Source organism: Cryptomeria japonica, chromosome 5 (genome assembly GCF_030272615.1).
Source record: "Cryptomeria japonica chromosome 5, Sugi_1.0, whole genome shotgun sequence".
Taxonomy (NCBI): domain Eukaryota; kingdom Viridiplantae; phylum Streptophyta; class Pinopsida; order Cupressales; family Cupressaceae; genus Cryptomeria; species Cryptomeria japonica.
The window spans coordinates 418,523,437-418,667,615 of record NC_081409.1 but is presented as its reverse complement, the minus strand read 5'-3'; the positions used below and the strand labels follow the sequence as shown (position 1 = coordinate 418,667,615).

The window sequence follows — 144,179 nt, the reverse complement described above, 5'->3', positions numbered from 1 at the left end:
CATAACCCATTGGTGGCAAAGATTGAGTCCTTGGTTCAACAACATTCATATAACAGTAATCGGTGTCTACCTCAAAACATATATCATCCTTATATTTCTCTACCAGGTGTGGTGGAATCCAGTACTTGTTGTGCATCTTCTCTTGAAATTTGTTGAAATAGTCATCCATGATATCATTAAAATTATCTCCCAATTTCTTGATAAAGTCATTGATTTGATGGGTGATAGGTCGGTGTAGCTCCCAAACTACTTTACCGATTGAGGGAAAGAACTTCTCAAAGTAGAAAAACATGCATACAAGAAGTGAACCAAACTTCAGTGTGTTTTCCGAGTTGTTCTTCTTCGGCTTCCTTATTGTGTTCAGGTTCTCAAACAAGTTCTTGAGTAGCACTTCACATAAATCTACTTTCATTCCCTTTTTCACTATTTTGTAGGCTAAGTCAACTGTTGCACATGGTACACTGTTTTCCCTTGCTGATTGGAAGAAACAGTAACCAATTACTCTAATTGCAAACTTAAGTTCTGCATCAGTGACATTGTTCAAATTCAGTCCTTGGTAATCAGATTCTACTCTAGTTAGACTGATTAACTCCTTCCATGATATCATTTTCTGTGCTCATGCATGATCATAGATAGGATACCCGGTGATCACATGAATGATTTCCTTGGTGATTTTGAATGGTTGCTCCTCTAGCCACATAAAATCATCATGAACTCTGCTTAAAACAAACTTAACCCACTAGGGTTTGAACACACGGGGATAGGCTAGGGCTTTAGTTAATCCCTTGATTTTGATATGCTTGTACTTGCTATCCATTTTGCCATCAGTACAAAGTTCATCATATGTGTCACTAATCTCAACATGACCGATTTCTTCAACACGGCATTTGGTGAAGAATCTAACATCTTCGACTAACAAGACTCGATCAAGGATGAGTGAAAATGCAGTTTTGTCATCCGGTTCAGAGGCGACTTTAGGAGTCAAAGAGTACTTCAGCGAGGGCTTCTCCACATTCTTGACAACTATGTGATCTTGGATCTTGGGCGCCATTGTAGATTTCAGGTAAAAACTTAGCAAACTATCCTTAGGGTTTGACAGTTTACAAACAACTGACGCTTCACACTCAGTAGATAATAGCAATTTGACAAGATCAGAAACCAGCTTAACAGTGTGATGAGATTTGATGTAAATACCTTGAAATTCGCTCTAAATGAAGTTTGATCGCCTTGATTCACTCTGTTATGCTCTCTTGAAAACTTAGTGAATGAGAATGACCGCGAAAATACCTTTAAGTACACAAAATACCTTATCGGGCTCCGTGCGAGTTAGGTCAAAACATTAAATGCACTCGGTTCACCTTTAACTTATTTACTCCTTTTTTTTTGTTTTAACCGAGTAACCAAATTTCCTTCATTTACCGACTTGAGAGGCTTCTTGTATACACCGACTTGACAAGTTTCCTGTAAAGTACTTTTGATAGAATTTTAAACTTACTATTGCATCTTAACTATTTAGATTTTGAATTTTGTACATAATAAAATGGGAACTGTTATGATTTAACCTTTAGAGAATGCAGTCCCTTCATACCTTTGTTGATTAATTTGGAATAGGTGCACCTAACTCGGTAGGTAAGGTGCTTTCTTCATCTGACATGATTTCCTTCTTTTTCCAAATCATCTTAAATTTTTCTTTTATCTCTTCAGTGTCTCTTCTAGGTTGATCTCTGCAATCTCCAACTAAATGTCCAGCTTTGTGACAATGAAAACATGCCATACCAGGATTTCTCCATGATCTTCGGTTGTTCATTCCAAACCTTATAAAATAGTTGGCACTTATATGTCCATATCTTCCACAACATTCACACCATATCCTTGTATTGTAATCCCATGGTATTGCTGCATCTTGTCGGTAAGGATTTGTGTGAGTTCAGTAACCACTAGTGTTTGCTCGGTGTGCAGACCACATGTGATTCTTTTGCTTAAACCATAATTTCTTGGTACTATGTCCATATCTATTGCAATTTCTACAAAACCCTTTGAATTTTGCCTTCTGATAGTTGTTAACAGACTTTGTCCTACATTGATTAGATGTGTGACCATATTTATTGCAATTGTAACAATACTCATTTGACTTAGTGATAGTCGGTTGCTTACCTTTTCTAATCTGGCATATGTTGGCAGTATGACCTTGATTTCCACAGTAGTAGCAAATAGGCTTCTTCCTTTTGATTTTATTCCTGTTTCCAGCTTGCTTTGATGATTCTCCTCTCTCGGTAGAGTCTTTTCCTTTGTAACCAAGTCCTACATCTTTGTTGGGTCTTCTTGTATTCAGTTGCTCATCCAACATCTTTGATGCATCATAACTCTTCTTCAATGTTTCTTTGGATTTCTTCTCTGTTTCAAGTTCATTGATCAATCTTGATACTTCAAGTTTCAATGCTTGATTCTCATCATTCTTCAGAATTGCTTCATGATGTGCATAACCTAGTTGATCTGTCATATTTTGTTGAATCCCAGTTAACCTTATGATTTCATCATTCTTATCAGATACTAAGACTTCAAGCTGTTGTTTCTCTCTTTGTAGATCTCTTGCTTTATCCTCTGTTGTCCTCAATGCATCTAGATTTTCAGTCATCTGTGTACTGAAATGTTCATGTTCTTTTCTCATTGCTTTGAGTTGATCAACAAATGCTTTGTTCTTTTCTTTCAATACTCCAATCATTTCTTCAGTCTGTTGAGATATACTATTCTCAGATGATGTCTCAATTTGTTCCACTAACTCTTGAGAATCCTGCAAGTCGTCAGATAATCTTCTTCTTACTTTCAGAGATTTTTGCATTTGCCTTTGCATGTCTGCAATCACTTGATTTGCATGATCCAACTCTTCTTGCAGATACACAATCCTCCGAGATTGTTTATAGTCTTCCATTGATAAGATCTTTCTCTTTAGGTAGTTAAACCCTTTTCCAAGATTCAAGCTCTGATACCAATTGTTAGGCCCAATATGGAAAGCTAATGTACTGAGAGGGGAGGGGTGAATCAGTACTCCAAAACTTTTCTTTAATAATAAATTTACTGTTATGCATAAACCGAATAGTGCAGTAACATGAAATAAAGTTAAAACAAACAGATAACAATCATACATGATTCACTCTATAACACATATATTTTGGTTATGCAGAAACTCTTGGTTAGAGAGAAAAACTGTGGTGGGGATGACACCCACAACTTCACTACTGCAATAATAAAGATGCTCGGTTAGAGCTACATTTAGCTATTTCTGATAGCTTACCCTGTTAGGAGTAACAAGATCTGTTAGATCTACCTTGCTAAAGGATTTCAAAACATTTATTCTGAATGTTGCACATGGTTAGAGGCTTTACAATTTATAGACTTGGTTAGAGTCTTTTACCCTGTTAAAGGTTTCTCTTTCAACTTCACAATATTACAATAAAATCATTACAAACATCTGCAACTTTACATCTGAAATGTTATAGCAGATTCTATGTGCTCAGGATAAGATTACCTTGCTTATAGCATACCTCGGTAACTCATATAGTAACTCGGTAAACCCTTCTGTTTACTCTGTTCTTTGACTGTTCTTTGAAAATCTTCTCGGTGACCTCTGTGTCTCTGTAACAGTCTTCCTTCATACATATATGCACACACCTTGCTCTTAATTCATGCTATATAAATAGATCTCTTAAAACGGTGATCCAATTCATTGCTTCGATCTTACAAACAAGATTCCTCGAATGAATAACTAAACAAAATATTTCATTGGTTGGATTAACCTCACAATCATACACAATCTTATAGTGCAATTTCCAATGTAATAACGGTTAAGTGCCTCGATATTGTAACACGTTTTCATATGCATGTCCAGGTTCAATGTATCTGGTAACACGTTTCACTCAGTGAATATCAACTCGGTTGTGTCATCTTTACTGCTTGGTAGTCTCAAAAAGATACTCGGTAGACAACTTTGGTGTATACTGTGTTCTGTGACTGCTTTCTTCTGTAACCGACTAGACTGTGCATACCGACTTCTCTGTTTATACCGACTGCATGATTCGGTAGTGCTAACCGACTAGAATATATAGTATGACTTTGAATATAAAAACTAATGGCAACTTGATAAGTAGTAACACTCAGTTCAGTGACTATTTCTGGTAGGGCAATTCTCTTAGCTTGTTTCCCCATATCCTTGGAGCTTGTTTTGGCAGGTTAAGTATTTGATGAAAAATGGTGTTTTAAAATAAATTATAACTTAAGGCAAAGGTTGGACGATTTATTTAAAAGGGGTTTCTTAAGTTATATTGATATATAAGTCATTTCCTTAATTATATATTGGGTGATTTATTGTTGCGGAAAAATACTCTATAAAGTGAAATATTAATATGGCAAGACGGATGCCTTATGGAGAAATAAGCTAATTTTATAATATATTTCACTTATCTACCTTGGATGCCACATTATGATTTTATGGTCATTTTTATAAAGAATATTTGCTCCTATGAGAAGGTCGATTTGGAGAAAGGAGAAATGAAATGTAATTTCAAAATAATGTGAAGTGAATGTGCATTTGGATTTGGCGTTCATTTGGAGGGAATGTGAATTTGAATTTGAGCCCTCAAAATCTATAAATGAGAGTGTTGGGCTTCTCATTTGGTATCTCAGACAATTTACACTATTATGCTGTCGGATTGACTCCAGACAATCTTCGAGGGTGAACACCTCCTAGGGCTCTTGACAAACTTCGACTGTGAGACATCACTCCTAGCTGTGATTGGATCTTCTGAATGTGTGGTTTGATTTTAGTGTGCATTTGTAGATTTTCAATGTGGTGTGGATTTCAGTGTTGCTGGTTTTTGGTGTGGTTGTAGCACGTTTTAGTTCATAACTCTCAGTTCGTGTGTCAGATCATTCTGGGTAGTGGCTCGTTCTCTTCCTATGCCACATGCAATCAAGTTTGTAAGTTTGTAGAGCTTAATATTGAGTATTTAATTTTTAAATGCAAATCGTACTTCTTTCCTAACAGTACTATGTTGGGTTGCCTGGGAATGTGTGCATAAATTCATTTGGGGTTTTGGGTGCAGTTTGTGGTTCTAATCTCATCGTCTATCTTGTATCTCTCATTTGCATCCATTTGGGGGTAATTTTGTTGAGTGTGAATATAGTTACAAGCATTTTTGTGAGTTTCTAAGCTGTTGGTCTGTGTGTTTCTAGCACATGGGTTGCATATCAAAATTTGAAAAATTGTTAGTTTGGAGTGTTTCCTTGTGTGGAGTTGGTTTTAGAGTGTGTGGGTTCTATGGAGTGTGTTTAGAGATAATTTGATTGTGTGGGGACTGATTTAGAAGTGTTTGTGAGGATTTTTTAATGTTGTTGGTCTATATTTCCAGCCTATTGTTCATTCATATCAGATTTAGTTTTTTGGGGTTGAAGCTGGTTTTTAGGTGTGTGAGTCTATGGGTGTGGTGTAAAGAGTCTTGGTAATAAGTTGCAGCTGTTAGTTTGGGTTTTGACATTTGAATATCCATGATGAATCATATTGTAATGCTTGTTAGTAGTACTAACAACAATTTATTTGAACTCTCTTAGTCCCACTGCATAAGTGGAAGAGGTTGGCCTTGCCGCCTAGTTTGGACAATGATTCTAGTAATTTTGTAATCCATGTTTGCATTGTAAAGCTAATTAGTAGTACTAACATCTATATACTTAAATTGTTGTTCTTTGGCCCATTGCATAAGTGGAAGAGGCTGGCTTGTCACCTTCTTATCTATTGTAATTATGTCCTCCCATTGAATAAGCAGTGGAGTTGATTGCTATTTCATTTCTAGTCATCTCGTTGCATAAGCGGTAGAGTGATTGTTCTTCAGTTTCTTGTATTATCCTTGGCTGGTTCACCGCCAAGTGACCTTCAATATTCTCCATATCCCGTTGAAAAGTGGAAGGGGCTGGCTTGCCGCCTGAGCATTGCATTATTTCTAGTTATTTGAAGCTAACGATCCCATCAACACCGTATGCTCTCACCTTCCCATATTGGGCACTTAGTGATCAAAAAGTGGAAGGGTTACAATTTCAGCATTATTGTATCTTGATTTCCTAACCTTAACGGTTCTTGTTGTGATTGTAACTAGAAACAAATTGAAAAAAAATGTTGGGGATATTACAAAGGCACTCTTAGAAACCCGAGTGACCTTCCTCTTTCCTTTGGAACTAGAACCCTTCATATTTGAATCCTTCAAGCTTTCTGAAATTCAATTTTTTGCAGTTTAGTTTCACTTCAATTTCTCTGTTCGCTTCAATCTGTTATGCAAATTCCTTATACAAACTTCCATATATAGATTTATACATCAGTAACATTTACTCAATTGAAATGGTGCTATGATTTGCCTCGTGCAAGCACAAACCTATTTGTTGCCTATATTTAATAATGGCAGGTGGATTCGTTAAAATTAGATTTTGCAATTGCTAGTCGGCATAACTCCTCCCGATGATGCAATCATTTGGCGCCACCCATCTTTTTGATTGGCATAGGTCTCCCCAATCACTCCATCGGGCATCGACATATCTCATTTGCCCTCATTTCGATGGTTACAACTTCCCTGATGGCTCCGCCTTCTAGCTAGGTTTTACTTTTACCTTTATGTCACATCGGCGTAGGTCATTCCGATGTACCCTCCTTCTATTCTTCCGTGGCATTCTACTCGTCAAGTATCAACATAGCTCCAAATATGTTCCTCCGATGGTTAGAAGTTATTCCGATGAGTCCTCCTTAATAGTCTTCATCTCATTTGTTAGATCGGGTCACCTTATCAGGTATCAGAACAACTCATTTTATGTTTCTCTGATAACTCAATGACATTGACTTCATACTTGTGTATCTTTTTACTTCTCCTGTCTATCAGCATACGTTTCCCTGATGAGATCTTCTTGCTCGCATCCATCTACTTTCTCATCGGGTATCGGTGTAACGAAAAATGTCTCCTCCCGATGAGACAATGATATCCTGATGACTTCGACTTCGATCGGTGTAACTTATCCTGATCAAATCTCCTTCTTTGTGCCCGACTTGTCTACCTCATCGAGTATCGGCATAACCTGAAATACCTCTCCCCGATGGCTTAAGTTACCCTAATGACTTAAGTTACCCCGATGACTTAGTATTCTCCTCCTTTTGGTATCGCCTCATCGGAGTAGGTCAGGCTGATAAAAATGCCTTAGCCACCTAGTCCATCAAGTATCAGGGTAGCGTAAGATGAGACTTTCCGATGACCCAATGACATTACCAACAAGTATTTCCACTCCATCTGACATTGGAATAAGTTTTGCCGATAACCTCATCGAGTATCGGGGTAACTTTTTCCCCGTGCTTCTGATAGTGAATGCTATGTCGATGAATTCACCTTCTTGTTATGCTATTGTTATAGCTCTTCTTGATGGATTACTAACTTGCCAAACTTCTTTCTGTCGATCGCACCTTGAGAAAACGCCATCGGATTCATCAGTGTGAGTTTTGCCGATTGACACACACCTTTTTCTCCTTAGGCAATCTTATCGGGGTGACTTACATCGTTAAACATAATTTTATATTTTATGAAGAGAGGCTTTCTTTCACAAATGTAACTTTCCACAACCACGCTAATGGACTTCTAAGGCACTGAAAACATCTTTGAATGCACTCATGATCCTGCTTCTATGATGAACCCTAAAATGTGCTCTTGCTATGCAATGACTGTCATGATGAAGATTATCAAAATGTCACTAGACTTAATGCCATCCCTTAATATTCCCAGGTGCTACTTGTTCATACAAATTCAGGTTACAATTGGATTTTTCTGACACAACAACATATCTTCTATACATGCAATCCGACAGTAAATGCTCTTATGATGAAAATACACATAGAATGCATCATGTAAATAACATAAACTTATTTTGCAAAAATGCGTGCTAACAGTGGCTCTTTCTGGGGATGTATGTTCCTTTCAAGGACATAGCAAGATCTTAGCCATCTCTAGAAAGTAGACCAATAAAAACAAATGAAAAAATAGAAAATGAAGGCTACACTACTAAAGTACAAAGATACTCCCTTCTTCTTAAGAGAAGAAAGGCTTAAGATACTGTGCATGGACTGGAAATTCCTGAATTTCACCATCAGTATTTTGCAAAATTACGAATTTTCTCCTCCTTTATCCATGATGATGTATGGTCCTAGCCACAGTGCTTCAAACTTTTTGTGCTTGCCCTTGTCTTGGTCTTTTGCATTCCACTTGAGCACCCACTCTCCTTCTTTAAATTTTTTGTCACGGGCTTTCTTGTCATGCAATGCCTTTACCATTTTCTACCTCTGTATATTTTGTTCCTGAACCTCTCTTTTATACTCATCCAATTCAACCAACTGGACCAGCCTATCTTCCATGAAATCAACTTCTTCTAAATATTCCTCTGAAACAAATTTATACACTAGGAGAAGGTTGTTCAAAGGCAACCTTGCTTCTTTGCCATAAACAAGTTGATAAGGAGCAAACCCTATTGACTTCTTGATTGTTACCCGATCTGCCCACACTACCATATTCAACTTTGAGTCCCATGCCCTTTTGTTGTCACCAAACATCCTTTTAATGATCTTCAACAAGTTTTTGTTACTAGATTCTGCTTATCCATTCTCTTGGGGATGATAAGGTGATGAATATGACAAAGTGATTCCATAACTTTCACAAAAATCAACAAATTCTTTGGATCTAAAACACATCCCATTATCTACAACAATCTTGTGGGGTACCCCAAATCTTGTCAAGATATTTTCCAAAAGAAACCTTGTTAGCACCTTACTTGTAGCTTGCTTTGTAGGAATTGTCTCTACCCATTTGGTAAAGTAATCAGTGGCTACCAAAATCCATTTGTGTCCTCCACTGGATTTATTTGCAATTTCTCCTATGAAATCAATACCCCACATCTGAAAAGGTTCTTCAGTTTGCATGGGTCTAAGTGGAAGAGCTCCATCATATTTAAGCTTTCCTAAAAAAATTTGGCAAGCCTCACATTTTTTAATATAAGTATGACAATCCTTAAAGACTTGTGACCAATAGTAACCGACATTGAGTATTTTATGGGCATTGGTTTTTGCTGAAAAGTGTCCCCCACATACAGCTTCATGTAATTCCTTTAAAACATATTGTGCTTGATGAACATCCAAACAAAATAAAAGGATACCATCCCTGTCTTTCCAATATAAATCACCCTTAAGCAATACATACCTAGATGCTTGAAGCTTAAGTGTTCTTTTCTGATTATCATTTAAATCCTCTGGACACTTCATGTGTTTTAAATAATAGACAATATTCTTGTACCAAGGACACATTTCAATGCTTATTTGAGCCTCCTCCAACTCTACCTGATTTATTTGTGTTGCCTCCAAATTTGATTTTGTCATCAGTTTAGCCAAACCTTGACCTCTTACCAGTTTAGTAATCTGGATGTCAATGTTGAACTCTTGGATTTGATTGATCCATCTGCATCTTCTCCTTGTAGTTTAAGTCTGCTTGAAAATATTCTTGACTATTGCATTAGGAACATAGGCAATGACATTAGCTCCCACTAAATATGGTCTACAAGATTTTACAACTTTTACTAGGGCATATGCTTGTTTCTCATTTATATCATAATTTAACTCAGAAGCTTGTAGTGTTTTGCTAAAGAACATCACTGGTTGTTCATGACCTTCATCATTATTTTGTAACATAACCGCAACAATAGTATGAAATGAAGCAAAAGAAAATACTTGAAAAGGCTTAGAGAAATCAAGAGATTTAAGTACAGGCGCTTCCTTGATGGCCCTTTTAATGTTCACAAAGGACTCAATTGCTTCATTAGTCCATTTTATCTCTGCACCCTTTTTCAACATCTTTGCAATAGGTTTTACAATCTCAGAAAAAATTGACACAAATATTCTCACAAAATTAATTTGTCCAAAGAATGATTGAATGGCTTTGACTGTTTTAGGAATCTGAATTTTATCAATGGCTGCAATTCTCTTAGGCTCAATCCTTACTCCATCTTTAGATACAATATGACCCAACAATTTACCTTCAGTGACTCCAAAGTGACACTTTTTTGGATTTAGAGAAATACCATATTCTAGTGCTCTGATGAAAATCTTTTCTAGATCATTACAGTGGTTTTCTACTTTCTTGGAGTATGCTGTCAAATCATCCTGGTATACAACTAGAATGTAATCAATGAGGCCTTCAAAGGCTACATCCATGGCCCTTTGAAAAGTAGCTCCAACATGGTAAGTCCGAATGGCATCCTGGCATACACATATGTGCCCCATGGTGTAGTGAAAGTTGTTTTGTATTTTTCTAATTCCTTGACCTTCACTTGGTTGTAACTAGAGAATCCATCCATCATAGAAAGTAGCTCATTCCCTGTTACTTTCTGCAGCAAAGCTTCCATGTTAGGTAGAGCATAATTATCTTTTAAAGATGATATATTTAAGTTTCTAAAGTCTACGCATAATTTGATATCACCGTTCTTCTTTCTAACATGCACCAAGTTTGACACCCATGTGGAGTGCCTTATAGGCTCTATAACCCCTGCATTCCTCATCTTCATCAACTCTTCCTTCATTTTGGGAGCCAATGTGCCATTTATAGGCCTTTTCTTTTGCCTAAATGGTTTTGCATCTAGCTTTAGTGGGATTTCATGTGCTCAAACAAATCCTCTCTGTATGCCTTAAGGTCATCATATGACCAAGCGAAAACATGTCTGTATTTTCTTAACAGATTGACCAATGTAGCTCTAATTTTTGGTGTAAGCTTCTTCCCAATGTAAACTTCTTTGGGATTGTTTTCACTTCCCAAGTTTATTTTCTCCACTTCTTCACAACTTCCAATGTTGGGCTTAAAATTTGTCATGTCTTTATTGTTAAACAACCTCTCTAGTTCCACCAACCCTTTTAGAATATTGTTTGTTTTAAGCTGGAGAATGTCTTTCCTGTATAGAGACTCCTTACCATTCTCCTCTTCCACATATGCATTCCAATCCATGTGTTGGTCCTCATACTGATCTTCACAAAATAAGAACTTTAGAAGATCCCTGTCATCATCAAATATCTGCCAGTTCTTTATGTTATCTGGTACTGCAGGTCTAGTTTTTATTTCAACTTGGGTAATGTCATCAAAATGAATATCATTATGTTTAACTGCTAGGTTAGCCATAAAATTAGCTAAAATATTGTTAGATCTTTCAATCCATGTTATAAAAAATGTATCAAAAAATTCAATAGAGTCCCACACCTCATTTCTGTAATTTCGAAGGCTTACATTTTTAGTAGCAAACTTTTCCCTTACTTGAGATACAACTAGCTTTGAATCACCATAAACTATTAGTAGTTTGATACCATGTTTATTTGATATTCTAAGACCTAACAAGAGTGCTTCATACTCAGCAACATTGTTTATACATTCAAAGGCTAACAAGAAAGAATATTTGAATGATCTCCCATTAGGAGAAATAAAAACCACACCAGCTCCATTTCCTTCTTTACTGCAAGCACCATCAAAGTACATTTTCCAAATTTTATCCTCATGTGCTTCAATAGTACCTTCACTCTTATTAGTTTTGCATTGAATGGGTTTATAAATAATTACCTAAAAGTTATCTATATTTGATTGGAGGAAACATGTTGTCTCGTTTGGATCAACTTCTTCTATCAGGTAGAATGATCTTGGCTCTCTATCAATCCTTACATTTGCCCCTTTTACTAGGATGGTTGCATATGATAGATCTAACTAAACATATCCCCCTACCAAATTTGACCATTGCCTTGATAGTAACATCCTATAATTTGGAGGCACTTGAACAACTGTGATGTCTGTTTTATATGATGCATCTGGGCATGCTGGAAATCGAAACTCCACATTCTTCATGATTCCAACAACTGGGACTGATCTATTATCCATAGTATAACATTTCCCATAAGGAGTGTCTACATGCATCCCAAGTTCCTTCATGACATCTTCTGGCATTATGTTCACGACCGCACTTGAATCTATCATACAATTCTTAACCATTTTATTGTTAATCAACAAAGTTAGATAAAAAGGATCAACCTGAGTAAGATTCTTAGTGATAGAAGTTCCCAAATAGACAACAGGTGGATCTTCAGCTCTTAGCCTATGATCCTCTTTATTAACTTCACCAACGTTAGACAAAATCTTGTTTGTTTCATTTTTGTAATCGGGAAATTTCATTATTTCAAGCAAGGGCAAAGATACTTTCTACTGCGATAAAGCCTGAGACATAAATGATCCACAATTCGAAAGTGGCTTACTAATTTATGTCCTTTCAATCGGTTTTATCAATTTAGGGGGTTCTGTTTGTTTGACCTTTTCTACTGCACCTTCCTTTTCCTCATTGGCGATGGTGTCTTTGTTTTCATTAGCTTTAGGAACCTTTGCAAATATCTTAGATGGCTTACCTTGCTTTGGGTTCACTGTTCTGTTCCTTAGCTGATAATTGTTTTTTGCTTGTTCTACTGTTGCCATAGTATAAGCTTTCTTTTCTTCATCTATTAAATTTCTCAAGGAATGCACTGGCTCTTAATCATGGAACAATCTACTCAAGGCTGGGGTGTCCACATCATCATCAGTGAAAACTTGTTGTACACTGTACTGCTGGCTCTCTCTCCTCCATTGTACATCTGATGACTGCTCATCCTCGGATGAATCCTCATCCCTACCCCAAAATGGATCTGATGAAAGTACATTCACTATGGGCTCATACTCAACCTCATGGTCCTTTTCTTCTACAAAACCTTGAGCAATCATACATTGTTTAGCAACATGGGGTAAATTGCAAACTTCACACCATGGAATTCCTCCACAAAATTATTTACTTTCTTCAATGGATCAGGAGTTTCTTTGCTTAGATTGGCATGCATTGGCTTACCATCTTTCAAGTTTGTGTTATATGGCATGTCGTGCAATCTTGGCCTATTGTAATTCATTGGCTTGTTGCTTCTATATGGGGGTGGGTTCTCATTGTGATTTTGCTTACCCTTCATATCTTTCAGCATGTCCATTATTTGGCTAAACTCATCCCTTTTTGTTGCTCTGGGATTATATAATTTTGGATCATCTCTCTTGCCAATTCTCCCAACAACTTTTATGTTATTTTCAATGGCAGTGGCTGTCTTAAATGCTTGCTGCAAGGTGGTAGGCTTATGAGATAGAATCTCATAGTGAGTCTTGCTGTCAAAAGCACTCAAATAAAAATCAATCAAAAATGAATCAACAGGTCTAATATCCCTTGGTATTCTATTAAGCAATTTATTAAACCTCTTATTAAATTCAAAGACTGATCCATTTTGATTCTTCTTTATGCTTGTCAACTCATGAGATGCAAATGAAGTATCATTATGGTCTCCAAACTCTTCCAAGAATTATGTCACAAACTCTTGCCAGCTACCAATGCACCTGTCAGGAAGATTTTTGTACCATTCTCCTGCATCCTCGGTTAGAGACTGAACAAACAATTTCATAAAAACATCTTCATAAGGGACTTCAAATTCTTCAATGGTATTTTTTACATTTATTACATGTTGTTCTGCAGAATCAGTTCCATTTCCTGTGAACTTAAGGATGGCTGACCTTAAATTATTTGAAATCTGATTCGGATATCCAACTATCCCACTGAAATCCAATTGTTTATACCTTTCAATGGTCATAGGTGGTCTGCAACCCTAGTTGTTAGTTTGATAGTTTCCATTTCCCCCATTATTACTGTTGTTTCCATTGTTGCCTCCACCACCATTTTGATTATTGTTATTTCCATTTCCATTGTGTTCCATTACCATTGTTGCCATAATTTCCATTATTACCATTGTTACCTCTATTATTACTTACATTGTTGGTCATATCTCTATTATTCCAGTTACCAGTAATTCCCCCACTTCTAGTTCTTCTTTCATCATTATGATTATTGCATTGTCTATTATTATAGTGGCTTTTATTCTCATTGTAGGGTATATTTTTCCATTTATCCCTTTTTTCATAATTATTATCCAAAAAATTAGACAATGGATTATTATAGATCGTAAATGGTTGTTCCATGTTTCTCATGTGAGGGGGGCTATACTTAGGGGTTGTTAGTCTACTTCCCTCACCTCTTCTCTTTTCTTCTTCAGCCCTATTTGACTTAGGGCTTTGAACAACATCTCTTTCTAGTCTGAGCTTCTGCAATACCCAATCTAGTTGTCTCTTAAGAGCCTTTGCCATTTTGGATTTATCTCCATTTAAGTCAGTCATTTTAAGTATAATTGCATCCCACTGCCTCTCCTCCTATTCCTTAGTAGTCAGGCTTTCATCCCAGCCACCATTATCATCTTTTGCATTTAAGGTATAGAAAGGATTTTCCTCCAAAGTTTCAAATTTATCACCACATGAAGAACCATCCTCTCTACTAAGAAACTTCTTATAACCCCCAAATGCCATACTTGGTGTTGATTTCTTTTCTTTGTATCTTTTATTTGGACTCAACTGAACAAGATTATCTTGTCCCTTGTGCAGAGACCTTCTCCCCTGCATTAATCTTATTGATAAATTCCTAGGGGTTTCTCTTACTTTCTCAAAATACCAATTATTATTCATGTATTAGATGTAGAGTCGCCACCTCCTAAGAGGAATAATATTTTTTTATTATTAATCTTCTGGGCTCCTTCCTCCAGTAGAGTTTGAAACAAACCACCATAGATTTTGAACACTTCCTATGACAGCTCCCCAGCAAAGTCGCCAATCTGTTGGTTCCCAAAACCACAGATTGGAAATCCTAGAGCTTTGCCAAGTCTCCTACTGATTTCTCAACCAGCCTTGGCCAATGAACAGGAATGGTCAAAGACCAAATTCCTCTGCACTTTAGGCTCCACTAGACCTAGGCGGGTACACCTTAATCTTCAAAGCATAAAGAGACTTATTTATAATGAATTTAAACTTATCAATTTAGTTGTTTGCAAGAATGGCAAAATGTTTCCTTCAACATGCTTTATTATGTGCTTTTAACTTGCTTTAATATGAAAACCTAAATGTAATTAATAGTGAACGAATGCTTATAAAAGAATGTTGTTGGAACCTTAAGTAATTATGAAAAAACAATACTGATAGAAATAAGAAGTATGTTTCCCTAATGAGGACCTTATGCACACCAAATTTACTCACAGAAAACTAACAATGGACCAATGCCTTATCTAACAATTTATATGTTACTTAGTGGACAAATATTTGCAATCAACTTTGGTGACAGTTTGAAAAACTTACAAATATGCAAGACTATCAATGCAATGGTTTCATTATGTGTTGCAAAAATAACAAAAACAATTATGTTTCCTACACAACAACATGTGGTGGCATGCTGTAGCAAATCTTAATTAGATTTATCCAAACAACTTGATTCATCAACACTGTGTAACATAAAATGATCTGAAGATAAAGACAACAAATCTTATATATTAATTTTGGAATAAAAAGGTATACAAAAGCTACAGACTCACAGGTACTTCATGATATTCTTGCTTGCACAAAATGACTTTTCATTTCTACAGACTTGCTTTACATAACACCACTAGTCCCAACAAACAATCTGAAAGATAGGAGTTTTTTCAATTGTGTACCCCTGTATACAAAAATGACTCCCTATACATATGTGACTCAAAAGACACAAATGAAAGGACACGCCCTTTCATTAGTACAAACTAAAAACTGACAACAACCTAACTAATAACTCCCTAATTGCTATAACAACTAACAATATTACAAAACATATTACAATTGACAAAAATTAACTCTGGCCATCTAGGATCAAGCCACATTTTTGAATGTGTCGAAGGTAGGCCTCATCCTTGTAAGTGTTGGAGTTGAAGATGATATCTTGCACTGCCATCTCTATAGTCACAATGTTTTCCAATTGGTCCACTGTTTCTGCCATGTCCAAGGTGTCAACCCGTGCAATACCTAGGGAAGCATTAAGTAATGATTGACATTCTGTAATCCACACATTCTTGTCCTTAATCTGCCCTATCTCATCTATCACTTTTGGAATACCGTGCTGCACAATTTCCTGACAATCATTATATTCAACCTTGAGGCCTGCATCAAACTTCTTGTGCTTGTTTATCAATCTCTGGATTTTCTCAATAATTGCATTGTTTGTTTGACTAGCACTCTTATCCTGCAAGAGCATATGTAATATGTCAGAAATTCTCTTATGTGACAATCCATATTCTTCTGGTAAATTGTCTAGAAGTCTTCAAGAACTCCATTTAACTTTTCAAATCTCTTTGACAGTAAGACACATGTTGTGTCTTCCCTTATGTTCTACATTTTCTTTTTCAACTTCTTATTCTCTTTATGCAATTCCTCACACCTCTTCTTCAATTTTGATTCATCTGTTATTTGGGGTACAAGCTGACCTTTACTCCTCAAGAGCTCTTCGTACAGTGACTTGTATTTCCCTGTTTCTTTTGCCAACATCTTCATCTGTGCCTTATTTAATTTGGAAATATCAATCCCCATATCCGATGTGACCATGGGATCCACTTCACCAACCTTTAACTTCATCATATGACCGAAGGCCTTGTCCACATCTATAATCTTTGGCCTCTTATTCAGAGGATAAAGGGCCCACAAAAGCATAGCCTCGTCATCTGGATCATATCTTTATCCAATAAAAATATCACTTACGCCCTGAATGTCTAACTTGAAATCTTACTTATCTGAATGCAATAGGCTATCAAAAATAAAAGAGGCACTAAGGTCCCAGCTTGGAAAAAGAATGATTCCTGCCTTCAAGAAGCTGCCTTCCCCTTTCAGGGGTCATGCCTTCTAACTCTGAATTAATCTCCGCCTTTAGCTTTCTGAGCATTTCTGCCTCATTCTCTGGTGTCACATCTGGCATTACTTCTCTTAACCTCTTTCCTTTAAAATGATATAAGGACTTAAACTACTTCGACCTAATAAATTCATCATTTGACACAAAAGATGTATGCTCTTCTAGCCTAACATCCAAATCAGAATTCATCCTTGCAACAATTTGGTCCTGTGCTTCAGGTTCCTCTTCCTTTTCAGGCATTTTAAATCTTGAGATAACCTCATTTTCACCTGATTTACTTTCAACTTCTTTTTCTTCCTCCATCTCCTGCAGTCTCTGTCTTTTTTCTTCCAATTTCGAATTCAAATCCTGAAAAATTTACATGGCTTCTTGAGACTCCTTCTTTCTGAAGATATCCAAGGCTTCGATATGCTCATGAAAGTAATCACCAAGATTCTGCTTTTTTCTGCTCTGGTGTATATAGCCCTTCGGGTCATAATTTTTCCTGCTTGTGTGCTCATACAGATTATAATCTTCTATTAACCTTCTGTCAATAATTTCATAAGCCTTCGTTGATACAATGGTGAAATCACCAAAATGCAGAGTTCCAGGTAAGAAGACTTGCTTGTGGGCACCCCCAAAATGATGTGCATTAGAGACACTCGTATATCTCACAATCTCCAAGTAGGCAATTCGGTCTGGCGCAGGCTTTGGTAGCACATAGGGAGCACCTTTGAATCCAAAAACCCTAACATATGAGAAGTCTTGGCATACGTACCAATCACCTCAAGTATGATTCACCCTTGTATCTCCATGCTCATGGGGTCTAAGAAATCTTTTAATTTCTTCTGAAAATGATCCATCACAAGAAACTCCAAAAGCTTTGTACAATGGGTGAACAAAAAACTCTTCAAATTTGACATAATGGGAACTCATTAACTGAGAATCCCACATTGATACCCACAATTTTATTGGCTGCTTCTGCCCATCTTTGCCATGAACATTTAATTTCAATTCTTCAGGCCACAACCCCCTAGGTCGTCCATAAAACAAGATAATATGCATCAATAATGAATAAAACTTAAAAGACTTATCAAGGTTATTCTGAAGATTTAAGAAACCCTCATGCATTTTTTCCACAATGTAGGCAACATAATCAAATTGTCTTGGCTCATGCATTTGTGTCTCTGCAACAAGTACTAAAGGTCCTATTTGAGCCACATTTGGAACCTCAACTCCTCCCACTTGACTGCATGCCATGTACATATATTGCAAATACTGTCTGAAAATGTTGATGTCGAATGGGGGCCTGTCTTCATCTATCAACTTTCCTATCTCAGCCTTATGTATGGCCAAATTCCACTTGTTGTATACAATATCCATCTTTGTATATTCTTCTTCTAGCTTCTCAAAAGATAGAGGCACGTCGGATTTGAAACCAAGACCAAAAACCTCATGAATGGTAGCTACTGAAAGATAGATGAAAGCATCACCATTTGGTAATTGGATACATCTTTTCGTGGAATTATAAGCCCTAGCCAATGTTTTCAACAATTGAATATTTACAAAGACATTAGGGACCACTAGCTTACCCAATCTAGTCGTCCATGGGTTTGAGATTGGGGTCGGCTTGCTCCTTCGTGAGTAATGATATAAGAACAATTCGTGGCCTCTAACCCTAGTCCAAACATCAACAATTTCCTTAAAATCATCTTCTAGTTGGTCACGGATAGGCAAATTAGCCTTAGATCTTCGAGACTTGGCTCCTGGTGAGCTCATTTGGTCAATCATGTCTTGATTTAACTTCTGCTTCTGCGCACTTTCTCCACCTTTAGACTTCTTTGAGGCACTCTCAGAAACCTCAGTGACCTTCCTCTTGCATTTGGAACTAGAACCCTCCATATTTGAATCCTTCAAGCTAACTGAATTTCAATTTTTTGTAGTTTAGTTTCGCTTCAATCTCTCTGTTCGCTTCGATCTATTATGCAAATTCCTTATACAAACTTCCATATATAGATTTAATACATCAGGAGCATTTACTCAATTGAAATAGTGCTATGATTTTCCTCGTGCAAGCACAAAACTATCCGTTGCCTGTATTTAATATTGGCGGGTGGATTCGTGAAAATCAAATTTTGCAATGGCTAGTCGGCATAACTCCTCCCGATGATTCAATCACTTGGCACCACCCGTCTTTTTGATCGGCGTAGGTCTCCCCGATCACTCCATCAAGCATCGACGTAGCTCATTTTTCCTCATTCCGATGGTTACAACTTCCCCGATGGCTCCGCCTTCTAGCTAGGTTTTACTTTTACCTTTATGTCACATCGGTGTAGGTCATTCTGATGTACCCTCCTTCTATTCCTCTGTGGCATTCTGCCCGTTGGGTATCGACATAGCTCCAAATATGTTCCTTCGATAGTCAGAAGTTATTCCGATGAGTCCTCCTTCGCAGTCCACATCTCATTTGTTACATCGGGTCACCTTATCGGGTATCGGAAAAACTGATTTTATGTTTCTCCAATAACCCGATGACATCGACTTCATACTTGTGTATCTTTTTACTTCTCCGGTCTATCGACATACTTTTCCCCGATGAGATCTCCTTGCTCGCACCCATCTCTGCTTTCTCATCGGGTATCGGTGTAATAAAAATGTCTCATTCCGATGTGACGATGATATCCCGATGACTTCGACTTCGATCAGTGTAACTTATCCCGATCAAGTCTCCCTCTCCATGCCCGACTTGTCTTCCTCATCGAGTATCGACATAACCTGAAACACCTCTCCCCAATGGTTTAAGTTACCTCGATGACTTAGTATTCTCCTCCTTTTGGTATCGCCTCATCAGAGTAGGTGAGGCCGATAACAACGCCTTCGCCACCTAGTCCATTGGGTATCGGGGTAGCATAAGATGACATTTTCTGATGACCCAATCACATTGCCAACAAGTATTTCCGCTCCATCTGATATTGGCATAAGTTTTGCCGATAACCTCATCGGGTGTCGGAGTAACTTTTTCCCTATGCTTCCGATAGTGAAAGCTATGCCGATGACTTCGCCTTCTTGTTATGCTATCGGTGTAGCTCTTCCCGATAGATTAGTAACTCGCCAAACTTCTTTTTGCCGATCACACCCTTAGAAAACACAATCAGACTCATCGGTGTGAGTTTTGTTGATCAACACACACCTTTTTCTCCTTAGGCAATCCTATCGAGGTGACTTACGCCGATAAACATAATTTTATATTTTATGAAGAGAAGGCTTTCTTTCACAAATGTAACTTTCCACAACCATGCTAATGGACTTCTAAGGCACTGGAAACATCTCTAAATGCATTCATGACCCTGCTTCTGTGATGAACCCTAAAATGTGCTCTTGCTATGCAATGACTGTCATGATGAAGGTTATTAAAATGTCACTATACTTAATGCCATCCCTTAATATGCCTAGGTGATATTTGTTCATAAAGATTCAGGTTACAATTGGATTTTTCTGACACGACAACATATCTCCTGTACATGCAATCCAACAATAAATGCTCTTATGATGAAAATACACATAGAATGCATCATGTAAATAGCATAAAAATATTTTGCAAAAATGTGTGCTAACATATCTATTCACCAATAGCTTGGCCTTCAAAGGCATGAACTCTAATTGCATGTGTTGAGTATCTTTCTCTTCCATGGAACTTATCGGCTTCATCAAATGCTTTGCCTTCCTTACGCTTGCAAGATGTCAAATCTTTAGAAATTGATGCTAAAAGACTTATATTCCATTGATAATAATTAACACTCCACCTCTTTTATCACCCTATATATTTTTTTAAATATATCAATACCTACTTTCAATAGATCATTTCATAACAACTACAACATAGTTCTCACTTCTTGTAATGAAAACTTCGCATTTGATACCTACCTTCACTAAGCTCTAACCTTTCATCATTAACTATTTCAGACATCTATAATTCTTCATCCTTTAATTTATTCAAACTCTCTTGATGATAGCAAAATAAAATAAGAATATGATGCTCAATCTCATTTTTTTTTATGTCAACAGTCTTACCACATAAGAGGCCACCTTGACAGAGTTTCTTCTTCTTGCCCTGTAGATATATGTTTACCATGTTCCAAACAAATGTATGGGTGACTTCTCAAATGTTCGCAATACAAGCTTAGGTTAAGGTCTAGGCTATCATTTTCCAACAGTTGTGTCCATAATAACTGAATCAACATCAAAATCTGTAATGTTTAAGTTAGGTAGCCCCATATTACAAATCATGTTAGGAATTGATATGACTAGCAACTTCTTTGACTCTTTTGGATGCCTCACACTTCTCTAGTCCTCTTTTCCCGAAATCTTTGACACCTTCCTCTTTTTCAATCTTAGGTCCCTTCTCATAACCTTTTCATCTTCTATAGACATGTCCAGAATACAGTGGGATGGACATGATTACAATTGTTATGACTTCGATAGTTAGAACTGGCCAGTAGTTAACATGTTTAAAAGGACCTGCGAATTCCCTGCCATGGTAAAATGTATGAAGGCAATCTCTAATCATAAATTTCTCGGCATTTGAACTCCTCTTCATTGTAGAGATGCATCTGAAATACATCTGGAGAATCAGAGATGAATATGTTCAACTCATTTCCACACTGTCCGAATGTAAGTAAATTTTCATCAGAACTTTTGGAACTGAAATCTCCATCACTAATAAGGACATGTCAACCTTCGAGAAGGATGAATTGGGCTCCTGATTTTCAGATGCTCCTAGTACATGTATAGCACGAAAGAACAAAAAGGGGCAGCTGTACACTCATCATCACCCTACAATCGCTGCCCTTTGATTACAAGCTGGGTTTTGTGTCATCAAATCCTCAGCCTGAACAAAATATTTTTCTGCTTTAGTTATTAAGTATATTCAACATAGGAAGATCTCTATCATCTTTGGTCTTAGCAACCTTTAAACTTGCACATTTTCTTAGCAAAGTTCTTATTGGTGCACATGTCTCTGCATCTAGTGGTTTATCCAAAACTGAACAAAGAGCAAACAACCACACTACCCTATCGATCGCTCTCCATGTTAAATTTATAGCTAGTCCTTTAGACTGCCATGCAAAGGAGCACAATGGCCTACTTCCATGATCACAAAAACTTTCACAACATTTCAAGAATGTCACACCATGCAAACTCCTTAACACTATACCTTTAATTATAACAGTCTATTGGCTTCCTATGGTACTGTACTGATAAAATGTGTTTGCACCATAAATATATAGCAGTTTTAGCCCTTTAATCTGGTATGAGAATTGAATTCCTTTGGCAATACCCATTATCATTCTAAAACTCTATTTCCAACTGTAGGTAAACCCTCTACAATTTCCTCTCTAGTAGTCATCTAGAGTACATCCATCTATATACATGTAGTCCAAGCAGGATATGTTGTTTCTATATACCAACCATGCATACAACTTGTTTATGTGCTCTTTTCCTTGCAGAAGTTCAATCTCATTCCCTACGCATGTTTTAGTGTCAGGAGACCTATGTTGTATTTCCTTTATAGCCAAATCTTGACCTTGAATATTTTCTCCATAAACTGTAGCAAAGATTCCTTTCCCAATTTAATGAGATAAATAATTCTTTGTATTCTATTTTTCAATTAATTAATAAACACGATGAAAGGTGCATCTAGGGTGCTGTATAGACATTTGCATTTGAGACTTGATCATAAGACATCTGATCAAGTGCGAGATTTGTTTAAATTTGTTCAGGCACCGATTCTTGTTTGGAGTAGAGATCTGCATGCGAGATTTGTTTAAATTTGTTCAGGCACTGATTCTTGTTTGGAGTAGAGATCTGCATGAACTCTACAGTTCTCCCTCTCCCTATAGTCCCATTTGTTGGACTTGTGTTATAAATGGTTGCTATAACAGGCACTGTTTGCAGGTTTAAAGAGTAAAGTGTTCCTATCTGGTTTGGCTCAGGTTTTTACACGATCTTGCATAAGATGAGGAATCTAACTGCGGGAATCTAGGATCAATCTTGAAGAGACCGAAACTAAGATCTTTTCAACCCTGCGTGCAGTATGAAGGAGATCTTGACAAAACCGCAACAAACCAATCCCAACTATAATGAAGAACAAGCCTGTGTCCTTATCAAATCATTGCTTCCAAGACTATGATAAAATGTGGCTGCTTTGACATAAAGACATGAGGAAGCATCTAAAATTTAAATCAATAGGCTATGCTCCTTTCTGAATCCCTGAACGATTGCACACTGACATTTCCAAAAGGAACCCTCTAATATATGGGGACATGCCCAATGCTCAATATAGGCCGATTATTGTTTGGGTAAACATGTTCCATTGTTACTCCGTAGGAAATCTACATACATTGTATATAATTTATGAGTATTGAAGAGCATCGGTTTATGCTACGTCAATCTAGTAACAATACCGGTTTATGCCAAAAAAAAATCTTTCATTGCTACCCCTGCAGGCATAAGTCTACTACTTCAGCATTACAATGCGCTAACATGGAACAAGTGTCTCTTTTGCTATCGTGATTTAAAGAAAACAGTAGTTTTACTTGCATTCCTAGTCATCATATTCAACTCTACTTGGCATGTTAGATCCTATATATATTTGCAGATTGCCATGACTATAATCACTGCCAGATAAAATAGGCTCGAATAATATTTCATCAGAATAGCCCCTTTGAACGGAATGAGCTTCCACAAACAAGTTCTTTTACTGGTTTGAGTCTCTTAGGTTTCATCAACTTCTAAATGACAATGGCTACTTCAATTCACACAAAATCAACATGGGACCAACTTCAACTAAGAGACAATGCCAAGTTGGTCCAAGTTGGTCCCATGTTGATTTTGTGTGAATTGAAGTAGCCATTGTCATTTAGAAGTTGATGAAACCTAAGTGACCCAAACCAGTAAAAGATCTTGTTTGTAGAAGCTAAACTCACCCTCATTGATTTTGTGATCCAAAATATCATTTCAGGTCAATATAATATCATACGAAGCTGTCTGCCCTATGGAAAAGAGAGAACTCTGACATTGAGATTTGAGTATCAGACGACAATGAAGCATGGCCTTAACATGAGGACAGTATAAGTGAAGATGAGATTATACTTTCCCCATATTACTATAAATAGATAAATTAGCTCAGTAATAGTCGGTTCCAAAGCTCCCATTTACCTTAGTTCAAGACGATACTCAAAGCTTGTGGAGTTTAACCTTACACCTGCTAAATACATATGCTTGAAAGTTTGGAAAATTTTCTTAAACAGTTGTAACTGTCTTCCTTTGTTGGCTCTAGAAGTGCTTTCCATACAAATTCACAACCATTGAAGTTAAGATTTATGGTTTCTAAAAACAGTTACCCATTTCCAAACTCCTTCACTGGCATTTTGAGTGCCATTCACAACTATTAACTATTTCAAACTTGCACTTTTGGCAAACCATAACCTGCACTTAAAATTCCTTACTGGCATTCCAAGCTGAATGCACAAACTTTTAAAATTCCTTACTTATGATTAGGATAAACAGTTATATGCTTCTACCATTCCCCTGTCGGCACTTTAATCACTATTCACAATCTTTGAAAAATACGAAACTTATGATTTATAAAAGTAGCAATTCATGAGCATTTGGAATGCACTTCAAACTCCTGGATTGTTAATAGTTATGATTTATGTTTTTAAAACAAATACCACACATTCAATTTCTTTCGTAAGTGTTTGGAATTTTAAAAAAAATTTATAACTTTAAAACGTGTGCCTTTTATGAGTGTTATCGGTTAGCAAAAATTCTTTCATTACCATTTAGATAGCCCTTCACAATTTATAACTTATCAAAAACCGTAACCTCGATTTGTAACTTGGGAGTTGTGCCTTCTAATTTTTCCTTGTCATCAACAATTTGAAAGTACTTCACAATTTAACTTCATGAAAACTTCACAAAAGGATTAGTATTCTTCCTCAAAAACTTGTAATCATTTCTTTTAAACTGTTTTACATCAACGTTAATTAAATTTCTTATTTGATTATTTTTGCCGAATGACTATCAGAAACTTTGAAATATTATTATCTTTCAAATAGTGTGGAGTTTTGGTTGAAAATTTGCAGTGTGTCTAATAATCTCAAGAACATTCTTATAAACCATTTTTCTTTCTACTATCACATATTTAATTATTTTCGTAAAACCTGTCAGTTTACATGACTACTCTTGTGGTTCAAACTGGAATGGTGAGTGCTTCTTCTTCAAATTGGTTTACATATTACAAACTTGATGCAATTAACTTAAATAAATCGACTGAAGATTGATAGGAATAGTTACGATGATTTGCACAAAGAGCATACAATATAGATAATTCATGACAGAGGACGTTACTTGATAACCACAATTGGATGAAGGCCCTGATACTTGAAATGCTTGGAGCATTTATGATTAGGAGTAACTCAACATAGGGATTATGATGTGAAAAGTTCAAAAATTGGCAAGTTTAATATGTGGCCAACATGTCTATAGATAGGTTGTACAACACTTTGTCGTAGTGCAAATCAATCCTCTTCTACTCTCCTCTATGGTATTTTTGTGTTTGCAAGTGTAGGCATATCTAAGATGGGTGGTGTTTAAAAGAACCTTAGGGCAACTATCATATTTAGATGAAAGACTTAGAACTTTATTGTGAATGGGTCAACCCCCTTTCTCATTGAATTGATAAGAAAAGCCACACTAAACCAATATGCAAGTGTCTAGATGTTATTTTCATGTAGTATTTTGTTGATTTGATGTTGGTACAAGTTCTATGATACTACACAAAGTGTTGTAGATGAAATGCTTTGATGATTAAATGAGAGCTCCAACTATTCACTAATCAATCACCTAAGACAATTCTCAAAGATCTAAGATACTAAATCTGAAATGTTTTAGTACACAAGTTAATGAGTAACAATTTAAAAATAAAGAAAAGTTCAATCCAAACCATTTAAAATTGAGAATGACTAATTAATTAAAATATTTGAAACTAAATTCCCCCAAATCAATTGTTGACTCATTGCAATAATTTATATATAAAAGTATAAATCAATGGGTCCTTGATCTGCTAGTGGAGTTGAATGGTTATGAATGAGCCCACCAAAAATCAAGTTTTGATGAGTGCAATATCTTGGCATCATAAGGAATGAGTATCAAATCATGTCCTACACATAAGGGATGCCCTCAATTCTTGATTCTCAATTGAAAAGATTTTAATCAAAAAATTTGTGCTCCCATATCTCATAGCTAGAAAATTCTTTGTGAATGGTATAACATCGTTAAAAAAAAATAAAGAATGGAAAATGAAAGTGAAAAAGTAGGCAGTTTTATCCCTTTGCAAATACCTTAAGCCATCCAAAGCCTCCTCCACAAGAAAAAATAGTTGAAACCGAGCTGTCTTCACACGAGCGCAAAATTTGATACATTTTCGAAAAGAAGAAGAAACTGAAAAAGAGGAATTAAAATAATAAAATAAAAAAGGGCAGAGATGCTCATGGACAGCCAGCCGCGGTAATAGCGTTAGAGGAACGCCAATAGTCCAAAATACCCATTACCACTTTTGAATTGGAAACACACGTCTTTTTGAATGTCCAGAATTATAGTAGTTGTGTATCTGTGAATCATTTTAAACATAGGCAGAAGCAGAATCAAGAGGGAATTATCATCAACATCATCATAGGTCTCTCTGTGCAGCTGCAATGGCCAATGCAAATCTGCCTCGAAGAATTATCAAGGTTAGCAATTTCAATCATTTTCTCTTCAAAAGAAAAGAATTTGCTTCTAGGAATTTCAGGTTTTGTTGATCTTACATTCATTTTGTTAGGATTTCCGCCATTTAGTCTGCCCTTTGACAGTAAAGTTTACTTTGACTCATTTTTTTCTTCCGGATGGTTTTAATAAATGTGGACTTGCATTATACATTTGCAGGAAACTCAGCGATTAATCAGTGAACCGGGTATGCTTTTCCTTAAATTTTATAATAAATCTTTACCTTTACAATATATGTTTTGTGGGTCCTCAATAATTCACGTTTGCTTTGGATTGAATTATTGTAGTCGCTTGTTTTAATATACTTAGTACCGGTAAGAATGGCTAATACTTGCATGGGGAGGTCTCTCATTCGAATTTTATTCTGGTTCAAGTGTGCTTAATTCTAGAGTTTCACTCACAATAAAGGCCACTTCACTTAACCTGCTATTTCATTTATAAAAATCTCACCTCCTTTAAAGTTCAAAGTCTATGTATATTAAGCTAAATTTTCTTGATTGTATGCTAGGCAAATAACCTGGCAACAGTATAACAAAAAACCTATATGGCACTAAATTTTACTGAATGTAAATTGGTTATTGTTTTGGGAAATGAATCAAATTTTGTTATGATAAATTTCACCAAGAGAAGGCTTATTACAAGTGACTAGAATTAAGTCTGAGAACAATGTTTAATCTGAAAACAATACTTATTACAAGTGATTATTATCTTTAAAAGGAAAAAAAGACAATGCACTGTTATGTTGTTTTCCTTTTAACACCCTTATTTTTTATTCTTAAATGATAATAACAATTTCACGATTTCAGCTCCTGGTATCAGTGCATCTCCTTCCGAAGACAATTTGCGGTACTTCAATGTGATGATTCTTGGACCCTCTCAATCTCCTTATGAAGGTAAGTCAATTTTATCTCTTTATTCTACGATTGAGAGAAATTTCCTATTCAAAATATTTAAAATATTATAGATAATGTAATTTGAGGACTTCTAACTGATGCTTAGTTTTAAGTGATTATAACGCCACAGGTTTGATCAGATATACATGCATGCTATTTCTTTTAGATAATTGAGATGGATTTTCTAGTAGATTTTGTCCTACCCTCAAGTGTTTATTGAGGCAACATGTTATAGAATGTTTTGAGCTACAGGGACACCACTTTAGTTGATTAGAATAGCTGAAAATATAACCACATTTTAACTATTTGCTACTTTAACTAAGTTTCCAATTAGAATCTTAAAATTTCTCTTCCACTAAAGCTTCTTGTCTGAAATAGAGTTATTTCCCCGCTGATCAATTTTTTTTCTGAAATTATCTATTTCTATGCTAGGATAGAATCCCAATAAATTTATTAATTAATTTTACTTTTTTATTCCCTTAATGCACATGGGCTTATTACAAGGCCATCCTTCCTCAGTTGTTTGGTCCCCGATCAAGAAAACAGGGAAGGATGTTGAAGTATATCAGGTCCCTTCCATGGAGCCTCTATTATAGGTAGATCCATCCATTGCACAAGATATTCTATTAGAATACTGTTCCTCAATTTATGTTCTTCAGTGGCCAGGATGCATTCTGGAAACAACATCAATTTTCGTTCTGCATCAAGGGGAAGCAATATGGTTGAAGTTCTCAAATTTTGATCAATTGCTACTTTTAAACTAGATTAATGGAAGGTATTCTGTATCTTGGCACTCGTGAGTGATTCCAAGGTATAAGTACCTTGCCCAACATGTTGAAGAATCTTCAATGGTCCATAGCACCTTAAGAGCAATTTGTTTATAAGTTTGTAATCTGAGGAACACATAATCTCCAACTGCAAATGCCCTTTCTGAGCACTCCTGGTTGGCTGGTGTCTTCAATCAGTTTTTGGGTATTTTTGAGAGCTTGCAGAATTTGTCGACTCTGCTGGACCCAAGCTATACAGTTCGAACAGTCCGGAACCATCAGCGTGAGCAGCTTGATAGCCAGCATCACTTCGAGTTAAATATCCATCTTTGGTTCCTATATAGCTAGTTGGAGTTCCGGTTCCAAAGCCATCAGTAGGAGTGGAAAAGAGAAAGGCAAGGGCATTACCTGCATCCCAGCCATTTCCATAATTAGTTCCAGCCTTAGTTTAACCAGCGGCTGATTCAGCAAAAAAGCCAGGAACATCAAAGCAAGTAGCGGGGTCTCTCAATGAAATTCCGTATTACAGGTACCTTAGTATCTTGGATACCTTAATTCATCAATGAGGGTGTACAATACCTGTACAAATCTTGGAACAGGGTCATACCAAATGATGCATGTTGAGTTGTGTTATATCAATCTTGAGCCAACTGTAGTCACTGAAGCCATGCAACCTGTAAATCAGTCACATAATTTCACAGATATCCCTCCAAAGTCTTGCTAATTATTTGCCCATTTGTTTGAGGATGGTAGATGCTACTAAAGGGTAGATTTATACAGTCAACTCGAACTGTCCTCTCCAGAAATTGCTTGTGAAATTTGGATGCCTGTCACTCACAACTTGTCTTAGGTAGCCCATGCAACTTGCAAATATTTTCCATGAAAACCATAGCAAGTTGATGTGCTTTATAATTGCTATCAATGGGTATATGTGAGCATATTCCAGCAACCGGTCAACAACCACAAGTTGCAATTCTTACCATTGACCTTGGGAAGACTTGTAATGACATCCATGCTAAGGGATTCCCAGTTTTAACAAGTTCCAAACTTATTTCATTGGCACTGTGGACAATCTGACACAAAATTTTGTGCAGCATTCTTAAGACCTTTCCATTTGTAGGATTTTCTAATTTTTGCATATGTTTTAAAAACTCCAACATGACCAGCTGATAGAGAAGAGTTCAACCTAAATTTCATCTTATATTTTGACTTTGGAATCAAAACCACTGTTCCTTGGTTATAAATCAATCCATTGCAGAAGGAATCCGATATGACCAGCTGATGGAGAAGAGTGATTTTCAACCTTAATTTCATTTTGAATTTTGACTTTGGACTCAAAACCACTGTTCCTTGGTGATAAAGGAGTGCATTTTGGAAGGAATACTTATTTTCCTTAGTTGTAGCTGCATCTGGGTCCCCCAATAGAGCAGCCAAATCATCATCCTTAGCATATCCTTTCTCAATCTGTGATTGCCACTTTGGGATGGTTGCTGAAATGGACTTGAGTCCAGGAAGTCTAGATAAGGCAACAGCTACCACATTTGGTCTCCCTTGCAATACCGAATTGCAAAGTCGTATGCCTGTAATTTTCTCGACCATTTAGATTGTCATTCATTAAGCTTATGATGTGTTAAGAAGTACTTTAAACTGATATGATCTATCTGAAGGAATAAATTTGCCAGAAACTAGGTTAAACTGTTAAAATTTCTCTCCTTGAATTTACTAGTTAATCATATCAGTTGAGAAACTTCAGAAACAAGGTTAAACTGTTAAAATTTCTCTCCTTGAATTTACTAGTTTAATCATATCAGTTGAGAAACTTTTCTAAACTGTTATGATCTATGCCAGAGTAAATTGTTATGTTCTTTTCCATCTTCTATGAATTTCATGTACATCTCTTTGAAACTTATGCAAATTTCACCTAGTCATTGCAGCAATTGTATGCCTGATATCACATCAGTACTGTAGTCAAAGTTGAAAAAATTGAACTCGGCAAGGCCTGAAATGCGACTCGGCAAAAATTCAATGAAAACTTGGCAAAAACTTAACAAAAAACTCGACAACTTAAAAAATTGCTTAAATTCATTAGAAACACATTTTTTTTTGCAAAATTCAATAAGGAGATGTATCCAATGAGTCAATAAATGAGTACACAAAAGAAACAAGATAAATCTACTTATATTTGATTGATTTAAATGCAAATTGGGTACAAAATGGCATCCTCATGTGGAATGTTGATGGCTGATAGTCTGAAACAAAAGGAAAATAGCAAATTGTTTTTGTAAAACTAAAAGTAAATACTACATCAAAACATTTTACATCTTCCTCTTCCCGTCTCTAGTGAAAACTAGGGGAGAGGTAGAACTAGAGGGTCTAGTCCTAGGAGTCCATTGTGGCTCCACCTCGCCAAAACGAGGTTGAGGGTAGCACCCCTCATGAGGTCTGAGGGTGAGAGAGAGAGGTAGAGAGGTAGGTCTAGAACTTGGGGGAGAAAGGAGAGAGTGAGATAGAGAGCGGTAGACAAAGGGGATAGAGGAAGAGTGATAGGGAGATAGATAGGTCTAGAATTTAGAGCAGAAGTGAGTGAGATAGAGAGAGTGAGAGAATGTTGATAGGATCCTACTAATTATTGAAATTCGACTAAGTCTGAAAATTTATAAGATCTTCTAAAACGTAGAATTTGCCTTATAACTCCTAGAGATCTGAAACCACTCTCAAACATCCTGCCAATATTTTCATGAAATATAACTCAAAATATAAGTTTCTTATACTTAAATATAAGTTTTTCCCCAAAACTCTGCGAGTTTTTGGCATGTACTTGCGATTCTTGCATCTATGGTTAGAGTCACTCAAGGACCTAGGCCTGCAGCCAAAACTTTATTCTACAAGAGAAAAAAGAAAGAGCATGAATTTGCAATAACGGCTGCAAATAAAATTAGGTCAAATGCAATCAATATGCAACACAATGTACATATGAGACCTTGCTTATATAGGCAAGGTTGAGAGATAGGATTAGACAAGATCATGTTAAGTGTCTTAATCCTATGGTTTGAGACAACAAACATTAGATGATCTAAGACACAAGAAGTCAATGAGATGAGATGAGATAAGATAAGATAAGATCTTATGACAACTAAGACTTCTAGAAAGATTCCTAGGACCTAGGTAAATTTAACATGTGAAAAGGACCTACTAGGTGAACCAGTTAGGTAAAACACCTTATTCACACCAACACCCCCCTTAAGTGCAACTCAAGGAGAAGTACAAAAATGCAAATGATGCAAAGATGGGTCTCGACTATGAGGCCATTTATAGATCCCTATGTACAAATGCAATCCCTCACAAATAGAGGAAAGAAGAAAACCTAATGGGACAAACTCCTCCCCAAAAGAGAGATGACCCTTTCCCATGAGATAATTCCATACTAATTTTCTCTTTGAAGCATAATTATATGGATTTAGGAGTTCAATTTGAGATATCCCCATTTGCAAGAACACACAACAAGAAAGGAAGCATAACAACCACCACAAGATTACCCCCTGTTGATGCTTGTTTTGTGACACTTGTCAACATAGAATAAAATACCAAGTATTCTATCCTCTCTTGAACAAGGAAACCTCAAACGCTAAACAATGTGATCAATTAAGGCAACCCCAAGGTTTACAATATGACTTTGCAATGGATAGACTTAGTGAATGATGTGATATTTCTGTTTACACAAAGGGACTTATGCTTTTCATTGGAACTGCAATACTAAACTTGAACTTCAAATAAAAGAAAAAAAGGGATAAGGTTAGAGAATCTAATCTAAAGCTGTGAACAATGAAGATAATAGATAGTGCTTTGATAGATGAATTCCTTATGGAACTACTTTCTACTTAACCAGAGATAGCTCACAACACCATAGAAAGAGTGCAATCTTCTAGTGAAAGATTTTCATATTGCAAATACCCCTCCAAATACCCAATGTTGGCGCAATCCAAATGAACATTTACAATCGAACTATTGCCAAAACAAGGTTCAGACTAACCATACACTGCAATTTGCAATCAACAAACTACAAATGCTATGAACCAAAGGAATTCATCACATATCTCCACATTTCTCCATCAAAAGCAATGAACTTCAACTTAAACTTGAGAAGTAGAAACTATGCAAAATGTTGAAACAACACAAAGATCCACCTTATCTTCAATGAAAATTATGTATTTATTCCAACATGGTCCTGGCAACAATTTTTGATCTCTTCCTACTACTACTTCTACTTGCTTCCTCATGCTATCAACTATTAACCTTTACAAATAAAAAGGCCAAGCCTTTTATAGACTTCTCAATTACAAATGAAGGGCCCAAATTGATTCTAAATCAATGGCTAGGATAATTCAATGAAACCCTAAAGTAAGGTAGTTACAACAAACACTTCCTTACATTTAATATCCTCCAATGAGAAAATTACAAGCTTTGAATGTATTGTCCTTTTAGGGAAAGGACCAATGAGAAAATTGAGTTGATGTTGCCTTCCACATGCCAACTTGTTGATGAGTCAGGTTCAATGAATCTAGACATGCTGACTTGTTGTTATTTGGTTGTTGGAGGATGATTAGGCGCTCGCTCAGCTTCTACACAACTTGCCATCTTTCATCCTTTATCACAAAAAAATCTTTGCATCTCTAGCAATATTTCTTGATACTCAACATCATCAAGCTTTTGACTGATTGTGATGGTTCATATTCCCAAATTGCATCATTTTTATCATTCTTCTCCTTTTGGAGGCTTTAGATCTTGACCTCTTGTTGTAGTTGCATTCCTCATTCGCCATCGGATGAGTTTCTAACTTTGATTAACTCTTCTGAAACTATCTTCCTTGCAATTTCCTTGCCCTTGGGCTTCATTGTGCACTCTTCCGCCTTCTTCTTTTGCTATCTCTTCAGCTTGTCCATCATGTCTTGGTATCTTGCTTTCTAGGTATGAGGAGGATTTCCTGTGGCTGTAATGCTGTAATGTGTATCATCTTGAAGTGTTGCTCTTGTCTCACATTCTTGAGTCCCTCTCCGTCCACTTCCTTGTATGACTTGAAACTTGACTCCACACATTCATTCCTTGCATCACCTGAAAAAGAAAGGGAAACCTTGCATCACCTCTACCTTTGGCATCCTAAGTCAATTTTCTGTTCTTGGATGATTGTTCCTTCCTTGTTGGAGCATTTTCAGTGTTCTTCTCATCACACAATGTTCACAAAAGTCATAATAATTTAGCTTGAAATCTTCGTCATTGGCCTATTACGGAAACGTAATTGGTAAAAAATTAATATTGTATTAACAAATGAGCAAATACTCTCAATATAAAGAATTATACAAAGTACATAAAAGCGAGTTTCTAAAAAGAAACTGCGAATAAGATCTTATTAGAAATATTTACATAATATTACATAATTGAGCATTCAATAAATAATAAAGTATTATTCTAATACCCTCCCTTAATGCTCAATCTATCAACTACACCAATAGACCCCCTGAATTTTACAAACTTATCTGGATTGAGGGGCTTGGTGAGAATATCTGCTGGCCTGCTCTGCTGTAGGAACACACAGCAACTGAATGGATCTGTCTTCAACCAACTGTTGAATGTAATGACAATGAAGCTCTACATGTTTGGTTCGTTCATGGAAGACTGGATTCTTGGCAAGTTTGAGAATTCCCTGATTGTCAGAGAACAAGGGAGTCGAACCTGCTTGAGATATTTGCATATCCGCAAGCATCCGATGAAGCCAAACTGCCTCACAAGCTGCCTTAACTGCTCCCTGATATTCTGCTTTTGTTGAGGAGAGAGCCACTGCCTGCTGCTTCTTACTAGTCCAAGTGACTGCACCAGATCCCAAACTGAACACATATCCAGAGGTTGACTTCCTGTCATCAACCGAACTTGCCCAATCTGAATCTATGAACCCACTGAGTCTAGGATCATAACTCCTAGTGTAGAGAAGTCCATAATTAGAGGTGCCTTTCACATAACGCAACACACGCTTTGTTGCTACCCAATGATCAGCCTTGGGGGTTGTCATGAAGCGTGAAATGTAGCTCACGGCAAAACTGAGATCAGGTCTAGTAGTAGTAAGATAGATGAGACTACCCACTAGTTGCTTGAATTGTGGTTCATCTATAGGAGGAGAATCAGACTTGGCTGACAACTTCAAGCTAGTCTCCATAGATGTGGAAGCAGGTTTGCAATCCTGCATTCGAAACCTGTCAAGCAAGTTCCTGGCATACTTAGACTGAGAAATAAAAATGCTACCATCACTCTGCCAAACCTCAACACCCAAACAATAATGGAGAAGCCCCAAATCTGTCATATCAAAATCCTGGCACAGATCTTGTTTGATTTCTGCAATCAAATGTGCTGAACTACTAGTAATGATTAAGTCATCCACATAGACAACAAGAAAGAGAATATCATCACCAGAGTGTTTGATATATAGATTACTATCAGAAGGGCAACGGTGAAAACCATGAGCAACCAAGTACTGATCAATCTTAATATACCACGCTTGACGTGCCTATTGAAGTCCATAGAGTGCTTTAACGAGTCTACATACTTGATGTTCTTTGCCAACAATCTTGAAACCAGGAGGCTGCGTCATGTAGACTTCTTCCCACAACTCACCGTTGAGGAAGGCGCTCTTAACATCCATCTGATGGACTTTCCATCCAAACTGAGCTGCAATAGCAAGAAGAAGATGAATGGTACTCATCTTGGCAGTAGGAGCAAATGTCTCCTCATAATCAATGCCCTCCCGCTGTGTGAATCCTCGAGCAACTAATTTGGCCTTGTATTTATCTAATGTACCATCTGCATGATACTTGACCTTATAGATCCATTTGCAGCTAATGGGTTTCTTCCCTGGAGGAAGATCAAAGAGAACCCAGGTGTTGTTCTTCAGAAGGCTTTGGTATTCTGCATCTATTGCCTGCTCCCACTTTGGAATCCCTTTTGCTTCGGTGTAAGTTTGAGGCTCATAAATGCTGTGAATGTTGGCCATGAGAGCAAAGTTAACTGTATTTTGCTGCTTGCCCTTATTTCTGGAAGATCTACCCTCAATGAGCTCATCAGGACAAAGATCACTAATGGTCTTAGCCCACCACTTAGGCCGAAGAGTAGATGTGCCAACATCAGATGGAGGAGGAATAACTGGAACTGGAGGAGGAAGATGATCGGCAATAGGTGGAAGATTAGCATCATCTGGAGGAAAGTCAGGTAGTGCATCACCAAATTCAGATTTTGCATCATCCCTCCTATCAGGTGAACCAAATGGAAGACGAATACCGAAATCAAAAGCCTTCAAAGGCGGATCCTCAGAATTCTGCTCAGATGAGAAAAGCTGAAATGGTCCTCGATCTTCATCAAAGACAACATCGCGATTGAAGATGAGACGATCAGTGTCTACATCAATCAGCGGGTAGGCCTTATGGTTGTCACTGTATCCTGTAAACATGAGCTTTTGACTCTTGGAATCCAACTTAGATCGCTTGGCATCTAGAATCCAAACATATGCAAGAGAGCCAAAAACTTTTAAATGACTGATCTTGGGTTTGCGACTAGTCCAGGCTTCCTCAGGAGTCTTCCCTTTAACAACATGAGTGGGAGACCTATTAAGGAGATAGACTGCAGTAAACACTACTTCTGCCCAATACTTCTTAGGAACATTTCTGTGTTCCAGCATAGACCTAGCTATTTCTGTAATGGTGCAGTTACGACGTTCTACAACTCTGTTCTGCTGAGGGGTGTATGGTGTGGTTAACTAATGTTTTATGCCATGTGTATCACAGAAAGTGGAGAAAGCAGTAGAACAAAACTCCCCCCCATTATCAAACCTAAGAGTAATAATAGAACAACCAGACTCTTTTTCTACCAAGGCCCTAAATTTCTGAAATATAGGAAACACATCTGATTTCTGTCTAAGAAAGTACACCCACATCTTACGACTGTAATCATCAACAAAAAGTAAGAAATACCTGCACCCAGTAACAGAAGTAGTATTCATTGGATCACATACATCAACATGGACCAACTGTAGTACCTTAGAGGCTCGCCATGAGTCACCATCCTTGTACGGTGTCCTGTGCTGCTTCCTAGCCTGACAAGCTTCACAAACTCATTGATTCTGAGTTTGAATTTCAGGTAGGCCATGTGCTAAATCTTCCCGAACAAGCTAAGCAAGATAATGAATGTTCAGGTGGCCATATCGCTGATGCCATAGACGGGAGATAGAGGAGGATTTTGCTGCGAAGGCATGCTCAAGAGAATCATTTGTATCCACAAGTCTATAAAGACCATGATCCTCAATACCAACAACAATTGTAGTGCGTGTCGCATGATCAACAATAGAACACTTATGTGCACTGAAGATGACATCAAGCTGAGGAGAATGCCACATAATCTGACTCACAGAGAGAAGGTTCAGTTCCATGCCAGGAACGTAGTACACATTGAGGAATATGAGATTCCTCCCACCAGATTGTATCTGAACGTCGCCCCTTGCCGACAACTGTGTACTCCTCACCTCCTCCAAAAATAACTGAATCAGTATAGGGAGTGAATTCTGTAAACCAATCACGCCTGTGAGTGAAATGCTGAGAAGCACTAGAATCAATATACCAAGCAAAAGATTTCACATGGTCTGCAGGTCTTTTAGCCATGAAGGCATAAAAGGTAGATTCTTTCTGCTCTGTGTGCTCAGCGACATTGGCTTTAGGCTGAGACCCCCCTTGCTTCCGTTGTTCGGAAGCTATCCGATTTCGACAATCCTTTATTAGATGGCCATATTTGTGACAATAATTGCATCGAACCTTCTTCTTTTTCGAGCCTTCCTGTGATTCACTAGAGCCCTTCTGCTGAGAGAACTAAGAGAATTGAGATTTGCCTTTATCCTTGTGAAAGGATTTGGCTGCAAAGGCTTGCTCAGAGGAGGATGAAGTGGCATCACTACCAAACTGTTGTTTCTAGCAATCCTACTGCAAAAGTTTGGAGCATAACTTTGGAAATTTCAGATCAACATTCGTAGACGTAATGTTGAGAGTCTCTATGAAGTGCTCGTAGGATTTTGGTAGACTTTTGAGGGTTATGACTACCATATCCTCTTCCTCCATTTTCCAACCAATAGCGTCGATCTGATCTCAAGTGTCCTTAATCTTCGTGAGATGCTCCTGTAAGGACATGCATTCATCCATCATGATGGAGAACAATTGGTTCTTCAAGAAGAATGCTCGGCTTGTGTCGGATATCTCATGCAACTCCTTCACATGCTTCTAAATTTTTGAGGCTGACTGGCCAGAAGGAATCTGAGGTAGCTGGTCATCTATGACAGAGAGCTTGAGAAGCATGACAATTTCCCTATTGCGGTCATCAAATTTATCTTAATCGGCTCCGGCTGCAGAAGGACGAGATTCTTTTCCTAAGACAAGATCATCTAGGCGGCGATATTCGAAGATTGTCAGCATGCGCTGCTTCCAGGTGTTATAATTTTTGCCGTTAAATCGCTGACTGCTTTCCAACATCAAGCTAGTCAATGATGCCATCTTGCACGTTTCCCAATGCACGAAAAACGAAAATCAAAGAAGAGGCGATAGCACAGAATACAAAGCACAAATCCTAATGCAAAAAACAGAGGCAGATATAGGTACAAACTTCAAAAAACAGATGAAGTACAATTGACACGGATTTCAAGAAAATTTTCTGGCTGACCCAAAAAATCTGAAGACAACCCAGAAATCCTTGCAAAAAACCCAGAAAGAATCTGAAATCAGAATTGAAATCCGTTGGCACGAAATTTGAGGCACGAAAAAACGATGCACCTACAAAATTATGAAAACAACCCAGTTGAGCTCTCAAAAAACCCAGAAAGAATCTGCAATCAGAAAAAAATTTCAACTTGATCTGAAGGGTAAAAAACCTTAGCCAAAAAATGCAGAAACCTTAGGCGCCAGAGGACAAATGATTTCGTCGTGGGAGAGGGCAGAAAATAGCCAAAAAATTGTGCAGAAGCCAAAAACCCTAGTAGCTGCCGCCAAAACGATCTGCCAAAAAACAAAATCGCGGATATAGACTGCAGAAGACAAAACGCGATTTTAAATCGCGTCGCGTGCAGAGACAAAGCAAGCCGTCGAAAATGCTAGAAAATAACACAAAAATTTCCGCGTCGAAGGGCAAAATCACGTCACTGTTCATGAACAGAAAGAATGACGCGAACACACAGGCACAAACACGTCGCGATGCGGATAATGATGCAAAATGCAGTTCGTGCGAAGACAGAAACTGATGTCGGAGAATGATCGGGATTTACAACACGAATGCGTCAAAGAAGGATGCGAAAAAACCCTCGACCAATCCACACGAACCAGTAGCAATTTCGAATAAACAAAGAAATTTTTCAAAAAACTGTTAAAAAATTCGTGACGATTTTTTAATTGAAAAATTATTTCGAAAATAACTAGTGCTCTGATACCATATTATGGAAACATAATTGGTAAAAAATTAATGTTGTATTAACAAATGAGCAAATACGCTCAATATAAAGAATTACACAAAGTACATAAAAGCAAGTTTCTAAAAAGAAACTGCGAATAAGATCAGAAAGATCTTATTAGAAATATTTACATAATACTACATAATTGAGCATTAAATAAATAATAAAGTATTATTCTAATATGGCCATGTAGGCTCTCCATCATTTTATAATTAGATCTTCATTAAAACCTCTTGGTTCCCATCTTGTATTCCATTGCCTAGGAGGAGAGGATGATTCTTGAACACCAGAAAAACCTTCACTTCTTGTTATGTAAGATGACCATGTAAGATCTCAACCCTATGTGAAGACTGATGAGAGGAAGGAGAGGATCTATGGCTCCTGTACTGTAGGAGCAACTGCATGGTTTGATCATTTTTCTCAGATCTTGACTTATATTATATATATTTATATTTATATATACAGTTTGAATTATTTAATTATTGTCAGAACATATGTACATTCAATTGCATACTTTCAAATTCTTGCAGTTGGAGTAAAACTGCTATCTAAACTATTCATTACATGTTAATGAGTTTCAAATTATTAAGATAGCTTGAGAGACCAAGGTGTTACTGACATCATCAGTGATGATCTTAAACCCCTTTATGATAATATTACTCATGTGACTTGATATTGACATCACCATTGCACAAAACTTGAATATTGTGAGATTCAAGTATAAATAGTAAGATCATTTTCTCTCTCCTCGCTAACCTAGCATTTACTTGATTGTATTGCAAGACTGAATTGATTTGTGCCACATTAACCCATACACCTCATTAGATATCATTTAATAATCTCTTTAATGCATCATCACAAGTATATTTTCTCTTTAATCAGGTAGAAACCTAAGCAGAAAAAGGGGATTATAATGCCGATCTGTACCAGTAAACTCAGCAAAATTAAAGGTGATGTCAGTGAGCTGAAATACAGTTGACGAAGTTTGCTGCTTAAGTTGATTGAAAGCTCCTTGAGAATGCATCTATATTGGATATGCCTAAAAAACCAAAAGTGTGATGGATTTTTACCCCACCCAGCCAGAATTTTTAAAGCACAGCTTTGATAGAGCTGCAAAAGGTAACCCAGGCCAAACCGGTTGTGGTGGAGCTTGTTAGAGTTTGCACATTGAGGTGCTTGGACAACAGCAGATCCATACCTGTGTGTGGCAAATAGATCAGCATGGAGAAGACACAGTTAAATAGGAGAATAATGCTCAACTATGTATGGAGTTTCTTTGAGATTTTAGCACCCAGTTAACCATTTGAGACTTGAGTGATTTGTGGATGCAGCTTAGTCTCAACTATTTCGATTAGGAGTTGTTAGTTATTAGACTAGGCTGATTAATTAGTTAGACTAGTTGCTTCTTTAAACTGAGTGTTACTCTAGGGAATGTTGGGCTTAACTTGGAGCTTTACTTGACACCTCATCTAGTTCCTCATAGTTTTTTTTAATTAAAATATTATATATGTCCTCCACATCCTAGCAACAAACACAAGCAAACACATAATATAACAGACCATACAATCCCATCCAAACAAAACAACTTGTAAGCACTACATTTTTCCTTTCTTACTTTGTGATCTAAGCACCATATGTCCAGCCAGCTGAATCTGAACATATTTCTTTTTACATTTCACCTCTTTGCATCCAAAGGATACCTCATCTGCTTCATTATCTATGAGGATTCTGACAATGGTTGATTAAACGCAGCTAATAATGATTCTTGAAAATGAGTATCCACCTGCAATTCTTCTTCATTGCATGACATAGGAGTCTAGCTAGATGCTGCAAATCTACCCGTATACTGTTTAGTGGGTAAGGGTCGAAGCACAGATTGCTGCTTGATAAAAGTAAAGATTTCTCAGACATACCTTTAAAATCTGCTAGATTAACAAATGCTTTCTGCTTATCTTTCTGAAATGATAATTCATTAGATTTTTCTTGTTGATCAATCTCAGAATATGTAGGGGCTGGTGGCAGCTGCAGTTTTACCTTCTGTTGTTGACTTTCCTACATGACAACACCCTGCTGCTCCTCATGTACTTTATTGCTATAGACAGCTTCCTTTGACTCAGACGAAGACACAAGAGCTGCCCTTTTGATTGATAAATGAGAGAATTGTGCCTCTTGCCGCCAAGTATCCTGCTTAGCATTTTGGGGGTTCTCCTTTGTATATTCTATCGCTATATGCTCAAACTGGAAGCACCTTTGACATCTAAATGAAATATAATACAAAACTTGTTTCCAAATTCTGCCACCTTCTTTCAACCAAATTTCCTTTGGCAATCCTTTTGAAACATCTGGTTCCACTTGAATCCTTGCTGAAGTAATGTGGATTAAACCGTATGTTTTCAGATCAATCACCAAAAATCTCCATTACAAATTACCTATCCCTTGGAAGCAAGCATACACCCAAAACTAAAGTGGCAAATAGGGAAGCTGAATCCGTAATGGCATTATCGAGAATTTCTGTCATAGGGTTAAACTCTGAAAACTTTGATTTAATCAGGAGCACAAACTTATCCCAAAACCAAGGCCCATTTTCTAATATATATGATCTATCCTCTATACATTGACACAATAAAACCAAAATACTTTGGGTATATGGATAAATTTCTTTTGTTCCTTTTAGCTTTTCTGACCCATTTTTGGTAATCTACACTAGAAGATCAGCTAATCTAAGCCACAAAGCATTAGATCTACATACTAACCCCCGATTTGCATATTTCTCTTTCTTATATAATACTTCCTGGTCCAAGGAAAGAATCTGATGCTCAATAGAGGACTGATGTCATCTGCTGGAATAAGACACTGGAGTATCTTTTTCGTTCTTTCCTTACACTATTCACCTCCTTGGACACTGATTTTCGTTTGGATCAAAATGAAAGATACCTTGCTTTGCTTGATTTTGTAAACACCTCTCTTGTGCCCCCATTATTACACAGTAGGTGTGACTAGGGCCATAGGCACTCCCATCCCCAATAGTTGAGGTCCTGTACTGACACCTTCACCTTGTATTGCTTCCTTGTAACCTCATTCTTTGCCACACCTATTGTCCCAACACCATTGAGACCAAGCACATTAGGGTTTTCTGTTGTTTGGGTGGGAGAAATGGTTTGAAATTCCATTTTACCAACCACCTACCTATATATTTAGTTTCTCTTATATTAATAGTACACTTTTTTGTTTAAAGGGAAGATGCATACATACTCTCTTTTCTAAATTTTCATTCTAGTGCAATTTATTTCTTTTTCAGTTCTAATACAAAATAGATGATGTATGGAGAGTTCAGATATGTGAGTATTTGCTGTTCATATTTTCATTAGTGTGTGTTTGTTGATTAGCATACTCAAATCTATTGTTTTAATTGGAGTTTTTTTATTTTAAGCTCTTTGTTTTAGGGTCTAAATCTACATTACCAGGAGTTTTCAGGACAGAGATGGCAGGGGACGGGGGGACATGTTTCTGGGACGATGATTCTTTTGCCAATTTTGGGGATGGCTAGGGGATGGCACAGGGGACGGCTATATAACATATATGGATAATTCAAAATATATAGGGAAATTTTAAATGTTCATATGAATACATGGATGAAGTATGCATATACATTATATTCATATGATAACATTGATAAAGCATACATAACATACATTATAGAACCTTAACATACCACATTTGTGTTCAGAATTCATTGTCATTATGCATGCGATATTAAAAAAATAACATACAAAATACCCAAAGGCTAAATTGCAGCCATATAGTTTCATTTTCAATTACGATATGAAAATACAAAAAAACAAAGTACACTGCTGCCCCTAATCTGCATCTCCCAACACTGCATCAAAATTAGAGTCCTCTGAGTCACTGCCATTGTCATGGTACACGCCCACCTCATCCAATGGAATCCCAACCAATCCCCTTGGTGTCTTCTCCTCATCAACTTGGGCTACATCTTCCGGATCAACATCCCACTGTAAAGCTGGGGTTTGTCGATACCCTGGAGTCCAACGATCTTGAAGGCGAAAAGCACCATGCATAGCCACTAGCTTCTCCACTCATCCAGAGGTAAGTCTATTCCTCTTGATGGAGTGGATTAATGTTGGAATCGTTTGCCGTTGCACCAAAAAATTGAACTATAAACGCCCGATGCAAATGCCAGATTTAACCTGATCCACGGGAGGCGGTTAAGCCATGTCACGAGTCCCCAAGGAGGTGATGACCACCAAGTCAACAATCTCCCCCTCAACACTGGCTGAGCCTTCAGCACCTACTGAAGGGAGACTCAGACCCATGACTCGAGACTCTGATACCAATTGTCGGAATCGTTTGCCGTTGCACCAAAAGCTTGAACTATCAACGCCCAATACAAACACCAGATTTAACCCAACCCATGGGAGGCGATTAAGCCATGTCACAAGTCCCCAAGGAGGTGCTAACCACCAAGTCAACAATAAAGCCATATGTGGACCAATTCCGCTCTGCAGTAGAGGAACTAGCAACCTATGCAAGGAGGCGAGTGGCAAGCAACTTCAAATGTGGTGTATTCTTCCTATGCCATGGACCACAAAGATTTGTAAAGTCAAGGAATTGTGTGCAAAGTATTGAAGCCTGGTCCAACATCTTATCAATGGCTCATGTGAACCCATTTAAAACCTCTTGGTCATCACATGGAGGCAACCTTCCATCACTTGGTGCCCATTTGGATTTTAGAGCATAGGCTGCCACATGAAGGAGGGTGTTCATTGTGTACCACCTACACGTCACAATGTTGCCCATGTAACCCCAAAGTAGGATCTATAGCCAAAATTGTTTGCTTTATCTTCCCAAGCATACTATCAAATGTCTCATATTTCTCTCCAAGGCTAGGAGAGTCTGTATCAGTGTATCTAATGACATCTACAATAAGTGTGATGAAAGAGGAAACATATCTGCAAAATGCAAACAAAAAGTTCAAAATAATTAATTGACAAGTTAATTGACATTTTAGAAACATCAAAAGTTGGAACATTGGACAATAAAATTAAAATATTAAAATCAGAAATTTAATATGAAAATCAGCAATCTAAAATTTAATTTTTAATAAAATGAGCAATTTAATAATAAAATCAGCAATGTCTTACTTTACAGTGGACCACCAATTGTATACAAGGATCTTTTGTTTGACGGATTTTACATCAGTAGAGTTTGAATTAGGCCATCTAGTCCACTCAAAATTTACCATCATCAACTATAGAGGTTCATGCACCTCAAGCATCCTCTCCAACAAGATGAAATAAGTGGCATACCTATATTCATTGAAAGCAATATAAGGCTCAATGTAATTGGAAGACAATCGTTTGAAGTTTCAAAATTTTAATTTTCCAATGTTTTACATATATTGAAACAAAAATGAAGTGGCATACCTTGTCTCAATAGGTTTGAGGAACTCCTTTGAAAATGACCTGAAGAGAGCAAGTGAGGTGTGGTGGTTGCAAATGAACATTTGAATGTTTCTAGCTTCTACCACCACTTGCTTCACCTATTCTATCTTCCCTATGTCTTTCAATGTATGAACACAACATGGGGTCCAAAAGATGTGATTGTAAGCACCCTCCACCATCAAACCAGCTGATTTGCACACACTTGTTGAATTGGTGATCACCTGTACAACATTAGCAGCCCCAACCTCCTCTATGGCATCTCCCAAAATGGTAAATTGGAAATCTGCATCTTTATGCTTCCCTGAACAATCCACAACTTGAGAAAATAAGAACCAACAGGGGATGTGACAATGATATTGATGAGCGACCAATGTCTGATATCAGTCCACCCATCCATCACAATAGAGCAACCTGACCTCATCCAAGTTTGCCTCATATCCTCCATTAGCAAGTCAAGCTTGGAATACTCTTTGTCTAGGAGTGTAGTTCGTAGCTTATGATCTCCAAGGGGTATGAATGAGGGACCAATAGTGGCTACATCTCTAAACATTTGTTTGAAGTAAGGGGAACAAGCCACATGAAATGGGATGGCATTAGCAAAAAATAATTTGACAATGGAAGACTTAGGAGCTTCTTGTGCTTGCACATTAAACATAGCTTCAATTGACCCTCCCTTGTCACCACCACTCACCTTCCTCTTTCCTCTTGTGCCAATATGACTACTACCATTAGTGGATGACATAGGCAAAGATGATTGTGCACTTGCAAAAGAAGGTGCCGACTTTGCCACACCTTGTTTCCCCATTTCTGCCTCTTTGTGCAATCTATGACACTCTATCCTCTCTTCTTCTCTTAGTTATGGACAAGCTTTAACTCCATGGCATGTAACACCCAAGAAATGAGACCTTACCCTTGTGTAGCTACCTCTAAAATTTGTCAAGCAAACATGACAATTCCACACCATACTCCCCCGTGAAATTTTTTTATTTTGATCCTTAGCTATAACATATTGAAGAAGAGGTTTTTTTCTTGTTGAAAGGCCCTTTGCATGTTTTTCCATGATTGTTGAAGGGCACTTAAATAAGTTTGGTTGTTGTCCACTACTACCCTCAACACTTGCATTTCCACCTCCCACTTCCACGTCACTCTCATTACTACTATCACCCTCATTGCTGCTCATTCTTTTTGAGATTGAATGCAACATTAAATTGAAAAAATGCAAAAAATGCAAAAATAAAGACATTCATGCTTCAAGCTTTGAGAAAAATTGGGAAAAAAAAAGAAAGGATGAAACTTACCTCTTTCAAGATTCAAACGCTCTTGTTGCTCCACTTTTTTCCTCTCACAAAAATGATTGAATGAGTCAAAATGTTTTGCCTATTGCCATTTAGGGCGAGTTGGGAGGTAGGGACCCACACAAGGTTAATTTAAAAAAAAAAAAAAATTGGCCCCCTTACGTCGGGGATGTCCGATTGTCCCCAGGACGTCCAAAAGACGTCCCGTCGTCCTCAGGACAGCCAAACATCCTTGGCATCAAGGGGTGTCGTCCCCAAGATTCTAGGACATTTCTTGGAAAATTTGCAAAAAGGGGGACGTGGCGGGAACATCCCTAATATGGAGATAGGGTTTTTTGGCTTGATGTGATGTCCCTCAAATTTCTAATATAAAACAAGATTTCGTTAGATATTGTGTAGCTAGCTTAGGAGACTCCTTGTATTATCTTTATAGAACTAAGAATATCAATAGCCAATACAACATAAGACAGCAGAAACTATGCCACACTTGATTAGTCACGGCAGTGGCTCACCATGGATGAGGGAGATCAGTATATAAGTATTTAGATACTGTATTCATGGGATATCAAGGAAACTGAAGAAAGTGTTCATATTCAAGGGAGCTGTTGAAACAAACATTATATGTCAAAATAACATACAAGATAGCTACTATATTGACACTGGAGTTATTGTTAAATAGCAAATAAAGATTGGAGGATTTCAGCTTTACATTCCTGTAGCGATACAATTTGTACTACAGCTAATCACGGTAATTCATGTTGAGGAAGACCAAGTATCTAGTCAACCAAACCAATATCAATAACCGCTGCCAATGGGATGAAAGTAAGCAGCAAACTAAATAATCAATTGATTAGTTATTCAATGTATGGTTAGAACAACGATTGTAATTAGACTAATTAGTAATACACAAACAGCATATCGAATTAAGAAATACTTATATCAATATCTTCTTAAAAGCATTCGATTAGGTCAAATATGATATCGTAACAAATAGCTGAGGATGATCCGCATAAACAAAGGGGGTTTAGTTATACTTATATGTGACAATGAACACTACTTATTCTTATTGAAAATGATCATTAGCTTATTACGATCCATTTCCGTACAAGAAGTAGCTAATAAGTTAATCATACAATTAACATCGTAAGCCATAAACTTATAAAGGGTGCGATTACCATGATACACCCCAAAGGGATGCATTACTATACTTTCTCAAGGCTACCAATGGTTCATAACTTTTAATTAGTTTCCAAGAGGAGCGAATACTAGGGAGGAGAAGATATGACTTATTTGAAAGGTTGTGACCATTTGGAAGGAGATATTCACCAAGGCATATACCTATAGAAAGATTATAACAGATTAGAAAAAAGGAGGGGAGGATCGGGCAATGATTAGATAGATGGGAAATAATTATATAGTCTGTGCTCATAAGAGGAGGACAGGCAATAACATTTTGTTCTGGGGGTATGCATAGGGGATGTGCTTGATACGTATGCCTAATATATAAAACCCGATACAATGTCTATATGTAGAATTTAATAGTAATATTATTATAGACTGCAATACGTATGGGTTACATTTCAATTTATATACATATTGGCAGACCAGATCTGACGCACGTCAGATCTGTCTGTCTTTACCAACCATTAAATATATTATTAATAATTAATATTTTAAAGCAGTAGTAGTATTAATAATCTATAGAATAAGCAATTAGCAAATACATAAATAATTGGTATAATTAATTCATTTATTTATATATATATATATATACTCAAACCTGAATAAGAATTAAGGGTTGGTTATAAATATGGATATTGATACAATAATAGATATTAATATAATAATTATAATTAATACAGTATCTTTAGAAACTACTCTACAGTAAAACCATAGAGTGTAATACTATCTGAACTTGAATATATATATTTATATATAGAAACAGTAATTTGAATGAACAAATAAATGTGAGATTATAAATTTGATTGAATTATCAATTCAATATCAGGAAGAAGATTATGTTATCACTGATTGAATTCTGGTTAAGATGGTTTTGTCTCCTAGTCAATGTAGCTTAAGTCATAAGTATGTTGAGATGGATTAATTCTGGTTAAAATAGGCTTAAATCTAGTAGGGGACATTACACTTGAGCATGCATTCCCAGGTTTTATAGGTCTAAATTTTTTAGAGTGCAAAATGTGCTTAACATGGTTTGAAAACTAACGAAGATTTTAGGGATTCTAATCGGCAGTTGTTCTTGACCCCTTGGCTATTATTATAAGTATTTAAAGTTTAAACAATCAAGTTGAAGTTGTAGCCTTGCCTCAGGGACTTAAAACACTAGATTGTGGAGGGTAACTCTCAAATTTGATTTCATTTCCTTTCACAACATTATGATAATTATTAATTAGTAACCGTTTGGTAGATTTAGTAGTGTACAGAGGTGTGGGTCTCTCATTGAAGGAAGGATCCCTTGGTAAATTTTTGGTTGGTATCCTGTCCAAGCGACTTCCAAGGTATCTTTATTAAGGGTTCCTTGTCTTTCTTATGCTAAGATGATTAGAGTCTTAGGGTTAGCTCTTCTCCTCATAAAAGGGGCTATCACTATCTTTTGACTTAAAAGAAAAATTGAAGAAAGGATTCAGTTCATGCTTAGTAATTACTTGATCATTATTTAGTTTTCATTTATCGTGCAATCTGACTATCATTAGAAATAGGGTGTTGTCCAGCTTGCACAAGAAAAGAATTAATTTTATTATGTAAATTAAATTTACATTTGTAGTGCATCTTTAGGAGGTGTGTTTAGCCACATTAAAATTTTATTTGGGTCCATTTGTGAAGTCGTATGTAACATTGGTTGGATATTTTCTGTAGGTTGCACATGGAAAAATATTTAATATTGGGAAAACTTAGCACCAAAAAGTAAATGTTGGGGTCAATGGTTTTGTGTGCTCATGATTTTGAAGCACATGGTTTTACCTTGGTTGTTTGGTGTGAGCTTGATTCTATAAAAGAAAACACATGTTTAGTGGTTGAGGTTGGCTGGTTGGTTAGTTGACTTGTTTGGCTTGGCTATCTTTGTATTGAGCTCTCTTTTGAAGAGTGCACAAGTGAAGCCTAGCATGGGATGTGTGGATACATACTTGAACACATAGAGGATGTAGTGGAAGAGCTTGATGTTTGAGAAGTATTCATGGAACTCTGTAAGTGTATTGTAATGAAAACATTGTTGAATAAGAGATTGAGTGTGGATGCTTTTGGAGGTTGGGTTTTCCCCTCTTTGGCTTTTGGATATGGTTATTGTGTAAGCTTCTATGGATGCTTTTCTCTCATGTGGCTATGTAGGAAATGGTTTGATCAACTTGTATTATTTTCCTAACAAGTGGTATCAAAGTTGTAGTTATGGGGTGTGAGAGATCCTTGTTTTAGTATAACCCTTGTATGAGCAGATTTGATACAAAGTTGAAGCCATGATAATGCTAAAGAGATTTTAGACATTTCAAGGTATGAGATATGTTGTGCAAGTTGACATTTGCAGATTTGGGGTGTGCAGATTTGTGATTAAATTTTGTAGACTTGGGATTTGAAAATGAGTTGCAAAAAGGGCTTTTCCTGGGTGTTCACCATGAGGGTTTTGTGGGGAAAGTTTCATAGATGACCCCCTGGGACAAAATGGACCTCGCCATTGGATTTAGGAGGTCCAAGAAATGAAGATTGACATAAAGTCCAACCTATTTTAGCCACTATGACAAAAAGCAAATTTTTTTATGCCCTCTCTTCAATCCTATGAGCATATGATTGCAAGTCAATTATAAAAAAATAATTTTATTTTTCTATTGGAAATAAAAAAAGGGGTGGTATGGGGTTTGCAGGCTTCGTGTTCCCTTCCGTTGATATTACACAACCATCAATATTGGTAGGGTTGGTGCAGGGCTATTAGCCATGGTTTGCTGTGTTAGGCCAATTAGCCGTTAAGCCCCCAATCCTTGGCCACAAAATTGAAACTAGTTTCAATTACACCATCGCATTTGTGCCCTTGCATCACTAATAAGCTGCTAACCTACTACCATCGCTCGTAGGCCCACTAGAGTGTCGTTCATTGACATCAGTTGTATGGTCAACCATATGACTAACCTTTGACCCCCATATAGCCTAATAGAGAATTTTTTTCTCGAGGGGCATAACTTTCACCTATGTGCCGATTTTTCACCTTCCAGTAGTCATCAAAAAACTCTGTTTGAGCACTACATAGTGGTATAGGTTTAGTTGCTAGATTTTCTTGTTTTTGTTAGATTTTGGTGTCATGAAGCTAGACATTGCTTTGGAACACAAAATTGGTCATAATTTTTGCATACAAGTACAACGATGGTGATGATTATGGTGTCATGGATGTGTATTTGAGCTTTGATGCGACATGATCATGAATGCAGTAGATAGGTGGTGGTGTGGTTCAGTTTTAGGAGGTTGCTCTTATCTCTGAGATGTTGGTTTGGTTCCTTGATTGTGGTACTCGATTGTGGATTTGTTTGGCAAATCAGATTTGGAGGTGATTTGGTGTTTGAATCTTGAGATCTATAGGTTATCTTATTGATTATCTCAATTTGCAAGTTATTGATGTGATGGTGAGTTTGCATGTTAATTGAGGGTCTACAAGCTATGTAGGTTTGTGTGTTGGCCATCCATTTGATTGCAGTGGGGTGATTCAAATGTGGATTGTCTATATCCACAAGTCTTTTTAGTGTTGTTGCAAATTTAGTTAGTTGGCCTTGTTTGTGGTCATTTGTGCATTGGTATGTTGTATTGAGATGAGAGGATGGATGAATAAAGTGCTTGGATAGTTAATTATGGGGACTTGCAACATGTTTCTTATCACAATGTCATGGATAGCTTGGTTAAATGTTTCAGCGAGAGCTTTTGATAGTGATGTGTAGATGGTGGTTGTATCTTTTTGGCTTAGAGATCTTTGTTCTACTTTATTCTCTAGAGTTGGTGGTTTTGCAGTTAAGTGTGTGTGGACTATGGGTGATCTGTCTAGTGGGATCTTGTGTGGACTATGGGTGATTTGTCTAGTGGGAGCTTTGGTAGTAACGTGGATTCATCACTTGGTGATTGGATGATCTTTTGTAATGGTTGTTGGTGTCATGGAGGAGCTCTTGAATCCTATTGTTGTAGTGAGAGTTCTTTGACATTTTTAATTTTATGATATGAGATGGTTATCTTCATGGGATTGGAGATCTTCACACTTAGCCATAGAGGATTCTTGGAGTCTGGTTGAGGTGTCGATTTATGACTTGTCAATTTTGATAGATCCTTGGTTTAGAGGATGATATGGTGTTGTGCCATGGTGGACTCTTGATTGTGCATTAGAGTATTAGCATGATACCGTTAGATTGTGATGTGTTTCTTGATTTTGCAAATGTGTAGTTGGGGCTTTTACAGTGGTCAGCTAAGTTCTCTTGGTATTCAGTACATTGGTCATGTGCTTGGGAGCTTCACGAGAGTGTGATGTTGCATTTGAAACTTAGCATGGGTTGATTAGTTGTAGGTGCTCATAGATACTTGGAGACTTGGGTGAGGCATTTGTTGAGATGCTTACTCTTGGGAGGTTTAAGTAGGAAGTTCAAGGAGCCTTCACTTGGATATAGATGTGTGTTCATGATGGACCTATAGAAGAGGTTGTTCTTGGAGAGAGTCATTGTGGCCTAATGTATCTTGAAGGAGCAATCTCATTCCCCACTTTTGGTCTATTTGGTGGATGATCATCTGAGAGGTATTGCCCATCCTGTTTTTAGATGCATTATGTTTTATGCTTTGTCTTTTCATGGATATGGATCTAGAGCTATGATTATTTAACTTTGGAGGGTTCATTTAAGGAGTGTTTTGGCATGTTTATTCCCTTGTGCATATGAGTTTATTTATGATGTCGTTCATTGATGAGGAGTTTAGGAGATTTTATTGGGCTTATTCCTGGTTAGTGAATGGATTTGAGTTTGATTTTCCTTGGTTAGAAAGGCTTACATCCATGTTGGGTTTTATGAAAGACGTATGTTTTGTTTGATCTTGGAGATTGAACAATTGGGTGTTGTTGAGACTTTTTAGGTGGTTGTGAATCTCTTACTTGACATAGCTTATTACTTTGAGGTGTTTGTAGAAGGAAATGTTATGTGATATGATTTATAGGTTTTCTCTCTTTATTTTGTGGCTACTTCCTGGAGGTTCATGTTCACATGGTTTGTTGTGGTGGACTCAGGAGAGTTATAGTGACATGTTATGAGAGAGTGTGCAATGGTTTTTGTTGCATCTATGGATCATCGTGATTGTTCTTTAATACCGCATGGGTTGGTTATTAGCCACACCTTAGTATGAGTATTGATTGGTAGATTCAGTAAGCCATGATCTATTTTCATATTTGACATCACCCATGTAGTTGGAGTTTTTGGATGTGTATGTTCTTTATGGATAGATTTTATACATGGAGCTTGTTATTGCGGTTTATGGATTGGATATGTTGTTGGCATGAGTTCTACTAAGGTTTTTGGATACCTTTGTTGTATAAATGATTGGATGGATTAGCATTTGCTGTGGTGGCTACTTTTAGTCATGTGGGTTTTTTTGTCATTTGACTTGGAGCCTTTTTTATCACTTGGATTTGATGCTTGTGTTCTTTCAACTCGTAATAGGTGGCATTTCAGAGGATGAGAGGAGTTCTTGTGTGATATGGCGGACATCTTGGATTTTGTTGTAGGTAACTTGATGGAGCATGAGAGCATCTTGGAGATTCACATGGCTTCGTGGATGGCTATGATGATGTATTTCATCAATTGACCCTTATGCAATGTATACAAGAAGTGGGAGAATGTTAGGAATAAGGTGTTGTACGCCTTGCATTAGAAAAGAATTAATTTAACCATGTGAAATAAATATTTATTTGTGGTGCATCCTTAGGAGGTGTATTTGGCCACAAATATTTATTTGGGTTCATTATAAAGTTTTATGTAACATTAGTTAGATATTTTATGTGTAAGTTGCATATGGATAAATATTTAAAATTGGGAAACTTAGTACCAAAAAGTAATTTTTGGGGTCAATGGTTTTGTGTATTCATGGTTTTGAGGCACATGGCTTTACCTTACCACTTGGTTGTTTTGTGTGAGCTTGATTCTATAAAAGCAAGCATATTCTTAGTGGTTGAGGTTGGTTGGTTGGCTAGTTGGCTTGTTTGGCTTGGTCGTCATAGCATGGCATGGGATGTGTGAATACATGCTTGGACACATGGAGGACGCATTTGAGGAGTTTGATGTTTCAAAAGTATCCATGTAACTCTACAAGTGTATTGTAATATTTTCGTTGCTGAATAATACATTGTGTGGATGCTTTTGGATGTTGGGTTTTTGCCTCTTGAGGGCTTTCCCAGGCTATATCTTATGTTATCTTGCAATATGTCTTTGATCTTTGCACATGATTATTTTGTAAGTTTGTATGCATGCTTTTCTCTCATGGGGTTATGTAGGAAATGGTTTGATCAACCTGTATTATTTTTCTAATAATTATGTCAATTATCTATGTCACTCTCCCTCCTTGACAATGACAACTATTTTTACCTTTACTTCATCTTGCTCGTCACCTTGTTGAGGCAAAGAGGCCCTCATTATCTTCCCATTCTGTATAATTTTCTGGTCATGATGCACAACTAGCAATGACTCAAATGAACAACCAATTAATGTATGCACAATACACACCGAAGCAAGACAAATAGTTTGAAACATAGAGAAATGGAATTTTTAGTTCACTTGTAGAAAAATTGTAGATTGCAAACATATATTACCCATTCATAGGGAGATCATATAATGCAAAAACCCTTGGCACAATGAATTGAAATCCTTTTCAATGCTTTGAAATGAAAAAAGGTATGCCAACTCTAGCACTAGGCTCCCCATGACCTTCATTGGTCTTTCTAATCTTTGTCCTCTGGTCTCTCTCTCTCTATGCATTTCCCCCTTGGCTTTATAAGGAAACAATCATATACTCGGTAGTCCTCCAAGAGAAAGAACCTACTACTATAACCAAGACAAGAATGAGCTACAATGCATAGGGAATTTTGCTCAATCATCAGTCATCTTCATAATATATTTCATTGTTGTTGGCAGCTTACCATTTTTTGCCACATCAATAAAATCAAGTATGTGCATGTGAGCGCCCTCTCTGCAAAGCTCAATTACTACATGTGTGCTCTCAAGTAAACTTTGCCAACAAATAAGTGTACACATGGATAGAAAAGCATAGCGCATAAGTAAACCTTTATGCAAGAAGCTCTATATGTTGAAATATTAGCTAGTTCGGATCAAATATAAGTATTACTTGTATTGGGCTGGACCCAAACGCATTATGTAACTTGTAACCCTTAAGGATGTTGATATGTGTATGTAACTTGCAAATATGAAAATTGGGCGTGACCCATAATGTAACTTGTGGGTGACTAATTGGCCTATCGGCCTTAGTCACATTAAATGTGCAAAATTAAATATAACTTGTAATTTGGTCTGGCCCTATAATGGGTGATGTAACTTGTGGATAGGGCTAACCCTATATTTACATTGTAACTTGTAAATGCAATGGGGCTGACCCTATATTGGGCGCCAAGTTTAGGTCATCATATTATTATTAATTGATTATCCTTGTGAGCCGACCTAGGATGAATTAGGTGGCTAAGATCACATATATATACAAGGTTCATTCATTCATCATTACACACAATGGAAGACATCGAATTACATCCTTGATCAGCAGCAAAATTATCCAGTCAGCGAATATAACTATAAGGACAGAAAATTGCATCATAAAGATCAGCGAGCATATCCCTATGGCAGCGAATTCATCTCCAAGAACAGCGAACTAATTCTGGAGCAGCGATTATCATTCATGGTCAGCAAGTTGACTCCTTGATGAGCGAATGGTCCTATGATCAGCAGCAGCAAATCATCTTCAGTCAAGTATATTGCAGATAAGTTCATCATACTGCTGTGTATATGCTGATGTTCATATTGCTTCAAGTGTTGAAGTAAACTTGTAAAGTCACATATTGGTTATTGCCTAATATAAACTGAGATTAATTGCTGGGTTTTTCACCTCCAAGAGGGAGGTTTTCCCAGGGTACTCTTGTGATCTGTGTGTTCATTGTGTTATTTCTGATTATTGCTATCAATCTGATTTAAAATTAACACTATAGTCATTGTGCAGTCAAAATTTTCTTGTGGATATTAATCTTCAAAATATATCTTTTGCATTGTGTAGACATGCACACAAAATACAAGACAAATACACAAACAAACAAGTTGCATGAAACAAATATTTTTGGGTGTTGCTAGATTACGTGATCCCTGAGATGCATTTGCATCATAAATAGGTTCCTCTCTATATCATTGTCATATGTTAGGTTATCACAATCAATGGGTACAAAACAGCCATAGTGGCATCTCTTGGGAATGAAAGTTTCTTTCAAGGCTCCATGCATCTCATAAATTCTAGTCCAATGATTGTGAGGGCTCTCAATATATGAGATGTCACACGTAGTGTTACTATCAACATTGCATCCAATCAACCTAGGACACAATCATTCCTGATAGACCATACTTGCTTTTTACAATGAGAACTTGGTTAAGAAACAAGTCCAAAGAGATGGGCAAAAGATGAAGCTACCTAAGATGTGATAATAGAAGAATGAAGTGAAAAATTCATTAGTGACTGTAATGTACCCTCTTAGAAATTAAACCAAGATGAACTCAAACACCTATCATACAAATATGGTCATAATGTCACAAAATGGAGTGCTTAAGTTATGACATTAAATTAGTTAAGTAAAAATATTAAATACAAGCCTCCTATACATAAAGTTTATTTTAAATAATATTTCCTCTCAAATAATCAAGTGTCATTTGAAGAGTTACATCTTTTGGAGGGAAATTCTATTTAAGAGAGGTCAAGCAAGGAGAAGGAAGTTGTTGATGTGTGTTTTATGCACATAACATTCAAAATAAAAGACCAAAGTACTTTATCCTCTCTTGAACAAAATCACCTCAGATGCTAAGGGTAAGATCAACTAAAATGATTCCAAGGTTTCTACAGTCAGGTCTTGACGAGTGGGTAACTCAATGGTGATGTGAATTGCTGTTTTTACTTGGGGACTTACACAATTGTTCGAATTAACTTCATTTATCATGAATATGGAATGGGTGTGCTGATAACTTAGGATTTGGCAATGTAATTCTGGACTTAATTCTAACAAGACTAAAAAATGACAAAAGGGAATAGGGTTCAGGAAATCTATTCTAAGCCTAGGAATGTAGGAAATGATGAACAAATTTAATGGAATCAAACTAGGCAAGGTCTCACCATCAAATCAAACAGATCTTGACACAAGCTTAGTGCAATCATCTAAGGTATACCTCATAGATTTTCAAACTATTACCATCAAGCATTGAGATCATCCAAGTTGATGCATAACAATGGATAGGTAATAATCGAAGTTAAGTTTGCATAAATTTCCAGTTGACCATGCAAGGTGCAATTATAATCAGCAAGAGGCTAGTGGTATGGATTAATAGATTCCACACAAATATACTCAACAATTCTTTCATTCAATCTAACAAACATTGAAAGAAAATTCTAATCTAACTTGGAGGAATTGAGAACCTTGAATGCAAGACAACACTTGAAAAACAAAATCACCATCAAGTCGAACAATGATTTATATTCAAAAAACTGTAGCATATACCAACAATTCTACAAAATCTCTCTTACAAATGAGAGGCAATGAGGTATATATAGTCTCATACAAAATGGATGGCCAAGATTAAAACTAAATCAAGGGCCACGATCATGCCAACAAAACCCTAGAGTTGCCCTAATTAGGGTTTACATAAAAATGGTGCCACCAACATATGGCCCAATAGAAAGATACCTAGTCATCAAATAGGGATTCTTCTAGAAGATTCCTCCCTGCATCTCTCTCTCTCTCTCTCTCTCCTAGCATACTCCAAGAATCTAACTAATACAGAATCTAACTCCTCCATGGAAATGCTGGGTAAGGTATCCTGCTGTAAATCAATCACGTCCAACGCATCCGAGCATGCATCCAAATTGTTCTCCCAATCTGGCATGAGCTTCTGTGAATTATGAACATGAATCAACAAAGAGACCAAATCATCTATCTGACTCTTCTTCAAAGAAGTCCAACTGATTGAAATACATGAATTTCATTTTGTCTCTCAATTCAACTAGGTGTAAACCACTGGCTTCACTAATATCAACTCCCAATAGTTCCTCAATTGAGGCAAGGATCTTCGACTGAATATCATGAATAGATCCTTCCATCTCTGCACAACTCATTTGTGCGCTCTCATAAGTTGATTTCTTCATGGCTAATGAACAATACTAGCCATGGAAATCATATCTATTTCCAATGTGCACAACATTTTCCTTGATCAATGTGGACTTAGGAATCTTCTTCAAAGCTCTAAGGCGTGGAATAGTCTTCTCCTGAATAGGTTAGAATTCTTGCCAAACTCCCTCCAAATATTGTATCCTAAATATGAGCCCTATTGTCCTGTCAAAATCTTGGACAAACTGAGCAAAGAAATCATCTGCCTGTCTCTTTGTGTTTTCAATCCATTTTTCCACCTCCGAGAGTGTATCTCTCGCTGCCTCATAATGTGAATGTAGTCCACAATCAATTGCAATAGGGGAAATAAGGGTGGGATTCTCACGCCTTATCCCCGCAATGTACTCTCTAAGTTTGATATTCTCTGCTTTGTACTTCTCTCTTTTCTCTATTTCTCCATCCAATCTCGCACTGATTGCCCTAAGGGTATCACCAACCTCCTGGAATTCCTACTCTTTTGTAGTACGACCAAGGGCAACTGAAGTAATTTGGAAATCCATGGGAGTAGCAATGTCCGCCGTCACACCTCCAATAGGAACAACCACCTGCGTAATCCGCATTCCTGTCTCATCTTTAGCTATGTGTGACAAAATCTGAACTCTCTTAGGTTCTTTCTCCTTATTGCTTCTAGCTAAGTAGTCATCAATGTCAACAATAGGCTGTGCCTCTATCATTTTCTTACTATTCTCCATAGGCTGTGACTCTATCATTTTCTTACTATTCTCCATACTCTTCATCAGCCAATCAGGAATAGCGGCCATCTCCATACCATCATCGAGACACATCTCTCGATCAAGCCCTCTCAATGCCGAGATAACATCATCATCATCATCAGGATTATCCCTTGTCAAATCATATACATTCTTTCCCAAACTAACCTCCAAAAGGACAGTAGGGAATCCCGACTGATCATTTGTAAGAACCCTCTAAGGCTCTTGCAACAGTTCACTGATGTTTTACTGAACCTGGTGCGTTTTGATTGTTTTTTGTTTGAAAAACTATTTCTGATTTTTTTGTATTTTTTGAATAAGCTGCATAAAAAGCAAAAGCATAAACTGAAACATTATTTTCAGATTTACAAACTAATGAAATTCTGATCATAAGAGGTATTTTTATTCATTCAGACTCAATGCGTAATACAATAATTGTTCTCAGCAAACACATACCAATTTATTGAAAGATAAAGTATGAAACCCTTGCTGGTTCGAAAAACAACTCACAAATCAGCTTGTCAAATCCCAGATAATCTTCAGATTTCTCAAATGATAGCATAGATCAACACTCCTTAGCTGGGCGCCCCTTTCTAGTATTTTATTTGATTTTTCAGTGACATGCAAGTATGAAATCGCCCCTCTGGAAGAGAAATAGGTACGACTGCTGTGAAGGCTGCAAAAAGCAACTATTCTGCCCTCTGCAATAACCGAACCAATCTGCCTCTTCTCTCAGTACAAACCCCTGCAAACTCCTCTGTTGAAGCACAAATTAGAACCTTTGAATGAGATCCTCTCTGATTATCAAATTCACCAGATATTTCACTAGCTCAAATGATGAACACACAGAAGAACTACGTTCTCCAATGGCTGAAGCTGAAACCCTTCTTAGAGCTCAAGAAACTGAACAAGTCTGAAATCAATAATCAATGGCACGAAGAATAAAACTCACTCCTCCTTTCAACGCCAAACTTAGGGTTTGGCTTCTTTTCCTCTCAATCGCCAAGCTTAGGGTTTTATTTTGGCGCAGCTCTCAAGAAGGTACGATTTTCACCATTTAAATGATTATCATTTAAATAAAATGGTGACTATAGTTTTTATTAAATATTCTCCAGATCACTATAATAAAAAGTGGCCCCTTTCCCATGATGGCTCGACCCTCAAGGAAATTCATTTAAGTTATAATATGAAAATATATTATAACATTATAATATAAAGTTTGAACCATTAATTAAATGTTTGGCCACTTAAACATTAATAACTCTCAAAATATTTAACCTTTTCGCATGCCATCTGAATTGGAGCCAACCAGAGTTTCCTGTGCATCCATAGATGACCCTCTACCCATCTCTACTAGCCTACGAGGGTCCACTGATAGGCTAATCAACTGCTAGAGTGATGTCTCTAGCTAGAAGGGGACATCACAGTCCGCCCTCCCTGAAATTGCTTGGCCTCAAGCAATCTCAACGCTGGATGCTGTAAGGTCTCCTCACTCTCCCAAGTAGCATCCTCAATCGGCATGTCCTTCCATTTTACCAAGTACTCCGTAATGGTACGTCTCCTGAAGTTCCTTTCCCTGAACTCAATGATTAGCCTCTGGCACCAAAACCAACTTCCCTTCATCATCCAAGGGTGGAAGCACTGTAGAAGGAACAATTTGGTGTCCTAACGCCTTTTTGAGACGTGACACATGAAACACATAATGTACTCTGCTCTCTACCGGCAAATCCAACTCGTAAGCCACCTCTCCAACTTTCTGGATCACTCGGAAGGGTCCATAGTATCGGGGCTTAAGTTTCTCGGCACCACTCTTTTTAAGAGTAGGCTGGCGGTAAGGCTGCAACATTAAGTATACCATATCCCCTACCTCAAAAGTCCGCTCAGTCTTCTTCTGATCAGCATACTGCTTCTGCTGATTTTGTGCCTTGGTGATATTCTCCTTAAGAGCCTTTACAATATCCTGGCTCTCCTGTAACAAGTCCCCAGCACTAGGCACTCTACTATCGGATAGCAACAGATCCATGAAACTTGGTGCCTCATATCCATACAATGCTATAAATGGGGACATTTGGATAGACATGTGATAAGTGGAACTATAACAATACTCACATAGATATATCCACTTAACCCAAGCCTTCTGCTGCCCTGCTATGTAGTTCTTGAGGTATCCCTCCACCCATTTGTTGACTATTTCAGTTTGTCCATCCGTCTGGGGGTGGTAGCTAGTACTCGAAGTGAGCTCTGTACTGCACAACCTGAATAACTCTTGCCAGAAGTGACTCATAAACCTACTGTCCCTGTCTCTGACAATGCTCTGAGGTAAGCCATGCAACCTGAATACTTCTCTAAAGAATAAATCTGCCACCTGCGTAGTAGTGATCGGAAAGAAGTGGGCAAACTTTGTAAGCCGATCAACAACAACATATATACAGAACACACAAAAGAACTACGTTCTCCAATGGCTGAAGCTGAAACCCTTCTCAGAGCTCCAGAAACTGAACAAGTCTGAAATCAATAATCAATGGCACGAAGAATAAAACTCACCCCTCCTTTTAACGCCAAACTTAGGGTTTGGCTTCTTTTCCTCTCAATCGCCAAGCTTAGGGTTTTATTTTGGCGCAGTTCTCAAGAAGGTACGAGTTTCACCATTTAAATGATTATCATTTAAATAAAATGGTGACTATAGTTTTTATTAAATATTCTCCAGTTCACTATAATAAAAAGTGGCCCCCTCCCATGATGGCTTGATCCTCAAGGAAATTCACTTAAGTTATGATATGAAAATATATCATAACATTATAATATAAAGTTTGAACCATTAATTAAATGTTTGGCCACTTAAACATTAATAACTCTCAAAATATTTAACCTTTTCGCGTGCCGTCTGAACTGGAGCCAACCAGAGTTTCCTATGCATACACAGATGACCCTCTACCCATCTCTACTAGCCTACGAAGGTCCACTGATAGGCTAATCAACTGTTAGAGTGATGTCTCTAGCTAGAAGGGGACATCACAGTCCGCCCTCCCTGAAATTGCTTGGCCTCAAACAATCTCAACGTTGGATGCTGTAAGATCTCCTCACTCTCCCAAGTAGCATTCTCAACCGACATGTCCTTCCATTTTACCAAGTACTCCGTAATGGTATGTCTCCTGAAGTTCCTTTCCCTGAACTCAATGATAGCCTCTAGCACCAAAACCAACTTCCCTTCATCATCCAAGGGTGGAAGCACTGTAGAAGGAACAATCTGGTGTCCTAACGCCTTTTTGAGACGTGACACATGAAACACATTATGGACTCTGCTCTCTGCTGGCAAATCCAACTCGTAAGCCACTTCTCCAACTTTCTGGATCACCCGAAGGGATCCATAGTATCGGGGCTTAAGTTTCTCGGTACCACTCTTTTTAAGAGTAGATTGGCGGTAAGGCTGCAACATTAAGTATACCATATCCCCTACCTCAAAAGTCCGCTCAGTCCTCTTTTGATTAGCATACTGCTTCTGCTGATTTTGTGCCTTGGTGATATTCTCCTTAAGAGCCTTTACAATATCCTGGCTCTCCTATAACAAGTCCCCAGCATTAGGCACTCTACTATCTGATAGCATTAGATCCATGAAACTGGGTGCCTCATATCCATACAATGCCATAAATGGGGACATCTGGATAGACATGTGATAAGTGGAATTATAACAATACTCACATAGATATATCCACTTAACCCAAGCCTTCTGCTGCCCTGCTATGTAGTTCCTGAGGTATCCCTCCACCCATTTGTTGACTATTTCAGTTTGTCCATCTGCCTGGGGGTGGTAGCTAGTACTCGAAGTGAACTCTGTCCCGCACAACTTGAATAACTCCTGCCAGAAGTGACTCATAAACCTACTGTCCCTGTCGCTGACAATGCTCCGAGGTAAGCCATGCAACCTGAATACCTCTCTAAAGAATAAATTTGCCACTTGCGTAGAAGTGTATGTATCAGTGATAGGAAAGAAGTGGGCAAACTTCGTAAGCCGATCAACAACAACATATATACAGTCTCTGCCTTGGGCTCTCGGCAGTCCTGTAATGAAATCCATGGACAAACACTCCCACTTCCTATCAGGAATCGGAAGTGGCTGAAGTAAACCGGTTGGATAAGAGTGTTCCTGTTTATTCTACTGACAAGTAGGACACTCTCTAACATACTGCAACACCTCAGCTTTGAGCCCTTTCGAAGAAAAGCATTCATGAATCTGCTGGTAGGTTTTATAAAAACCTGGATGTCCTGCCATCGGTGAGTCATGGTAAACTCTCAACACCAATCTCCTCACCTCTGATCCTGGCACGAAATAAATACGCCCTTTGTAAATGATGAGCTCTTTCACAAGGGTGAAATCACTATCCTGAATCGATCCATCTATGAATCGTGATGCCCATGTATCCTTTGCATACTCTGCAAGGATCAAATGTCTCCAATCCTCTGATATGTCTGTCATCAAATTCAAATGAGGTCTACGTGACAAGGCGTCTGCTACAACATTTTGTGTCCCCTTGAAATAGGTAATATCAAAGTCATATGACTGCAATTTACTTACCCATTTCTGCTGCCTGTCATTAAGATCTCGCTGCCCTAGGAAATGTTTCAGGCTGTTATGGTTTGTTTTAATGCAGAATTTGCTGCCCACTAAATACTGCCTGAATTTGGCCAAAGCATGCATTATGGCCAACATTTCCTTATAAATACTGAAGCTCCTCTGAGGTCCCTTGAGCTTCCTACTCTCATACACAATCGGGTGCTTGTCCTGCATAAGCACCGCTCTAATGCCCTCACCAGATGCATCACAATGAAGCTCAAATGGTTTGCTGAAATCTGGTAAAGCTAGCACTGGACAAGAAGTCATCAACTCCTTGAATTTGTCGAAACACTCCTGGGCCTCTGGAGTCCATATGAAAGCCCCTTTTTTCATCAAATCCGTCAAAGGTGCTGCATGCCTAGAATATCCACTGACAAACCTCTTGTAGAACCCACACAACCCCCAAAATCCTCTCAACTGTGTAAGGCTCACTGGAGTAGGCCACTCAACAATAGCACAGATCTTTTCAGGATCCATGCGTACACCCTGTGCACTAATAATGTGACCTAGATATAATAACTCTAATAATCCCAAATCACATTTGGACTCCTTTGCATAGAAGGACTCCCTACTCAAAATGCTCAACACTGCATCCAAGTGCCGCAAGTGCTCATCCCATGTTTTATTGTAAACAAGGATGTCATCAAAGAAGACCAATACAAATTTCCTCAACTGAGGATGGAAGACTTTGTTCATTGTGGACTGAAAAGTCGCTGGAGCATTAGTTAGCCCAAATGGCATAAGTACAAACTCAAAATGGCCACAATGACATCAGAATGCCGTCTTCTCTATATCCTGCTCCCTCACTCTGATTTGATGATATCCAGATCTCAAATCAATCTTCGAAAAGAAACATGCACCATGGAGCTCATCTAATAACTCATCAATCCGTGGGACGGGGTATCTATTCTTGATAGTCTTTCTATTCAGGGCCCTGTAATTAATGCACATTCTGAGCGTACCATCCTTCTTCTTCACCAAAACCACAGAAGAAGCAAAAGGAGATTTACTTGGTCTAATATGGCCCATGGCAAGTAATTCCTTGATGGTCTTTTCTATTTCATCTTTTAATCTTTTGGGATGCCTGTATGGTGTAATCATAATGGGTTTGGCACCCTCATCCAGCTCAATAATGTGCTCAATACCTCTATGTGGAGGTCTACCTGGTGGAATGTCACTTAATACCTTATAGTGCTTGATCCTAAGCTCCTGTATGTTAGGGTGATTTTCTGATTTTTGCTGTCCCTACAATGGCATCATAGTGCAATGAGCTGACCACTCAACTTGGTTATGTCTCAACAAGCTCTCCATGCGTCTGCAAGACATCATTTTAAACTCGCTGTCCCGGATGGCCTTAAGTATGTGTGTCTTCCCATCCGACTGAAATCTCATCTCCATTTCTCTCAAGTTGAGAATGAACTCCCCAACATCATGCAACCAAGTCATGCCCAAAACCAAATCTGTGTCACCCATATTAACAACATAGAAATCTGTCTTGAAGTCATAGTTATTAATTTTCAGAGGTAGTTCTGTGATCTTCCTATCACATTTGACGACAAAGCCATCAGCTACCCTCACTCTTAAACCCTCAAACTGCTCAATTTGAATCCCACGTCTCTCAACCAACCTGGAATCAATGAAATTATGCGTGGCACCTGTATCTAGCAATGTGATAACTCGCTGTCCAGCCAACACTCCTCTCATCCTAAATGATCCCTCCTGCTGTACACTAGTGAGACGGGCTTCTTTAAGCCTACCCTCAACCTTCCCTTCATTGGTAGACATTTGCTTAAATTTTTCATCATCCAAATTCTCTTTTTCTTCACTCGATTCCTCATTTTCAGTTTGCTGTTCCGAATTTTCAAAATCAGAATCCTCATAAAAAGCCCACATAACCTTGTTTGCTTTACCCTTAGGTCTCAAGGGACAATCATGGTTCATGTCATAGGGTCCTTTTCAATAGAAACATAATTTTTTCTTCCTCAAATCATTCAATGTCTCTCTATCCAGTGGTGCAAATGATTTATCTTTATTTTCAGTCTTTGTTTCATTCTTCTCTATTTTGGTGAAGAACGGTTTATTGTCTTTGCTAGATGATGCACCTTTTGACTGAAATTTATTTGTTGGGGCTGCATGCTCCATACTCCTAGCCTTTTGAATTGCTTCTTGCAGATTGAATGGATCAAAGACTTTTACCCAACCTTTCAATGGTTCGGATAATCCCTCAATGAACAAAACCACCAATCTCCTGTCTGAGATATCTGGCACCATCATGGATAGTCTCTGAAAATCACTAATGTAGTACTCCAATCCTCTCGTTTGTTTCAACCATAGTTGAACTACTCGCGACTCGGCTCGACTCGCCAAGCCCCTGGGAAAAAAACTCGGCGAAAAACTCGGCAACTTAAAAACATGCTTAAACTTAGTAAAAAATGCATTTTTTTTGCAATTTTTAATGAGAAGATGCATCCAATGAGTCAATAAATGATAACATAAAAGAAACAAGCTGATTCTAGATATATTTAAATCAAAGAAACAGGACTCGGACTCGGCTCGGACTCGGCAAGGCCAACTCGGACTCGGACTCGGGACTCGGCGTCAGACTCGGCTCCAGACTCGGCTGGACTCGGGATAGTGAAAAACTCAAGAAATTTAGAGATTTTTAAATATTTAAAACTTGTTTCAGACACCCTTTATTGAATACACCTTAAAGACACAATAACATCATCAAACTCGGCTCATTTGATTACATACACAAGTATACATCAATCACATTAGCATAAACGCAAATTGTAGCTGAAGAAAATAACAAACATAGATATATAAATATTGTCAAATGTATACAATATTACAAAACTCATGGAATAAAAAATCCATGTCATCATATGATCATCATCAAATGTTTCATACAAATACCAAAGGTAAATACAACTACAAGTCTATGGCTCAGAGGAGCCTGCACTCTCCGGCCCCAGCCCCCTGCGAAGGCGTTTGAGGTAGGTCCTGGATGATTCGACTGCCATAGCCGCTCCCCGTGACACCATGCCATGCTCACCAACATCAGGAACATCCGTGTCACTATCTGCCTCTGAATCTCCTGTCTGTGCTCGTGCTCTCCGCTCCTCCTCTGCCATGGCTACAGTCTCAACCTCTATATCTACCTAGTCGATCCAATCAATGTCAGACTTGGAGGTTAAATTTTCTCTACTTCTATCGACGCAGTTTCCCCCATATTTTTCGATGGGGGTTTGGGGGCAGCGCCCCTTGCGCGCTCCCTGTCGCGATACAGGGCGAGGTCGAGGGGCAGCACCCCGCGAGGCCAAAAAAACTTATTACAAGTCTGAATTAGGGTTTCTTTGAGAGTCTTCCTTAGGGCCTGGTTTTGCTCTTGTTGCTAATTGGGTCTTGCTTGGTGAGTGAGTATCATTCTTGAAGGTCCAAGCTAGGTCAAGTTGGTGAGTGATAAAGTCTGGAATGTCATCCTGATCTTCAAATGCCCTGAAATTTGGCTAAGTCTGGAATGTCCTGATCCTGAAATTTGACTAAGTCTGGAAAACTGAAGAATCCTCCAAAAACTAGATTTTGCAATATAACTCCTGGAGGCCCGAAACCACTCTCAAACATCCTGACAGTATATATGGAATATAACTTAAAGTATAAGAACTTATACTTAAATGTTATATTCCATAAAATAATCCTGACGGAGAGACCAAAATGTCAAATTTCGCCCTTCCAAAAAAACTTATTACTTTTTAAAATGTTTTTTTTTTGTCATTTTATTAACCCAGCCAGTAGCCGAGTCTGGGGCTCAGGACTCGCCGAGTCTGGCGATTTTGAGCCAAAATCGCCAACTCGGCGAGTCTGGCGAGTTTACTCTCCAGACTCGACTGAGTCCGAGTCCGAGCCCCTGGGACTCGTTTGGCCTGACTCGGACTCGGACTCGCCGAGTTTGGGCGATTTCGGGCGAGTCTCGTTTCTCTGATTTAAATGCAAAGTGTCTACAAAATCGCATCCTCATGAGGAATGCTGATGGCTGGAAGCCTGAAGCAAAATAGTAAATTACTAAATAGTTTTTGTAAAAACAAAAGTAAATACATCATTACAAATTACAATTACAACTTCCTCTTCCCAGCTCTAGCAAAAACATGGGGAGAGGTAGAACTAGAGGGTCTAGACTATCTAGTCGTATAAGTCTGCTATGGGACTGGGCGTGACTGTGCCTCCTCGCTTGGTATGGTTGATTGAGACTCATCCTCCATCCTGGATGAAGCTATGTCTCCACTTGCCTCTGGCACTGGCAATGAATCCTCATCCTCATCGTCATCCTCATCCTCCTCAATGTCATCTAGCCTGAAACCAAATCCACCCCCCTCCTCCATAGCCTGCCTCTCCAAATTAGTGATGTCAGTGTCGGAAAACAATGGAGGCTGCTCCTGTGATGTCCAATCACTGTAAGGATCTATATCATCCAAGTCAATTGGACCACCTTCTAGTTCCTCTACCTTCTTTATGCGCAATCGAAGATTATATTGCACGTAGACAAGGTCATTGAGCCGTTTTTGCGCTAACTTGCTCCTCTTCTTTGTGTGGATTGCTTCAAACAAGCTCCAATTGTGCTCACAATTGGATGAACTACAAGGCTGACATAAGACTCTGAGGGCAAATTTTTTGAGATGTGGGGTGTTTCCACCCCAATTTTGCCACCAAGCATCTGCAAAATAAATAAAATGGAAAAGTTAGAAAGCAAAGAGAAAAGAGAAAACATAATTTATCAATCATTTTAGTCTTTAGATCCCAAAATCCAAATGGCAAATGTTATACCTGGGGTTTGAGTGGTTCTTCCTCTCCTAGCCAGCTCTGAAGAGAATAGCTTACCCCTTCCTCCCTCATAATTTTGGAGCTCACTCACAATGAGGTCTCTCTCCTCAACATCAGGTACCATCCTCTCAATGCATGTACTGAGGCCCTCCATGACTTCTCCATTCGAATCTGAGTAAGAACCCCCGAACCTAAAACGAGGGTTGAGGAAGTACCCTGCTGCATGAATGGGTTGGAGGAGCTGATTGTTCCACCTCCTATCAACAATTTCCCAAATGGGATCAAATTTGAGCCTATCCTCCTTGTAGTAATTTTTGATAGACTCCTTGGCCCTATCCATGGCCTCATAAAGATATCCCATTGGGGTTTTATCCCCATCCACCAAGCGAAGAACTCGAACCAAGGGCTCTGACACCTACAATTGAAAAATACAAATTACAAAAAGATCAAAATTTAAATAATGAAGTTACAAATTAGTAATGAGAGACTTGAATCAAGAATAACTAAAATTCAAAAAATTAAAGTTTTGAAGTAACAACCTTCACAATCTCTGCAGCCCTTTGTGCAAATTGGTTGTCAAAGACTATGCATGCGACAACCTCTCCTTCAAGCTTCTTTGAATAAGGTGAGTTAAGCCATTCTCCACTTACAAACATTTGTTTCAAAGAAGTCAATGCAGCAAGAATGCTTTGCAACGTCAAGAAAATCGTTGCAAACCTTGTGACACCAGCTCTCACCAAATCTTTCCCTTGCGTGTGTTGTCTTATCAAATTTAGGACCTGTTGTGACCATTTCACACATCGCCCCATTAAAATGGGGACCCCCTCTTTTTACTCGGTTTTGCCTGTTTCTCTCTCTGCTTTTAGGGTTTTGGGTTGGTGAGTTAGTCGTCTGGACCTGGGGTTAAGCCTTAGGGTTTCCGTTTTGATGTTTTTAAGCCAGAGTCCAGCCCATTTTTGAAGATTGTTGAGCTTCCTCTCGTAAGATGCAATTTTGAAATAGGGTGAATCTGTCAGGAGGTCAAAAGAGTCTGTCTAGGTTCAGTCGGAATTTTGAATGTAAGTTCGAATTTTTGCCTAAGTGTTGATGATGGAATTTTGAAATTTTGTTTGAGTGATTTTGGCCAAATTTTGGAAATTTTGATAATTGATCCCAGGCATTGGAAATAACCCAATTTTGCCTTGTGAAGTGACTAAGGTCCTAGAATCTTGATATTTTAGCCTGTGGAAGCAAAATCGCTCCTGTCCCTCAGCCAGGGACCAGGGCGAAAATGATATTTTATGCATCCTGGTTATTAATTTGTTTCATTTGTCTTGTGCAGGGTCGCCAGTAGATGCGGTCGAACGTAAATGGAAAGCTTTGAGGATTTTGAGATTTGAAAATGGCAAATTTTTGAAGTTTAAAGCCAAATCGCTCCTGTCCCTCACTGAAGGACCGGAGCTTGGAATCCAAAATTGCCTTGTTCTTGAAAGATTTGAATGATTTCGCAATTTGAGAAGAACAAAGGAAGTACATCTTATCAGTTGAATATAACTTGAAAGCACCATAATGAGGAAAATTGGCCCTAGAAGCAAAATCGCTCCTGTCCCTCTGCCAGGGACCAAGGCGAATTTTAGTGATAGCTCCCGTCCCTCTCCCAGGGACTAGAGCGATTTTCCTTATAAAACAAGTTTTGGGCAAAGATCAAGTAAGTGTTAAGTTTGAGGCAAGTGAAAGGAGGCATAACGAATCTATTGAAGATCATTTAGAGTTTGCAAGACATCAAATGAAGCCCATATTTGCCAAGTTCGCTCCTGTCCCTCTCCAAGGGACCAGAGCGATTTCTTCTCAAAACAAATTTCCCACCAAGTTGGAGCAAGGCCCACGTTAAAGATAAGTGAAGGGGAGCGTAATGAGCCCGTTGAAGACAAATTTGAAAGTTGGCAAAGCACGAATGAGCCTATAAATGAAAGTTCGCTCCTGTCCCTCAGTCAGGGACCAGAGCGAAATCAAGGTTATCTAATATTCCCCTCCAAGTTTAAGTCGCTCCAGGCCAAGATATAAGGTGGCAATGATGTTTGGAACGCCTCGAAGAGAAACCAAGTTGCAAGGACCGCGAAAAGTGATAGAAATGGTCAAGTTCGCTCCTGTCCCTCACCAAGGGACCAGAGCGAAATGTCTAAGTATGCCTAATTTTGAGATGCCACTTCCATTTCAAACGTTCAAAAGGGAGTAAGGAACACCATTTTATACTTCGAAGGCAATTGCAAGTCGATATGATCAAGGATTAGCACAATGAACAGAATATCGCTCCTGTCCTTCAGTCAAGGACCAGGGCGATATTCATGAAATCAATCCTTTTCTTTCTAGACCACGCCAAGGCAAAATTTCACAAGGTCGAATATGTCTTTGGAAGGATGATGGACAAGGAACCAAACGTCAAAAGGTGATCAACTTGAGCAAAGATGCAAAATCGCTCCTGTCCTTCAGTCAAGGACCAGGGCGATATTCATTAAACTAGTCATTTCCTTCAAAAAACGATAGCAAGGCGAAGTCATGCAAAGTCCGAAATGTCATTAGAAAGGTGATGAACAAGGAGTTAATGTTAAAAGTTGACAATTTGGAGCTAAAATACAAAGTTCGCTCCTGTCCCTCACCAAGGGACCAGGGCGAAAATCACTCAAGTATCAAATTTGCCTTGCAAAGAACAAATTAAATATGCGTAGAATGAATGGATGAAGTTATTTCTCGCCTTGTGACGTAAGTTGGCAACCAAAATGATCAAAGATCAAGGAGAAAAGTAAAGTTCGCTCCTGTCCCTCACCAAGGGACCAGGGCGAAAATGGTTTGAGAGACATTCATTCAAAAGATTGAATCGATCAAGCTCAAGGTTCCCAATTAAGATGCTAATTTGGACGTAAGGGAAGTGACTTTGAATGTAAAAGGCGTAAAAATCAAGATCAAAATGCTAAAGCGCTCCTATCCCTCTCCCAGGGACCAGAGCGATAAGGTTAATATCCATTATTCTCCCATGTTTTGGCGCCAACATCATTTTCAAATCGCATTAAATGCAAAATTTCGATAAAATTTGAAATATTTAATTAAAATTTGCATTTAATAAGTGCGCACAAGACATTTAATTAATTAATTTTGCCTTTAAAAAATCGAAACTTTTAAATATGAAGGCATTAAATTAATTAATTATTATTTTAAATAAATAAATTGGGGCGCTTGGGTTTTATTTATTTTTATATTTTGTAAAAGTCGGCCTCCTCTTTTTATTTAAAATTTATTTATTTGCAAAAGTCGGCCTATGGGGATTGAAGAGGTAAGCGCCTATAAAGGGAGGTGTGATATCTCATTTTAAATCATCATTTTATCATCCTTTCATATGCGATTTGGAAGGCAAGGAGAAGTGCGAAATTCCATCCAAGGAGGAGTGCGAATTTTATTGCAAGTGAAGCGAATTTGTCCTCAAGGTGGTGAAATTAACTAAGGAGGCACCTTTGCTAGAGGAGGATCGCATTGATACTTCAAATTTCGATTTTTGCCTAGGCGATTTCCTTATTTTGCTTTTTTAGAGTTAGCTCTCAAGTGAGGTATGACGAGGTCTTCCCTTGTCTTGAATTTTGAATATTGATCTAAATTTTGAATTTTGAAATTTTGAATTTCCTGTAGCTCAATCGAATTTAGGAAATGATAACTCAAAGACTTATCATGCAGTTTCCTAAATTCAATCTCTAATCTAATCTATGTTTATACATTGCAAAATCTATTTCTTATTATGAAATGTTGTGTAGGTGTTACGATGGCGACCCCAAAGGCGGGAGCATCCACCAGTCGTCCAGCTCTCATGAAGGAAGATCAGAAGAACGAAGAATTGGAGACCAAGATCGTGTCGAAGTGGAGCAACATTGGAGATACCAACTTGGGGAACTTCAGTACAAAGAAGTTTCGAGAGGTCCCTTACATTGGCAAGCCGTCACCTGTCGCAAGGAGAATAATTGAAAGTGGTATCATTAAGGCAGCCGGCTTCCCTCCAGCAATCCAGTGCCATGAGTTGATGATCGAGTGTGCTCGCCATTATGATCCACAGTCCAGATCGATAGTGTCCAAGGAGGGAGACACTTTTGCTTATCTTTCAGAGGAAGCTATCAGTGAAGCTCTTCACTTGCCAGAACATAAAGATATGATTTATAAAAGCTTAGAAGGAGCCAGGTCCATGTACGAAGATGATCCAGACACTTGCCTAAGCATCATCAATAAGAACTGGTTACTCAAGAGTCGTCCTCGCCTGAGCAAGATTCCGAACACACCACATAGGATTGACTTCCAGGAGGAGTACAGAGATTTGATAACACTGCTCAACCGAGTTACAAGGGCTCCTCAAGCCTTCTATTTTGAGAAGTGGATGTTCTACTTCATCCAAGTGATAGTTCAGGGAAAAGGAACAATCCATTGGGCTAGAATGATTAGCCATTGCTTGGACGTACAGTTAAGGAGATTGAAGGCTACCGAGTCTTTCCACATGAGTTCATACATCATATATGCCTTGATCAGAAGCTTTGAGTATGCAGGACTACCTCACAGGGGAGTGATTGGAAGAGGGCCCGGGGAAGTCAGAGTTTGTGATTCCTATGTTCACTTGCATCATCTGCCAGGAAGTAACTACAAGTTAGTCAATGATACATTCACGATGAACATCACCAGGACATTGCAAGGCGGGATTCACAACCGGCTATCTCAGGATGCACAAGAGCTTGTAAAGAGGTACGGTGCTTGGTTCATCCAATTTCAGAAGTTTACATATATTAGAGTTCATGGATGTCCTTCACCTCCCTACATGTTGCCGAGATATCCGACAGACAGAATAGTGTTACTTGAGGTAACAAGACAGTTGGCCGCTTATGTGAAAGCATTCAGACACAGACATGGAAATGGAGTTCCTGTGCCTATCATATTGGGGAATTCTGTTGAGGTATGTCCTAATGCTCTAGCCATGGATGATGCAGAGAAAGAGTTAGCTTAATATTCATTTTCATTCTTTGCCTTGAGAGAGAGCTTTGATCCATATGGGTATATAGAGGAGACAGTCGGAAGAAAATATAAGCGTGAGTTTCAGATAGAGGACTTTGTGATGAATCTCTTGGATGACTTGGAAGTGAAAAGAAAGATGCATTCTAGATTGCCTTTAGACCTTATCAGAAAATGCAAAATTTACAGAGTGGCCGACCAAGCTCAGGACAGTGGCAGACATCTCCAATCATCTTATGATCGAGAAAGCAAATCAGTAAGGCTAGATTGGAATGAACCCGAGGTTGTGGATCTAGATGCTTTGATGGCTCCAATCTTGTCTTGTACTCGCAGATGGGTTGATATGCAGCATCAGAAGTTGAGAGAGCAAGGCATATCTATGACTTTCACTTTGGAAGAGAGACCAGTTGAAGGAGGAGCAAGTGTAAGTGAGGCTAATCCTAATCCTAGAAATGCAAGCGAAAGCAACCTTCGAAGTGTAAGTGAGGGCAATCCCCCTCCAAGAGACTCGAAGAGGAAAGAGAGACCTGAGAAAAGAGAATCCTCCAAGAAGAAGCAAGAGGCCAACCAAGATCGTTCATCCAGCACATCTTCTCGACCTGAGAAGAGGACACTTGAGATAGAGGAGTCTATGGAATCAATGGTACAAAACGATAAAGAAGGACAGGCACCTCGAAGGTCACCAAGTGGGTCTCTCCAAGCTAATGAGCTACATGAAGATAAGGAAGATAATGAAGAAACATCTCCTCTCAGAGAAGAAGAAACATTGCCTAATGAGATACAGGTTAGAGAAACAAGGTCTGCCATTCCAGATTGGTTAAAGGAGAGACTAACAAGGGTGATTGTGATCGAGGACGAAGATAATGTGATTGATTTAGAGAGCCTTGTTGGAAATTCTCAAGGAGTGACAGAAAAGAGGAAAGCCACTAAGATGTCCAAGATGATCAGAGATGAGACAGGATCCAGGAAATTACAGATAGCTACACCAGCAGTGGACAAGTATGAAGGTGAGATCCTCGCAGAAGAATTTGATGTAGAGACATTTGAGCTTAGTCCACTCACAGCCGAGCAGACGTTGGATGATGCCACTGATTCATTTGAGGCACTTAAGGACAAGCTTAGAGAAGAAATGGAAAAGCATAGGAAGCTTGAGCGAGAGGTCAGTGCTTGGAGAGGCTACTTTAGCCATCTCAATCAGCCTTTGAGGCGTCAGGATCCAGCAGTATCTCCTGCGCAGGCACTTCCCCTCGAATCAGTTGGCGAGGCAGAGAGGGTCAGGAGTTTGGTTCAGCTTATGAGCTCATGGATTGACAAATCCCATACAGTTGCTATTGAATTTGCAACAAGGATGATGCAGACCATTCACCGAGCTATTCAGGTTCTTGAGGTCATCCATAACCTAATGATAACTGTAGCTGCCTTTGCTCATACTAAAGATGTTGTCATTCCTGTCTTGCAAGTAATCAGGCAAACATCAAGGAAGGTCCTAGTGCAAGAAAAGATAATGGATGGAGGACCTCATAGTTTACTTCAGTGGTCGACTTTACTCCAGATGAAGGAAGTTCTCTTCAAGGACATCAGTACTAGATGCAATCATGTTGAGGAGGTTATCCACCCGATCCAGGACAGAGTGTTTGAGGTACTACGTACTATTCTTGGCAAGAGGATCGAAGTTGAGACAGATGTGGATTTGCAGGAATTAGAAGATAGAGTCAAGGTCATCTTTTGCAAAGATGAGAATATTATTACAGATGAGCAACGGGACCAGATGTTTGCTACCATGCTCCTGATTGAGAAGACCAAGGAACTTGAACCTGAATGGGACGCTGCTCTTCTCAGAGCTTTCGATCAGGTCATCCACTTAGAAGAATGAATGAAGAATCTTCCCGAGATTCCAATTGTTGAGATCGAAGGAATCGTGTCTAGATTCATTGCATATGCTAAAAAAGAGCATTGGAAAGGAAATAAGATTCTAGATGAGAGGTTGTTATAGATGATGTGGCACCTTAATTGTCATTGGTCTATGTCTCCTAGATTTTCGTGCCAAATTTAATATTTGGCTATGCATTTAATATTGTTCAGTAAAAAGGGGGCTATTTGTAATAAACCCTAATTAGGGTTTAGGTGTCATAATCTTGGCCATTGATCTTATTTTGATCTGGACTGTTCATTGTAATTGAGGATGCTATATATACCCTCATTTCTTTTCATTTTGTAACTAGAACTAGAGATTAGATGTCAGCATTAGTGATTAGAGATTAGCCATTTGATAGAAGTAAGTATTTTTTAGCAAGATTGAGCTTTGAAGAAGGAATTTCAAACAATTGTTGTTCATGATGGCTTTGAGATCAATAAAATATTGAAGTTATGGTGTTTTATTGCAATTCTTGTGGTTATCTTCATGGTTGTTCGTTTTCTTGAATCATTCTCAATCAAGATAGTGTTTTAATTTGAAGGACAAAGTGTTGGACTTGATCGTCGGTGAGGTTCACTTTCCAAACCACTAGCTTCTTGCTGATTGTAGGAACGCCTTGCGTGGTCAACTGGATCAACTTGAATCACTTAAACTTTCAATCATTGTTGTATCTTGGACATGTGCCTTCGTGGTAGTGTTTATGATCCTTGATGAATTGAAAAATCATTTGTTACCTTAGAAGATCGCATCAATTTCAATTGAGTTGTTACTTTATGGCAATATTGAAGTTGGTAGAATCTTGCCAAGTCTCGTCCACATTGAGTCATTCTTAGGATTAGATTAGACTTTATCTCTTGCAAGCCCTACTCTTTTGATTTTTTTTGAGAGCTTGTCAGTATTAGGAAACCCTGTTCCTGCAGTTCGGATTTGGCGTAAGACCCCTTGATGAAACAACAATCACAACGACCACTGGTGCTTGTCCACATGTAGAGACCCTACTTAAAAGAACATTGAAGTCACCCTAACTGATCCTTGCGATATCTTCAGCAGTTAGAGATTCTATTCAAGAGAGGATAAGGTACCCTTGGGTATTTTATTCTGTGTATGATTGTGTACAAAATACACGTCAACAGGACCCAAGGGTGATTGTAGATATATTTGGTGATCCTCCTTGCATTTTCCACAACTGGAGTCACCCACTCAAGTTTTCCTATGTCCTCCAAAAGAAGGTCAAGGACATGTGTTGCACAAGGTGTCCAAAAAAGAGTGGGGTGCCTCTCTTGGAGGATTCTTCCTGCAAAAGAAGAATTTATTCTTAAGAAATATGCAACCAAGTAAAACAAAGCCCACAACAAATGAGAATATTGCTAATGCCTAAAGGTGATAATTCAAAAGGATTCTACCTGCTGACACATATGCTGCTGCATTATCTGTGATGATTTGCACCACATTCTCTACCCCCACCTCCATGATGACATGCTCCAACATTCCAGCCAATGTTTCTGCATTTTTCACCTTGTTGGAGGCATCAACAGATTTCAAGAACACTACATTGTCCTTGCAAGCGACCAAAAAATTGATGATGGTGCGGTTCTTGCCATCTGTCCACCCATCAGAAAGAATGGTGCAGCCATAATTTGCCCAATCAATTTTTTGATCCTCCATCACTTCTCTTGCCCTACCAACTTGCCATTGTGAGCAACATGTAAGTGCAAAGTGAAATTAGGTCTTAGTACACAATTTTGATTTAATAAACAAGAAATTTAAAAAATAATTAAAAATGAAATCAAGTGGACTATGTAGTAATTTACTAACCTCCCACTCAAATCTTTGCAAGAAGAGGCCTTGTACCCCTTTCTTGAAATTGTCATAGCAGTCACCAAATTCAGCCAATAAGCATTCTCCGCCACACTGAATGCAATGTTGTTGAAGTACCAAAAATCAGCAACTGCAATGTCAGTTTTCTCATGTAGCTCCTTATTCCATCCAGTGGCCTCTAATAATGGTTGTGCTCCAGGTGTGTTTCTGGGCACAAAATAATCACCTATGGACCCTACTCGTGGTGATGGAACTGGAGCAGTGCCAGGTACTCTACTAGAGGAAGCAGAAGCAATGGGCGAGCAGGAGCTGATGGTGGGTTTGCGGATACGTGGGCCACGCCGAGAGCCCACTATGCCCTCAAGTGCTTCTTGTTCCTCTTCAAGGTCAACAGAAACACCTTGAGATTCAGCTATGGCTGATCTCATGGCTAGCTTTGCCCTCTCCCTTTGCAATTTCTTCTCTTCCCCAGCTGCAAGTAGGGCATTCATTTGTCTTTTTATTTCTTCATTGGTCGCAAGGCATGCTCTAGCATCATGCCTATCTATTCCTGCAAGGTGGTATTTGAGGCGATTGATGCCCCCATGAAGTATTTTCTCACATTTTATGCATATAACTGACCCAGGATCGGGTCCCTCATAGGCACACCTCCATGCCCCATCTCTAGCACCTCTAGGACGGGTGCCTATATATCCAGATGGACATGGATCTAGTGGCCATTGCTCCCTTGCCATGATTAATGCTTACTTAACCTACACATACAAAGTGAAAAAAAAAATTAACATTTTAGTTAAACAATTTAGCAAACTGTCTAGTATCTACATTAGTTTAAATAAATTTAGACATCATTCAAAGTTTTTTTTCAAAAAAAGTAGGGTTTGAATTTTTTTTTGAAAACTAGATTCTTAAAAAAAATTGTGAAAATTCAACAAAACTTGTCAAATCTAGTGTCAAATCTTGTGCAAATAACTTAGAAATGATTTAGATTACCTAGGAATCATTTCTAATCCATCTAAATGCAACAAAAAATAAACAAATTGTTTTAAAAAAACATAGAAAAAAAATGCAAAAACTTACCTGGGAATCTGATTTTCCCTTCAAATCCCCTTCAAATCCACTTGGAATCACTCAAAAAGCACTCCAAATCACCTTGCAACTCACTACAAGTCCACTTCCCCCTTCTCAACCCAAAGCACAATCAAAAAACAAAAAATGCATTACTTTTTTAACGTTTTCTGCTAAAAGACCTAGGCGGCCGAGTTTTTTTCACGGACTCGTAGAGTTTTTGCCAAAAACTCGCCAAAAACTCGGCGAGTTTTTGGCAAAAACTCTGCGAGTTTTCTAGCAAGTAGAAGTGGTAACCACTCGCTAGGGTCAAAAACTCGGCGAGTTTTTGAAACTCGGCGAGTAGTCCATCTATGGTTTCAACTGTGCCAACTCTCTGAAGTAGACTTCTGGATCCTTCTTGTCAAACCTCTCTACTAACCTGTCCACAAAATCCTGGTATGAAGTCACCTGGTTATGCTGTAAGGTAACCATCCCATGGTACCACCAATCATGTGCAGCTCCCTCTAAATGTAATGTGGCATATTTGATTGCCTCCACTTCTGTCATAGGTCTCAGTGCCAAAAAGGTGTCAAGCTTGTGAATCCAAGCCTGCGCTGTCATTCTGCTACTACCATCAAATGTAGTCAAGGAAAGCTTGCCTGTAGCACACTTTAATTCATTATTCTGGATATGAGGTCTCCTATCCTATCTCACTGCCCTGTAGTGTTCTCTTCTTTGATTCACATACCTTTCAAATGTTATTATCTCATGCACCTGAGGAGCTAACAACTCCCACTCCTCGTTTGCAGCCATAAGGGTATCTGCAAATATAGGGTCAGTTGCAACCTCTTTTGCTGGAACTTCTTCTGGTTCAATAAATGTGGGACGTGTAGGTCTATCAGCTGTCCTGGACTGAGTCCTTTGAGCCCTTTGAGAACCAATAGCACTCCTTTTATCCTCTTGATCCTCATTCTATTTGTTTGGAGGATTCATGCGCTCCATCATAATGGTGAGTGCCTGTAATGCCTGTGCCACCTTCTGCTGCCCCGTGGCCATAGTCTTGAAGAACTCTCTAGTCTCCTCATCATCAGTTCCGTTCCCTCTGGGTGGGCTGCCTGCATGCCTATCACCCATGGTATCCGGTTGCCTATCTGCAACTTGTCCACTCTCAAGTAAGGCTCTCCTCCATGTGTTATACCTATGTTGACCAACTTCTTCTGGTTGCATGTAAATCCCTAACCCTTAGGATGGTAGGATTTAGCTTTGATACCAATGTAAGAACCCTCTAAGGCTCTTGCAACAGTTCACTGATGTTTTACTGAACCTGGTGCGTTTTGATTGTTTTTTGTTTGAAAAACTATTTCTGATTTTTTTTGTATTTTTTGAATAAGTTGCATAAAAAGCAAAAGCATAAACTGAAACATTATTTTTAGATTTACAAACTAATGAAATTCTGATCATAAGAGGTATTTTTATTCATTCAGACTCAATGCGTAATACAATAATTGTTCTCAGCAAACACATACCAATTTATTGAAAGATGAAGTCTGAAACTCTTGCTGGTTCAAAAAACAACTCACAGATCAGCTTGTCAAATCCCAGATAATCTTTAGATTTCTCAAATGATAGCATAGATCAACACTCCTTAGCTGGGCGCCCCTTTCTAGTATTTTATTTGATTTTTCAGTGACATGCAAGTATGAAATCGCCCCTCTGGAAGAGAAATAGGTACGGCTGCTGTGAAGGCTGCAAAAAGCAACTATTTTGCCCTCTGCAATAACCGAACCGATCTGCCTCTTCTCTCAGTACAAACCCCTGCAAACTCCTCTGTTGAAGCACAAATTAGAACCTTTGAATGAGATCCTCTCTGATTATCAAATTCACCAGATATTTCACTGGCTCAAATGATGAATACACAGAAGAACTACGTTCTCCAATGGCTGAAGCTAAAACCCTTCTCAGAGCTCAAGAAACTGAACAAGTCTGAAATCAATAATCAATGGCACGAAGAATAAAACTCACTCCTCCTTTCAACGCCAAACTTAGGGTTTGGCTTCTTTTCCTCTCAATCGCCAAGCTTAGGGTTTCATTTTTGGCGCAGCTCTCAAGAAGGTACGATTTTCACCATTTAAATGATTATCATTTAAATAAAATGGTGACTATAGTTTTTATTAAATATTCTCCAGATCACTATAATAAAAAGTGGCCCCCTCCCATGATGGCTCGACCCTCAAGGAAATTCACTTAAGTTATAATATGAAAATATATTATAACATTATAATATAAAGTTTGAACCATTAATTAAATGTTTGGCCACTTAAACATTAATAACTCTCAAAATATTTAACCTTTTCGCATGCCGTCTGAACCGGAGCCAACCAGAGTTTCCTGTGCATCCACAGATGACCCTCTACCCATCTCTACTAGCCTACGAGGGTCCACTGATAGGCTAATCAACTGCTAGAGTGATGTCTCTAGCTAGAAGGGGACATCGCATCATCATCCTCATTTGATGGAGCAACTGTCATTGTGGCATGTAAATCTTGAATATTCTCTAGTAAAATCAACGTGTTCGAACATTGCTCAGCCTCCCTGTTCTGTTCTGGCACTTCAACTTCCTTGATTGATGGGACATTGAGGGGTGGTGAAGGAATGATAGGTGAAGGGGTGGTAGTCTTTTGCTTCTTCTTCTTGACCTCCTGAATCTTCTTCCCTCTAGCCTTGACTTCTCTTGGTGTGTTCTTCCTTCGCTTGGGAGCTTGACTCTCCTCATCCGCATGAATCCTGATATCACTGATAGTCCTTTGATCATCTTCGGAAGTGGATTCTTTCTGTTTCATCTTTTCAGAAGTGAAGGCAACACCCATATCAACTAATTTGTTCATCTGAATATCTACCCATGCCCGACAGAAACTCAAGACTTCTGTCATCAATACATTCAAATCTATTTCTTCTGGTTCTGACCAATTAGGCAATAAAATCGCCTTCATTTCATTCTCATATTGTGGATGCATGTGGTCCTTATCATCTAACACCTGATCAGGAATGAGGAAAAGTCCACACTTCCTCATGAAATCCACTGACATCCTGGACCACATTCTTCTCTTTACTGCCTACTCGTCCATCAGGTTGGCCCAATAATCCTCTATGTCTACCTTGTGGATGAACTTTTCTCCCCTGATCCTTCCAACTTTTTTTGTTTGGATCAAATCTTTCTCTTTTCTTATATGTTGCAAATCGATAGAATGCAAGCTCTTCAACTGCCATGCTTGCTGCTAAGGCGGATTGGCAAACCTCCAATGTCTTCTCCATTGAAATAGGAAATGACATGCCTGTTCTGTGCTTTTCCTTCTGGATGGAATCATATTCCAAAAGCTGTCTCACCACTTCCAACAAGATCATTCTGTCAGAAGGATACCTAGGAAGCTTGTAGGGTTTAGATTGAAATCCATGAATCCTTAGGTATGTGAAAGTGGGAAACTGTATATACCACGATCCATATTTCTCTATTAGCTCTGTTGCCTCCTTGGACAACCTCCTTTGGACTTTGCCTTGCAACATTCGCGTGATGTACATAGTGAATACATCATTCACTCTCTTATAATCTTCAATTCGATGCATGTTCAATTGTGGATAGCGCACATAACTCCTGAATTGTCCTTGTCTGTTCCCGACTTCACCTCCGCATATCAATCCCTTGTAAGTAACAAATCGTGCAAGCAAGTACACCAAATAGGAAGTCATAGCGAATGACCTGGACCGCTCCACATTCCTTAGCTGAAAATCCAGATTGTCACTTATGATTCTAGACCAATTTATCAACATTCCTTTTAGACAATCCTGGATGAAATAGAACATCCATCCATCCATCGTATATTCAACCCTACGACATCCCCATCACTCGGTTAAGCAGGAATACTAAATCACTGTATTCATCTTTGAAGTCTGTGCACATGAGTGTCTTGGGAGCCTTGGAATGATGAGTCCTAGGATCAATCATCCACTCCTTGTTTACTATAGTCTTGCACGCATCCATCTTTTTCTTATATTTGTCTTCATATTCATCCTTAGTTATATCTTTCATGTCTGTTCCATGTGGAATTCCAAACACCTCAGCAATCGCATCCTCAACAAGGTAGGCAATGATGGCACCCTTAGGAGTCTTGATCATTCGGGAGCGAGGATCATAACATCGTGCACACTCCAGGATAAGCTCACTGCACTGTATGGATTGCGGGAATCCAGCGGCCTAATAAATGCCACTCTTCATAATGTTCACATAAGTTGGGGAAGGAATCTGGCTTCCAATTCCGAACATCCGTTGTCGCATCTAGCTCATTTTCAGGAAATGCATGTTCATGTCTGTAACCTCCTTCCATCTGGATGACATCTTGGATTATGGATAGAATCCCGTCTCAACTATCCTTTGTTGTTCTCTCCTTTCCTTGAGTCCGGACTTCGACATCGTACCTGTACAAAGCTAGAAGTTAGAACCTTGGAAAATATTCTTGACAAAATTTTTGATTTCCTAATGATTTAGACAAATTTGGGTATGGAAATCAGGAAAATAATCCACATTCTCAATAGATTTCAACAATAGATTGCAAAATGTGACAAGGTTAGGGTATAAAACCCTAGTGAAATTCATTAAAATCAATAATTATCAGACCAAAGTCTAAAGACACCTCCTTATACTTTGGAAATTTACTAAAATAGAGTGCAAAGGAGTATATTGAATCGGAATTGACTAAGGAAAGGTGTGAAAGGTTGTGTTTCCACACAAAACTATGTCTGAAGACACCTTCCGAGGTCAACAATGGCTGCCAGCAAGTCTGAAAACAACCTGCAACTTCACAAATTAATCTCTAAAAAACATGTTGCAATTACCCGAATATGCACAAACTTGATGAAAATCGATTTTCCAAGGCAAACATGGGGAAAATCTGAGTATGTATGTAGGGCTAGAAATGAAAACTTAGTCTGAAGACAAGTCTGAAATGGAGTTTTCAGACTTACCAGCACCCTTAGGAATGAAGATAAACTCAGAAAATGGCCCCGGAATGAAGCAAAAATGCTTCCCAAATGAAATCACCAAGTTAGGTAGGTGGCTGGAAATGAAAGTTTTCTGAGGACAACCCCCCTGCAATGAAGTTTCAGACCTGCAACAACTCTTAAAAGCTCTAAAAATTGACTGAGAACAACTCCAATCAGCCCTTTGGACAAATTGCCTTAGGTGGAATTTGGCTAGGAACAAAATGTTTGTCTGAAAATCGATTTTCCAGCCAGCAATGGAGGTTACACAAGTCTGAAAAAATGGAATAAATCCAGTCTGAAAATTTTTGACAGCAATTTCCCAGCAATGGCGCCACAAATGGTGAAGAGAATCACAAAAAAATGGAGGTGAAAACCTCCCAAAACAAAATCGCCTAACTCCAAAATGGTGCCACCCAAGGAAAAAATTGCCAAGTCTGAAAATGATGTCAAATGCTCTTCAATGGCAGCCAAAACAAATTGCCCAGCTAGGAAATGGAGGAAAATGCACAAGGAAATCAACTACAAGTCTCAATGGTGTCAACTTGACACTCAACCAAATTTGCCAGCTGGAGAAAATTCACCCAAATCAGCAACACACTTGGCAATAATAATAATATTATAATGCTAGCCTCCTCTTTTTAAATTTTCTTTTGCCTTTAGCTTTCACCACACAAGCAATGTGGGATAAAACACTTGTACTTGTACTTATACTTGTCTGGCAAAAGTCGATTTGCTTCTAGAAGGTGAAAATTTTTAAATGCCCATTGCAAATCATTTATTAATTGTTTTTATTATTTAAATAATCGTCACACTTTGTAAAAACAATTAAATTCGGGGCCCATTTATTTAAAATATTTCAAAATTCGAATAAAAAATGGCCAATAGGGGGAAAATCGATTTTAGTTGGGACAAAAATCCCAATAAAAATCATTAAAATATCCCCTTCAAGGAAAAATCGCACCATGTAGGGATAAAAATCCCTATCAAAAATTCATCAACTTGCACAAAATGGGTCCAAGGGAAAATCGATTTGGGTCTGGAATGAAAATTCCAAGTCAAACTTCGTCATTTAGCACAAAAAACTCCTATGGGGGAAAATCGACCCCACTCTGGATAGCAATCCGGACACAAAAATCTTCAAAACATTCCCAGTGGAAATTCGCCTAGGGTCTAGAATCATTATCCGCATAAAAACCACAAAATCTCATCACAAAAGGTCCTGGTGGAAAATCGCCTCATGTTAGGAATCGTCATAAAAGTCATCCGCAACTTCATCCACACTCCCAGTGGAAAAACGTGAGTTGTCAGGAAAATCTCCAACACAATCAAATTTTCAGTCATCTGGTGGAAAATCGCCCCTAGTATGGATTTTGAATGGTGGAAAAATGGGACATGTTTGGATTCTAGGGGAAATCCATGTCCAGTTTGGAGTTTGAGTGGGGAAAATCATGGGTACTCTGGAATATGAGGGGAAAAGAACCTCTAGTTTGGGATTTTGACCTTTTGACACTTAGAATATAGATTGTAATCCGGAAACTGATGATTTTCCACTCAAAACCACTAGGAAACTTCAAAATTCAATAAAACTCATCTGGACTTAGGCAAATTTACCAAAAATTTGAGCGAAACACAAGGACCTATTGGGATAAAGTGAAAAATCAACTTGAATAACTTCCTAGGAGCGAAAAAACAACTCCAAAAGGTCTTAAAACACCTTAGCACTTTAAAATCACCGACGAGGACGTTCAAAAACACGGTAATGCTGAAAAGTTCTACACTAATCTCAACTTTACGTGCTTGATCCTATAACTTCAAAAACCCTAAACTACAATTAGGCGTGATAAAAAATCCGAGACTCGGGCACGGGAAACTCAAAATAGCCCACTATGCTGCCAAAACCCTAAACTAAACAATGCAGGAAAGCAGGAACGAGGGGGTCCCCATTTGCAATGGGGCGATGTGTGAAAAGGTCACAACAGAAGTGTACATTGATGAACTATTCTTTTTAAATTCTACTCTCTGTTGGAGCATTGGACTTCGGTTCAAATAACCTAAGGACAAAAACCCTCTAGATCTGGAATTAGAGGACAAAACCTCCCTAATTTCCATCACTAGATTAGTGGATGAAAACCTTTTATTTCAGACCTAGACAATCTCGACAAGGGATTGCATATGAGCTTCACAATGACAAGCAAATTGAAATTATAGTGATTGGGTTTCAAGATAACTTCATATCCATATTTCAAAGTGACAAACTGTAGTTCAAGGTTTCAGTTTGGAATTTTTTATGAATTAAGATGTTTTATGGTCAATATTAATGGCTAGAACTCTCTGTAGTGGAGGAATGCTTAATATGTGGGTAAATGAAAGAATTTGTAGATGGAACTCATCACCATTGTCATTGCTTCCCTTGTTCTCTTCCTTTCCATTTGCCCTCCCTTAAATTTCAGAATTAGGGCATTAATTTCTCTCACTTCTTGGGGCACTTGAGGACACACCTTTACATCTTGGCCAACATTCTAAGCAAGGTGCAATTTTAACCTATTGATTGTTTTCTCATAGTAAACCTGCAAAAAATGCAGTATACCATGCTTTTGTCCTCTGCAAATGTACTGTGTTTCCATGTAGGGTCTTTCCCACTTTTGTATTCCATTGCCATTGCTGATTATGTACGTTGAAAAAACTAGAAAATTTTAGCAAGGTTTTAAATCTTTGATAACAAAATCTGGAAAAAAACATGAAAGGAAAAAAATTATAAAATTATAAAAAATTGCAGCAAGTACTTAAAACAATGCGAGACACGCAATGGATTTCAAAGAATTGATTGAATATCAGAATGAGCAAGACGCTCATAAATAATACAAGGATATTTACAAGAATAGCAAGTTTCTAATAAGAAACTGCTGAGAAGATCAAAGACGATCTGACTAAAATAGAATATACACTATTGAGCATTAATACTAAAATTGACATTATTTTAATATTCTATTACCCTCCCTTAATGCTCAATCTATTAACTACACCTATAGACCCCCTGAATTTTACAAATTTATCAGGACCAAGGGGCTTGGTGAAGATGTCGGCTGGCTGCTCCGAGGTAGGAACATACAGCAACTGGATGGATCCGTCTTCAACCAGCTGTCGAATATAGTGACAATGAGTTTCCACATGCTTGGTTCTTTCATGGAAGACTGGATTCTTGGCGAGTTTGAGCACTCCCTGATTATCACAGAACAAGGGAGTAGGACTTGCCTAGGAGACATGCATATCCGCAAGCATTCGTCGAAGCCAAACCGCCTCACAAGATGCCTTAACTGCTCCCCGATACTCTGCTTCTGTCGAGGAGAGAGCCACTGCCTGCTGCTTCTTACTAGTCCATGTGACAGCACCAGATCCCAAACTAAACACATACCCTGCTGTAGACTTACGGTCATCAACCGAACCTGCCCAGTCAGAATCTGTGTAACCACTGAGTATAGGATCAGAACTCCGAGTGTATAGAAGTCCATAATCAGGAGTGCCACTCACATAACGCAGCACACGCTTCGCTGCTATCCAATGATCAGCCTTGGGAGCTGTCATGAAGCGTGAAATGTAGCTCACTGCAAAACTGATGTCAGGTCTAGTGGCAGTAAGATAGATGAGGCTGCCCACTAGTTGCCTGAACAGAGATTCATCCACAACTGGTGAGGATGACTGAGCTGAAAGTTTGAGCCCGGGTTCCATAGGAGTAGAGGCAGGTTTGCAATCCGGCATTCTGTTTCTGTCCACAAGACTTCTGGCATACTTGGACTGAGAGAGAAAGATACTGTTCTCAGTCTGCTAGACTTCAACTCCTAAGCAGTAATGTAGAAGTCCCAAATCTGTCATATTAAAGGTGCGGCACAAATCCTGTTTGATCCCAGTGATCAAATGTGCTGAACTGCCAGTAATGATTAAGTCATCCACATAGACAACCACAAACAGAATATCATTACTAGAATGCTTGATATACAAGTTTGCATCAGATGGACTCCGCTGAAAACCATGATCTGTCAGGTACTTATCAATTTTCATGTACCAAGCCCGAGGAGCTTGTTTCAAACCATAGAGTGCTTTGACTAGTCTACAAACCTTCTGTTCTTGACCAGCAACCTTGAATCCTGGGGGTTGCGTCATGTAGACTTCTTCCTGTAAGTCACCATTCAAAAAAGCACTCTTGACGTCCATCTGATGGACTTTCCAACTGAACTGGGCTGCCAAGGCAAGAACGAGCCGTATGGTACTCATTTTGGCTGTAGGAGCAAAAGTCTCCTCATAGTCAATGCCTTCTTTCTGTGAGAACCCACGAGCAACAAGACGAGCCTTATACTTGTCTAGGGTTCCATCAGCTTTGTATTTTACTTTGTATACCCATTTGCAGCTAATGGGCTTCTTCCCTGAAGGAAGATCAGAAAGGGCCCAAGTGTGATTCTTCTGAAGACTCTGGAACTCAGCTTCCATAGCCTGTTCCCACTCAGGTATACCTTTAGCCTCTGAGTATGTCTGAGGCTCAAAAACACTGTGTATGTTAGCCATGAGAGCAAAATTGACTGTATGCTGCTGTTTGCTCTTATTACGGGAGGTTCTACCCTCAATGAGCTCAGTATCCCTGAGATCACCAATGGTCTTGGCCCACCATTTAGGCCGGAGAGTAGAAGTGCGAACATCTGGAGGAGCTGGAAGAGGCTCAGGATCAGGAACAGGAGCAGCAAGAGGAGGATTATTCTCCAGAGGGAATTCAGGTAGTGCATCATCGAAAATAGATTCTGCATCATCCCTCCCATTAGGCGAACCTAATGGAATAAGAACACTGTGAGGCTGATCCTCAGAACGCTGCTCAGAAGAAGGGGACTGAAAGAATCCTCTGTCTTCATCAAATACAACATCACGACTAAAGATAAGATGTTCAGTGTCTATATCTATCAGTCTGTAGGCCTTATGGTGATAACTGTATCCTGTCATCATGAGTTTCTGACTTTTGGAATCCAACTTGGAGCGCTTAGCATCTGGAATCCAAACATAGGCAACAGAGCCAAAAACCTTCAGGTGGCTGATCTTAGGCTTCCGACCAGACCAAACCTCTTCTGGAGTCTTCCCCTTAACAGCCTGAGTAGGAGAATGGTTAAGTAGGTAGACAGCAGTAAACACTGCTTCAGCCCAATACTTATTCGGAACACTCCTGTGTTGTAACATAGAGCGAGCCATCTCAACAACCGTACGATTGCGACGCTCAACAACACTGTTTTGCTGAGGAGTGTAGGGTGTAGTCAACTGGCGTTTGATGCCATGGGTATCACAGAAGTTGGAGAATGTAGAAGAACAAAATTCCCCCCCGTTATCTGTCCTAAGAGTAATGATACTATGTCCAGACTCTTTTTCAACAAAGGACTTAAACTTCTGAAAGATACTAAATACATCTGATTTATGTTTAAGAAAGTACACCCACATCTTTCTACTAAAATCATCTACAATAAGCAAAAAATATTTGCAACCAGTAACAGAAGATGTATTCATAGGACCACAAATATCAGCATGAAGTAATTGAAGTACCTTAGATGCGCGCCAAGACTTTCCATGTGTGAATGAAGTCCGATGCTGTTTGCCAGCTTGACAGGCGCCACATACTCCAAGATGCTGAGTCTGAATATCAGGTAACCCTGAAACAAGTCCCTCCCGAGATAGCTGAGAGGGATACTGAATGTTGAGATGTCCATATCTTTGATGCCACAAAGTGCTGAGAGGAGAAATACGAGCTGCCAGAGCCACTTCAGGAGAATCACCAGTGTCAAGAAGCCTATATAGGCCATGATCCTCTAGACCAACAGCAACAGTAAGACGAGTCTCCCGATCAATGATGGAACACTTGTGAGCACTGAACACTACATCTAGCTGAGGAGAATTCCTCATAATTTGGCTGACAGAGAGCAGATTAAGTTCCATTCCAGGAACATAGTACACATTCAGAAAAAGAAGAGTCTTGCCACCAGACTGTATCTGAACAGTGCCTCTGCCAACAACTGTATACTCCTCACCTCCGCCAAATACAACGGAATCACTGAAAGGTGAGAAGTCTGTAAACTAGTCACGCCGATGAGAAAAGTGACGTGATGCACCAGAGTCGATGTACCAAGCAGAAGACCTGGCATGATCTGAAGACCTCTTAGCCATAAAGGCATAAAAGGCAGACTCTTTCTGCTCAGAATGTTCAGCAACATGCGCCTTCTGGTGTGACCCTCCCTGCTTCTTTTGTTTAGAAGCGAGCCTCTGACGGCAATCTTTTTTCATATGGCCGTACTTGTGACAGTAATTGCACTGTACATTCTTCTTCTTAGCTCCATCCTGTGACTGAGAAGAGCCTTTCTGCTGAGAAGACTGAGAGGACTGAAATTTGCCTTTATCCTTCTGAAAGGATTGAGCTGTGAAGGCATTTTCCGAGGAGGCTGATGTAGTACCACTACCAAACTGTTGTTTCCAGCAATCCTGCTGTAGAAGTTTGGTGCACAATTCTGAAAACTTCAGATCAACATTAGTGGAAGTAATATTGAGGGTCTCAATGAAGTGTTCATACGATTTCGGAAGACTTTTCAGAGTGATTACTACCATGTCTTCTTCCTCCATAGTCCGACCAATAGCTTCGAGCTGATCTCGAATGTCCTTAATCCTCGTGAGGTGTTCCTGTAAGGACATACGTTCGTCCATCATAATGGAGAACAGTTGATTCTTTAGAAAGAATGCTCGGCTCTTGTCGGATGTCTCATGCAATTCCTTCAGATGCTTCCAGATGTCAGAAGCTGTCTTGCCGGAAGGAATCTGCGGTAACTGATCATCAGTCACTGAGAGTTTGAGAAGCATAACTGCCTCCCGATTGCGTTCATCAAACTTATCTTGATCTGCACCAGGTGTACCAGGACTGAGCTCTTTTCCCAAAACAAGCTGGTCAAGACGCCTATATTCAAAAATGGTCAACATACGCTATTTCCAGATGTTGTAATTGTGACCATTAAAGCGTTGACTGCCTTCTAACATCAGATTGGTGAGAGAAGCCATTTGCACGTTTCCCAAAAAAAAATTCTCGGCTGACCCAAAAAAATCCAAAGACCACCTAGAAATGCGTGCGAAAAACCCAAAAGGAATCTGCTGTTAGAATCTGGATCCGCGGGCTCAAAAATCGAGACACCCAGAAAAAACGGGCAACTACCCAGATTAGGTTTCAAAAAACCCAGCAAGATTCTGTAAGAAAAATTTATTTTCGATGAAAAAACATAAGGTAAACACCTTCATCGAAACAGAAGGTCGTGGGTTTTGCAAATTATGCAGAAAGCGCACTTTGTGAAGTTCGCGCGTCAGAAAACGCGCGCTGTGAAGTTCGCGCGTGAGCCACGGAGGGAGGCACGAGCAGAAGTGGTGATCGTGCGGACCAGTAACAGGGGTTTTGGCGGGCCAAAACAAGTTCCGCGTGAGCCAACAACAGAACGTCGCGCGTGGACAAAGACAGACAGATCGCCAAAAATCACGATCACTAATGAGCCCACACTCACAGGCACAGCAGACGAAGTTGCGCGGCCAGAAAGATAATCGCGATAAACCCACTTCAAATGCAGGCACCGCGCCAACCAAAAATCCGAACAAGAAGGAAAAAAATCCTTCGATTTTTTTTCAAAACAATAAAACTAAAAAAATTCACACTGAATTTTTTTTTGCTTTAAAAAAAATCCGAATTTTTAAACCAGGCTCTGATACCATAAAACAATGCGAGACACGCAATGGATTTCAAAGAATTGATTGAATATCAGAATGAGCAAGAGGCTCATAAATAATACAAGGATATTTACAAGAATAGCAAGTTTCTAATAAGAAACTGCTGAGAAGATCGAAGACGATCTGACTAAAATAGAATATACACTATTGAGCATTAATACTAAAATTGACATTATTTTAATATTCTATTAGTACTAGCAGTAAGGGTTGTGAAATCCAAAAAACATAAAATTTGAGCAGCCTAATAACAAGTTTTTTAGCATTTGAATTTCAAAAAAATTCAACAAAAGAAAAAAAGAAAAAAACATTTACCAAATGCACTCTAATCAATTCAATCTTTGAATCTGACCTCCAATCACCTACCAATAACTCCTCTCTACTTGATTTGAACTTATTGAATACTAAATGAGTGGTAAAATAGGAAAAAAAATGATTTCTTAAAGCTTCAAATTAATAGTTTTTCACATGGTCAAGTCTCTGTTTGGTACACTTGAGTTTGAGCATAAGACTTGCTGAGTTTTGTGACATCATGCAAAAAGTCTGAGTACTCGGATTAGCATCACTGCATGATTCTTACACGAGTCATGCAGTTTATGGTTTGGCTCACGAGTCTCAATGATTTTGCATGAGTTTTCTATCTACAGTGTAATATGTCTTTTTAGTAAATTAAGTTTTCAAATCATTTCTCAAGTTATTTTAGTCATGAAACTGTTGTGACCATTTCACACATCGCCCCATCGCAAATGGGGACCCCCTCTTTTTGCTTGTTTTTTGCTCGTTTTTGTTTTCGTTTTTAGGATTTTGTTAGTCAGTTGGTCGTCTGGATTTCGGGTCAAGCCTTAGGGTTTTTATTTTTGTCTTTTCAGGCCAAAATCCAGTCGTTTTTGAGAGCTTTCGAGCTTCCTTTTCTAGGATGCAAATTTTGAATGCAATGAGTTCGCCAAAATGGTCTAATTTTCAATTGGAATGTTAATGCAGAGCTTAAATTTGTCTAAGTGTTGAAAGTGAAATATGAATTTTTGTCCGATTGAATATTTTGACCAAATTTTGACCTTTTTGATTTTTTATCCTGGGCATTGGAATTGATTTGTTTTCGCCTCGTGAAGTGTTAAAATGTGAAAAATCATGTTATTTTGGCCTGTAGGAGCAAAATCGCTCCTGTCCCTCAGTGAAGGACGGGAGCTCATTTTCAAATATCTCACTATTCCTGCAGGGTTAAGATGAATTACGAATTGGAAATGATAGAGAGAGGCGAGATCTTTCCATTGAATATAAATTGAAGATTTTCATGAGCACAGAAATGCCTCCAGGAGGAAAATCGCTCCTGTCCCTCAGTGAAGGACCGGAGCTACAAATCAAATTCCGCCTTGTCCTTGCAAGATTTCGATGACTTAACAATTTGAAAGGGTCCGAAGGAAGATGCTTTGCCAAATGAATATAATTTGAGATGCAAAAATGAAGGAGAATGACCCAGAATGCTAAAATCGCTCCTGTCCCTCTCCAAGGGACCAGGGCGAGGTACCTTGTAGCTCTCGTCCCTCTCCCAGGGACCAGAGCGATGTCCTTCATTAGACAGAATCCAGGCAAAAGTCAAGGCAAGTTTACGTTCAAAGATAAGGGAAAACATGAGATGGACGCGTTGAATACAAATTGAAGATTTTTGGGACGTCCATAACAGTGCTAAATGCCTAGCTCGCTCCTGTCCCTCAGGAAGGGACCAGAGCGATTTTTGCCATAATTGCTTTTCTTGCAAAGTTACAGATGATGTCAAGGCATGGACGAATGGAGTGAAGAAGGACGAGTCCGTTGAATATAAACTTGGAACCTGGCAAAGTGAGGTAAAGGCTACAAAAGGAGGATCGCTCCTGTCCCTCTCCAAGGGACCAGGGCGATACAATGGTGATGTTACTTCCTATGCAAGTTCAAGGTCGATCCAAGTCAAGACAAGGTGGCGAGGGACATTTCAAGGCGTTTTTAGCAAGCACAAACATTCAAAGGTCGTTATAATGAAGAGATTTGCACCCTAGGACCTAGTTCGCTCCTGTCCCTCAGGAAGGGACCAGGGCGATGTTGAATGCATTGGCCGTTTCATGCAAAATTTACGTAAGGACAAGACTTCACAATGTTTTAGAGGGTCCAAGGCATCGTATGAAGATAATTCGCAAGGGTTTTCAACGTCCAAACATCGCCAAACAATGTAAAAGCCTCACATCGCTCCTGTCCTTTGGACAAGGACCAGGGCGATCTTATCAAAACACTTACGTTCCTTCAAGATCAAAGCAAAGCGAGGTTAGGAAGAGCGAAGGACGGCGTCTAGAAGACATTGCAAAGGAGATCAAAGTGTAAAGTTGCCAAGGTCAAGGAAAAGGACATGGATCGCTCCTGTCCCTCTCCAAGGGACAAGGGCGATGACCCCTTAAAATGACCAAACACATAATGAAGACAAATGAATCAAGCGCAAAAGGAACAAGTAAAGTATGTTATTTGCCAACAATGAAAGATCGAAATTAAAAGATGCAAGATGAACGTGAAAAACATAGATCGCTCCTGTCCTTTGGACAAGGACCAGGGCGATATGCACTTAAAAGACACCCATATGCGCACACAAGGCAATCAAATTCGAAAGACCATCGAGATGATCGATTTTCAACGTGGAGATGAAGGAGTTGGACGTAAGAAATGCAAAAATCGAGACCAAAGTCATGGATCGCTCCTGTCCCTCTCCAAGGGACCAGAGCGATGAGGTACGTCCCTTTGTCTTCCAATTTTAGCGCCAAGTAAACAATTCGAATTTTCCTCAAATGCTAAATCGATTTAAAAAATTGAATATCCATTTTATTTAGCATTTAATATGGCGTTATCTTTTATTAATTATTTTTTGCCTTTATTTAAAAATCGAAATTCACATTTAAAAAACGCAAGGCATTAATAATTAATTAATTAATTAATAGAAATCGATTTGGAGCGCTCAATTAAGCAAGTCGGCCTTGTTATTTTATTGCAAATCATTTAAAATCATTTTTAAAAAATGGTTTTATTTATTCAAGTCGGCCAAAGTGGGTAAAAGGTGTGAAGCGCTATATAAGGGGAGTGGAAATTTTCATTTTCACATAATCATTTTTACCTTTCTTCATGCGAATTGAGGAGAGGCGAATATAGTGCGAAGTGTGTTCAAAGGTGGTGCGAATTCAAACCAAGGGTGGCGCTTAGTTATCAAAGGGTGGTGCGAATTTGAAGACCACACCAAATGCGATACTTGAAGATCATTTAAGACCACGTCTAAGGCGATACTTGAAGATCACATTGAAATCCAAAGGTGGCGAAGTCGATTTTGAGGAGATCATATTGAAGATTATTTTATACCTCAATTTTGCCTAGGCGAATTTTGTTTTTGCATTCTAGAGTTAGCTCTCTATTGAGGTATGGCGATGTAATTATTATTGCTTTATTCATTCATCGTCATATTTCAAATTTTGAAGTTTTGAATTTTGAATCTCTTAGCTCAATCGTTTATTTTAGGAAATGATAACTCTAGAGACTTATCATGATGGTTTCCTAAAAGCTTTTCTCTCTTATTTACGCTATTTATTGCAAAATCTAGTTCTTATAATGAAATGTTGTGTAGGTATGGCGACCCCAAAGGCAGGAGTATCCACCAGTCGCTCAGCTCTCATGAAAGAATATCAGAAGACCGAAGAAGTGGAGACCAAGATCGTGTCAAAGTGGAGCAACATTGGAGATACCAACTTGGGGAACTTTAGCACGAAGAAGTTCCGAGAGGTCCCTTACATCGGCAAGCCATCACCTGTCGCCCGGAGAATAATAGAGAGTGGCCTCATCAAGGCGGCCGGTTTTCCTCCAGCTTTTCAGTGCCACGATTTGATGATCGAGTGTGCCCGTCACTACAATCCACAGTCCAGGACAATTGTGTCCAATGAGGGAAACACTTTGGCGTACCTTTCAGAGGAAGCCATAAGTGAAGCCTTCCATCTTCCAGAGCACAGGGACATGATATACAAGAGCATTGAAGGAGCCAGATCAGTGTACGATGATGATCCAGATGCTTGCCTAAGCATAATCAATAAGAACTGGCTACTTAAGAGTCGTCCCCGTCTAAGCAAGGTACCGAACACACCGCATCGGATTGATTTCCAGGAGGAGTACAGAGATTTGATTACCATGCTCAACAGAGTTACAGGAGCACCTCATGCCTTCTATTTTGAGAAGTGGATGTTTTACTTCATCCAGGTGATTGTTCAAGGAAAGGGTACAATACATTGGGCTAGGATAATTAGCCATTGCTTAGACGTACAGTTGAGGAGACTCAGGGCTATTAAGTCCTTCCACATGAGTTCATACGTCATCTATGCTTTGATCAGGAGTGTTGAGTACGCAGGACTACCTCACAGAGGAGTGATTGGAAGAGGACCCGGCGAGGTCAGAGCTTGTGAATCCTATACTTACTTGCATCATCCGCCAGGGAAGAACTACAAGTTAGTCAATGATACTTTCACGATGAACATCACAAGGACGTTGCAAGGTGGAATTCACAACAGATTATCTCAGGATGCCCAGGAGTTCATCAAGAGGTACGGTGCTTGGTTCATTCAGTTTCCCAAGTTCACTTACATTAGAGTGCATGGATGTCCTTTACCTCCATACATGTTGCCGAGGTACCCGACAGACAGAATTGTGTTACTTGAAGTAACAAGGCAGTTGGCAGCATATGTGAAGGCATTCAGACACAGACATCAGAATGGAGTTCAGGTACCTATTATTTTGGGTAATTTAGTTGAGGTATGTCCTAATGTCTTAGCCATGGATGACGCAGAGAAGGAGTTAGCCTTGTATTCTTTTTCATCTTTTGCTTGGAGAGATAGCTTTGATCCATATGGACATTTAGAAGAGACGGTCGGTAGAAGATTTAGACATGAGCACCAAATTGAAGATTTTATGATGAACCTCCTAGATGATCTTGAAGTGAAACGTAAGATACATTCTAGATTGCCTTTGGATTTCATCAGGAAATGCAGGATTTACAGAGTGGCCGACCAAGCTCAGGACAACGGCAGGCACATCCAATCTTCATATGATAGAGAAAGCAAAACAATTAGTTTGAATTGGAATGAACCTGAGGTCTTGGATTTAGATGATTTGATGGCACCAGTCTTGTCTTGTACTCGCAGATGGGTAGACGTTCAGCATCAGAAGTTGAGAGAACAAGGCATAGCTATGTCTTTTACTTTGGAAGAAAAACCAGCCGAAGGTGGAGCAAGTGTTAGTGAAGGCAATCCTAATCCTAGGAATTCAGGTGAAGGTAACCTTCGATGTGCCAGTGAGGGCAATCTCCATTCGAGAGGTTCGAAGAGAAAAGAAAGATCAGAAAAGAAAGAGCCTTCCAAGAAAAAGCAAGGTGCCAACAAAGATCAAGCACCAGGTACTTCTTCTAGACCAGAGAATAGAACAATTCGAGTAGAAGAGTCCATGGAGTCGATGGTACAAAATGACAGGCAGGAGGAAGGACAGGCACAGCATGTTTCGTCAGATGGATCTCTCCAAGATTATGAGTTAGAAGAAGATAATGAAGTAACATCTCCTCCCAGACAAGAAGAAATAGTACACAAAGAAATTCAAGTTCAAGAGACAAGATCGAATATCCCAGATTGGTTGAAGGAAAGATTGACCAAGGTGATCGTAATTGAAGACGAGGACAATGCAATTGATTTAGAGAGCCTTGTTGGACGTTCACATATGATAACAGAGAAGAAGAAGGCTACAAAGATGTCCAAGATGATTCGAGATGAGACTGGATCTAGAAAACTGCAGATAGCTACACCGGCAGCAGATAAATGTGAGGGTGAGATCCTAGCAGAGGATTATGATGTACAGACTTTTGAGTTAGGACCATCCACAGCAGAGCAGACTTTAGATGATGCCACCGACACATTTGAGGCATTGAAAGACAAGCTTAGAGAAGAAGTGGAAAAGAATAGAAAGCTTGAGAGAGAGGTCGGTGCATGGAGGACATATTTCAGTCACATCAATGAACCTTTGGGACGTCAGGATCCAGTTAGATCACCAGTGCAAGCATTGCCCCTTCAATCGATCAATGAAGCAGAAAGATTCAGGAACCTGGTCCAGCGTACATGTAGTTGGATGGATAGATCTCACACAGTGGCCATAGAATTTGTTTCAAGGATGTCGAAGATCACCCATCAGGCTATCCAAGTTCTTGAGATTATTCACAGATTGATGGCAACAGTAGCTGCATTTGCCCATACCAAGGACGTTGTCATCCCTGTCTTGAAAGTAATAAGACACACATCCAGAAGAATTTTAGCGCAAGAGAGGATCTTGGAAGGTGATTCTCACAGTTTGTTCCAGTGGTCAACCTTACTCCATATAAAGAGTGTTCTCTTCGAGGACATCAGTGTTAGATGTGGTCAAGTTGAGGAGGTGATCAATCCGATCCAGGACAGAGTATTTGAGGTACTTCGTACCATTCTTGGCAGGAGGATCGAGGTCGAGACAGATGTGGATATACAAGAATTTGAGGATAGAATCAAGATCATCTTTCGCAAGGACGCAGATGTTACAGATGAGCAGTATGATCAGATGTATGCCACCATGCTCCTGATTGATAGAACAAAGGAACTTGAACCTACTTGGGACGCAGCTCTTCTAGATGCATTCGATCAGGTCATCCACTTAGAAGAGAGTATCAAGAATCTTCCCGAGATTCCAATCACAGAAATCGAAGGAATCGTGACAAAATTCATTGCATATGCTAAGAAAGAGAATTGGAAAGGGAATAAGATTCTAGATGAAAGGTTGTTACAGATGACATGACATCTTATTTCTCATTGGTTGATACCTCCTAGATTTTTGTGCCAAATTTAATATTTGGCTATGTATTTAATATTGTTCAGTAAAAAGGAGGTCATTTGTAACAAACCCTAATTAGGGTTTAGGTGTCATGATCTTGTCCGTTGATTTACTTTCAATCTGGACCTTTCATTGTAACTGGGGATGCTATTTATACCCCCATTTTTCATTTCATTTGATAATAGTTAATAGTCGAATAGTCAGATAAGAGTGAAATAGAGAGATTAGAGTTAGAAGCAATTTTTTATTTTGTAGCAAGATTGAGTCTTGAAGAGAGAAATTCAAGCAATTGTTGTATATGATGACTTGGAAATCAATAAAATATTGAAGTTATGGTGTTTTGTTGCAAATTTCTTAAGTTATCTTCATGGTTGTTGGATGTACTTGAATCACGCTCAATCAAAGTAGTTTGTTAATTTGAAAGACTAAGTGTGAGATTTGATATTTGGTGGGATTCGCAATCCAAACCACTAGCTTCTTGCTGATTGTAGGAATGCCTTGCGTGGTCGACTGGAGAACATTTTGAGTCCTTAACCTTCAAGCATTTTCGTATCTAGGATATGTACCTTCATAGTAGTGTCCTTGGTCTTTGATGCATTGAACATCATTATTACCTTAGAAGATCGCACTAATTTCAATTGAGTTGTTATCTTATGGCAAAATTGAAGTTGGTTGAGTCTTGCCAAATCTCATTCATGCTAAGTCGTTCATAGGGTTAGGCTAGATTAGACTTCCTTAAACCCTATCCTTTTGCTATTTCTTGAAAGTTCCTTTTTAGTTTAGTAAAATCTTCGAGCTTCGAAAGCGTAAGACCCCTTGGAGGAAACAGCAAATCACATCATACCACTAAAAAGCTTGTCCACACGTGGAGACCCCACTAAAAGAACCTTGGAGTCCATCTAACTGATCCTTTTTGCAGATCTTCAGCAGTTAGAGACTATTTTCTCAAGAGAGGATAAGATACCTATTGGTATTTTATTCTGTGTATGATTGTGTATAAAATACATGTCAACAGAAACCAAATTCAAGACTAATACCAAGCCAAATTTTGGACCTTGTTAGAGCTTTTACCTAGTTGCTCAGTTTGTGTTCTCAGCAGAGGCACACTTAAGCAGATCCATAGCAGCAGCACAACAACCTGTCCATTGCACAACAGCATGGATAGGACTCAGTTGTGTTTGCAGCGGTAATGTGAGGAGGTGCAGGAGCAGCAGGTATGCAGGCTGAAGTAGAGGGGGCAGGAATATGTGCCAGTTTTAGTCCCCTTACGTTTTTTATAGGATGTTATATTTAGAGTAACACTTGCACGAGAAGGTTCTACTTTCATCACTTCTAAAATAGTCCTGAAATCCCCTTTAAGTCAAAAAATCAACTGTGCTTTTGGTTGGGTATTCACAACCACCCAATAGACTACGTTCCACAATAAATATCAAAATAAAACAACCACATATTCCATTTATGACATGATAAGAGAGCAACCCTATTCAGCCCTATAACCCTGTAGATATTATTTCAACAAAGCCACAACTTGCTTATAGACATTTTTGGCTAACCTTAAACCCAATAAAATTCAAATCTTCAAGACATTAAGGCTCACAACAGATCCCTGCTTTAATGTGGTTTCTTTCAAAAAACAAAAAGTAATCAGAGGGTTAACATTTACCAGTTTCCAACAGAGTAATATTGAGAACTAGAAATACTCCCTAGTTGTTACCTGCTAAGCACCGAACTCCTAACTGATACAAGGTCCTGTTCAAGAAGAGAACCAGTGTCTCTCATGCAGGGGAAGCTTTTTCCTGTGTCTAACACTATTTTCTCCCTTATCTCTTCAATAGATCACATTCCATAAGTCCATTCTTCTCAATATTTATAAGAACTAACTCAGAATGAACAAAGACTTCTGGTTTGTCCCTAGAATTGTTGAGGAGGGTTGAATTAGTGGTATCTCTTGCATGGAGAATACATTTCTCAAATTGTGGCATGGCTTTGCCATGACTAGAGCTTCCTTCTAAAATTGAAAAATAATAAACACTTCAACTTCATTTAAATGCAACATCCCTGACTGGAGTTAGATCCCATGTTAAGCAGTACTCCTGCCTTATTCACCATTAATATTACATTTTATTAATGTCTCGTCCTCATTAATATGGCATTTACAATGTGCCAGTTCACAAGCCATTTGAAGCAAGTGGATGGGTTCCATCCTTTTCCCCTTTAAAGCCTCAATAGATTAAAAAAAAATCTACTTTAGTTTAGGGACAGGTTCTAGATTCACAACTTTAGGTTTGGAATATATATTAATAAGTAAACTCACAACCTTATACCCACATCCTCTAGGTATAATACATCAATATAATCAACACCTATTTTTCCAAGGACACAAAGCAAGCAACCTTTTCAAATATCAACACAACTGGATCCACACATACAATTCATACAGGACACAGTTACATAAAGACCACATAGACAACTTCAAAGCAACATGGAAACATGAACAGATGCATGAAGTGAAGTGTCAGATGTTGTGATCATTTCAGGTTGGATCTCAAGGTGTGTACTTTAATTCGATGTATGCCCCCTTGTCCATCATAACACCTAAACGTGATTTCAGACTCCTGTACCTGCAATGCAGCAAAATCCCATCAGTGGTATCTGTCCAATATAATCAAAACAGAAATAATCAACATCTTGCATGATTATTATGATAAATATCATATCACTATCAAATAATGTATCATCAACCATCTTATAGATGTTCAAAATTAAAAGAAACAAATGTAGTCCAATAAGGGATATTATACCACATCTCAGGGCACTACCCATTATACAGGCACCCATGATTTTTGCCATTTTTCTGTATATTTAGTTGTTTGTGTATATTTTATATCATGAATTTGGCTAGTTTTTTAGTATAGATTCATCATATTTATTCTTTTTGATGATTTCTTTAAGAGGTAATGTTGATCGTTTTGTTTCATCGGAGAAAATGTAATTTTTCATTCTTAATCATCTGTGCAGGGGGGTTTTTCAAGTTGGAGTTATTCTTACCTGAAGAATATCCAATGGCTGCACCAAAGGTATGCTTGCTTGTTGATAATGGAATTTGATCATAACTTTTTACCTTTGCTATCCTTTGACTTTGCTATCCATCTGCTGTGTAAACTCTGATTATGGTTTATCATTATTGCATTTGAATTTATACCCTTTTACCAAGGTGTCCTCCATAACATTCTTTGCCAATATTGCACAAAGAAACATACCAGAAAATGAAGCAGTTTTATTTTTGAATAGATAATTGTATATGCTTCATATAGAAAAGTTTATTTACATATTTTTTTTATTAGTCAGTAAGAGAAATGCTGTGGATATGGGCATTCTATGCCATGCTTCATATTTCTTTCTGCTCTGAATTAATGGAAAAAAAATTCTTGTAGCCTTATTACAGGATTCTGCATATTTATTTGTCATTTTTTTATTTCTGTTTCACAATAAGCCTGCTTCCATTCCTTTTTTTCTTGAAAGCTTAAAAAACATTGAAGTAAATGCAAAGATATTTAAAAATTGTCTCAATGTGCTATAAATTTAGTTAAAGTTATTATGAACTTTGATATGTTGATTTGCTACCATCCAAAAACCCCTCAAGATGTGTAAGCCAAAAATTGTGTCGACTCAGATATTTCTATTTAAGCATATTTTCTATAAATATGTTGGAAAATTTTCAATAAAATGATTTTAAGCAGTTGTAAAGGGTCACTTGTCTCTAGGCATAGCTAGCAGAAATGAGCAAGAATGTTTCTTATCAAGCAGTCTCCTTTCCAGGGTTGTGCAAACAGAAAGATTCTTATTTATTTTTCCAGTTTCCTATATTGAAGGGTTGTCAACTAGTGTGCTATTTGGTTCTCAGCATTGCTTTTGTCCTATCTTCACAGAGACGGTTTCTGGAGTAGGGCAATTGGTACATTTCATTGTAGTTTTCTTATAATTATGTGTGGAAAGGTGTGGCACAGGACTGTGTGCTGAAAGTTGAATAGAATATCAATAGGGTAAAGTTCAAATCTGTCTTGGTTCAGAATGAAAACCAAACAATAATAAATTTAATGAGTTCTATCATTTTTTAAATAGTGGGTTTCTGCTGATCAAAGACTGACTGCAGTCAACCACAAAACCTAAATATTTGTTTGTGTATTTGGTTGATACTTAAGACAGATTTCGTGAAACACGTACTTGTTTGCCTTTCTGAGCCTTTAAATTGTCACGTCATGGTCACATGTTGTGATATGGGAACTTGAATTTTGATTTGGCATTTGGGAGTTTATATTGTGTTGGTATATAATTGGTACTTTGAGTTTCCTTTAAGAAAGATATTGTGAATTGGGACTGGATAGATTTCTTCAATGTGAAATTGGATTGGATGGGCAGGTGCGCTTTCTGACAAAAATTTACCATCCAAATATTGACAAGGTAAGGCACTGTTTATTGATTTGCTTGAAATTTTCGTTCCCAATTTCTTCAGGTCCCAAAGGTTTGTCTTTAGTAAGGTAACAGTCTTATTATTTCTACAGTTAGGTCGAATATGCTTAGATATTCTAAAAGATAAATGGAGTCCTGCTCTTCAAATCCGAACAGTTTTGCTGAGGTTTGTAGGATTATAATTGTAATTGTTCTCAGTATTCAACTGATTCCTAATTTTCATGCTGAGAATTGAATACTTATTCTATGGTACACTTCTTTTTGTATTCAGCATTCAGGCACTGTTGAGTGCACCCAATCCTGATGATCCACTTTCTGACAAGATTGCAAAACACTGGAAGGCAAATGAAGCTGAGGCCATGGAAACAGGTTAGATTGTATACACGTAGACTACTGCTTTTGTTATGACTGCAAAACCTACATCGGTTGTATGAACTGCTAGAGCATGCCTTCTCTCGTGTCTCTTTTATTTTGTTAACGAGTGTGCACTATTTTCATTTTCCCTCTGAATTTTGGCACTGAACCATTAAGATGGATTGAATTTTTGCAGCTAAAGAATGGACAAGGATGTATGCAAGTGGAACTTGACATTTAGAGGTCTGTTTCTTTGAGTAACACATTAACAATGTGTTGGTTACCATCCTATTGGTAACACATTTAACTATCTTCTAATTTATTACTGAATACTAATGTACCATGTATTTTGGTCAGAGAAAATGATTTTAATTAGAATTATTTTCTGTAGCCAGGAATATGATAAATACTTGGAATGAAGAAGCATGCATTGTTTCTTTGATAGGGCGATGTTTGTCTTAAGATTCGTATATAATTGATACCCAAAATGATACTAGTCTTATATTTAAGAGTGTTCTGTTTGGTGTATCAAATTCTTGCCAAATTGCAATGTATTTCTTGGATCAACTGCATTGTTTGCTTTGACATTTCCTTTCTCTGATGACGGGTCCAGTTGAGGTCCAAAACGTCTGAACCCAATCAAACTATGAAGTTTTTCCCAGAAGAATGTTGCAATGAGATACTTATCTGTTTTGTAATTTCTATTGCTTAAGTAAAATCTAAACTTCTTTCGGAAATGAGATAAAATAAGCTGATGAATTGCTATGAACAACATAAATATTTATTAAAGAGAAAGTTTGGAAGATGTTATAAGTTCAGTCAAAGAATGACTAAAACAACTAGGTGAATATGATATAAACTAGTGAGGCCAGGTGGGCGCAAAACTAAATTTGGAAGGATGTAAATTCTTTTGGGATTTTTCTTTTTTTTTTTGGACACTTGAGAAGCTGAACAAAGAATTTGAGCCATTGCCAAGGCACCATAATGTGGTCTGTTTCGGTTTCTTTACCTATCCAGTTTCCTCTTATCTCACCAGAATAAAAATAATTAGTATTTTGATTATCATGATTAAAAATGATTAAACAGTTTGTATGCAATGCATCTTGTTTGCATAAGAGTGCAAGATTCAGCTAAATCAGAAAGAGTAAAATGGGCTTAAGATGACCTTTAGAATATCTTGTAGATGGTTTTTGTAACGATTTGGAAGATTAAATAGCCAATCATCTCCCCCAATTAATAAAGCACTTCAAAACGCCCATTATGTTACTCTTAAATTCGAATGTTGTTATAAATTACAAATTTATATGCATAATATTGAAAAAACCTCCATTGACTATTATCGATAGGAGTCCACTGAGAAAGTTGATGCTACTTCATTTGTGACCAACTTTGGGTTGGTAGTGGATGCTAAATCAAAAATTTACTTTGTGATTCATGTTAAATGCAAGTCTGCTGGAATTAAACAATTTTTACATGATTCGAATATCATTGATGTTGATTGTGAATTACTGCTCATTTTGATTGTGCTTTAAATTGGAATTCATCTCTTATGAAGGGATGCAACATGGACAAATCTTCAAAATATAGCTAGAAATCAGATTAAAAAGACTATTTTTGTAGCAAACTGTATGTTTTTGAAAACATCGATGCAAAAAACTTAAATTGTTGAATCCAAAAGTTCTTGTTGTTAGCAGATTGTATGTTAAGTGAGTGCATTTTTTTAGATGCCATATAGAGAACGTTATGTCATGAGAAAATGCCCATGGAAATCTTATCCCAACATACCAGAATGGTGAATGACATCAATTTGAAGCAGTTTTTAAGATTTTTTGTTGGTTTTCTATCTTGTTCTCTCAATCAGTCCAATGTAACTCCTCATTGTTTGCGAGGACTGTATAGGGTTTGAGAAACATTCTACATAATTTGCTTTTGTTGTTTTTAGAGTTAGTTAATCATTATATATGTAGAAGTAAGATTAATCTCATAGACTTAGATTCTTAAGGAACCAACAAAAGACATGATCTCCAACAATATGTGAGCAATAGTTGAAAAACTCAGACTCAACGATAAACCTGCAAGCTCAAAAAATTATAAAATTCAACTTAGCAATAATTTGGCAATTTTTTTGAACATTTAAAAATACATAAATTTTTAAAAATATTATTCAAAAACACACATTACTAAATTTGTAAATCATATTATTGATTTCCATCATATATATATATATATATCAAAAGTAGAGTTTAATATATATCATAGACCAAAAAATGACTTCAACCTCTAAATGAGTTAGGATGCCATTTCCACTAGCCATAGCATATGTAGAAGTTGCCTCATCTAAATTTTTTTTGGCAAGTTGTGTGATAATAACTTCTAAGTTAGCACAGTCACGCATTATATCCCAATTCCTCGTCACTCCTACATTGTATCAAGTTTTTTTATCTAACAAGAGATTGTAATCACTAATGAGGATTTGGGAGTGGAGACCTGTTGTGACCATTTCACACATCGCCCCATTGCAAATGGGGACCCCTGCTTTTTGCTTTTCTGGGGTTTGTTTTTAGGTCTTTTAGGGTTTTGTTTGTTAGCCTTTGCATTTTGAGTGTTGCCAAGGGGATCACCTGGATAGCAAGTCCTGCTGGAGTGATGTCCTTATCTTGAAATTTGGCTAAGTCTGGAAAGTCCTGATCCCGAAATTTGGCTAAGTCTGGAAAGTCCTGATCCCGAAATTTGGCTAAGTCTGGAATGTCCTGATCCTGAAATTTGACTAAGTCTGGAAATTGAAAAACCTCCAAAAACTAGATTTTGCAATATAACTCCTGGAGGTTTGAAACCACTCTCAAACATCCTGAAAGTATATATGGAATATAACTTAAAGTATAAATCTTTCTTCTTTCTTATACTTAAATGTTATATTCCATAAAATTATCCTGACGAAGAGTTCAAAAAGTCAAATTTCGCTCCTGACCCTCAGTGAAGGCCCAGAGTGAGATTTTCAAAAGTGCACTATTCTTGCAAAATCAAAATGATTTTTATGATTGGAAGGGATGAGGGAAAACATGTTCTACCCGTTGAATATAATCTGGATGATCAACAAAAGAGGAAATCAACCCAAAATCAAAAAATCGCTCCTGATCCTCAGTGAAGGCCCAGAGCGAAAATCGCTCTTGACCCTCAGAGAGGGCCCACAACGAGAAACCTAATATGGGAACTTTTCATCCAAGTTTGAGGAAAGCTAAGGTTAGGCATGGGTTTGAAACAATGTTTGAAAAGCTTTGAAGTGAAAAAAAATCGTTGAGAATCAAAATTTTGAAGGCAATTACAAAAATCGCTCCAGACCCTCAGAGAGGGCCCATAGCGATTTTCCAGGTTTCTCTCCTTTGTTTGAAGAATTGAGATAAAATCTTGCTTGGACAGGAGGAGAACGTGATGTGTTATGCCTTGGAGGTGATTTGAAGATTAAAAGATGAAGGAATTTGCCTAAAACCAAAAAGTCGCTCCTGACCCTCACTAAAGGTCCAGAGCGAGATTTTCAAAAAATGCATGTTTTCTTCAAAATGGTGCTAAGGCAAGGTTAGGATAAGGCAAAGAGACCTCCAAAAACATGATGAATATTGTTTTGCCTTTGAAACTTGATGATTTTGGTCAGAAAATAAAAAATCGCTCCTGACCCTCAGAGAGGGCCCAGAGCGAAATTATTGAAAATCCTCATTTTACCTTGCAACAACAAAGCGAGTTTGGATGAAGGAAGAACATTGCCAAGTGACGAATAAAGTTTTAATGAAAAGAGATGGAGAATTAAGCCCAATTTGCAAAAATCGCTCCTAACCCTCAGAGAGGGTCCAGGGTGAAATTGCCTTTAAGGACATTTTTTCCTCCAAAATTGTTGATGAATTGACTTGGTAGTGCAAGGAAATGGATTTTGGGAGTGATATTGTAGGGTCAACAATCAAGTTGAGGTGGATTCCAGCTAGAAAATGAAAAATCGCTCCTGACCCTTGCTGAGGGTCCAGAGCGAAATTGACATTTCCACCTATTTTTCATCATACAAAATGTCGAATTTGAAGTGCAACACATTAATTGGATATCAATTTACCCTCCAGGAGATTTTCAAGTCAAGATGCGAAGTATTCAAGGCTAAAATTCAAAAATCGCTCCTGACCCTCAAAGATGGTCCAGGGCGAAATCATCATGGAGTTTCATCAAGCCTTGTTCTAAATATTCATACTCTCCAAATTGCATTAGATCGCCAAAATTGCTAATTTTGAGGCATTTGGGAAATTTGAATTAGCATTAAATCAAAAGTATTTTGGCATTTAAATAAATAAATTTTAAGCCTTGGGAAAATCGAACTTTTATTTTGGAGGCATTTAAAATTAATTTTTATTAAATTAAAATTGAATATAAAACGCTCAAGGCCTTATTTTTGCTTTTATTAACCAAGTAGGCCTACTCTTTTGAGGTTTTATTTATTATTTCACCTTTTGTTTGACAAGTCGGCCTTAGAGGAAGCAAAGGGGTGAGCGCTCTATATATTGGAGAGGTTTTGTTTCACATTTCAAATCATTCAACCACTTCCTTAAGTGCGAAATTGGAGAGCTAATTGGAGGAGCGAAATCTGGCTTGCTTGGAGCGAATTTCTTTCAAGTGTTGAAGGCTAGAAGGAAGTGGAGTTTATTCTTTTCCAAGCTAAAGGAGGCGCAATTTGTTCAAAAGAAGGCTTTGATCTACACTTTGCCTAGCGAAATTCATCTATTTTTGCATCATTTCTTAGAGTTTAATACTCAAGAGGAGGTATGGCAAAATCATCTTGACACCCTTGTTTAAGGTTTGATTTTTGGACATTTGTTTTGGAAAAATCAAGTATTGCATGGTTAATTAGGAAATGATAACTCAAGATTCATCATGAAGTTTCCTAATTAAAATCTTAAATCTTCCTTTTAAGTCTAGATTTCTACACTTCAAGATATAATACTAATTGTGAAATGTTGTGTAGGTGTCAAGATGGTGACTCCAAAGGCAAGAGCATCTACTAGTCGCCCGGCTCTCACCAAAGAAGATCAAGCAAGGACAAGGGCGACCTCCTCCAGTCTAGCATCGACAAGGACGACCTTCTTCGGTCAAGCATCATTAGGAATAACCTCTTCCAATCTAGCATTCCAAGGTGAGGTACATCATCATCCTGCACATCAAAGACAAAAGAAGTCAGAGCAAGGGTTCGTTGAAGAAGCAGATAGTTTCAGAAGAGTTAATTAAAGCTAGCTTCTCAGCAACATCAAATTGGCATCAACCAAGTGTCAGACGAGTTGGCATCCTAGTCGTCATTTCTCCAGTCGGTGTGGTCCACCTCAGCATGTCCAGATTCAATGTACCTAACTCATGGGAGGTGGCACAAACTTTGATGTACCTACCCCAACTATCTATTGGTCGAATTTTCCAAAGAAGACATGTGTCCTTAAAATGTAATTTTATCATTGGTCAAACATTAAATGTTATGTAATGGTTGTAACAAACCCTAATTAGGGTTTTCATTATTGAATCTTGGCCATTGATCTCAAATTGATCTTAGCCATCGAATTGTATTGTGGGCACTATATAAGCCCCGACTCTTCATTTTGTAAAGGCAGTTAGAAAGCAGTTAGAAAAGAGTTAGAAGATAGGGAGTGAATAGTTAGAATAGTGAATTAGTCAGTTGATAGGATAGCAATTAGAGTAGAGTAGAGAGAGAAGGCAAAGATTGTTGCCAAGATGTTGTTGTAAAAGACTTGTAAAACTTCATTGAAGAAAAGGTAAAATTTATGGGTCGATTCGACAATTTGCATGGTCTCTATACTTCTCATATTTGATTTCATGTTATTAGATGAGTGGAAGAAATGTGCTTGATTGATGGTGAAATTTGTATATCCATACTACTAGTAGTTTGTTGATAGCAGACTTGCCTTGTGTAGTCAACTGGAATCATTCAGCTTAAGCTTAACTTCAATTGTCGCTTCTTCATTGATATGTATCAGCCTGATGGTGTCTATGCCTGTAGTGATGATTTGAACATCATAAAGCTTTCCTTCGAAGACCGCACTAACCTTGTGGAGATGGTCCTATGATGTCAAAACAAGACTTAGTTAGAATTTCATCAAAGATCATTCATTGCTCCTACATTCTTAGTATCAGAATTAGATCATTTCCTCACCCTCATCTTTTTTCCTTTTTTCAAATCAAAGCTAGTAAAAACCTGTGTTCCAGCAATATTCAAAGCAAATCAGACGTTCAGTCATCAAGTGTAAGTCCCCTTGTGATTCCAGCAAAATCACATCATACCACAGAGAGCTTATCCACACGTAGAGATCCTACAGCAAAGAACCTTGACGTCATCCCGATTGATCCTTTTCGTGACATCTTCAGCATTCAGAGACTTTATTCAAGAGAGGATAAGGTACCTTTAGGTATTTTATTCTGTGTTCGCATGTGCATAAAAACCACGTCAACAAGACAACAATGGGGTTGAGGGGTAGTGCCATTCATGGAGATCTAGGGGCAATGCCCCTAGTGGGGTCAACGAGTAGTGCCCCTTATGGGGATTTGAAACCATAGAAACTGTTGTTGCCAATCCTTGTAAATGAAGTGAAAATTGCTTTTTTTTAATTGCAAGTAAAAAATAGACAAGTTATTAACCAAAAACTCAATGATTTTATCTGTTGAATTGCGAGATTTTAAGGGAAAAATTGTCGCAAGTTTTTGGGCAAGCAACCCACCTAATAATTTAGCTCACATGTAATTGTGAATTTTTCTAGTACTCGACAAGTTTTGCAACTATGATGTGAGATTTAAAAAGAGCTACATAAATCCCTACAAAAGGTGCTAGAAGATATGGTCATTAACCAATAGTAAGAAATACCTAGCACCAAACACTTTAGGTGACTTTGTAGGACCATGCATATCATCATGTACCCAATCCAACCCTTTTGGCATGCCTTCCCTTATTATTATCAAATTCACATTAGCTTTGTTTGTCTAATTGATACTTTGACACAAAATTTTGTTTGTCTAACTGATACCTTGACACACATTTTGACTATCTTGCATGAATGGAAATCCATCCATCACATTAGTCTTAGTAAGTATAGACAATTATTGATAATTGAGGTGATTATACCTTTTATGCCAAAGTACATAACCTTATTTACTACTTATTTATTTATTAATAATTTCATTAATTAATATTTATCAATTTTTATTAATGAATATGTTATCTATGAATATCGAATTGTAATTAAAATATAACTCCTCATTATTTTTTATCAGATATTATTAATGACTAATTATTGATTTTAAATTATTATTTTATTCTAATATTAAAATTATATATTTAATTTGTAAGATATCTTTATAAATTTATTTTATATTTATTTTGATTAAAATATTATTTTATTCTAAAATTGAAATTACATATTTCATTTGAGAAGTTATCTAATTCTTTATTTATAAATTAAATTTATTTATTTTAATTAAATTAAATATATAATTTTAATTACAAATCTAAATAAATATAATTTTACTTAAATATAAAATAAGATAAAAATAAATCTTTTAAAAAAAAGAAAAAAGAAAGTAAGTTTTAAGAAGTAAAGAAATAAAGCTAAAAGAGTCTACGTGGAGTTCTAAAGGAAGAGTTTTAAGAGTTAAAGAAATGCATATAAGAAGACAAAGTTTCTGACGTAGGAAGATAAGGTAAGTTTTGAAAAAAAATAAGGTAAGTTTTGAAAAAAAATAAAAGCATGGATGCTTATCACGCAAGGGAGACTTACAAAGGAATTTTTTTCTTTAAAAAAGAAAGAGACAGAATCATATTTAAAAGGTTTTATATTTTAAAATTAGAAAATATTTATGAGAAGATAAAGTTTGTACATAAGGATAAGAATTATTGGTAAGATAAAATAAAATAAATAATTATTATTAATTTAAATTTTATATTTTTTTTTAGTTTTTATTATGTTTTAAGATAATTAAGATAATTATTTTTGGGAAGATAAGTTTAGATAAAGAAACATGTTTTTCTAAAGATAAAAGATGTCTTCTCGAATACGATAAGAGGAGATGCAATAAAACAATTTCATTAAAAAATAAATCTAATCATCTGCCAAGTTTTCTATATAAACAATGAATTGGTTTTCATATGGGGGTTATGTAATCTTTGTTTTTAAGTGCAGCAATAAAACATAGTTTGGAAGGAGAAATCAATAATTAGAGTCTAGTTTTGTTGGTAAAAGATATAAGCTATAATGAGAAAGATAAATTCTTCGTTTTCTTTGTGAAGACAAATCCAGTCTATTTGCGGGCATAACATAAGTTGATTGCAGAAAGGAAACTGGAATTGTTGCATTCAAGGTATATTTAGTGCTTTAACTCTCTTTTAATGACATATATCTATATTGTTACTCTCTAGAATCTGCATTTTTGTATTATTTCTGCTACTATTTTCAATATGATTGTAAGTGAGTAATCTTCATATACATGGTTGTATGTAGATGATGGAATCATGTATATACATCTATGCATGTTATGATTATGAAGGTTTCATGCACATGTTTAGTATTTTATGCACACGTTTAATGAATTATTAAACATGTCATGAAGGGCACTATATGGAATTGTCTCCTATAGGGGTTATGAGATAGTCTTTTATTTGCTTTCAAATGAAATAACTATTGGGTGTTAAAAAGAGTCATTGTCATGAATAGCCATTATTAAGCTCGCGATCTTTTCTTGAATGACCATTCTATGTCTCCATGTTTGATATCCTTATATTCTTTTTATGAGACTCTTATATTCTTTCTTATAGATACTCACAAATACTCTTGTAAACTTATGTATGCAGAGACGTGTTGTAGTATCACCTATGATTCTAGTCTTGTATATTTCTTGAAAAGTTGAGTAAATTGAATTATGGTTCTGATTGGATTTTACAATTAATGGAAGTTTGATTGGAAATAAGATCCTTGATAAGTTATCAAGTGCATGGATTGACGATATTACGTGTATATATGCTCATGTAAGCTATGTATAATTAATATGCATTCTTATGTAACCATGATGTTGTTAAATTAGCTTATAAATATATATGTCATATTACACTATTCCATCACTCTTGTCAGATTTGCATTGTTAGTCTACCTCGTGTTGGGTCGGGTACATGAAAGATTCAGGGAAAGTGTAACTACTTCGTGATAGATCCGCGCTTCGATAATGTTCTCGCCCCTGATGTGATATTGGGAGACAGATATCAGAGTTCTTGTCTTGGTGGTCTTCACGATTCGTTCCCTATGTATTGTTATAATTGACCTTGTGGTTTATTGTAAAGGAACATGCTCCCTTATGTTCAACCTTGTTATAGGTTGTGTATTAAATCTTTATGTTGAAATGCAATTTTAAGTCTCCATTCTTGTATATCTAGACATGTGGAATATTTAATGCTTAATTTTATGAATTTTTCAATGAATTATGTGAATTATGTTATTTTGAAAATATGGTGGTCCTTACATTTGGTATCAGAGTTGTAGGTTCAACACTAGGGCCTTGAGTTCACTATGCTTATTTGCAACATTAGATCGCAAAAACCTCCAACTAATTTGTACTTAGTGCATTTGTGCATAAGAACATATATAGTGAACCAAAAGTTGAATCAGTGCAGATCAACTTGAGTAGTGAGGAAGAGAGCCTCCTACATGTTTTATACCTATCAAGGAAGGACATATGCCCTTGTTTGACTTGATTTGACTTGAGTGATTATTGAATTGCCTAGGTGAGAATTGTATGCTATATTGCATGTGTGTCTAAACGTATTCAAAAGTGAATGACATTTGAATTGTCAAAATTGATCATTGGGGAAATGATTATTGTCCCCATATTGCATTGTTCATTGTATATATATTTGATAACTTGTGTGGGTATTGCCTTGTAGTTTTCCAAGGTAATTTATGTGGGTCAATTGTATTTGGTTTGTATAGCATCTATGACTATAGTTTGGTGTTGACCATATTTTCCCTAATGTGCAAATGGAGTGTTAAAGAAAGTTTTGCATGGTTTGGAGTTGACCCTACCTTACATAGTAGGTGTAACTGAGTTCATAATATAATCTTGTATGATGATGGTATCATGATTGAGGTGACTTAGTGTGTTTGTTGTGTTATTTTTTTTGTTTAGTAAGTAGATATCATCATATATAGCTTGTGATAGTGAAGCATGGTGTAGACAAATGCGTGATCTTTGAGTGAATAGTCTTTGCATAGTTGAATGTATGTGTTTCTTGAATAAAAGATTGTATGAAGTGATCTTGTATTGAAATCATAGTATACCTTGCTTAGCCTTGTTTAAGCACAAGTAATAAAAAGTGATCCTATATGTCATGTCCTTGTACTCAAAACATCCTAGTGACTAGAACACTCTAAGTGAGTTTGACCATTGCATTAAGTGTATGTCACGTGTGAGTTTAATTATTGTATAATTACTGATTATATTGTATTGATATTTAAAATGTTTGCAAGCTAAATGAGTATATAGTTGCATATAATGGTGTTTGAATTTTTGTATATTATGGAAGTCATAGATGAATCATTTATATGGTGGATTTGGGTATATTATTGAATGCATGTGAGAGGTTGTATTCTCAAGTGTCATGCATCTTTTACTCCCTCAATGTGACTAAGCTTCACTCAATGATGTGGAAGTGTATTAGTTTGATGATTTATTTTGATAATTGATGAAATGATCTCGTGTTGTAAAGAATAGAATTGCACTTTTGAATTTTCTTATGATTGGTGAAGTCACCAAACTCTTCCATCTATCTTTTCTTTGTGACCCTTGTTACACTTGAGTTAATGTTAAAATTGCATGCATTTTTATGAATTAGTGATAGATATTTCTTTCTCTTGGGATATTCTTTTAAATTTCATGGTGGCTATTCCAAATGTTTGACATTGTTAGTCCTATGTTAAGTGTTGTCCTCTATTATGTTTGAGATGAACATTGAAGAGAACATACTTGTGATTTCCTTGAATTAAATACTTGTTATACCTGTTGCTTAAAAACTAGCATGATTAACATTACAAAACATGATGGATAAATATCCAAATTGACAATGAACATTTATATTATGAAAGAAAATGTGAAGATCTCATTATTGAGAGGAAAGAACAAAGCATATATAGAAAATTATGCATTAAAGAATCATGATATTTTCAATGCATGAGGCATTTGCATAAAAATTACACAAGAAAAAGAATGCATTATTGCATGGAAAGGAAAATAGAATGACATGTGTTGGTATTTCTTTACTTGCTATGCATGTGCGTTGGGAAAGCTTACCTTCCTGGTAGGGTGCCGAAAATGGACTAGAGAGAATGTGATCCTCTTTTCGGGATCATAGTTATATTTTAAAGTGCTTTTGCCAAAGCTGGGAGTTCATTGAAAAAGATGAACATAGCCTAGAAAAAAATATTGATAATAATTCTCGATCATATCCCGATTATTAGGCATTGCATATTCATGGTAAGAATTGCATGCAAGAAAATCAAGCTTGCACCAAGATATCCCTCTGCTTTTTATTTCTAGATAGATAGGCATTGTAGGGTCGAGTATTCTTCGAGTAGGAAGAATCACGAGGAAGCGTAAGGCTTCATGGTTGGGTGGAGAAGCACCTCAACCATGTCCTTGTCTTGGTACATTGATGAACATTTTTTTTTATGAACTTATATTTCATAATTGTTTGGATGAGATTGCATGGCATGAGAGCCAAGAAAAATTATTGTGTTTATATATATATATATATGTGCTTGTACCTGGATCTAGCACAAACTACATAAAAAATGTAAATTTATCATTTATATGCATATAGATATCATTTCATTTTGTCAATTGTGTAAAATTTATTATTGAAATAATTGGGAAAAAAGGGAGACCCTTGATGATGTGCATAATCACGAGTCGATATAGATATCTTATGAGGCTGGCATTGAATGAAGTGTGTTCATGTCTTGAACTTGGTATATTAATGTTATGAGTCGCATTTGAATTTTTTACATGAATATGATATCAATATTGAGGATTTTGTGCTATAAGTATGATGTGATGAGTAAGGCATGATGTCCAAGTCACATGAATTAGCAAGGTGGGTTTATTAACCTTGTAGGTGATTTTTATTCTAATTGTATTATTGTGACGAGGTGGGCATGAGGACCTAGGTCACATGAATAGCAAGGTGGATTAACTAACTTTCCAAATGATGCGCGAGTATGCATGGATTATCCATGAACACACCTAAGTACCATGTGAAAAGGTATGTATGAATGATTTATTTGTTAATCTTAATATATGATCAAAGATGTGATTTATCTTTAAAGCGATTCATTGCTGAACAATTTAAAGTCGGCTTGCTTAAAGATGTTAAATGTTGAGATGATCTCTTTGTATGGTATTGATTTATGAATGAGCTAAAAAAAAATTGTGCAAGTGTATATAAGGATAGGTCAGGAATGTTGAAAATATATATATGATAAATTGGACAACTCATCAAATTGGAAGCATATGGTAAGCACATGTATGAATGTTTATTAATGTGATTTTGAAGTAATAGAAAATATGGAACAAACAAAAAAGTTTTTGCTTGTTAAAGTATAGAGATAAGTGAATCTTCTTCAGACAAGTATACAATTTTGAAGAATCTTTGAATTTGATTTCAATTAAGGCACTAACATGGATTGATAGTTTAGTCTTGTTTCTATGAGTGCTACAGATAGGTCAGCAACAATGTGAATAAAAGGAGAACATTGTCAGAGAGAGGTAGCCTAACCTTGTGAAATTGAAAGGTAGTAATGGAATCCACGCACACTCAATTAGGATTTGTCTTTCAAAATGATTGTTTGATGAATATGCATGATTGTCTTCTCTAAACTTTTTGCAAATGATAATGAAGTTGATAGATATACATGTTTCCATTATTTTGGAGCGTTGCAATTTTTATTTATTTTTAAATTACATTTAGTTGATGAAGTGGTATGTTTGATCTTGATTGATGCATTGGGACGATGCATGGTTTTAGGTGGGAAGTATGTCACAACCCTATTTACTACTTATTTATTTATTAATAATTTCATTAATTATTATTTATCAATATTTATTAATGAATATGTTATCTATGAATATCGAATTGTAATTAAAATATATCTCCTTACTATTTTTTATTAGATATTATTAGTGACTAAATTATTGATTTTAAATTATTATTTTATTCTAATTTTTAACTTACATATTTTATTTGAAAGATATATTTATAAATTTATTTTATATTTATTTTGATTAAAATATTATTTTATTCTAAGATTGAAATTACATATTTCATTTGAGAAGTTTTTTTGTTTTTTTAGGCAAAAGTGGCAAGCCACTGATATATATATATATATATATATATATATATATATATATATATATATATATATATATATATAAGATAACTGATTCAAGAGCTCAATAGGAAAATAATAAGGAAGAAAACCCTAGGTCCTTGCTCAGATACAATGAAAAGAGAAGTCGCGGCTATAAGAAGGGACCCCCCAAAGATCCAAAGGGAAAAACATGACCTGCCCATAGTACAAACCTCATAGAGGCCAAAGTTGAGAGTAGCGGGACAAGACAAATCTAGAAGAAACCTTAAAAAACTACCCCCACAACCGGATATCATGAAAATTTGGGGAGAAGGATTCTGGTTACTGAAACACAGTAAAGCTACCACAACTGGTTGCCGGTTGTATTATACCAAAACTTTAATTTCGTTATTCCTTTCGTATTAACTGGTTCAAAGAGCCTCCATTGCCGATACTACCCAGTTGGTTAACATAATATCTCTACTATCGGTTATGTTGTACCGGTGGAAATAAAAGAAGAGACCAAGTAAAGCTGCCACAACTGGTTGTCGGATGTATCATACCAGAACTTTAATACCAAAATGCTTGTCATATTAACCGGTTCAAAAAGTGCCTCCATTACTGGTTCAACCTAACTGGTTAACAAAATTTCTCTACTACCAGTTTTGTTGAATCAGTGGAAATAAACGAAGAGACCAACACCTGTTACTTGGGATAGTTAATATTGCACATAGGCTTATAATTTCGCAACCTGGCCATCCTCAACTATTTTGAAAATGGAGAGCCATCCGACGTCCATAGTTATGCTCATCAAAACAGGTACGGAATTTACCCTCTACTTTACTCATGCATCGGCTGGACGTTTTCATCTTGATGTTCTTGCACCATGCCCCTATCGATTATGGGTGGAATTTGAGCTGACCCTATAGCTTCATTGGAGCCCCATGATAGCACATGCCCTAACACAACATTCAAATCTAGCACTACCGGTTGCAGGGGTGGATTCACCTCGGGAGGTTTGACATTCAACAATTCCTGCCCTATTTTCCTACAGTGTCTATCTAGAGCACTTTGGATATAAGAAAAGTTTTGCATCTCCAGCGTATGTTTAATGTTATCATAAATTGACACAAAGACATGTCTGGATAGGAGGAAATATAGTGGGAAAATGCCTCCAATGTGGGTGTTACCCTCCCACAAGTCATATCTTTGGGCTGTAAGGAGACGTTTATTACCAGACAGAAATTCATGCTTGACAACTTTGGCAACAATTAACTCGAGCATTGAAAGGGATTGGCGGAAGTCAAAAGCATTTGACAAGAAAATAGAGATAAGCTGTGAAGGGAAGATGGCCCGTCTTGCCTAAGGAAACATGATTTCTTCACCAATCACCCGCTTGATGCTCCTCCTAATCTGGTATGATTGAATTTGGAATACTTGTCCCAGAAAAATGTCTGTAATGTGCTCCGTGAAGGGTCTCTCCCACTCTTCCACTGCTAAGAAGACTCTGTAGTTGCATGGAAAATACTTTGTGTTCTCTCTATGACATGTTGTGCAAGTAGATTCCATTTGCAATCTTCCTTTTGTTGAATTCGGTGAGCCCTAATCTGGAGTTCTGTCTGTTTTCCCTCTTCAAAACCTGTGTTATGCACAAACCAGTTTAGCTTACGAGGGAAGAATGCCTTTTAGGTGGAGGAAGTGATGTTTGGTAGCCGACCTGTTCATCTATGTTATAATTATGAACTCTTCCTGCTTGTAAGAATTCGCATGTGACAGCTTTACTAAACCATGAATGAGGTGTTATTGGATTACATCTCACACGCATCAAAGATGTAGTCATGTACACAAAGATGGCGAGGGACTAATTTAATACATTTTGCACATGTGACCGTGCTAAGCGATTAATTCACCCTAGTTTGAAATCATTCCTGCAAGTGAAGTTAAATGGAATTTAAGTGATTAACCATGATGGTTACCATGTCTCATCACACACGAAATCTCATCCCATAGAATATTTTTAATTGCAGAAAATCCTTTAACTCATGATCGTCCTTGATCGATTCAACTTGAAGACCATCGCAACCCATGTTTGCAAGTATATCGGCCATCTTATTACCTGTGTGAAATATGAAATGCTTCGAATGAATCTAGAAGAGACCAAACTTGTCCGAGAATATAGTTGATCCTCCAATTTAATGTTTTCCTCTATATGCAAGCATTAATAATTAGAGAGGAGTCCCCTTCAACATGAACTTTTAGGTAACCCAATTTCTTTGCGAGGATCAATCCTTCCAATAATGCTTGCACCTCTGCCATATTATTAGTTCATGGAGGCAATACAGAAGATCTAAATGCTTTTAAATTGCCCATATGATCCCTAATACAAACTCCAGCCCCTAAGTCACCTGGGTTCCCTCTTGATGAACTGTAGAAGTTAATTTTGACAAAATCTCAATGAGGGGGTTGCCATGAAATGTTAGATCTATCAACCTTAATCAATTTATTAAAAGATGACAAATTGGAGTTAGATGGTGATAAAATGTGCTTCCAATTCTTGATAATGGAAGAATCCCAAGATAAAAATAATGAAGAAATGTTAAAATGGGATTGAACATGAACATTAACTAGGTTTGAAACCGATTTCTCAATGACTTCCAAAACTTTATCAACAGACAAAGACACTTTCCTAAAACTCTTTTATTTCTTTCCCACAAGATGGACCAATTGACTGATGCTGGAATGATGTGCCAAATACAAGAAAAGGTGGAGTCGAGGTAAACAGAGTAGGCCAGGACTGAAACAAATCCCAAATTGTGTTTGGCAGAGGCAATGAAATTTTCAATCTATTCAAAATGAATAACCAACACTGTTGAGCAAATGGACATTGAACAAACAAATGGTCAACTGTTTCACTTTCCTTATTACACAGAAGACGAAGAAATGGTTGTGAAATTTGCAGCTTGACTAGTCTATCACTAGTTAAGATTTTGTTTTGAATTGCCAACCAAGAGAAGCAACCTGCTTTAGGAAAAACCTTGTTATTCCAATAGAATTTAAAATCTCTTTGGTTCTGTTGTTGTTCCATCATATGTTGTAAAGCTGCATATCCATTTTTAACTGAAAAACACCTTGTTTGGAAGGAGACCAAATAAATTTATCTGAATTATCTGAGAGGAAAACAATCCTCTGATCCAAAAGGTTTTGTAACATCTGCTTTTGATTAATATCAGTGATAATATGCAAAAAATCTTTCCAAATGGATTTTCCTGAATGTAATTCAATTCCATTTATATAGTCAATGAGTTTCTCACCCCATACATGAGTGAGAATAGGAATTATTTCTTGCAGATGTTGACATTGTGCTAATGGAGGGTGTCCATTCCATGAGTCATTCTAGAAATGAATTGACTCACCATTATTAACTTGCTAAGAAATATATGTGGTTACCAATTCTCTGGAGGACATCATAAAGCTCCACATTGCAGATCCATTTGGAGGATTAGCAATGGTGAGGATTCTCAGCAGGTTTAAAGAGTCTAGATAATTTACTTGCATGATTTGACACCATTTTGCATTAGGCTTGGAGTACATTTTCCATACCAATTTACCTCCAAATGCTTTATTCTGTTTGGTGAGATCATGCAATCCTACTCCTCACACCGCCTTTCCATGTGACATATTGGTGAGTGAAATTAATGGAATTTTCTTTTCTTGTGAAAGATTGCCCTACCATAAAAAGCTTCTGATAATTTTTTGGATCTTCATGACAACTAATTTTGGGGCCTTAAGGACAGAGATGAAGTAATTAGGTATGGAGGCCAAAACAATTTTGATAAGGAGGATGTAGCCTGAGAGAGACAACCATCTGACTCACCAAGCTAAAATTCTTGATTTAATCCTTTCAAGCACATTTTCCCAATAAGATGATTTATTAGCTCCCATGAAGAAAGGAATACCCAGGTACGAGCAAGGTAAATCTTCTAGTTTGAATCCCAAAATTTTAATGATATTTCTACTAATTGCAGGTTTTGTGTTGAAGATAAATACCTTTGATTTATGAAAATTAATTTGCTGACTTGAAACTGATGTGTAGGATTCCAAAAATTTCTTAATCTGATTAGTGTAATGCCCCGCCAGGAAACCTAGGAAACCCTGAAGGGATAAGGCTAAAACTCAAGAATAGAGTGCAAATATTTTTTTATATAAATTTTTAGAGTTTTAAACACAACATAATGATACAATGAGTTATCATAAGCTCATATCACACAGAGGAATACTTAGCTAACACCTAAAGGGTTTCCCAACGTGATTACTTGATTCAACACTTAACTCAACCCACACTAATTAACCCAATTAAGTTGATTTACTTAATTACCAGTTATTACTTTAATCAAGGATATAATTCGTTCGGTAAATTAAAATTATAGATAACAGGACGAGTTCATCCATTACAGTTGAAAATATAGATAACATGAGGAGTTCATCCATTAAGTTAAAATATAGATAACATAATTAAGTTCATCCATTAAAGTTAAAATTTAGATAACATGATGAGTTCATCCATTAAGGTTAAAATATAGATAACTTGATGAGTTCATTCATTACTATTTAACCATACATCTCGCCCAAACTTTTATTAAAACATAAGTCATGCATCTAATACATTACATACTTTAATTTTATAATAAACTAACGAATTCTTTCCAAGCATACTTTAATTGCATTATCAACAAATGAATACATTCCAATTATTCGAATTTACATTCTTCGTGATCCAAATTACTGCATTAATGAGATGACTACATACATGCATTTACGATTAACTCCATCTAATCCTCATTACACATTTTAACATAATGCCATCCATACATGCTAAATTAAAGATGAAACAAAAGGACATAAACACCACATAACATCGAACTGATATCAGAGTTCACCCCTAGTGGGCTACATCTCTGGGTCTGCTCAACTGCAAGACCCCTCTGATAGAATAATAGGGTGTAAAATACATAAGGTTCACATCATTTACATCATGCCATCAAGGCATACTTAAACCAATAATACATACGACCACATTGGTCATTAAATACAAGAATGATCCCTGAATAGGAAAAGGATCCAACTGAACATAATAAGAAACAAATACAATAATCAACTGGTGGATTCGCGAAACTAAGTCTTCACAACCCATCATAAGCAACCCATGGTCTAACATAGATATCAAGTTCTCACAAGGGCAAAAACAACAGGACATGACTAGATACAACACCAACACATGAAAACATAAACAGGTACCCACATCAACATGCGACAATACTCAACATTCACCATCAAGGACTTACCATTTCTTAAGCAAATGCGAATATAGAAAATTTAACATGCATAGGCATACAATGGAAAAGACAATCTTCTTTCCTATTGTTTACACACAACAATTGATCGAGTTTTCTAATTTGTCTAATTTGCTTGCAGTTTGTTTATCTTGTCTAGGTACAAGTCTTTCCTGGTTTTCTAACTCACTAAGTTCGTTTGTATCATAAATAACATGAACACTTCCTCATGAGTTTACAAACCATAACACATTGATATAATTGTAATTATATGCACCACATATAAATATATAATTATATATATATATATATATATATATATATATATATATATATATATATATATATATATATATATATATATATATATATATATATATATATATATATATATATATATATATATATATATATATATATATATATATATATATATATATATATATATATATATATTAATTAACCCAAAATTTGATATTTAATTTCCAAAATAAAATCATTATTCCATACTTGAACGAAACAATTTATCTAAGCTTATCTTTATTCAAAACCGAGTTACACTTTCCAAAATACGAAAATTCACATTAAAAGAAACTAAGGTAGATAATCATTTCTTAATTTATTAAGTTATCACTTACTTAGACAAACTTTCGATGGGTTATCCTGCTTACCACTTTGGGCACAACCCCCACTCGAAAGCCACTCTCCCTTATGACACTAAACAAAAATCCCCCAAGGGCACTCCAAGGCATAACCAGAAAGCGAAAAACAAGAAGTTCAAATGTAAAATTGAATAAATCACTTGGGTACACAACCCCCACCATTCAAGTTTAACCAACTGGGGTTACAAAATTAACTTGGCCTACTCACAAAATAAGACCACAAGGGAAACTGACATAAAAGGTGTAATATCACATACACGAAAGGACTAGCAGAAAGACATGCTTACACAACCCATAATATAAAGAAATAGAAAACACTATTACATTTAAAAAGGGCATCTTTGGTTCGTAAATCAATTTCTCAAACAATCCCCCCCTTTTTTTTAAAACCATAAAAGTAATACATAGTTCCAAAAATCAGTAATTATTCTATTTAACTTGCAAAACAATGACAGTTACATCCAAACGACATATACAAGAAAATTTTCTCTTTTATACAAAATTGAACCAAATAGCTTTCAATTCACAATTGACTGAAGACAAGTTCATAAGCATTATGATTTCCAAACAACCCTTTTTTTTCAAAAAAATAAAAAAAAATAATAGTCAAATGCCGTAAATTAATCTAATTAAAGATTTTGGTTTCCTAATAAACTCATATTGACTAAATTGCCTATAAATGCAAAATTAAATATAAGATTCATATATTATTATAAATTTCAAACAAATCATATCAACTTAAATTTCATTTTCTATCAGCCATATAAAAATCTCAAGTCCTTATATATAAAAAAATATATATAAATAAACACAGTCACACGGTTTCTATCATTTCTCAAAAACCTAGAACTTGATTTTTATGAAATTTATATAGAAGTTAGAATGCAAAGTCACCAAGAAACCCAAAACATTTCGTAGAAACCCAGTTTGTAAATTTGGAGATATCATTGACATTCTGAAACAACATAATAAAAACTTCTACAAGGGTTTCATTTTGGAACAAAATTTGGTAGCATAACAACATGCCAGGGAAGAATTTTTAAACCAAAATAATTCCTTCTAGCTTAAATTTAATGGAAATAAAACATGAATCAAAACTATATTCAACCAGAAATTCAAAATCAAATAACAAAATCATGAAAAGTTTTCCTGTCCATTTAATTTTTCCCCAAATTTAAAAAAATGGAAATTAATTAAATTGAAACCCCCAAATATGTTATATCAGTTGGATTTTTTTTTTTTTTTTAAAGCAAGGTGACAATGCCACTTGATATATTTTATTAATAATAAATAATTTTTACAATATATTTAAAAACTGGTTCAAACTGAGCTCCCAGAGAAAAGAACTAGCAAGAAAAACTCTGGTCATTGCTCATCAACATGATTATAGAAGAGAAGTAGTGAAGAATCCTCTAGCCGGAGCTAGTTATAAAATAGAGATCAACAAAGGAGCATGCAAGCTCATTTACACATAGGAGCATGCAAGCTCGTTTTACAGAATAGGAGCATGCAAGCCTATTTACAAAATAAGTTCCTGGGATATCTTGAAGGCTTTGCAACAAAGAACTCTGCAATCCAAATTGACATACCCCTGCACCAAAAAACAACTGCAACCAATATATATATATATATATATATATATATATATATATATATATATATATATATATATATATATATATATATATATATATATATATATATATATATATATATATATATATATATATATACACTACAGAACGCAGAGAATTTACAAGAAACACAAGGTTCCAAAACATGACTGACACCAACGACATGAGATTTGCGGTCCGCCATTATAAACAAATGCCAAAGGAGAAGAGGTGAATGCGGACATGCTAGAGAGAAATGAAGCCCAAAATTTTTATATCGTAAATGAAAAGAAAGAGGAGATATATCATAAAAAACTGACAAACCAAAAGAAGCGGTGTACAAAGATAATCATGAAAACAATGCTATGTCAGACTTTAAATGACATATGAAGGACGGATTCCCAATGTGAAAATAAATATCTCTAGATTTCGCACCAAAAGAGAGTATCAAACACACGAACAACATCAATAACAACCAACTCATCATTAATGAATGCCAAGTGATGATCAAGTAAAGCAAAGTACCTCAAATCAAAACCAAATGGAATTATGAAAATAAATACCTCACCAAGAGAAGAGAATATCAACTCATATAAATGAGAAATCGTATAATAAGAAAGATTAAATCCTCAACTCTCTACAGGCTATAATTAAAAGGTTTGGGAAGCTCATCAAATCATCCCCCAATTGAGAGGAATCAATAACAGTTTTGTCACAACCCATATTAGCGAGGCAATCAACCAATGCATTACCTTCACGATAAACATGTGAGATGATGAGGTGCTCAAACGTATCAAGAAGAGTCCATATTTGTTCAAGAATATACCGGAAATGCCAATTATCAGCTTTTCTTGCCTTGCAAGCATTAATGACAATAGTTGAATCACCTTCAATATGAAGGTATTTGAAATTCAAATCCTTAGCCATAACAAGACCTTCTAAAAGAGCACAAGCCTTGGCCATATTATTTGTGCCAAGAGAAATTGGCATAGCTTTTAATGCTAATAAATAACCCAAATGATCACGAAAAACTATCCCTATTCCTGAATCACCAGGATTTCCATGGGAGGATCCATCAAAATTCAATTTACAAAAAGGGGCATTAGGAGGAAGCCATTTTATGGAATTTCTGTCTACAGGTGTTTTCCGAATCCTTGGAAAGGCGGGTGATACAGGAATAATGATACTTTTCCAAGAAGAGATCATAAAATTGTCCCAAGAAGAGAACTCTGAATTCATGTTAAAATATTTTTGGACATGAGCATTAACTTGCTCAATAATACTTCTTTCCAAAATCCCAAGAACAACTGATAAATCCGATGAGTCACATCTAAAAGTGCACTTGTTTCTTTCCCACCAAATGGCCCATATGACTGAAGAGGGAATTATAAACCACAAACAAGCAAATAGAGAAGATGAATACAAAACTGGCCAAGACTGAAACATGTCCCATAAAGATAGAGGTAAAGGGAATGAAAGAGATAACTTTTGGAGGACAAAATGCCAACAACTACTCGCAAACTCACAATGAAGAAAAAGATGATTGACTTCTTCAAGAGCTTTACCGCATAAGACATAAGAAAAGGAGGCTGCAATATTAAATTTGACTAAACAATCACTAGTCAAAATTCTATTTTGCAGCGCGAGCCAGGAAAAAACACCAGCTTTAGGTAATACCGAATTATTCCAACAGAACAAAAAGGCACGATGAGGATCATTTTGATTGGCCATTTGTTGAACAACAAAATATCCTTCTTTAACAGAGTAGTTTCCCGATTTAGAAGGGCACCAAATAAGTTGATCTTTGATATTAGAAAGGAAAGCCACTCGGTCTTGCAAAACCGATTTAAATTTTTGAATTTCCTGCAAGGACAATGGCAGAGTAGAGGAATCATTCCATGAGACCTTGTGAGAAAACTGATCAACATTGTCTACATAATCAACCAATCTAACTCCTCATGATTGAGAAAGAACAACTAAAATAGAAGCAAGAGAATCATGTTGCGAAAGAGGGGGAAAGTCATTCCAGGAGTCTTTCCAAAAAAGAATATCCTCCCCCGAATGGACCTGCCAGGAGAGAAAATTAGAGACCACTTCCCTACATGAGATCATAAAGTTCCAAATAGCAGACCCCTGTGGAGGATTAGAAATTGTGAAGATCCTAGCAGGATTCTGGGAATCCAAATACTTAGCCTACATAATTTGGCACCACAAATATTGGGGCTTAGTATACATAGACCAAACTAGTTTGCCCCCAAAAGCCCTATTTCTTTTAGATAAGTCCTGAATCCCAGCACCACCAACTTGCTTGGAAAGAGACATCTTGGTCAAAGAAATCAGTAGAATCTTTTTATCTTTTGTCATGTTGTTTTTCCAAAGAAAAGATCGAATAATATTTTCAATTTGGGAGATGACTGATCTAGGAGCTTGAAGAACTGAGATATAGTAATTGGGAATGGCAGATAAGACCATTTTAATGAGAAGTATCCTACCTGAAAGAGACAACCACGTAGCCTTCCAAGAAGAAATACGAGATTTAAGTCTCTCAATAACCGAATTCCAAATAGAAGACTTAGCAGATCCCATAAAGAAAGGAATCCTCAAATAGGTAGAAGGAAGAGAGTCTACTGGGAAACCTAAGACATTCACAAGTCTATCAACCACCAACTGAGGAGTATTAAAAATAAAGATCTTGGATTTATGGGGGCTAATCTGTTGGCCAGATCCAGCAGTATAAGTATCCAGAATAAATTTAATATGAGTAGCCTCTTGAATAGAACAAGACCCAAATAAAAGTGTATCATTGGCAAAAAGGTTATGAGTGATTGACATATCAGAGTTAGGAATTAATACCCCTTGCCAAAAGCCCAGATCCCTTTGCTTAATAACCAATCGACTAAAAGCTTCTGCCATAATGATAAATAAGAAAGGAGATAAAGGATCTCCTTGTCTAACACCCTGGGTTGAAGAAAAGTATCTAGAGTGAGCTCCATTAATGATGACATAAAATGAAGCAGTAGAAATACAACTCTTGATCCATTTACACTAGCTTTCAGAGAAACCAAATTTTCTCAAAACTTTGAGCAAAAAAGCCCAGTAAAATTTATCATAAGCCTTCATCATATCAAGTTTGACCACAAAAGCTGGGATATTGGACGAATTTATGGAATGTAAAGTTTCATGAGCAACAATTGCTCCCTCATGTGTTTCCTGGCCCGGAACAAAACCTCCTTGTTGAGGAGAGATGATATGAGGAAGGAGAATCTTAAGTCTTAAATAAATAGCTTTGGTGAAGATTTTGTAAATAGAGTTACACAAAGAAATGGGTCTAAATTCAACAAAAGTTTGGGGATTCTTAGATTTCGGGATAAGGGCAATATAAGTGATGTTAAATTTTTTAAGGATATACCCACCCCTCCTAGACTCTTCCAAAGCCATTAATAAGTCAAAACCAACAAAATCCCAACATTTCTGAAAGAACAAGATAGTAAACCCATCAAGACTTGGAGCTTTGTCAGGGGCCATGGAAAAAATAACAGAATGAAGCTCATCTAGAGAAAAAGGCCTCATAAGAAAGTCATTATCCTCATGGGAAACAAGGGAGGGGATATAATCTAAAAGAAAATCCACATGATGATCCATGGAGGAAGAAGAAAAAGAAGGAGATAACAATTCCTTAAAAAAAGACACCCCCTCCTCTCTAATCTGTTGATCTGAAGTAAGGACATAACCAAACTTAGAATCCTTAATACTAAAAATTTTAGAAGCAGCTCTTTTAAGCTTGGCTTCTGCTTGAAAGAAGGCAGTATTCCTATCACCTTCTTTAAGCCAAGCCTCACGAGACTTTTGCTACCAATATATTTCAACCTAGGAGCAAAGGATCTCCCAGTAAGCTTGCAATTTCTTTTGAGCATCATTAGTGGAGGAATTAGTGCCATGTCTAATAATCTCCTCATTAACAACCTTCAAATCATTGGCAACTGCCTCGTTTTCATGAAAAATATTCTTAAAGACCAATTTATTCCAAGCCATAATTTGAGATTTCACGAATTTCAGTTTGGAATAAAATTGGAACATCTTAGTACCTTTACAAAACAAAGCACTTATCCACCATTGCTTTAATAAAGAAAGAAAATGAGGATGAGTGAACCACATTTTCTCAAACTTAAAAGAAGGTCTAACAGAGGGAACATGATCCAATTTATCAAAATTGAGCAAAATTGGAAAATGGTCAAAATCTGAGGAGGTAAGAATCTTAGAAGAAAAGGAAAAGTTGCTCAAATGTAGGTTTAGGGAAATAAGAAATCTGTCAAGGCGAGAGGCAATCTGGCATTTAGATCTCCTATTAGTCCAAGTGAAAGAACCATTAGAAGGGAAAATATCGAATAACGCACTATTTTGTACAAAGGAAGAAAAGTCATTAATAACCTTCTGAGCTGTAGGATTACCCCCTCTTTTTTCATTCGAGGAAAGGAGAGCATTAAAATCACCCCCAAGAACAATAAAAAAATCATTATATCGTAAAAACAATTCAGATAAGGAATCCCATAAGTTAGTTTTCTCTGAAGGAGAAGTCAGACCATAAATATTAAATAGAACAAAGGAGACTTCAAACCAGTCAACCTTTAACAACTGCCAATGAGAAGCAAAAGATAACATCTCAACTTTCATTGATTTAGGATTCCATAAAGTTATAAGACCACCAGAAGCACCCAAAGAAGGAACATGAACAACTTTCCAAAGGGACCATTTGGAAATTATGTTATCAAAAGAATCCTGAGAAATTTTAGACTCTTGCAATAAGATGATGTCCACTTTTGAAGAATCAAGAAATTTCTTGATCCTTCCCCTTTTGTCACGGGCATTTAAGCCCCTGACATTCCAAGATAAAATCCTCATTTATCACAAGGAGAGCAACATGCCCTCCTTGTTTTGACATGGGAAGAAAATTTCTCTACAATAGTGGATTGAATACAAGCCACAATCTCCTCCTTGATTTTAGCCAATTTTGGTTTTCAACCCCTCTTCTTAGGAGTTTTAACAATAGGGGGGGAAACAGAAGGGGATTGCTCCAAGGCTAGCTTTTGAGAGAAATCAAATCCATACACATTAGAAATAGTTGAAGAAGGACTATCAATTAGATTCACATCCACACCTTCAACTGAATTTGGCTGAGAAGAGGAAACATGACAACCATTGTGGATAGACCCCGAAGAGGCAGAAGTAGAAGAAAAAGAAAATTCAGGAAATTCCTTTACAACAATCTCATCAAATAGATTAGAAGAAACTGAAAATAAAATATCTGAAGCAATAAGCTGAATCTTCTCTTCAGAAATGGAAAGAGAAGAAGGAGACCTTGGAATGGGCAAAAAAGAATCACTATAAAAAATCAAACTATGAACAATTTTGGTATCATCCGCCAGACCCACAAAAGAAGAACGAGGAGAAGAATTAACAGAGCAATGATTTGTGCAATCATTCAAAGGTAACAATTTTGGAAATGGAACCGAAGGACAAGAAATTTGAAAAAAAATCGCAGAGGAGAACAAAAAAGGTTCAAAATGAAATTTAGAAAACCAATAATCCTTGAAAGGACTGGGAAGAAACTTAACAAAACAAAACCGATGAATGGTAGATAGAATAGAGAAGAACATGGCCAGAGAGTAGAGAAAAGTAAAATCCATCAGAGGCACATCACATACTATATATCCCGAAAAAGGAACGAGAGATGTAACAGAAAGAGGTAAAGGAGCAGAATCCTTAACATTATGATCCTTTAAAGACTAACGATCCTTATTTTTAAAAAGGGAACATTGGTGAAAATCAGAGGAAAAATCTAAACAAACTTGTAAAGGTGCATCAAAATCACCACAACATTGAGATGTGAAGTGGCCAAGTAATGGAGCACAAGAATGAATATTGATTGAATCTTGAATCACCATAGGTTGAATCCATGCACCATATTTGGAGCCAATAGTAATCTCAGAGGGAATGGGTTTAGATAGATTTAATAACAAACAAACCCTACCTGGAAGATGAGGTCGTTCGAAAGGAACTAAATCATGCTTAATAAAAATGCCCAATTTGTTTGCCAAGATTTCAACCATATACATATCACGGTACTCCAAAGGAAGACCCGGGAAAGTTACCCAGAAGGGCATAAACTATGGCTTCGCTGATTGAATATCAAAATGAGGAGACCAAGCATAGGTAAAAATTCCTATCCCAAAACAAAACCACCCTTTAAATATATGCACACGATCCCTATACTTTTCAGAATCGAAAATCACAGTGAAATATAGAGACTCTTTATCAAACATAAATAAATCCTTCATACCATCCCAATTAGACTTTGCCCATGTTAATAGTTTACCAAAAGAAACCAGAGAAAGAAGCTTACCAATGAGGGTAGTAGAACGCAATAACTTCACAGAGTCTTGCATCATGTAATCGGGGAATATAACCTTATACTGCACAGAAGAATGCAGATTACCCCTTATCGTATTGGAAAATGCAGAGGGAGAGTTATGGGGAAGTGGATTTGGATGGAAGGGAGCTTATTTAGCAACATGAATGTCATCCGGGGAAGAAAGGAAGTGAGGGTTTGAAACCAAAGTGTTATTTGGCCAGGTGACATAAGATGGGAGGGAAGGATTACAATCCTGGGAGGGAGATCTAGAAGAAACTAATGGGGAAAAACCATCAAGATGCGGGGAGCCATCACAGATATCGAATGGCAGTTGAGGCGAACCATATCTATGCTTCCTAGGTTTTTTAGAACCAAAAAAGGAATAAAATGGTTAAAAGGAGTCTTTGGGTGATCAATAGGATGAGGACCCAGAATGCCCTGAAATATTAATGCCTTGGGAACAAAAGATTTATAATAAGAACGCGAAGGTTTTGGAACAAAATTACCTATAAATTTGCGAAAATATGACGAAGCCGACATGAATTTGTCATAAGCCAAGTCACGCCAGCGACCATCCTTGACAACCCATTGAGGAGAATGATTAGAAGTTTGTAGTTGAGCCAAATCATGATCGTCAGATGGCACATCTACCCATCGCATCTTCCTGTTCGCCATTCCTAGAGGTTTATTCGAATATCCCTGGATGCCATCACCATCCTCCATCCTTTGTGTTTCCTTGTGATCTGTGTTCAAATACCCTACTTTGTGTATCTGCTCCTCATAATAATATCATGTTGAATACTTTGATTTCCCTCTGCAAACATGGTAGAATCCACGATCTGTGCAATAACAGATTCCGGGAGTCTTACTGGAAAATTTGTGCAATAAAAAATGGCTCCAATCGATTACTCACTAGAATTCAATTTCTTTCCATAAATGACACTTTTCCCTTCAGTTTGAACGCCATTTGAGAAAGATGAAGGCCGAGGTTTTTCTTGCTGCTAGGAATGGCGATCTTGATGCTATTAAGAAATTGCACGGTCAAAACCCTTAGCAGTTGAAAGAAGCTACTTTTGAAGGCAATACTGTTCTGCACCTTGCTACAAAGGAAGGGCATTTGGAGCTGCTTCAATGGATTCGTCAAAATGTGAAAGGCCTCTATGGAGTTCGCAATGCCAATCGCAATATGCCGCTCACAATATCCTCAAAGTCTTGTGGAGACTTTGTTATTTTATTGCTGCATGTCAACCATTTGACAAAATGCGTAAAATAAATATGATTTCATAGAACGTTATGCTTTCAGATATTAAGAGGAGTAAATTGGCTTAAGGAGGCTTTCGATCTCTTTTTTCAAATGGAACCGCGAGCAATCAGTAACCGTTGCGAGTTTTCTTTGTGTCTGTTTGAATTTTGCAGCCCTGCTAAAGTTAGACCAGAGATGAATACACAGCTAGGACACCGCCTGTCAAGATCCGAGCTCTAATCAAGCTTAGCAATAAAAGATGGCATTTGGGCAGTTTGGACAGAGTGGAGAACTTCATGAGCAACTAATGCTCCTTCCACAGTTTCCCTCCCAAGGAAAACGCCCCCTTGTTCAAGTGATATAATCTTTGGAATGAGTTTTTGCAATCTTCTATAAATGGCCGTAGTGAGAATTTTATAAATGGTATTACAGAAGGATATAGGCCTAAAATTCACAAAAGTTTTTGGTACTCTAACTTTGGGCAGAATTGCTACATTGGTAACATTGAACATCTTCAACACTGAAGTACTTCCTCTTGACTCTTCAAGTGCTACCAACAAATCAAAACCTATGACATCCTGACATTTTTGAAAGAAAAGGGTTGTATACCCATCAGGGCTCGAGGCTTTATCCAGGGCAAGTGAAAACACCACTCCACGAACTTCTTCAAGAGTGAAAAGTTTCATGAGATCCTCATTGTCGCATTGGGAGATGATATTTGGGATAACATCTAAGATTTCTTGTTCATTAGATGCTGACTGCGTGTTACTAAGGGGAGGAGCAAGCAAACTTTTTAAAAATTTCACTCCAGCTTGAATTTCCTAAGGTTTTGTCAGCTTAGTACCTGAAATAGCATCATTTGTCTCAAATATTGAGGAGGCTACTCTTTTTGCTTTAGCTGACACATGAAAGAATTTTGTATTCCTATCTCCTTCTTTCAACCAGAGTTCCCTAGACTTCTGCGTCTAGTAGACTTCCTCTCTCTTACATAGCTCTTCCCATGTTGTATGTAGATGTTTTTTCTTGTCATAAGTGGCATTATCCATGCCCTGCATAATGATATGATCTTGAATTTATGCTAGCTCTTTTTCCACCTTATCTTTTTCCTAGAAAATATTCTTAAAAACTGTAGCATTCCATACTTTAATTTGAGATTTAACATACTGCATTTTCTTGTAGAATTGAAGCATTTTATTTCCATTATGAAATGGTGCACTCACCCACCATTGATGAAGTAGGGGGAGAAAATGAGGATGTCTGAACCACATCCTTTTGAATTTGAACGAAGGTCGATGAATCTCTGATTCAAATTGAAAATTCTATACCAACCATTGTTGAGAAATGAGAAATCTATCCAATCTCTTAGCTATTTGTGAAAAGTTCTTTCTCCTATTTGTCCATGTAAAAAAACCCTTTTTTGGCACTATATCTGTCTATGCATTATCCGAGATAAAACCCACAAAATATTCAATAGTCCTTATTGGAGGATAAATACCCCCTCCTTTTTCTTGGAGGGAGACAATAGCATTGAAGTCACCTCCCAAAATAATGTTGTGATCTGTAGACTCATTGATAGCTGCTGCTATTGTATTCCAGAGCATCTTTTTGTCAAGTGTACTAGTGGGTCCATAAACATTAAATAGTATGAAAGACAAATCAAAGTTTTGAATATTCAATATCTGCCAATTGTTCCCTGTGGTTACTATTTCTGCATTTATTGTTTTAGGGTTCCATGGAACTATAAGCCCCCCTGAAGCCCCCTAGGCCAAGACGTGTAATGATTTCCATTTTGCCCACTTGTGAATAGTGTTCTAGAATGTATCCTGAGAAGTTTTGGTTTCTTGTAACATAATGATATTAGCTACTGACGAATCAAGTTGGAGCTTACTTCAATTTCTTTTGTCAAATGCATTAATGCCTCTGACATTCCATGAAATGATTCTCATTGAAGACGAGGAGAGAAACATGCCCTCCTCGGACTTTTAATGACAATTGTGTGAGCTTGAATTTCATCCTCGGAATGTTACTTGCAATAAGTTAGTTTCACAAAATACAAATGGAAATGTATACATGAAATCCAAATTCAACCAATGAAACTACATGAAATACATATTAAAATAAAACATTATTTTACCTTCATTGCTTATGTCTCATTGTGTCCTAACTCCACTATTCCTGGTTGCAGATGGTGTGCTCTCAGACAATGCACTATTGGCTTCCAAGATGGCATATAAAAAATGGACTGATAACTTGTAGTTAACTGACATTATGATATGCAAATGCTACATGGTTATGCTAAAATGATTATACTATGATGCTATATGATAATTGCTATATTGCTATTTGCTTCAAAAACTCACAGATGCATAAGATTAGCTTGCAAAATGCACTTGCAGTCTCTTGAAGTCTAACTCTCTCTCAATTGAAGCTCTTGATTTTATAAACTTTGAGAGGATAAGATGATGTGGCTTAGATCAACGGTCCTGATTAGATCTACAGATTTGGATGGCTATGAGCAAGAGTGAAGGTTGAGAGAAAGGGGGAAGGAGAAGACAAGTGTCACTCATCTCACCTTGACTGGGTTGCTGACTGAGGGAATCTAGGGATGATTGGAGGAAATTTAGGCATGAGAGGACAAGTGGACTCAAGTCCTTCCTAAGATGTAGAGGGTGTTGGAGAGAATATAGGAAATGGTTATGAAATATGTGTATGTACACAATTTTCTTTAAATTTGGAAGTTGAAGATAAATGATGAATTAATATTTCTTTAGCCACATGTTTGATGAGTTGGCAAAGGGAAGATGAAGTGGATATGGAGGGTGAGTTGAAAAGAAATTAAATAATTTAAGAAATAATTTAATATTTGAGACTATAGGATAGGAGAATAACTATTAAATATTAGATATTTAATTCCTTGGAGAAGATAATTAAATATTAGATATTTAATTAACTTTTAGAGGATTAATTAAATATTAGATATTTAATTAATTAGAAGAATAGGATAGATGAATTAATTAATAAAATATTAATTAATAGAAAGACATGAAAATGAATTAAATTAATTAATCTTTTCAAATTAATTATTTAATAGAAGAATAATTATTTAAATAAATATAAAATACTTATTTAATTACTCTCATAGCCAATTTTTATGTGTATACATTTTGCCCCTCTTTGAAATGATGTGAAGACAACATTGTTTCAAAGATTAAATCAAGTCTTGATAGTGTGCCTGGCGAAGATTGAAAATCTTGATTGTGTGCCCCAGATATTGATTTTTGGATATTGATTTGATGATGATGCCCCCTTGAGAGATCTTTTGTGCATTAAAGGAATGAATGATCTCTCAATAGAAGAAGAACATTATATGAAAGATATATGAGTGAATAGATTGCAGATTGATCAGATGAATTAGATTGATAAGATTGATTGGATTGAGATCAAGTCTGGTTTCAGGAAGGACACATCCTGTATAAGACAAAAGATGATCAAAACGTCTGGTATGAGGAAAGATACATCCTATATAAGACATGATAGATGATCAAAATGTCTGGTTTGAGGAAAGATACATCCTGTATAAGACATGATAGATTATCAAAATGTCTGGTATCAGGAAAGATACATCCTGTATAAGACATGCTAGATGATCAAAATGTCTGGTATCAGGAAAGATACATCCTATATAAGACATGCTAAATGATCAAAACATTTGGTTTCAAGAAAGATACATCCTGTATAAGACTTGATAGATGATAGTTGAATGAATGCTGAAGATATTAATTTGAAGAATGATTCCATTGGATGATGATGTTGGTGCAGGTGTTGCAGGTGATCTAGTTGTTAGACCCACACGCTCGAGAGGCAGTCATGATTCTTGACTTGATTTGTATTTATGGGACTTTGTAAATTATTAATCCAATATCATTGTATACTTGGACTTTTATTGTTTTATGATGATATGTAGACATGGACTATTCTAGATGATGATGACTTATATACATTGATGATGATTTTTTTTCTTTCTTTTCCTTATGATAATGATCTACATGATGCAATGATAAATGCTTTTGTTGATTTTCGATGATCTTGGATGCAAAAATGGAAATGATTTCTAACTTAAATGATATGAATGCAATGATCTATATGGAATTGCACATGAATGATTGATTTTCTTTTTATTATGATGATGTAAATGTAAATGATCTATATGAAATGTTTTTGAGTTTTTAATGTTTATGATGATTATGAATCTAAGTGCAAAGATGCAACTAAATGATCATTATAAAATGATAATGCAAATAATAATGATGATATACTACATGATAAATGAAATGCACTTATTTAAATGCAAATTAATGCAATGATAAAATGCAACTAAATGAAATGAATAATGATTAAAAAGAATGCACCTATAATGATTAATTGCAAATTTTTTTTGTTTGTCCAAGTATACTCAATCTTTATTTATGACCGTTGATCTACTAATGAAATGATATGCTTATAATGCAACTGGAAATGAATGCTTATAATGTAGATGAATAATAAGATAATTAAATGATCTAACTAAAAATTGTACTGCCATTCTTCATATGCGATCTTGTAACAGTGCTTGATTTCATCATTGAGCTTTAAAATATTGTAAGAAAATACAAGCAACTTGACATAATGATTCAAGATGACCTAAGTATTTCTTACATGGATTTTGATATAGCAAGTTAATACAAGCAACGTGATATAATGGATCAAGTTGACCTGAGTATTGCTTGCAGAACAGACAAGGATTATCTCCTTTCATGCATGACTTGGAATGTCCTCCTTGATCTTTTGCTGATCATATCCTGAGACAAGTTCATACCGTAGTAAGAGATAAACCACAGACAACAATCAAAGAAAATAATCATGCCCCATCATAGCTTCTCTAGTCATGGACATCCTTAAGTCACATAGAGTACATGATTAGCAATAAAATCAAGATATAAACACCGAATCTTGTATCTCATTCACATGTTCTAATGGTCATTAACTGATACAATCATCTTAATGAATGATCTTTGATAATCCTTTATAGCTTGCTGGTTGATTCTTCATATTCTAAGTTTGATGATTCAATTGTTATGAAATGCCTTGATTTTCGTTGCTTTATTGCTCGTTATCTATTTCAAAATCCTACATGTTTTTGGTTTTTCTAAGTTTTCTAAATGTTTTGGATTTTCAAGATTCAAAAGATCACCTTAGCAAAAGGAATTAGGATTTTGCCCCCAATGGAAACACAAATTTATTATGGATGTATGAATTGATCAAGATACAAACCATGGCGAGATACAAATGCATATTGATCGACGCTGATAAAATCTAAGATAGTGACTACGGTAAGTATGTCAAAGATTGGTTAATTGTTGGTAAGCTGGATATTTCTTGCTAAATGGTTCAGAGCAATGGATGCAAAAGATGAAATGGATAAGCTAGTGATAGATAGCAACGATAGATGCGATAGGATGGAGTGGATAGGTGCGCAAAGCGATCTCATAGATGAAGGAACCTACTTCTCAGATATCACTTGTTTGCCAAGTTTTAACCACTTGTTTTTATTGCACATTTTGATATTATATATATATATATATTGTCTTTCCTAATTTTTGAGAGATGAAACATGTCCTGCCATCAATTGATAAAGATAAGACTACCCAGAACAGAATCCAACAGTCATACTGATCTATGTCATTGTTTTAATTTGTTCAATGATTGATAAGAATGTTTGGTTTCAAAGAGTGAGTACCCCGTGTAAGACCGATATGTCTGGTATTGAGTGTACCTATTCCTGTATAAGACACGTTGATGTTGATATATTTCGAGTGACGAATTGATTAAAAAGACATGTGATCAGTTTGATTGTAGTATTTGATAAGTGCAAAAGCTAAAAATCACTTTGATGATTAGATTTAATGTGTTTGATGCACATGTATGATGAAATAAGGACTCGATTGATTGATTTGATTGATCGATTGATTGATGTTGTTGGATCGATTGATTTGATTGCTTGATTGATTGATTTGATTACTTGATTTGATTGATTGATTGATTGATTTGATTGATTTGATTGATTGATTGATTTGATTGATTGATTGATTGATTTGATTGATTTGATTGATTGATTGATTTGATTGGCTCTAAGAAACCGATTTAGTTTCTAATGCAAGAGATTAGCAGAGTTTTGATTGAACTCAGTGACTTGATAGAAAACCATGATTGATAGGTTTAAAAAAAAATGATTTGATAGCTTAAGTTGCTCCAATTTGATTTGATAGATTTGATAATTGATGATTGATTCAGTTTGATTTGATAGATTTGATTGGCTCTAAGAATCTGATTTAGTTTCTAATGCAAGAGCTTAGCAGAGTTTTGATTGAACTCAGTGATTGATAGAAAACCATGATTGATAGGTTTTTAAAAATGATTTGATAGCTTAAGTTGCTTCAATTTGATTTGATAGATTTGATAATTGATGATTGATTCAGTTTGATTGCAGACTTTGATATTTTTCCTATTGTTGATTTGATGGATGGGCCATGCGCTCATGCTTTGATTTTCAATTTTGTTCTTTATTTTTAGTTTTTGGACATTTTTAATTTTTTGAGCTTTTTGGATTAGAAGAAAGATGTATTTGGTTTCCCCAGTGTATAGCAAGACAAGGAATGGATGAATTGTTGAGCTGAAGATGAATGGGTGAAAGATGGAGGTAGCTTATGAAGAGACACATCAAGAGATTTTTTTAAAATCATGTTTTTGTCCTTAGTTTTGATCAAGATAAAGGATGGAAAAGGGGATATGGATAGGAGAAACAAGATCATAGATAGTGATAGATGATGGAAGAAATGAATAGTTAAGATAGATGGTATAGATTAGCATGAAGCAAGATCATAGATAGCACTAGATGAACTTAGATAGAGTAATGGATACTAGAGGAAGGATAATGGGAGATGTGGTATGAAGAATAGAGTGGATGAAACTTTGACCCCAAGTATAGAAGTTTCCATTTGTAAAGAGGTGATATGTAAGATTGTCACAGTATTTAGCACCACCTGAATAAATGTTCTTGAACTTTTCAAAGATAGAGACCCAACCCACACTTAGAACCTCTGATAAATTCAACCAAACATATCTAGAAACTAAGAAGTAGACTCAAAAGGGAAGAAGAATCCCAAACTAGATCAAGGGACTTAGTCTTTGATTACCCATGTGTGTGTAATTGGGTTCATTCTGGCTCATATGATCATTGTAATCTTCAAAATCAAACGTGGCTAGCTACATGAGTTACCTTGACTTCAAAAGCATCCTGGATAGAGCCTCGCTGCCAGAAAGAATCCATAGCTCCAATGAGGTTATCGTTGTAATATCACAAATATTGCTCCATTTCCAGCCAGGCATCCATAGCCCCGATGGAGTTACTCGCATTTTCCCATAGCCAAGCTTTTGATATTTGATTTTTTTCTTTTCTTTTTTGGATATTTCTTTTCCTAATCATGCTTTGGATCTTTTGATATTGTCTTTTTCTTTTCTTATTTTGATTGCATTGGCTTGTAAGTAATGAAACTTACATGGGTCTGATAATTACAGTGGCCTTGAAGCAAGATTTTAGATTTTTCACTAGCCATGTCTTCAACTAAGAGATCACAATGATTTAGAGCAATTAATTAAGTGTACGAGATATAGTAATCAAAAAGATGTCGGTACCAATATACAATAAGTGGTTCTTTTCAGGATTGAGTGTTTATCCCAACCAAAAGATAATGTTAAAGAGGAACAACCTCAGATTCTTAAGTGTATCATGAATAGATATCTAGGAAATGGACTGAACATGATATTCAAGCATGGGAAAGCATTTGACAAAATGACACAATTGCCTATTTCACAGATGATGAATTTGTGCAAAGGATGGAATGAAAGAGATGGAAGGATAGAAAAGATGTGTTGGATAATAGATAGAATGTTTGAAGATTTGTGCGAGGATTAATGGAAATGTATTCAAGATGAGTGTTGGTACACAACTTGAGAAGTGATGAAGAGATGGAGGAAAATTGAATTTTGGGACATAAGAACCCAAAATAGATAAAGAAAATGATGGAAGAATAGTTTTGAAAAGATGTTTAGATAGTTTTTTGAAATAAGTTCAAAGATGTGTGCCTTTGTTGATCTTTCTTATGAATCATTTGAGGTGATGGAATGGTGGATGGAGGGAAGTAAGGACCCAAGATGGATGGAAGGGATAGAGAGTTTGAATTTTGAATGAAAGGACCTAAAATGGATTTGGAGGATGAAGAGTTTGACTTTGGAATGAAAGGACCTAAAATAGATTTGGAGGATGAAGAGTTTGACTTTGGAATGAAAGGATCTAAAATGGATTTGGAGGATGAAGAGTTTGACTTTGGAATGAAAGGACCTAAAATGGATTTGGGGGCATCATCGTGGATGGAATACCAGAATTTTAGGGGGTCATCATAAGATTCTTGATAGGTAGGATCTTGATCAAAAATGGGATTAGATTGGAGAGCCATGATATCTTGATCTTGATTTAGGCTAGGACTCATTTCCTTTGAATAAGCTTCTTCTTTTTCAATCGACAAGGATGCTAACATGTGTGATCAAATTTTTAGTTTAGATAGGTTGATGTTGTTGATTTGATAGATACTTTGTTTCGGATACTCAAGCTCACTAAGTCGAATAGAGGTTTTTTTTCGATAGGCCCCTATGACAAAGTATGTCAAATGACATGGATAAAGTCTCTTGATATGGAAACTTGACTTGAATAATCTTGAATACCTAGCTAGGTATTGTTGTCGTTGAGATAGCTGGATGATATACTCTTGATCACTTGGTTTGATCTAGTGTTTCAAATGTTGGAAAGCCTTTGTATTACCCTTTTGATCAATTTTTTTTTCAGCAATTTGTTAGATTTTTGCTCACTTGTAGATGATAATCTTCTTCAATTTTTGACCATTTGGAATATGTTACAGACATAAAAGACACAATGTTTAATAAACAAAATGCACAAGCAAGTACAAATCTTATGGCAGGCTGAGACAATAGTTGTTGAATCTCACGGGGGGTTTCCCCTGAGGCTACGCTATTCAAAGCGGATATTTAGATGCTTGACCCCACTAGCTCCACCCTCGGCACTCACTTCTTCGGGGCGGATAAGCACCAGTTTCCATGAAAACTCCCCATGGAAAACTTTATATCTCTAATAGGAACCGTATGTATGTGAGCCGCTTTAGAGGTCCGACCTCCTGTGCCAACAACTAGAAGGATTTTGGCAACTAGTACAAGTGGTTTTTAGTAAAGGCTTCCGGTCATGTGGCCATACATGCGACACTTTCAGCTTTGTAAATACAGAAGGTTCCTAGCCTATAGAGGTTACGCTCCATAGGGTTTATGGGGAAACATAGTGTCGGTATGAACTTATCAGCACATGTTGTTTGAGACTTTCGTCACAAACACGATTTATTTATAGTGGATTGGAAGGACTCGGTATTAGCCCGTTTCCACTTTAGGTCATTCCCCTCTCACTAGCCCCCTCAAGGCAGCTCAGGAAGGAAGGCCCTCTAAAAGGATTTAATTGTTTGAAAGTAAAGAAAGCGTAAAAGAGTGGGTTTGGTTTTTTGGTCACCCAATTAAGGGGAGAGCATATACCTACCACTTTTGAGACACGAAATACAAGTGTTCTTTTTAACCTTTTCAAAGCAATTGTTGGATAAGTCCTATTTGGAGATGTTGCTCCAACAAGTATGGTGTTCATTTTAGCCCTTTTAAAAGTCTATGTGGAACTATTTTAGAGAAAATACCAAAAATGAAAGTTGCATGTTGTCAATTCATCCTCCTAGTTAAACTAGATGAACAAGTTATGATATATTACTTCCCAAAAGAAGACTTTTAATTAGCTAGATGATAAAATGCATAATATTTGCCTTAAATGCCATCCTGGACACACATGTTAGTAATCTGAAAATTTTGATTTCTTGGACATTCGGACCTGCAAGAAAATTTTGTCAGTTTCATAAACGGAAGCGCTAACCTAACATATGTGCTATCTTTCTATTCAAAAGCGCTAAACTATAGATCAAAAGTGCTAACTTAGACTACAAAAGCGTTGCTCTGTAGATACAAAAGCACAATTTCTTTGATATATGCGCTAACCTATGATGCAAATGCGCTAACCTGTGATGCGAATGCACAAAATTTAAGACAAAAGCACTAACATATATGACATATGCGCTAACCTATGATGCAAATGCACAGTTTTTCAGACAAAAGCGCTAACCTGCATGACATATGTGCTAACCTATGATGCAAATGCGCTAACCTGTCGAACAAAAGTGCTGTCAGAATTCACACATGCGTGAATCTGTATTACAAATGCGTTAATTCTACTTTTTGTGACATTTTTAAAGGTATATGCAAGATCTATGAGCCCCACGGTGGGCGCCAAAATGTGTGAGCTTGAATTTCATCCTCAGAATGTTACCTGCAATAAGTTAGTTTCACAAAATACAAATGGAAATGTATACATGAAATCCAAATTCAACCAATGAAACTACATGAAATACATATTAAAATAAAACATTATTTTACCTTCATGGCTTATGTCTCATTGTGTCCTAACTCCACTGTTCCTGGTTGCAGATGGTGTGCTCTCAGACAATGCACTGTTGGCTTCCAAGATGGCATATAAAAAATGGACTGATAACTTGTAGTTAACTGACACTATGATATGCAAATGCTACATGGTTATGCTAAAATGATTATATTATGATGCTATATGATAATTGCTATATTGCTATTTGCTTCAAAAACTCACAGATGCATAAGATTAGCTTGCAAAATGCACTTGCAGTCTCTTGAAGTCTAACTCTCTCTCAATTGAAGCTCTTGATTTTATAGACTTTGAGAGGATAAGATGATGTGGCTTAGATCAACGGTCCTGATCAGATCTCCAGATTTGGATGGCTATGAGCAAGAGTGAAGGTTGAGAGAAAGGGGGAAGGAGAAGACAAGTGTCACTCATCTCACCTTGATTGGGTTGTTGACCGAGGGAATCTAGGGATGGTTGGAGGAAATTTAGGAATGAGAGGACAAGTGGACTCAAGTCCTTCCTAAGATGTAGAGGGTGTTGGAGAGAATATAGGAAATGGTTATGAAATATGTGTATGTACACAATTTTCATTAAATTTGGAAGTTGAAGATAAATGATGAATTAATATTTAAGAAATATTAATTTCTTTAACCACATGTTTGATGAGTTGGCAAAGGGAAGATGAAGTGGAGATGGAGGACGAGTTGAAAAGAAATTAAATAATTTAAGAAATTATTTAATATTTGAGACTATAGGATAGGAGAATAACTATTAAATATTAGATATTTAATTGCCTGGAGAAGATAATTAAATATTCGATATTTAATTAACTTGGTTAGAGGATTAATTAAATATTAGATATTTAATTAATTAGAAGAATAAGATAGATGAATTAATTAATAGAAAGACATGATAATGAATTAAATAAATTAATCTTTTCAAATTAATTATTTAATAGAAGAATAATTATTTAAATAAATATAAAATATTTATTTAATTGCTCATAGCCAATTTTTATGTGTATATAACAGTGAATTTACCATCTAAAGTAGACTGAATGCCAGCTGGTATTTCCTCTTTCAATTTAGTTGATTTTGGTTTTCTCCCTCTTGGTTTTGGTGAATTATATATCGGAGAGAGGCATGTAGGAGATTGGGAGATTGACAGAGATTGTGAGAAATCATATGGAGGATCTTGCTGGGTTTCACAATCTTGTTGGTGAGTGTTGCCCTCTACATCCATAATACTAGGCAGAATGTAAAAATGAGAGTCCCGGGAGCTTATGGACATAACTGTAAGGTGATCTGAAAGCAATTGATCATCCTCATTTAGAACCTCTTCAGTAATTTCATCAAATAATTGGGAGCCCACTGAATGTAACATTTCATTGGCAATTTGATCTAAGTTATCCAATGATTTTTAAACCTTGGGTTCCTCATACCACTGAATTGGCCGAACTAAGCATAGCCAATCATTATCTAATTGGTCTAGATTATCTGGCAGTCTCTACACATCTAGTTTCTCATGCCATTGTATTAAATTCTTTGGGCATGGGAAAGAATTGCTACTATCTTCCTTGAAGGCATTCATAAGATCAAGAGGCCGACTAGATGTAGACAGTTTAGAGGCCATCTTATTTATTTTACTAAAGATTTCTAAAAATAGAGTATTCACCATCCTTGGAGAGACTAAGGAGGTAAAGTCCATGGTCTTAAAGTTTTGAGAAGGAGATATCATTCTGGCCATAGAAGTTTTACCAATTTCAGTTGATGCATGCAAGTATAAGGAATTGGTGAAAGTCAAAACTTGATCGTTCTGGTTGGAGAATTGGAGTGCATGTATTAACCGATTAACTAATGATCTTTTCACCTTAGGGTCCTTGAAACTTTGAGTAGCCCTACCTGGACATAGCCAGCCATTGGTTACTTTGCCTAGGATATATGTTTATCTCTGCACACCCAACTTCTCACATCCTTGTAGTAGCCTCTTGTAAAATGGGACATGATTACAACTATCTTCCTTAGAGGCATCCAATATCTTTCATTTGAAAAGTTATCTAATATTTTATTGATAAATTAAATTTTATTTATTTTAATTAAATTAAATATATAATTTTAATTACAAATCTAAATAAATATCATTTTACTTAAATATAAAATAAGACAAAAGGAAATCTTTAAAAAAGAAGAAGAAAAGAAAGTAAGTTTTAAGAAGTAAAGAAATAAAGCTAAAAGAGTCTACGTGGAGTTCTAAAGGGAGAGTTTTAAGACTTAAGGAAATGCATATAAGAAGACAAAGTTTCCCATGTAGGAAGATAAGGTAAGTTTTGAAAAAAAAAGAAAATATTTAAATTTAAAATCATATTTAAAAGGTTAATGACATGGGGTAAGTTTAGATAAAGAAACATGTTTTTCTAAGGATAAAAGATGTCTTTTCGAATAAGATAAGAGGAGATGCAATAAAATAATTTCTAAACAAAAATACCTAATTCTCTGTCAAATTTTCTATATAAGCAATGAATTGGTTTTCATTTGGGGGTTATGTAATCTTTGTTTTTAAGTGCAACAATAAAACATAGTCTGGAAGGTAAAATCAGTAATTAGAGTCTAGTTTTGTTGGTAAAAGATATAAGCTATAATGAGAAAGATATATTCTTCTTTTACTTTATGAAGACAAATCTAGTCTATTTGTGGGCATAACATAAGTTTATTGCAGAAAGGAAACTGGAATTATTGCATTCAAGGTATATTTAGTGCTTTAACTCTCTTTTAATTACGGATGTCTATATTGTTACTCTCTAGAATCTACATTTTTGTATTATTTCTACTACTATTTTCAATATGATTGTAAGTGAGTAATCTTCACATACATGGTTGTATGTAGATGAGGGAATCATGCATATACATCTATGCATGTTATGATTATGAAGGATTCATGCACATGTTTAGTATTTTATGCACGTGTATAAAGAATTATTAAGCATGCCATGAAGGGCACTATACAAAGTTGTCTCCTATATGGGTTAAGAGATAGTCTTTTATTTGCTTTCAGATGAAATAACTATTGGGTGTTAAAGATGAGACATTGTCACGAATAGCCATTATTAAGCTCATGATCTTTTCTTGAATGACCATTATATGTCTCCATGTTTGATATCCTTCTATGCTTTTTATGAGACTCTTATATGCTTTCTTATAGATACTCATGAATACTCTTGTAAACTTATGTATGCAAAGATGTGTTGGAGTATCACATATGATTCTAGTCTTGTATATTTCTTGAAAAGTTGAGTACATTGAATTATGGTTTTGATTGGATTTTACAATTAATGGAGGTTTGATTGAAAATAAGATCCTTG

The 144,179-nt window shown here is 37.0% G+C and overlaps 2 protein-coding genes across 4 annotated transcripts; one reads left to right on the top strand and one right to left on the bottom strand.

The window, feature by feature from the left end:
• The first annotated feature begins 26,307 nt into the window (after positions 1–26,307).
• On the top strand, positions 26,308–102,034 carry LOC131028172 (ubiquitin-conjugating enzyme E2 36). 3 transcript variants are annotated; one of them, XM_057958407.2, is made up of 9 exons: positions 26,308–26,663; positions 26,857–26,884; positions 27,504–27,590; positions 99,720–99,778; positions 101,121–101,162; positions 101,264–101,337; positions 101,443–101,540; positions 101,722–101,768; positions 101,921–102,034. In XM_057958407.2, exons 1-8 carry the CDS (start codon positions 26,628–26,630, stop codon positions 101,757–101,759), a joined length of 462 nt encoding a protein of 153 aa, XP_057814390.1. In that variant the 5' UTR covers positions 26,308–26,627; the 3' UTR covers positions 101,760–101,768; positions 101,921–102,034. The 3 variants fall into 3 exon arrangements, with proteins under 3 accessions (XP_057814390.1, XP_057814388.1, XP_057814387.1); XM_057958405.2 differs by having other exon boundaries at positions 101,917–102,034; XM_057958404.2 differs by having other exon boundaries at positions 26,309–26,663; positions 101,722–102,034.
• LOC131876351 (uncharacterized) lies at positions 66,397–67,439 on the bottom strand. The gene is made up of 2 exons (XM_059221481.1): positions 67,214–67,439; positions 66,397–67,103 (listed from the first exon to the last, which is right to left on the bottom strand). Exons 1-2 carry the CDS (start codon positions 67,362–67,364, stop codon positions 66,589–66,591), a joined length of 666 nt encoding a protein of 221 aa, XP_059077464.1. The 5' UTR covers positions 67,365–67,439; the 3' UTR covers positions 66,397–66,588.
• Positions 102,035–144,179: the final 42,145 nt, after the last annotated feature.

What these genes read in the sequence shown, in the direction of transcription:
- LOC131028172 (XM_057958407.2), top strand. Translation starts at nt 26,628, where the DNA reads ATGGCCAATGCAAATCTGCCTCGAAGAATTATCAAG. An exon ending in TGCCTCGAAGAATTATCAAG is followed by an intron (nt 26,664 to 26,856) that starts GTTAGCAATTTC and finishes ATACATTTGCAG; the next exon opens with GAAACTCAGCGATTAATCAG. An exon ending in ATCCGAACAGTTTTGCTGAG is followed by an intron (nt 101,338 to 101,442) that starts GTTTGTAGGATT and finishes TTTTGTATTCAG; the next exon opens with CATTCAGGCACTGTTGAGTG.
- LOC131876351 (XM_059221481.1), bottom strand. Translation starts at nt 67,364, where the DNA reads ATGGAGGGCCTCAGTACATGCATTGAGAGGATGGTACCTGATGTTGAG. An exon ending in AAGAACCACTCAAACCCCAG is followed by an intron (nt 67,104 to 67,213) that starts GTATAACATTTG and finishes TTTATTTTGCAG; the next exon opens with ATGCTTGGTGGCAAAATTGG.